This window comes from Phyllobates terribilis, unplaced genomic scaffold (assembly GCF_046119375.1).
Source record: "Phyllobates terribilis strain yellow unplaced genomic scaffold, ASM4611937v1 Scaffold_2__4_contigs__length_985480577, whole genome shotgun sequence".
NCBI lineage: Eukaryota > Metazoa > Chordata > Amphibia > Anura > Dendrobatidae > Phyllobates > Phyllobates terribilis.
In genome coordinates, this window is record NW_027362762.1 from 188431554 (window position 1) to 188553456 (window position 121903).

Here is a 121903-nt window from a genome sequence, read left to right on the forward strand (position 1 = left end):
CAGCTACTCAGTGGTGGTGCTCAGGTCAGAGCTGCCATCTAACTAATGGCCTGTCCTGAAAAACTAGAGTACCCCTCGTAGTATCCCTGCCCTATACAGTGACATTGGGTTGGAAGGAGTAGAGCCATGTGAGTAGCCTGAGGTGCTATGGAGTAAAGGTCACCCGGTGTCACCAGCTTGATATACAGGTACACAGGCTTGCAATATGGTACTGTAGTAAATAATTAACAGTATTTCCACTTACTGAGACAAAAGCGCGGAAAGCAGCAGGATGCCAAGTAACGATCGCTAGAAAAACAAATGTCGCTGGAATTATTTTAAACACTGAGTACACAAGTTTGATCAGGAGTGGCCACGGGCAACTGTGCAAGTACAACATATGGGCCCCATGCTCCCCAATAGCTTCATAGGTCACCTACTCCCTGTATCTTTGGTAAATTGCTCTCATGCTCCGGTGGATGGTAAATGGCAATTGAGCAGAAATTGTGAGCCATGTAATTCATTATTATTGACTTTTAGGAATTGCTACTTCCAATAGGTGGCACTAGAGTTCCTGTCCTCTTTCTCTCTGAGGACGCTATTTGCATTTATGTTCCATAGAAGCATTGCATGTCTACGACTTGGCGCTCTCCACAAGGAGAAACTTTACCCTTTAGAACCCCTGTCAGAGGCTTCTCATCGAGCAAAATCAGACCTCTTGTTTTGCGCTGATTAAGAGCAAAGATCCCGAAACACAAGTTTGCAAATAATTTCTACTTTTCTTGTTCATTTCCACCAAGTACAACATCTGCAAAGAGTTTATAAGTTCTCCCAAGTGTTTGCTTGGGTTTCCTCCAGGAACTCCGGTTTCCTCCCACACTCCAAATACATACTGATAGGGAATTTAGATTGTGAGTCCCAATGGGGAGAGTAATGATAATGTCTGTAAAGTGCTATAAAATGTGATTGCTCTACATAAGTAAAATTATTGAAAAACAAAAATTGGCCTATCCTTATGTGGCAATGCCCTTTAGAGGGTCCATATTGGCATTTAGGATTGCTATCCCTCATAGGTGGCACACAATTCCTGTCTTCTTTCTCTCTGAAGTGTCATTTTCCATATGAAATTAATTAATCCAGTCTCCTAAATGCAACCTAATACAGGGTAAGAAGTGCTTTATTTATGGCAGCTGTTGGCCCCCTGGTGCACACAGACAGAAGAGGGCCCCTGTGCAAGAACAATATATTGGCCCTTTACAGCTCAAGAGGTCCTAAAAATGCAAAATTGCACCTGCTTTGGAGGTAGAAATGGGTCCTCTTACCTCTTGGGCTCCTGTGTGGTTGCACAGGTTGCACCAATGATATGTCCGTCCCTGTGGTGTGGTGGCCTGTTCACCTTTAGGTGTCTACCCCGGTTGCAAATTTCCACCCGGACCCTGTTAGCTGCCTATTATTTTACTATATCCTCAGTTTATTAATGCTATATCATACAAGTATAGGAAAACACATGATACCTTCTGCGTAGACCTTTATAAAGAGCTGTGCTGCAGAGGTTATGGCAGACATAGGCACGTGATGATATCATGTATCTGCCAAACAAACCCAGCAATGTCCTTCCTATACGCTGCGGCCTACATCCATTCGATTGGTAAATACATTTATCGTTATCAGCTCATTGCAGAGCATTAGGGTTTTTTATTTAACGGCTGAAAACCCCTGTGATGTTTCTTTAAGCTCAAACTTAACGTAACTTTTGGTTTTGATATTAGCCACAATGACTAAGAATGTGTGAACTGATACATAAGAGTCACATTCTGTATAGTGAGCGTGGTAGGGAAAACAGACACCGACACTGAGGAAATGAGAAAGTCAAACTGTAGATGAAGAAAACTTTTTGTATTTCAAATATTATCTTTTTAAATAATGATAAAATGCAGGAAAAGCTCCGGAGACAGAACAGTAGCACAATCGCTTCATCCGCTTATTCATTTTCATCCCTACTTTGTTCACTATAGTAGGGGTTAAAAATTCTGTAATGTACCAGGTGATAGTGCGGATAAACATGAAAAAGAGACATGAATAGAGCATGCGCGCCATTTTTAGGTTTTACAGCTGTACCTAGAAACTGAAGAAATAGTGGAAAACGTGCGTGTCTGAATGATCTCTAATAATGACGCAGTAGTAATGATTTACCGATGCAATTTAATTTGTTATACATCTGTATTGCAAACCCTTATTACAGGCATTTTCCAATATGTCTAACCCAAGGCGGCTGTCACACAAGTCTATTCTTCATTATTGTCCCATCCATTTTTTCTTCAGTCTGTGATGCAGAGTAAATGTTAATGTATCAGTCCATTCACAAGGATGCACGTTATGGCGGATCAGTCACCGGTTTTCACAATAGAAACTGTATACATTGTTAAATACATTTCTTACACTTGATGAGGCTGGTGTACTTACTTTGCCAGTTTATGTAAGAATGGCTGTAGAATAGTCTAGCTCGACTTATGAAATAATCATTTTAATTTGAGGATTGTCCAGTTATTCTTACATGGCATTTTCAAAGTAAGTACAGCAACCCCATCAGGTCTAAGAGATCTATCTAATAACATATGCAGTTTGTATTGCAAAATCTGATGACAGGTATGCTTTACCCCCTATGTCGTGTCCCCGATTTTATGCAGCTCCATCGCTGTGACCGCATCTTTCCCCACACACGGCAGCTGATTAAATCACCTGTCATGTGCCTTTAATAGCCGCGGGTGGATCGAAGCTCCGATAGGTTGTCATGACAGCTGGGGGTCTGCAGAAGACCCCCGTGCCTGGAGTTCATAGGAGATCATCATTTCTGCTATACATACATGCTGAAGCCCTGCTATGTGTAGCACAGGTGATCGGACAATTTCATGTTCAAGTCTCCTAAACGGACTATTACATACAGTAAAAAGTGAGAAAAAAGTTTAAAAATATGAAAAAAAACCCCCACAAAAGTTCAAATCACCCCCTTTTGCCCCATTGAAAATGAAATAATAAAAAATACACATATTTGGTATCACTGCGTTCAGAAATGACCAATCTATCAAAATATAAAGTAAATTAATCAGACTGGTAAATGGCGCAATGAGAAAAAAAAACTAGAAAACGCCAGAATTACGTTTTTTTTGTCCACCACAACATTGCAATAAGAGGTGATCAAAACATCGAATCTACCCCAAAATGGTATCAATAAAAAACGTCAGCTCAGGGCACAAAAAATAAGCTCTCACCCAGCCCCGGATCCCCAAGAATAAAAACGCTATCGGTCTCGGAAAATAGCGACAAACGCTAAAACTTTTTTTCATTCAAATTTCAGAATTTTTTTTCACCAGTTAAAATAAAAAATAAACTATATATGTTTGGTATCTGCATAATCGTACTGACCTGGAGAATCATATTGTCAGGTTAGATTTAGCATTTAGAGAACATGGTAAATAAAAAAACCCAAAAAACAATTGTGGAATTTCACTTTTTTTGCAATTTCACAGCACTTGGAATTTTTTTTCCCGTTTTCCAGTTCACTTTATGGTAAAATCAATGGTGTCGTTCAAAAGCACAACTCGTCCCTCAAAAAACAAGCCCTCACACGACTATATTGATCGAAATATAAAAAAGTTATGGCTCTCGGAAGAAGAGGAGGAAAAATTGAAAACGAAAAAAAAAAAATTGGAAAATTGCCATGGCGTGAAGGGGTTAAAAATGTGGCATGCACTCTGTATACCTGTTTTGAGGATGGAAATGGCCCTGTATTTAGTACGCATTGTATGGGCAGGTGTAGACAAGCGTATTTGCTGTTTGAGTGCGATCTGACAAAACATCGGATTGCACTTGGACCAATGTTAGTCTATGGGGTCGTGCATGAAAAATCTCTACATCCGATATTTGGATCGCACTCAGCCATACAAGTCAATGAGAGCGTGGAAAACCTTGGACTGCACTCGGATGACATCTGACTGCAGTCCGCTTTCCGCACACTGACAGAATGGAGAAGCGGGAACATTTTTTTTTCATGTTCTCCTCATTTGAGAGAATCAGATCATAATCTGCTCAGAGTGTGATTCACATAATCGGCCCTTCTCTTGGATGAGAGAATACACGTCCGTCTGCCCCGGACCTATTCGTGAGTCATCAGTGTTTCATCTGTTTTTCAGTGTGGCTGTTTTAAGTAATTCAGTTTTCTTCCTAAGGCCATGTTCACACGTTCAGTATTCAGTCAGTATTTTACCTCAGTATTTGTAAGCCAAAACCAGTAGTGGAGCAACCAGAGGAAAAGTATAATAGAAACAAGTCACCACTTCTGTATTTATCACCCGCTCCTGGATTTGGCTTACAGATACTGAGGAAAAATACTGACCAAATACTGAATGTGTGAACGTGGCCTAAAAGGGAGGGTGCACACAACTGAATTGTGGTGCATTTTCTCATCCATTTCCATTAGACATCCAGCATTCACAGACTTCCTATAAGTCAGTACAGTAATATTAGGTGTAATGATTCATGGGGGTGATGGCAGCTTGTTGTTATAGGGGTGGTATTTGGCACTTTTTGTGAATTTTATAGCATATATGATCCTATAGTCACCATCATCAAGACTGGTCTTCTATGTGGGGATTTGATGGAGCAGAAAGCGCAGTGGTAAGTGGTAGTGAAGTTCCGGGCTCCTGTGACTGAGTGGCAGTGCAGAGCACAGGAGGCAGGTGTCTGTGGTGGAAGCACATGATAAAACACATCCAGTGGGTGTGGGGGCTTCAGAAGTAAGATAACAGTTTCCCTTTCCGCCCTTTTGCCTGAGTCCCACCTCTGGACCGGTATGATTGGTGCAGGGCCGCCTTTGTAGGAGGATTGACACTTATCTTGAAATAGCTACTATGTAGCAACCAGAGGTTCCTTAAAGGGTCTGTGTCTCGTGCTGTCACAGCTTCTCTGCAGGAGATGACACATGTCAGAAGGGCAGAGGCTACTGGAAAGGACCTCTTGCTTGTGAGCCATGGCGTTCTTGTGAATGAAACAAGCTTGTCAGACTTCTCCGCCGTCGCCCAGTAGCCACAATCATCAGCTTAGCTAAGCATATACTCAGACTGTGTTTCTCTTGAATATTTTACACTGGGATGAATCTGTGAGTGACTGTGGAGCATTGCCCACAGATACTTCTCTAACCACCAGGATCAGTTTCGCTGGACATTTCACACTGGGAACATCAGTCCATTTGATTATTTTAGAGGATTTCTACCTGATTTTTTTGTCTTATTATTTTCCAATTTTTTCTCATCCATCTTCTGTGAGCCTGAAGCCTATTCTGTAAGCGACAGATAGCGATGTTCATCCTGAGATGGAGACCATGGAGCAACCCACGAGTCCTGTCATGGATGTTCACCTCCCCGGCCGTGGAAAAGCATGTCCCACGCCGTCACTTTGGAGAATACAAGCCTGGCACATTTGATGGGGCTCTGCAGCCCAACAAAGAGTTGTAAGTGGCAGTACAAGCATGTCTTATATTTTCATTTTTGTTAATACTTATCGATCGATACCAGGAGCTGACAGACCTGGCAAATGTTGACTGACATTCAGTTTTTAGGGTCCCGACTATTACTACCAAGATATTCAGTTTACTTTTACTTTTTTTATTCTTAGATTTTATCGTTAGATCTTTAGAAGTTAAACCCAGTGATTGATTTTATTTGCGACCACAATGTTTCTTAAGAATGTTGCATCTTTCGTTTATGTCTCGAGGAGTTCTCAATGAAAATTTAGGACTTTCACTAGCAACATCCATCCGTCACATGATTTGTTCCTCGATCTCACTGTCACGGATTAAAGGGTTACTGCTTTTATAGAATATTATAGCATATCACTAGGGGCTTGTGGTCCAACACCCACAAACTGAGCGCAGTATGTGTTCTGCACAGCAGATAACCCATCGGGTAATCCAACAGATCACTATTTAGCTGAATAGGGCTATACAGCTGTTCCCTTTGCAGAATGACCATGTGCAGGGAATCACTGTAAGCTATTATAAGGATTGTGGGGTCCTAGTAATCTGAACCCAATTAATCAGTAAGTCATGGCATATCCAAATGGTGTCCAATCACTTATTATACTATGAATGCCCTTTTTAACCATGAAAACAAAATACAGTTTAAAGCCCCATTCATATGTCCAAGTTTTGCATACGTGTTCTATACATTTCACTTTTTATGATGATAGAACACATGTCCATTATAGCCAATAACCTATTCACATGTCCTTTTTTTTTTTTTTTATAAATGATCCGCAACAAAAAGGAGACATGTTTGAGATTGGTCCAATTTACTGACCAAACTCTCCCAGGTCAATGAATTGGTTAGTGATGTAACAGAGAGCACACGGACAACATATAAGTTACTTCCATGTGCTGTCAATTAAAAACACAGACATCGCAGTCAGACGACCCCTTTAAATGTATGTGCAGGACTGGGGGTCCAAGGGCCCACCAGTGACATTGATACTGGGGCTCGCGGTTCAGTTACCTGACCTACATTCACAAATTCTTCTGTGCAAATATTATTTATTTTATTGTAAAGTGGGTAGTTTGTTAAATGAATGGTGAGATGTCGCCCTTGTCTGTACACGTTGCATTAAGTGTACCGGCGCTACTCATATAGGAGGGAGGGAGGGGTCCGACTCCTGCACAGCGGCCCATCCGGGGATTCACCTGTCTCCTGTGAGCCAGTCTGGGCCTGCTCTAAGAAGTTGATGGAAGCATCCGAGATACTACAAATATCTATAGAGTAAACTTACGCAGACTTTTTGTTGGTTGTACACCCGAATTCTTCTCTGATTTTGCGCGCACTGGCATGTACTAGCAAGTCCTGCTACAAAAGATCGTTTGTGCGATGGCACGTGAGCAGTTCTCATTGTCATCTTTCATCCATGTCTGGGATAAAAAGACAGTGTGGCTAAAGTAAAATGCAGCACACAGCTCTGTAGTTCCTATAAACTCTTAGAATTTGACCCTGAAACTTGGAAGTGTAATTCCCCTTTTAACAAAATATCATACTTTAAATCAGGTAACATTATATATATTTTGCTTTAGCATTTTTACAAGTTTTTTCTTTAATAATTGAGATTTAGCACTTTTTAAGGTTTCCGTCGACAGAGCTGTGTGAAGGATTGCTTTTGTGGGATGACTTGAAAAACAGCAATTTTTTAAATTTTTTTTTTATCATGGGATTGATTGTGGGATAAATACAGTAATAATTTTATAGTTTGGGTAGCTATGAATGCAGCAACATCATTCCTCCAACTGCCATGGAAAACCATCAGTATTCTGCCAGCACATTAGAGTGTGCTGATTGCGTGACACATTAAGGTCCATTTCTCTGTATGACCACCTTATTAATGGTTGTCTGAGGAATGTTCTGCCATGCTGAATGCACTTGGGCGGACAAATCATCAAGATCCGCTGCTGGCAGCTTCTTTTCCAATTCTTGACCAATTACAAGTCTGGAGACCCTGCAGGCCATGATAGCACGTTTAGGCCATGCAGGCTGCTCACAGTAGCACAAGCAACATGTGGCCTGGCACTGTTATTCCATGACCAAATCAATGTAACGCAGAGTAGTTTGTGTACCTAGACTGAAAACTAGAAGAGTTTGGCTACCATAGATTATGCCACCCTACACTATAATCCTGGGAGTAGGACCGGTATGATGATGTAATGTGTGAATGGCATGTCTACAGTATGTTGCAGTGTGTGTCACTTATGTGTAGAATATGTCCAAAGTCTGTGGTGTGTGAGTGGCCAATGTCTCAGTTTAAATTCACTATCATTGTTATCATTGATATTCAAGATATCTTGCTGCCAGTAAAGCTAAATAATCTTGGTCTTAAAATCCAGCCTGACATAATACAATTGGCATGTGTTTAATGTGTAAGCAACTTGTGTTTGGCATATGACCAATGTGCGAGTGCTATTTATGTGGCATGTGTCCTTCGAAAGAGAAGGGTGATATATAGATATTCAATTTAAAATTTATTTTAATAATTATTTTATATAGTCATTATTAATGTATAAACTGAAATTTACAGCCGCAATGGGAACCTACATATTTAAGACAATTATTAAATGACCTAGGTAAGGATTTCTGCGCACTGTGAATCGTCTGAGGGTCACGCAGCCATTTCTATAATGGGAGCTGAAACTCCAGCCAGGCTGTGTGAAAATTCCTCCAGCCATGTGTCTTTCGTTTGATTTACAAGTCAGTTAATGCAGCTTACATGTGCTGTAATCCTACTGACTATACTGATCATGTGGAAAAGGATGATAAGGGTCAAATTCTCACTCCCTCTCCCTAAAAAAAAAAATATTTTGCTGAGTGCGCATATGCATATAAGTAGTCACAGAAGGGTAGATCTCCCATCTTTTTAAAGACAGGAACATGTACACAGAAATAGTGCCCCTACTGAAATCCTATAGATTTATCACCCCCCATACAGTGTGATGACCCCAAAAATGCCCCCAATAAACAGTATGATACACCCACAGTGAATTCCCCAACATAATTTGCCTCCACAGTATCCCCACCAACACACACAACATGATGTCCCCATTGTTTATGCCAAAGGTTTATGCCCCTTCTGTGTCCCCAACACAGTATGATACCTCCATAGTGCCCACAATACAGTATGATGTCCCAACAGTTCACACTCATTTTGCGGCTCCACAGTGACTTCCCTTCCCACAAATACAGACAAAAAAAACGCCAAACAAAATAAACACTACTCACCTAGCCCTGTGCCCCCAATGAGCTGCTCCAGTCTTTTCTGTGTATGGAGTGAGGCTCTGGACAGCAGGTGCGATATAGTGATGTCATTGTGCCTGCTGTGCTGAGACTCAGACAGGCTGATTGGAGGAGCAGGCAGGTGACAGCTCCTTGTTCCCCCATTGTGTTCAACTTAATCAGCATCCCAAGAATGCAAAAATCATTGGAATAGAGATGCCAGACTGGAGAGGGAGCGTCAGAGCCATTTGGCCACTATTAGCAGTACACCACTGACTGACCGGTAATAGTGCGGACTAATGTAGCTAAATTGTTGCAGAAATTTCTAAAACGGCCTAATTCATCTGGATGAGGCGCTAAAACATCACTGTGTTTGCTGTCAAAGCAACTGCTTACAGATGAATAGAGATGGTTTTCAGTTTCTTCACCCTAATTCTGATTTTTATAAGAACATAGGTTATATTCACTAAATAGAATGACAGCCTCTGCTGCTGGTCTTGTTTTAAGGGGCTATTCAGAATTAGAAATACTCTGCTGCTTTTTCCCGAAAACAGTGCAACACATTATCTATCGATTGCATGTGGTATTGCTACTCAGCTTTATTAGGTTTTATTATTAATGGGACTCAGCCAACACAGCACAAAACTTATAGACAGTTATGGAGCTTTCTTTCAAAGAAATGTGCCATGCTTTTCTAATTTTTGACAACGCCTTTAACATAGCTCCCAACTGTCCCAGATTCAAAGAGTATGTCCCGCTATCCTGGAAGGTCAATGTCCTCCTTTCACTCATGGTGTCTGTGCTGACTCCTGCAGGGAGGGCTTCTCTTGTCTTCTCTGCAGGTGTTCAGTGGTCCTCCATTCTTCTTCCTCCTCCCCGTACTCTGGGGATGGGACTGACTTCTCCCTGCTCTGTTTATACTTCCAGTCATTTAAATAGTTATTTTTTCTTGAATTCTGGTTTTCCCGAGAATCAAACCCACAACCTGTATCACTGAAGGCAGCAGAAAAACCTGAGTCACAGTCTGCTCTGTAAAAATTAGGAGCATTTTCCATACTTGAAAGTGCAATGTTTTCTGCTGCACTATGGGTTCAGTGTACTGGTACATAGAGATGGATTTCTATGTCTCTGTATTCTAGAGGTTAGAATTTTTTTTCTTGCTATAAAATTACTACAAAATAATGAAAACTAATTACAATAATTACATTTTTAATGCACTTTTTTTTAAAATAAATATCACAAGTCAGCAAATAACATATATATTTGGTATACCTAAAATCATAACAACCCAACCCATACAACACAGTGAACAGATTATTTACAGTGATTGGTAAATAGTAAAAAAAAATGGTGGATTTGTTTTTCTCCATTTAACCCATAAAAATGTAAGAAAAATGTAACGCTGAGGCTGTTTTCTCAAGTAGTATAAGGCTATGTGCCCACGGTGCAAAAATGCTCCGGATTTTTTCCTGAGCGTTTCTGCATCTCCCTGGCAGAAAAAACGCATGCGGATTGTACATGCGGATTGTACATGTGGATTGTACATGCGGATTGTACAGTACATGCGTTTTTCCTGCCAGTGACATGCGGATGTGAAGCCTTCTTCACTTGCATTTCCGCATGCGGATTGACAAGCGCTTTCCAAGCGATTTTAGCATCACTTGGAAAGTGCTTGACAACTTGGTCACACTATTATAGTGTGACCAAAAGAATGTTAAAAAATAAAAAAATAAATCTATACTTACCTTCTGATGGCCCCCAGAGTCTTGCTTCGCTCCGTCCTGGCTTGCCGGCAGCTCGCGGTACACTGAAGGACCTGCCGTCACATGAGTATGACGTCAGCGCAGGTCCTTCAGTCCACCGCGAGCTGCCGGCAAGCGAAGACAAGGAGACCGGGGGCCATCAGAAGGTAAAGTATAATATTTATTTTTTATTTTATTCTTTTTTTACAGGTTCAATGGTACCCGGGTCCAGAGGAGAGTCTCCTGTCCTCCAGACCTGGGTACCATCCGCAAATTGAAACGTTTGGATTCCGCATGTACTGATCCAGTGATGTGTAAACCATGCGTTCCAATGCAAGTCAATGGCGGCGAAAACGCAGCACTTCCGCAAAATAATTGGTAGTGCTGCGTTTTTTTCCGCAATGATAATCCGCAGCGGAAATTTCCGCAGCATGTGCACAGCACATGCGGATTATCATTGGGGAACATGGCAGGCCTTCTACCATGCGTTTTTTAAGCGTTTCTGCAGCGGAAACGCTTAAAAAACGTATCGTGGGCACACAGCCTAAATGCTGGATTTTTTTCTGCTGCTTTTTATCTACATGTTTTCTGCAGGTGTCCGCACCAAACAATATAATAACAATCTTCTCTCATTATTGCATTGGTGTTGCTTTTTTATGCCTTTTCCCCATTGTTTGGTGCAGTGTTGGTGCAGATTTGAAGCAGCATTTATATCCTCTTGGGCCCCTGTGTGGTTCCACCAATGGTATGTCCGCCCCTGCTCTAAAGGATCAATTTGCAATACAGAAATAAAATGAATATCCTTAAAAAACAGACCAAAAATATCCCCATCCATCAGCTGAATGAGGGGGCTGTGTCCCCTTCATTATTTACCAAGCAAAGCGCCACACATTTGGTTGTGGCTGTTCCTGGTACTGCAGCTTAGTCCCATTATCTGGAATTAGATTTAGCTTGTTTGTGCTACAATACCTGGGAATTGGACCACCATCAATGAGGTCCTAATTTCCTACTCTAAGGGCTCGTTCACGCGACCGTATTTTTGGTCCGAGTGCTATCAGTGAAAAAAAACGGACCGCATTTGGACCAATGTTATCAATGGGGCAGAGCAGATGAGCGATTTTAATCACTGACCAAGTCTGTATGTGAAAAAAACTTGTCAATTCAAGTCTATGGGTGTGTAAAAAAGATTGGATGCCATATGGAGCCACAGTATAGCTTCCGATTTTTACGGATACATTGCAATTTTGTAACATAGGAAACGGTAAATGGTCCTGTAAATGATTAATATGTGCTGCTGTAACAACAACAAAAAAGGAATGAATATGGATTGCACACAGATAACAAGTGAGAAAAAAATCGTCCCACTTTCCTGGATGAAACTCTGACCGATTTTTTTATTTTTTTTTATACGCTCATGTAAACCTACCTTGGGTAGAAATATCAATATTATAGCCCAAAAAGTCCCTTTTTAAGGAATGATTTATAAAAAAGGATAAATAAAGATGTAATAATATATATTAAGCAGTGTTTCCATACTTTCATGTGTCAGGGGACTGTGTGTTCATGCACGGTCCTCTGTGCATTTAGGCTTTAAAGTATTGTATAGCATAACTTATCAATTATTTGGGTCATTTATAATTGAATATGAAATAACATTAACACGTAATGTTAACATATTAGGTTTTATATTGTAATTATAAAAACATCAATAACCTTGTTGGATGTCAGCAGGGACCTTGTTTTAGGACAGTCCTGACCACATCAGGGTTAACGTTGAAAGGCAGACAGACATTGCCACTTAAAAGACGAGAAAAACCAGAACCTAAGAAGCTGTTTACTTTGCACATTCTTTGAAGCACATGAAGGTATTCATCAGACTAGATCCGAAGAATATCATTTTTAATACAGTTGTAGAACGAAAAATGTGCCTGTTGCTCTGTTGATTTATACCAAATGTCCTGTAAGAGCGTCACCATTATTTATCACAATACAAAAACTCAGCCATGTAGTGCAAATGACTACGTCCCGCAGCGCTACTACACCTAGATGTACGGAAAATCAAGAAGATGGCAGTAAGTGCAGTTATGGTGATTAGTCGGTGCTTCCAGAATAAGACATCCATGCTTGGGAGTAGAAAGAAGTTACATTGTAATTTCTGGTATAAATAACTTGTATATCGTCTAATGGAGTTGTACATATTAAATCTGGCAAAAAAGTGTGAACACAAATGCACTCACATATTGTAACATACAGTAGTGTTAGTGAGAGGAATGAGGGGTAGAGGGTCATACTGCAGCCCAATGTGACACTTCACTGTTTCAGTAGGAAATTTAAAGGGATTATCCAACTTTTACAGAAAAAAACATAGTGGCAAATGCTTAAAACCAACCACTACTCAGCTCTCCATTTTCCCTATGATCTAGACCTAACACTTCACTGGTTCTCCTGATATCTGTTAACCTGAGTCCAGCATGTGACCCGAGCAGCAAATCAGCGCCTAGAGAGGTCTTGTGTCATCTTACGAACCTCATGGCTCCCATCTCTGAGCTGTTGTGGGAATTAATGAAGCCAATAAACACAAGGAACGCTCATTTATCTAGATTAATTTGAAATACATATTTACACATAGTGATGGATATCCTAAATGGATGTAGTCCTACACCCAGGGGTGGACATATCATTGGTGCAACCTGTGCGGGCGCACAGGGGCCCAAGAGGTTAGGGGGCCTGTTTATACCTATAAAGAAGGTGCAATGTTGCCTTTTTAGGAGCTCTAGGGCTGCAAAGGGCCCATATATTGTTCTTGCACAGGAGCCCTTTTCTGTCTGTGTCCGCTAGTGCCTATACCAGTATGTAACTTTTATAGCAGTATCCACCATGTTCAGCAACTCAGCACAATGTATTTGATGAATACAGCTACTGAGCAACACCACATTGTACCATGCAGAAAAAAAATGTCAAAGGTTGGTAAACAAGTGGCATGGAACTTGCAAGCCATGTTCCTTCCCTTTTTCCTGACATTTCACAAATTCTAGCAAAATAAGTAGAGGTCTTAATCAAGAAAGTGGCACAGTTGCACTGATAAAAATTCCTTAAAGAGGTTGTCCACTTCTTTAACATTGATGACCTATTGATTTGAATAGGGGGCGGATGTGCAGTACCTGGCTGCGGCCACTATCAGTAGATGGAGCAGCGACATAACTGAGCATTTCTGGCAGCCGCCGACACCGCGAACAGCTGTCACACCCCCACCGATCAGACACTGATGACCAATCCTAAGGATAGGTCATCAATGTTAAAGTAGTGCACAACCTCTTTTAATGTTCTAAGAGCCGCCTGCAGGTACGCATTTACACGTTAGGCCTCCCTTTCTGCTGCGCTCCACATCATCATGTACCAAGTCATTGTTTTCCAATTCTTTAGACTTCTTTTAGAGAATGCCCAGCTAAAAAGTTCCCGTGGATACTTGATAACTTGCTAAGATACTAATATCCCTTTAAGACTGGAGCTGAGCATCTATTTTAACTTGATAGACTTAAACAAGTAGTAATAGAATATATCATACTTAATATTCTCCTTTCTGCAGATGCATAAATCTAGGAGATAGTGATCCACTCATCCACTGTTATATTCAGCTAATAGCATTAGACAGCAGCCAGTCTTTTAGCCACATCAGCTCCATGGCTCTTGGAATTTGATCATCCATAGTCTAATTGTAATGAATGTCTAGATTCCTAAAACCCGCCATCTGGCTAGTTTTTTAACACATAAACCAGGACTAAGGAACATTTTGCTGTAAATAAAGGAATAAATCAACTAATCTTAATTGATTTAATTATTAACTTTTAGAACCATATGGGGAGCTGAATGGATGATTGTGTAACATTCGCCAGGTACAGACATAAGAGCCAAGAGCACTAAAAACAGGATGTTTGATATCTGCTCTAGGGGACCAGTGGATATGTGTGCCGGACCCAATGCCAAGACCTAGACTATAGAGGACGACTCCATGGGCCTGATTTATCAAAGCTTTTAAGCCAAAATTTCCTGTTTTCAACTGCTTATATTTTAGATTTTCTGTTCAGACTGCGACAAGGTTAAAATTGTCACCATTATCATCATATGATAGGATTCAATGACTGGAAGACAAATCCATTAATCTACGTTCACATTTGTGCATCTCCAGACGTAGTTGTACATGTTAAAAATGTCTGCAAATGTGCTGCATACGCAAATACCTATATCTGTCTAAATTTAAAGGGAATCTGTCACCAGGTTTTTTCTATGTAATCTGAGAACACCATGATGTAGGGGAAGAGCCTGTTTACAGTGATGTGTCACTTTCTGGTCTGTGATTTGCTATTTCAATACAATCAGTGTTTTATCAGCAGGAGATTATCCCTGCAATACAACTAGCCTCATGCCTCCTAGTCCAACTACTCCCCCAGCAATGATTTTAGCAACTCTCTGTCACTATACACAGACTCTATCATAACTGTTACACCCAGTAAACTAAGTGATACATCGCTGGAATCAGGGTAAAAATCAATCTCAAAATCATGCTTTTGTTAGAATACACAGCATAATCCCTTTAATTACATACATTTAACATATGTAAATTGTTCATCTATGTCTGTAGAGAAAAAAGGTTAAGGCACTCAGCATAATCCAATCTTATTTGAAAATATTTAAATTCATCTCTACATAATTAAAAAAAAAATCAAACAAGTTTTAAGGGAGCGTTATATGCTTTGAAACCCAACTCCCGTGTTTCTAGTCAAAACTAAAGTTGTTCCATCCAACAATAAAGACTGTGGTTTAAGGCCTCATTCACTACATTAGTTTTTCTTGTATGAGTGCTAATAAAGTTTTTTTCACCGATAGCACTCGTACATATGATAGTCTATGGAGTAGTTCACATGTGCAATTTTCTTTTTCCTTCGGACCAAGTGGTCCATGAAGAATCGCACAGACTTTGCTGTCCGTTTGGACTGGTAGATAGAAGATAGAAGCTGGAGAAACTTTTTTTTATCCTATGAGAAAAAAACTGATGAAACTCTTAACAAACTGTAATGAAACTCTGATGAAAATCACTGATGAAACTTGGTCTGCTTTCCATTCGTGAAAAAAACTGACATCTGAATGTGGCCTTACGGTAGGTCTTAAAAATTAAGACATACCCTTGATAAATAATGTTTTCAGTTGTGGTTGACTTCTAAGACAAGCTCTTAACCCATTATTGCAAAATCACATACATGTATCTGATTGCGGGGGTTACAGTGTGTAGCAAGCTCAGGAGCTGAGCTCCCTCCACATGCAGTAAATGCATCTGGCTCTAACCACCCGAGCTGAGCTCCTATTTATAAAGGTGTGTTGGTGCCTACTCATGCTCTTCACCCCTTCCTGGTAGATGTAGATGTGTTATGTGAGTAATAACCAGACTTTAATAATGGTTTTAGGTATAGTATGTGACTAATCTAATGCGTACTGTTTTGGTTGAAGATGACTAATATTGAATTAATGAAAATATGTTTTAATATGCTGTAATTTAATAACATAGGGAAAGTATAGGGAATTAGGATTAAAGTAAGGTTAGTTAGGAACAGGGAGTGCAATAGGGGACACTGTAGTGTAAGAAATAGGTAAAGTTATAGTTATGAGGTTCAGGGAATTTCCCAGATGGGAGGGTAAAGTTATAAATAGAAGGAGTATTTCCTGGTTCTAGTCAGACAGAGCTGAGTGAGTTATAGCTGCATCATTAAGAGAGTGCTGGAGAGGAAGAGAGCTGAGGAGAGGCAGATTAGGCCAGAGGGCCTGGAAAAGAACAGAAAGCATGGGGTTAGAAAACAGGAACAGCATGTGGACGGCCGCCAGTACTTACAGTGGTAACTTCCAGGAATCCGGGGCCTATGCCCGAATCAAGCATGAAAAAGGGTGCCTCTTTCATCTCCCAACAAGGGGAGCCGGATGTGATACTGAACCGGGAGACTGGGCCAGGAAGCATGGAATCTGTGAAGACAGAGAGAGGAAATCAGGGGCCTAGGGCACCAGAAACAGAAGAGAGAGCTCAGGCTGAAAAAATTGATATGTGCTGTACTGGAACTGCCGTGGAACATCTGATGTTAAGTAAAGTTGAACTGTTTAAAAAGGAAACTGAGTCTGTCGTTGCATGTGTGGTAGCTGCCGGATCCGGACCGCAGGACTAGAGGGATCCCCAGGCTCAAAGATGAGTGTTATACAGTACACACAAACTACCAGACTAACAGAACATTATCTTTTCTTTGTGGCAAGCCAGGGTGTGGGAAAACAGCAGCTCTTCGCCACAACTACCACCCTGTGCCCTTCACAAAATTGGCGTAGTCGGCAGGATTTTGAGTCCACGCGTTCAGAAAGGGGAGGAACCCCCAGAACGGCAAAGATGGTGGCTGTTAGAGACACTAAAATGGCGGATGATGGCACAGAGACTGGCGATATCTCCGCCCATCGTGGGCGTCCTGCAAGTAAAACGGCGCAAATATCTGTTTGGCGTGGGAGCTGGCTTGAGCCCAGGTTGCAGCCCCCTGTGCACAGTGCCTGCCTGTGGTGGGCATGGCGGAAGAAAAATAAGCCTCACCCCCTGCAGCAGATTCCCGAAGAATGGGAGGAGCCCGACACTGAATGGTCAGAAGAACAGGAAGCGGCTCCACCCACGTAAGGGAGGAGTCCAGAAGACAAGACTCACGTGCAAGACAGTGCGGCGTCGTTACCTGATCGGACATGTGCAGTGATGGAGCATTCAAGTTTCCGATACCATGGCTGTGCTGGCCATGAGATGTGGAAGTGGGAGGTGGAAGAAAAGAGGGGGCGTCCAGGAGGCCTTAGGAGATGGAGGAAGAGCTGGAGCATGACAGTTTCCCCTTACCACTCGGTGCCTTGTGTGACCGTCGACAGGAGTCGGAAGCGGCCGGAAAACCTGAACACAGCGGCCGTAAAGAGAATGCGGCCGGAAAGCCTGACCAGAGCGGCCGGGAGCATGAAGTGGTTGCGAAACCAATGACGCGCAGTCTGAAAGGGGAAGCAGTGGAGAGACTGTCAGTGCGGGACCAGGAGGACAAGGAGATCGGGGCGCAGTGGCAGCGGTAGCCCCGAAACAGCGTGGAGGAGGTGCCGAAGCGGTGAGTGAGACTTGGCCCCAAACCCCATCATACCGGTCCAGATTTAGAAGCATCAGAGCATCTCCACATCGTCACACTACTGTCAACACGTAGAAGAGGCAGAGCACCTCCACATCATCACGCTACGGCCACCACGTAGAAGCAGCAGAGCACCTCCACATCATCACTCTACTGCCACCACGTAGAAGCAGCAGAACACCTCCACATCATCACGCTACTGCCATCACGTAGAAGCAGCAGTGCACCTCCACATCATCATACAATCGTTTACACAGACCTGCAGAACACCTCCACATCATCATACTACTGCTACCACGTAGAAGCAGCAGAGCAACTCCACATCATCACACTACTGCCATTACGTAGAAGCAGCAGTGCACCTCCACATCATCACACATTCGCCAACATGTAGAAGTAGCAGTGACGCGCCCAGGGGATGGGGACGACTCGGTACCCGGGCCTTTGCCTGGTTTGGGGATGTCGCGGTGGTCGGCTCCCGGGCCCGTACCCTGGGGTCACTCTTGAAAAAGGGGATTGGAACTTGGATAGAAATGAAAATAAAGTAAATAGTTCGTGACGCCACCTGTGGTACCTGGTAAGGATTACCAGCGCTGCTGCAGACCTCCGTGGGGTGATGGGATGGCAGCTGGGATGTTTCTGCTCCCCACAGGTGGAGCAGGCCCCTGGGGGAGTGTGGAGTTTGATGGTGAGTGGTGATGCTGGGGCTTGTAGTGCAGTCGGGATGGCGCAGCAGGAGTAACTGACAGAGACAGGGGATTCGCTTCAATACCTTTACTGGTGCAGATGTCAGGTACGGTCCAGGGTACTCAGTAGGATGGGTGCACTTCAGGACTTCTCCCCAGTGAGCGAGTATAAGGCCTCCTGGTCCGTGTCTGCCTCTCTGTATGCTCCTGGCCAGCCTGCAACTGGGCCTAGCTTATGTGTCGTGCTGTTCCTTCACCTGTCGCTTGGTAGTGGGACCTTCTGCTAGCAACCACTATCCCTGGTCACCGGGGCCTTTGTGGTTCCTGATCCTGTAATGGGTCTAGCTTCAGGTCTGCCAGGGACTTGTAGTCCTCCTGGAATGCCGGTGGTCCCTACTGGGTATAAAGGACCCTGTAGACGCGGACCCGGTGTCCGGTTTGTTTCTTGGGGTGAGCCTATGATGCTCCTCTGCCCCCTCAACTCCTCTCTCCTCTCCTCCTTGCCTCCGGACACACTCGGGGCCCTCAATACAGCAGCAGACGTGCTGCATCTTCACTGCTCTCAGTGGCAGCACACTCTCTGACTCTCTGACTAACTGCCTGGCTCCACCCTACATATATATATCCCTATCCGGGCTCCCTCTGGTGGTATGAGGTGGAGGTGTCTGTTTGTAGTGAGAGCCTCTTGTGGAGAAGTCCATCCATGCACCCTTTTGGGTCCTGTGGTACCTGTGAACAGCAGGGTGCCACAGCAGAGCACCTCCACATTATTACTCTGCCTCCACAACATGAAGATTTGATTTTGTTACTGTAAAATCAGCTTTACACCAGACATAAGAGAAAGATTATGAAGACTTATGAACATTGACCTTCCCTGAGGCATAAGAGGTCTACATGTTTTTCTTAGGTATTTTTTGACTGAGTTATTGATTCGACCTTGAAGTCATAGGATGACTGAATATTTTCCCTGATTGCCACACATTAATGATTAATGTTCCTTTGTGTAAGTCGACAATAACTGATCAATAACTGATAGGTCATCAATTGAAATGTTTATCTACTGTGATCATGGTATGAACTGCCAGCAATCGGATGTCATAATGCACATGCTTTTATTACGCCATTAATGAGTTTATTTGGATGCTCATATGTTGCCCAAATTTCTGGGAATAATAATAAAGTTCCATTTATCTGAGTGAAGTTGTTTCTGAATGCTTCATTTGCATGAATGGGACAGTAGAAAAAGTTTCTGCAATAAATGTGAAATATTTTAATAATTTTCACAACTTCTTTTGATCCACACACTGCAGTTGATAAGCCTTTTGAAGGAATACTAGGAAGGAGTGCTAAAAAAAGAGAAAGATACCATATATACTCGAGTATAAGCCGACCCAAATATAAGCCAAGGCACCTAATTTTACCACAAAAAACTGTGAAAACTTATTAATTCGAGTATAAGCCTAGGGTGGGAAATGCAGCAGCTATTGGTAAATTTCCCCATCCTGGTAAGTATTGCCCACTCATCACCAATCCTGGTATGCATGGCCCCATCATCCCCAATCCTGGAATGCATGGCCCCTTCATCCCCAATCCTGGTATGCATGGCCCCCTCATCCTCAATCCTGGTATGCATGGCCCCCTCATCCCCAATCCTAGTATGTATGGCACCCCTCATTCCCAATCCTGGTATGTATGGCACCCCTCATCCCCAATCCTGGTATGCATGGCTCCCTTCATCCCCAATCCTGATATGCATGGCCCCCTCAGACCCAATCCTGGTATGCATGGCCCCCTCATCCCAATCCTGGTATGTATGGTCCCCTTATCCTGGTTTGCATGGCCCCCCATCACTGCACACATTAAAAAAAATAAACACTCATACTAACCTTCCTCCCCTCTGCTCCAGTGCTGCTCCTGTTCTGCCAGCAGCAGCTCGCCTCCGCATCTGACGTCACTGCCATGTGCCCTCAGACGCCTAGGTGAGCTGCGGGGATATTCACTTCTCTCCATGCCGGGACTATGTGTGTGGAGAAGAGTGGATATCCCTGTTCTTTTAATGGCGTGCGCACAGTGTCAGCAGCGCCGCAGCTCCCACTGCGGTTCAGTTTTCTTTTGTGCCCGCTACTAAAGACAATGCATATTCACCCTTCTCCATGCCCATGATGCTGCGGCGCTGCTTACACTGTGCGCTCGCTATTAAAGAAATGAATATTCACCCCTCTCCACTCTCATGGGCGTGGAGAAGGGTGAATATTCATTTCCCTTTAGCGGTGGGCACACGTGGTAGCTGCAGCAGCCGGCTACTGCGTGTGCCCAGCTTCTCCACCGCCGCAACCACCCCTCCCCCACTATCCACCACCGGACTATGTATATACTCGCGTATATGCCAGAGTATAAGCCGAGGGGGGGCTTTTTCAGCCTAAAAAATGGGTTTATACTCGAATATATACGGTAAATCTAAATGGGATTTTATTTAAAGCAGTTGTCTGGTCACAAAATATTGCTGACGTATGCTTAGAATAGGAGCTGTTCTGCGGTACCTGACAGCAGCCACTACACAATGGATGGCGCTGCACATAATATCTCTGTTGCATGCGTTTTTATCCACCAGTTGCTGAAGCTTAAAACAGTTGATCGATGGAGGTGCTGGGTGTCTGACCCCCATTAATCTGATATATATATGAATGATCACAAGAAAAAGTCATCAATATCTTGTGAACGGACAACTCCTTTAAATCTAAAATTGGGAATAGAGGCAAAGTAGAAGTAGTGTTTATTGTTACTTTCTTCTTTTAGGATCCTCTTACCTGACACACATTCCATAAGCTGCATGAAATGAACCGTGTTAGATTTCATTAGGCATCTGTTCTTGATTTTCCTAAACCAAAAGAAGGTGCAAACCATGATAGAACAACAGGTCTATTTTCCCACTCTTTATTGTTACAATTCAAATATTAAATTCTCTATAATAAGAATTTTTTTAGCATTAGGCCTCATATTAAGGCTGTATCGTGTGCACGGAGCCTGCATAAAGTTTTGACGGGCCTGCTCAGTTTTGGTCAAACTTAGGCATCAAGACACTGGCGCAGGTACTGTATATATCCAGAGTGTTCTTGTTTCCTTTGATCAATGTCACCAGCTCTATCAAGTCCCCAGACACACTTTCTTTAGGTATCTGCAACTAAGGCATGCCCTAAATACCCAGTTCCCAGACACTGGAAATTCTCTCACATCTTTATACCCCCAGATTGGTATTCTAATGAACCAGGGACCCAAGGGGTTGATCTCCTTTTTTACACCCAGTTACTAAGCAGGAGATGCTCCTCATCACCATTGTTGGTTGAGGACATATGGAGGACAGTAATACCCTCCGTATCAGAGGAGGATTGGAGCGAGGCCTTGAGCTCCCCATAAAATGTTTCACTGGCAAATAATAACAAGCTAGTCTAAATGTAAATAGTCCATCATTGCTACCTGACACCTAGCAGGTTATATAAAGTGGGTAGATCCACCACTGCAGATTGCCATAGGTGTGGTGAAGAGGCGGCAGATTCTATACACCTGATGTGGTATTGCCTTCCCATTGCAGACTTTTGGAAAGAAGTTATAGCTACCCTTATCGAGATCATGCAATCACCTCTACCACTCTGCTCCAAGGTGTGTTTATTAAGAATCCTTGATGAGGATACCTGGCCTTGCTACCCTCGCACTCTTCTCAGGGAAACATTATTTTTGGCTAGCAAGGCTATCGCCATGAGATGGATGGATAGAAGACCCCCACGAATTTCACATTGGGTCAATATGGTAAATACTGCATCTTTCTACGAGAGGGTGGTATATAAAAGTAGACATTGTCCTCAAAAATTTGATAAGGTATGGAAGCCTGGGTTTGATTTTCTTTTGACACACATTAGTCTCCCAGTGATGAGGAGCATTCTCTCATGATTAAAGTATGTGATATTTGGTGGCTGACGTGGGGGTCTTATGCTTTTAGTTAAGATATAAGACCCATGGTATGTTAAGGGCAAGGTTAACTTTGCCAGACAATATTAATGAGCAATGGCAAATGCGGCTTGTTCTTTTGTTTTATGATGTAAGCTTGTTATGTTGTATAATCTTCAATAAAAAGAGTTTTAAAAAAAAAAAGTTTTGAAGGGCCCATAAAATGAGGATGCGGGCACTCAGGAACTCCATGTGACTCAGTATGTTGTTTCCACCATATGCCAGCAGATAGAAAATGCCATAGTTATTTCCTCTAGAATCCAATATGCATCAGGCAAAGAAAAAACTACTATATAGCCGTATAGGCTTCTGTGGCTACCGACTCACAGCGTGCACACAGCAGTAATACATCTGTGTACGTATGACCTTAGGTATGACTAATGTGTGGTCTCTGCGCTTGTAATAATAACTGGTTGTCCTATCTCACATCAGTTAAATTGCCCCCTCGCCCGGCTGTAGTTTCTCTACCCTGTAGTTTACAATGAGTCCATCATTCCTCCAAGGTGAGGTTTCTGTTGTGTTGCAAGTTATTGCAAAATGATATCATAAAATAAATCTGAGGCGGTAATATAAATACTAGGGGCAAAAATCAAACTCAGAAGCGGTTAGTGAGGCAATAGATCACAGTGATCCTTCAGTTTAGTCGCTCATTCACCTACTGCAAGAGGTGAATGAAAGCCGTTCTGAAGGACTATTGTGCAAGGACGCAATGTTTCATGTAAGCATGCTATGAAAAGATTTTGCTGTATATCAGAGTAATGACGGAAACAACAACATTTCTGCCAATTTCCAATAAGATAACAGTTTGCAAAAGATGTCATTTTCTGTTTTTATAAGGAAAAGATGCTGCAGCCATGAAGTGGTTAAAAAAGCTTGTTTTACTCCTCTACTGCTCTTGTTTGCAGCCTTTGGATTGTGTATTAGAGACGTCACACTCTTTGCTCGTGTTTATATTCTTGTAGGTGTGTTTGTGTGTAAGACAACTGTATAGCGTGCCAAGAATCTTAGCGTAAAATGGACATTGACCTCCAATTTCATCCAACGCTTATTGTCTTCAGAGTCCATAGAACAGAGACACTATTTTATTATGTGCCATGTCCTTGATGCAGTAGAAACGTATATATTAGAATCATTAAATTATTTAACTTTTTTTTTTTGTCTTTTATTTCAGAATTCCAAGCAACACTGTGATCCATCGCCTGACTAACCTTCTCTTCTACACAATATCTGAAGGCCACGAGCAGCTTCCGGTCAACAAGTTTATTAATGTAAGACAAAAAATAATTCTCATGCAGCTCCAAGACTAGCAAGCAGGCTTAAAAAAAAAAGAAAAGAAAAAAGGAACCTATTAAAAGCCTAAAAACTCTGAACAAGTCCATGGGGTGGAGCTCATGAATTTTTTTCAGGGAACATTTGACCAATTTTGCTCTATAATGTCTCATAATAGACTGATCATCTATAAAAATGTAGAGAAAGTAACTACATTTAAAGTTTATTTTTTCTATAGTATAAATATTTGATATTTTGGACATTTATCATTGGGCTACCAACAATCACCATAAGAGCTCGTGCAGATGACCATATTTTTGAACCAAGTGTGATTTGACAACACATCGGATCACACTCGGCCAATGTTATTCTGAGGGGCCGTGCACGTGTCCGATTTTTTTTCCTCGGACAGAGTCTGTTCAAGGAAAAAAATCACAGCATGCACGATTTGCATAATATTTTCGCAATATTTGGATCTCACTCGCCATGCAAGCCGATAAGTCTATTGAAAAAAATCGGACTGCACTCAGATGACATTCGAGTGTGATCCAATTTTCATGGACAGACAGAATGGAGGAGATGGAGAAATTTTCTTTCCATCTTCTCCATATCTAAGAAAATTGGATCACACTGTGATCATACTCTGTTCAAAGTCTCATCAGTGTGATTAGCATAAACGGGCCAATTCTCTTGGATGAGAGAAAATATTGTCATGTACCCTAGCCTAAGAGAGGTCCTTTATCTTTTGTTATATGCATCCTTCCTAAGAGGAGAGTTAAAGGAGTTGTCTCAAACAATATACACTGCTCAAAAAAAATAAAGGGAACACTCAAATAACACATCCTAGATCTGAATGAATGAAATATTCTCATTGAATACTTTGTTCTGTACAAAGTTGATTGTTCCGACAACAAAATCACACAAAAATCATCAATGGAAATCCAATTTATTAACCAATGGAGGCCTGGATTTGGAGTCACCCCCAAAATTAAAGTGGAAAAACACACTACAGGCTGATCCAACTTTGATGTAATGTCCTTAAAACAAGTCAAAATGAGGCTCAGTATTGTGTGTGGCCTCCATGTGCCTGTATGACCTCCCTACAACGCCTGGGCATGCTCCTGATGAGGTTGCGGATGGTCTCCTGTGGGATCTCCTCCCAGACCTGGGCTAAAGCATCTGCCAACGCCTGGACAGTCTGTGGTGCAACGTGACGTTGGTGGATGGAGCGAGACATGATGTCCCAGATGTGCTCAATCGGATTCAGGTCTGGGGAACGAGCGGGCCAGTCCATGACTTCAATGCCTTCATCTTGCCGGAACTGCTGACACACTCCAGCCACATGAGGTCTGGCATTGTCCTTCATTAGGAGGAACCCAGGGCCAACCGCACCAGCATATGGTCTCACAAGGGGTCTGAGGATCTCACCTCGGTACCTAATGGCAGTCAGGCTACCTCTGGTGAGCACATGGAGGGCTGTGCGGCCCTCCAAAGAAATGCCACCCCACACCATTACTGACCCACTGCTAAACCGGTCATGCTGAAGGATGTTGCAGGCAGCACATCGCTCTCCACGGCGTCTCCAGACTCTGTCACGTCTGTCACATGTGCTCAATGTGAACCTGCTTTCATCTGTGAAGAGCACAGGGCGCCTGTGGCGACTTTGCCAATCCTGGTTTGCTGTGGCAAATGCCAAGCGTCCTGCACGGTGTTGGGCTGTGAGCACAACCCCCATCTGTGGACATCGGGCCCTCATACCACCCTCATGGAGACGGTTTCTAACCGTTTGTGCAGACACATGCACATTTGTGGCCTGCTGGAGGTCATTTTGCAGGGCTCTGGCAGTGCTCCTCCTGTTCCTCCTTGCACAAAGGCGGAGGTAGCAGTACTGCTGCTGGGTTGTTGCCCTCCTACGGCCCCCTCCACGTCTCCTGGTGTACTGGCCTGTCTCCTGGTAGTGCCTCCAGCCTCTGGACACTACGCTGACAGATACAGCAAACCTTCTTGCCACAGCTCGCCTTGATGTGCCATCTTGGAGGAGATTTCACAGGAGTCCATCCGCAACCTCATCAGGAGCATGCCCAGGCGTTGTAGGGAGGTCATACAGGCACGTGGAGGCCACACACAATACTGAGCCTCATTTTGACTTGTTTTAAGGACATTACATCAAAGTTAGTTCAGCCTGTAGTGTGTTTTTCCACTTTAATTTTGGGGGTGACTCCAAATCCAGGCCTCCATTGGTTAATAAATTTGATTTCCATTGATGATTTTTGTGTGATTTTGTTGTTAGCACATTCAAGTTTGTAGAGAACAAAGTATTCAATGAGACTATTTAATTCATTCAGATCTAGGATGTGTTATTTGAGTGTTCCCTTTATTTTTTCGAGCAGTGTACAATATATCACCTCCACAGAATGGTATTGGTGGTCCAACCAATGGGACACCCATGATCACAAGAACATGGTTGAGTCCCAATATGTAAACCGCTACTGATCAATCATTTATTGCATATGCTATAGATCAGTGTTCCCCAACTCCAGTCCTCAAGGCCCACAAACAGGTCATGTTTTCAGGATTTCATTAGTATTACACAGGTGATGGAATTATTGCCTGTGCAGGTGATGCAATTATCACCTGAGCAATACTAAGGAAATCCTGAAAACATGACCTGTTGGTGGGCATTGAGGACTGGAGTTGGGGAACCCTGCTATAAATAAGCCATCTTGTTTATGGTTGAGTACCCTGATAAGAAATAGAAATGCTGGTAATTTGTGAAAAGGTGTAAATGGGATTATTTATTGCTTATTTCAGGTAGTTCTTTACACTGATTTTTTAGGACTAGTGTTGTATTTTAATAAGAAGAAAGAAATGAATGTATAAGCGATGCAACATGATTAATTGGATATACCTTTTTAGCATCTTACTCTTTGTAAGTATAATTTTAGAATCAGTATTACAAAGTAGTGCCAGGTCTACTGCATTAGTGTTGTATGGTCTCTTGCTCATTGCATGGCATAAAGAGTTGTGAAGGTGATTTACATGTTATTTCTTCTTCTGTGCCCTCTTTGGTAGATGGCATCAGGAGAAGCAGAAGTCCACACAGATCACTGCTGGAGCAGTACTCATGGGAATGGATCAGATGGGGGTGACTGAACAGCTTGTCTTTGTTGCAACATTCACCTTGTAAAAATGTATTTTGATATTTTTCCAGAAAGATCAGTGAACTCTATGCGGATTCCTGGACTGTGCATTTAGTTTATATAGCTTTCCACGGGCAGGAGTCAGGCTGGGTCCTGCTCTGCCCCAGTCTATTGAGGCCTGCTGGCACATAGAGAAGTGAAATATTACAGATAGGACCATCCTGATTGGGTACACCTTGTCACGGTGGGATGGCTTTTTTTATCTAAATGGTGTCAACTAAATACCCTATGTTATTTACATGTACTATTACTATTCACTTACTGTATTTACTTACTGCAGCGTATTTGCTCATTTTGTTTTTATCCTAAGTTCTGCTTGTTAATGGGCACAGTGTGAACGAGCACCTACACATTGCACTTCGGCTATGTGCACACTGTGCGTTTTTGCAGCGCTTTTTCCTCGCGGAAATTGGCCAAAAACACAAGGGAATCCTTGTGCCAGCTAATACAATAACAATCCTGAAGTGCTGTGCACATGATCAGGAATTTTCCTGTCAAGATTGTCATTGCGTTTAAATCTGCAGCATGTCAATCCTTTGTTCGTTTTTGCAGTGTTTTTCACCCATTGACTTCAATTAAGTCAGTCAAATCCGCAGCAAAAACGCAGATATAAAAATATTTGCGGATTTGCTGCTGATTTTTGCTGCGTATTTGACTGACTCAATTCAAGTCAATGAGTCAAAGATGCGGTAAAAACGCCCAAAGAATTGCCTGCGGGAGAATACACCTCCCATCATCCTACAGCCGCTCCCACTGATAACAGAGGGATCATGCGCAGCTAAGGGGAGAAATGGTTTCCTCAGCCGACGTTAAAAAAAAAAAAAGTTAAAATAAATCAATATTAAAATAAAAAACACTTTCATCACGAGTGTCCCACGGCGATCCGATCACCCATCAGCAATCTATACACTGACAGGAGCACGATCGCTCCCGGTGGTGTATAGCGCTGATCTACCAGGACTGAGGTCACTGGAGTGCAATCAGCTGATGATCAGCTGAGAGCTCCGGTGACCTCACTTATGGCACCGATGCTGTGTGAGAATTCTCTCACGCAACACTGATGCAGCTGATCATCACCTGATTGAAATCTGGTGACATCACTTCCGGCAGCTAAGCGCTATACACTGACAGGAGTGATTACACTGCTGTCAGTGTATAGAGTGCTGTCCTCCAGAGCAGTCACATCAGTCATCACGGCGGACAGGTGAGGGATATGGTTGTTTTTTATTTTTGTTTTTTTTTACAGCTGACAATGGCTTCAGTGGATTGGTCTTCAGGTGAGTTTACGGTGTTTTTTATTTTTAGATAAATGATTAAACCCGTGTGGAATTTGATTTAAAATAAAAGACTTTATTCTGGCTGTGTCTTTATTTCAAAAACCTTACTAGACACCCTCCATTAGTAACCTGGCTTCATGTCAGCTGCCAATACAAGGCTAACATAAACCCCAACCCTATTACCCTACTTGCCACCACACCAAGTGGGAAGAGCGGAGGCTAAGCGCCAGATGTGGCACATCTTATGGATACGCCACTTCTGGGGCCGCTGAGAGCTGATATCATTAGCCTCGGAGGGGGCCAGAATCCATGGCCCCTTCCCTAGTTATTAATATCAGCCCGCAGCTGTCTTTCCTGGTTAGATTTTATAGGGGGACCCTATGTCAATTTTTTATGGGGTCCCCCTGTAATCTAGCAAGTAAAGGCTAAGCAAACAGCTGTGGGCTGTTATTAATAGCCAGGGAACATTTTTGGCTAATGGCCCCTTCCCCGGCTAGTAATATCAGCCCCCAGTGGTTGACTTTTCCTCTGCTGGTTATGAAAATGACGCGAGAGCCCACGCCATTTTTTAAATTTTAGGCTATGTACCCACGATCCGGATGTAGCAGCGCTTTGGATGCAGCATATTTTTGCTGCGTTCTATTGAACGCAGGTAAATCCGCATGTGTTCACTGAACCATGTGGATTTCCCGCATTCAATACATTCCAGTGGTCAGATTAGCAACTCCGATAGTGAATTTGAACATGCCGCGGTCCTGAAAGACGCGCCGCATGTCAATGTCCAAAGGTGATCCGCAGCCACAGATGCACGCATACTGGACATGGGATTTCTAGAAATCCCATCCACTATGCTGTAACATCTGGCCACTGTGTGTTTGAATGCTGCATAAATACGCAGAGTCAAACCTGCATCATTTCCTGAGCACGTACATGGGCACGTACCCAAACTCACCCTCAGCCGATTGAAATGTCATTACATGCTGTGGAGTCGCATATACTGACAAAACAAGTGTGGCATTAGGAGTAATGTGTTTAGACTTAATGGGATTAGGTGTCGCTGACACCTAACCCTAGCTTTAGTAATGAAGAGGTGTCAGACAGACACCCTCATTACTAAGTAAAGAGTTAAATAAACACACACACTGAGAATAAAACACTTTATTTGAAATAAAACAGACACATTCTTTAATCATTTAAATTAACCAATATACTCACCCCAGGTCTGACGGTAATCCAAGGGTTAAAGCAATGTCCCATGTTTATTTTTTCAAATATCTTTATTTAGTTCCAAAAAGCATTCATTGCTGTACAAAAAAAACAAAATGCATCAAAAACATGCCAAAATCACGCGTTTTTTGCTGCCAAGAGATGCAGAAACCTTACAGAAATCTCTGGAATCAAATAATGAATGTGCACACATAGCCTTATACCAACATATATCCCAGCTAAGTTCTCTTGTCAATTTCGATTTATGCCTGTAATGGTATAAAGTGAACAGTTTCAGCATCTTTCAGTTCTGCTGTTAGTTCTGTGTGGCATTCAGTAACAACTAGAATGATATTCATTGTTGTAAAATATAAGACAACAATATAGAGCTGTCACACAAGGTGTGGGAAAGACTAAGTGCAACATGAAGGGAAGAGGGGAAGGGAGCCCAGACACTAGGGAAAGGGGGAGTGGAGACCTCCTAGACTGATCTGATAACACCCTGTCTCCCCTATCATCCCTATATTTTTTTCCTCACCAACCGCCGCACAGAAACCTAAGCCCTGTATTTCCATAGAGATTGGCCCTGGATAGGGAAGGGGGGGTTGAGCACTAGTCAATCCCCACTAACAAATAAAGACAACAAGTGAGACAAACACAGGGGAAACTAACTTAGCTTGAGCCGACTTCAGAGAGATTACACCAAATGTTCTCCTAGCACCAGAGAGGAAGTAAGCAGACTGCAATAGCTCCAAGCCTTCACAAGGGAACATGTGAATACCACCGGCACCTCCCTGCAGCAAACTGAAAGTATTTAAACACCCAGGCCTGGATGTCAATTAGCAGGTGGGAGGTAGCCACTAGGTCCTAGAGTTAGACAGATTTAAGAAGGTGTCTGTAACGCCAAACAAAGAGATCTTCTGCAACCAACTGCAGGGCGACTGTCACATCTGACACACCCGTGACAAGAGCAGTTCAGAAGTCTATATAACTGTGACTTTTACAGAGGTACGCCAGTACTTTGAATACCCTGGCACGGGAATGCTCAGCAAAGTGCAAAGAAATGTATGTAATCTACATGCCTGGAGGCATAGGACGTGCTATTTAGTTCACATAGTAATTTATGCCATATTGAAATGTTGTGAAAAATCAGGCTAATAGCAATTTAGGCTAAATAATTAAATAACCAGGTTTACTTGTAGTATCTGAGCCTTAAAGTGTTACCATTTAAGACTAAGGATTTGAACCAAAATGAAATGATTAAAGGTGCTTTCACATTGCGTTTAGGCACCCATTTGTTGGTCCAGTGTCTGGGTGTCTGCCTCCAGTACGTGTACCCGCCAGAAAATAATGCAAAACAGAGCGCACCCTTCCTCTGTCGGCACCATTATAGTCTATGGCCCCATTGGTGCATACGCCCGAATGCCATTTTGTGGAAGGTTCGGATGTAAGCCCCAATGGGTGCCTGAACAAAGTGTGAAAGCACCCTTAGGCCATGTGCACACGGTGGTCGTTTTCCTGAAAGCTTCATTTTACATTACAGTGTGAAGTATAGAGAATGGGTGCCTTCTGTGTCACTTCTTTTAACCGCTTCAAGGTTAAAAGAAGTGACATAAGACAAAATATGTGCACAGCAACTTCATTTTGACATTGCTATGCACTATGTTCATTTTATGCTTTTGCAGTACTTTTTCAGGCAGATTCTGACAGAAATTGGCCTGAAAGAAAAAAAACATGTGCAAATAACCTAAGGATGTTTTTCTAAGCAGGAAATATGCAAATTGCCTCTTCAGAGAGGAAGAGGACTAGAACTCTGGCGCCACCTATTGGAAGTAGCAATCCTAAAAGTCACAATTGACCCTTTAACGAGCCTTGTCATTTGACTTAGGATAAAAGCCAAACTAGAATCTCAATAGGAAGACACAGTGTTTCAGGGTGTTGTCCTTCCCCAGTGCAAAGCATGAGACCTGATTTGGCTGTATGACCAGGCACTCATGGACCTGTATGGGTTTAGGTGGCTTTGACAATTCTTTAAAAGTATTTCATACCAGGCAGTTGCCAACTAATTTGATGCAGGAATAAGAAAAAGAACTGAGGGTCAGCTGATCAGCACGAGATCAAACAAAGTTTTACATTTTTGCCAAATTTCTGACATTTTCATAAATGAATCCAAAACATATTAGCATAAAGTATAATGTGACATGAAAAGAAAAACAATCTCAAAATCACTGGGATATGTTGAAACATTGTAGAGTTATTGCCACATAAAGTGACACTGGTCAGATATGAAAAACAATGACCTTGTCACTAAGGGGTTAACACTGAGTATTTCCAGTATAAATGGCAGGGGGTGAATAAGACAGTATAAGAGATAAGAGGGCAGTACTAGGGCAACAGCCCTGTATGATAATTTTGGTTCTTGCTCATTGGTCATCTTTATTAAAAACAATGGGGCCGATTGATCAAAACTGTCGAACAATAAGACTGTCCTTGTTGCTCAAAGCAACCAATCAAAGTGCAGATTTCATTTCTAAAGCTTTGCTGTCAATGATTGCTATGGGCAACAAAGACAAGACAGTCTTACTGTTACAAAGTTTAGATAATTCTGCCCTTTGTTGTAGAAATTATTCCTCCACATCGGTCAACTTTTGTTTTAAAGTCTAAATTTAATTAAATCATTCTTACAATTTGCCACAAAATATAAAATGTATAAGGACATTGAAAGTCATGACTAATGCAGTCTTCATTAAATTTTTTATTTTATTTTAAACATTATAGACACTGAAAGCCAATGGACTGCTCGCAACTGACCCCAGACTAAAGGACTGCATGGACAAGCTGCAAAATACGATGCAAGAGTCAATGATAGGAGCATCGATGGACTTAGAAATCTTTCGAAAGTAATTTTTTTTTTTAAACCATCACATATCAACAAATCAGATCACAGGTTCCATACATTAACCTTGAGATAAAGAGCAAAAAGGGACTTTGAGTTGTTGCGGTGAGCCTGAAGCTGACCCTGCACATATATGATGAATATTAATGATAATTGTTACGTGCATATTATTGGACTTCTAATGTCTTTAGAAACTGAAATCTGGCTAATAAGTCAGAATATTTGTTCATGGTTCAAGTGCCCACACACTTGAGATAGCTGACTCCCCCATATACATGAGCACTTGGAGAGAAAGCTGCTGCCAGACACCTGAAAACAAAAGGAAGGGGAGTTTAAATACATTTTTCTTGGCAACATTCCAGTATTTGCAGTAGATTTTTCTGCTGCAACCACTGAGCGTGTTCACACGTTAAAGGTATGTGCACACATGCAGGATTTGCAGGCAGGAAAAATACTGGGTAAATTATGCACTCTTTTCTTGCTTTTTTATGTGTGTTTTGGATTTTTCCCCACTCATTTAGTATGGGTGAAATCTGCAGCAAAAAAGGCTGAAGGAATTGACATGAGGCAGAGTTAAATCTGCAAGGAAAAAATAAGCAACATGTGCATGAGACTTCAGGAATCTCATTCACTTTGCTGGTACTAGGAAATTCTTCAGGTTTTGCGACAAAACTGTGCAGAAATTAACATACCTTAAGGGTATGTTCACATGTTGTGTTTTTGCTGATTTTTTTTTAATGTAAATTAAACGCTGCTTTTTACAGTACCAGCAAAAACTGAGATTTCAGAAATCTCATGGGCACGCTTGTTTTTTTCCTAACTGAATTGGAAAACTGCTGCTTTTTTGAAAACTGAACCATGTCAATTCTTTCAGCATTTTTGCAGCATTTTTTTCACCCATGGAGGGCAATGAGTAAGTGCAAAAATGCAGCAAAAAAAACATTGCCATCAGTTTTTGCAGCGGTTTTGGTGAAAAAAAAGCATGTACAGCAGGATGAGAAACCCATTTATTTTTCTGATTTTCTCAAGCTTAAACCAGTGTCTTGGTGTCCTAACCTGAGAATGTCTGTTAGTATTAGTACAGTGTAATTCAATTAGTGATGTGTTAAAGTAAACAAAGCCTGAACATCTCAATGCCCAACCAATATGTGACAGTAAACAATGCCCAACCAATGTGTGACAGTAAACAATGCCCATCCAATCTGTGACAGTAAAAATGCCTGGCCATTTCAATGCCCAACCAATGTGTGAAATTGAACAATACATTACCAACTCAATGGCCCTACCAATGTGTAAAAGTAGACAATGTCTGACAAACTCAATGCACTTCATTGTAATTGTGTATTTTTTTATGAAGGTATATGAACTTTTTTAGTTCAGAAAAGTCACTATTTTTTCAGACATAAAAATCTTTTTACACTAACTAATGTGATCAAATTACTGTTTTTTCCAAAATGTTTTATGGCTTCACACATGTCTTGCATTGGTGGCTTAATACCTTGCATTGTTCATGCATGTATGGTGGAAGCAAAGCTGAACTTTGGGAACCTGAAAAACACAGCAAGAAAGTAACAAGAAAACCAGCAAAAAAAGCCAGCAAAACCTACTTTTTGTCTGCAGCTTTTTTATTTCCAAGAGATCAGGTTTTGGCTGCAGAAAAAAAGCAGCATAAAAACATAGCCGTTGATTTAGGAGATGTTGCCACAGATTGTCTGCATCTGCCTCTAGCTCTCCCCCTGCCTTCTCCATAGAATTTTAAAAGTCATCTCCTTTCTCAGTAATGGGAAAATCTGTCTTCACTGAAAACAGATTTTAGCCATGAAATGATACTGAAATATCAATCCAGAATAAAAAGAAGCTAATTTCTCTGATAAAATACATGACATAATTGTTTATTTTCATGTGTACTATTGAATTATGAAATAAAAATTTCAATTACAGTTATTCTTTAAAGGTGACCAGTCACTTGCTCAAAAAAACTGAATTAAATATCTTGTAAAAATCGCTCTCCCAATTCTGCAGCCCTTTTCCAGTTTGCGCTGCATCACTACATTGCAGAGATATTCACAATTGTTTCTTCTGGAGTGCAATATGTGAAATCTCTGCCTGCAGTTCAACGGGGTGTTGCTTCAGAATCTTCTCTGGGGGCATGCCTTTTTACCCCTCCCTTCCTAATGCTGCGAATCACAGTGAGGAAGAGTCTAGATCAGCTGCCGATTGACAGCAATTGGGAAGGAGGGTGTGAAAGATCACGCCCTCAAAGAAGCCTCTGAAGAAAGTCCAGCAGAGATTTCAAACCTTTCACTCCAGAATAAACAACTGTATTAATGTGAACCTAGCCTTAACTGTATATATTCATAATTCTAGAATATTTTTCCTACAGGTGTGTTCAGAGTAACATTGTTCTGCTGACTCAGGTTGTGTGCAAGAAGTGTGTGATTCCAGATTTTGAACAGTTCTCATTAAATATAAACCGGTTGTATGAGAATGCCTGCAGTATAAAGGAAGGGGAGGTGAGCACATCTTATATTTTTAAAAGGTATGAAGTATAATGATTTAAAGTGGCAAATCTAAAATATGTAATGGAAAAAAATTAGTGTGTTAGCACTTTTAACAGAATTACAGTATAGTCTTACAGTTGTTTACTTAGTCGTTTAATTACCTTTACCTTTAAACAAATGATTTAGACAAAAATAGATTTAAAATAAAGAATACTTGTAATTGAATGCTACAGTGCAATTACAACTAATCTACATGATGTGATATTAAATATATGGTGCAACATTAAGGGGAACCTGTTAAAACTCTATTAACCTGCAGATATGGGGTTAATCTGCAGGTTAATAGCATTCTAAAGCTGCCCGGATGCTGCACTGAAAGCCCGGCTAGCAGGATGCACTTTATTCCTCCTGGCAGCCTCCAGCTTTCAGTCAAAAAGGTGCGGCTTCAGTCACTGCTCAGTGCATAGTGAGCCATGGCTGGCACTGACTGACAGCTGGTTCTGCAGTGCATCAGTGCTGAGCCGCCTGTCAGACAGTGGTGTGATTAAAGCCGCCGTTCACAATATGTACTGAGTGACAACTGAAGCCATGCCGGCTGTGCCTCTATGACTGAAAGTCAGAGGCTTCCTGGAGGAATAAGGTTAATTTCATCCTGCTAGCCAGGCTTTCAGTGCAGTGTCCGCACAGCTTTAGAATGCTATTAACTTTCAGTTTAATTCCATATCTGCAAGTTTATTAGTGTTTTTGACATGACAGGTTCCCTTTAAATTACTAGTTTACATTAAACAATCTCAGTCTGTAAAATTCCTTTAATCCAGCATCCACAAACCAGAATCAGGGGATTGACAAGTGATAACTAAGTAAGCGTGCTTTACACTGGCTGACAGCCGATTGGCATAAGTGAATTCCAATCAGAGGTTATTTAACAGCTTGTGTAGACAGACCGACCACACTTCTTATTTTAATATGATCGGTCTTTGCACATATAATATTATCATTGTTCTCGGTAGCACAACTCCTGTTTACATAGGACAAACAGCTGTTGAGAACAATGATTTTTTTGCAGGCTTAAAAATTATTTCACCCAACAAACAACCGTTTTGTTTGTTGGGTGAAATAATCGGAATCCAGTTTAGATAAACAGATAGTCTGGAAACGAGCATTCCGAGAAACATTCATTCCCGTTTATTGGCCATAAAGTATGACTATAACAATCTATTGATTAAAAAAAAAGTGATCTTAGTTTAATAACATTTGATTGTGTGTTGGCATCCCAGTGGTTGTCTTTACATGTAAATAAGTAACTTTCTATGATGTTCCATTAATCCAGAATATTTTGTAATTTGGCATGCATTATTGCTGGATTTTCACTGTGTAGAATCAAGGAAATGTTTGTGGTTACATGTATTTAGGACTTTATTGCTATCTCCTACAATTAAAAAGAGAAAACAGTTACTTATGGATTATATGGTGCCAAACAAGTTTATCAGCTGATAAAATTGCATGCTTTCCTTGATTAGAACATGAGCGAAAATAATATGCAATTCTCATATCTTAAGAGGTTGTTTGTTTTTATGGATTTGGTCCTGATCTAACATATCTGTAATCTAGACTTGGGCAATAAATTTTAGGGACTAGTACAGACATTCAGTGAATAATAATCTGTGCATTGTGAAGAACTACTTCCCTACTATGGGAAGAACCCACTGCCATATAATATCCAACTAATGAACATAAAAGTTCAATTTTGTTGTGAGGCTCCAACCTCCCCATTCATAAAAGAAGTTGTAAGATAATATCCCCTGTTAAGTATAATAGGATGTAATGACCTTTGGCTGTAGAGTGGTCTACTACCTACTCAGGAATGGCAGAAAGATGTATGCATACAGAAGTGTCATTGGAAAAAAAAACATTACTCACAAAGAGGCAGCAGTCTTACCGGTATCCGGTCTTACATGACGCAACTAGTTTTTATGACTACAACAGTCTCACATGAGGCAACAGGTAACTTGAACAAAGGTAACTAGTTGGTATTTGCTACAATGCTTTATACTTGTGACTGCTGAACAGAGGCGTAGCTAGGGTTTTGGTTCGGAGGGGGGGCGAAACTTCTGAGTGGTCCCCTAACCAGTTAACCCTGATTACAACTATGGTGGCGGACCCTAATAGTGAATGTAGGAGAACTTCAGCAGATGACCGCGCTGTTACTAAAAAAAAATCTCTATTCAAAGACAAACACTGATATTACTGTTACAGTGGGTATGGAAAGTATTCAGACCCCTTTAAATTTTTCACTCTTTGTTTCATTGCAGCCATTTGGTAAATTCTAAAAAGTTCATTTTTTTTCTCATTAAAGTACACTCTGCACCCCATCTTGACTGAAAAAAAAACAGAAATGTAGAAATTTTTGCAAATTTATTTAAAAAAAAAACAACTGAAATATCACATGGTCATAAGTATTCAGACCCTTTGCTCAGACACTCCTATTTAAGTCACATGCGGTCCATTTCCTTGTGATCCTCCTTGAGATGGTTCTACTCCTTCATTGGAGTCCAGCTGTGTTTAATTAAACTGATAGGACTTGATTTGGAAAGGCATACACCTGTCTATATAAGACCTCACAAGTAATAATGCCCTCTGTTTGCCCCTTCGACAGTCACAATAACCTGAGTTCCCCTATAACGATAAGTACCCACTTAACATTTAATAATGTCCTGAGCCTCCACTCATGTACAGCTCCTCCCCTCTACACAGTATGATGCTCTCCTATACACAGTATAATGCCCCCTCACTGTATAGTACCCCCCACACAGTATAGTGACCCCTTAGTAACCTCCAAACTGATATCTCCAACACTGTATGATGGCCCCATCAGATAGTCCTCAATATAGTATAATGCACTCCCCATAGGCCTCTGTAGTATAATACACTCCCCATAGGCAGACTCGATATAGTAAAATGCACCCCATAGGCTTCTATAGTATAATGCACCCCCATAGGCAGAGTATATAGTATAATGCAGCCCCATAGGCAGAGTATATAGTATAATGCAGCCCCATAGGCAGTCTATATAGTATAATGAAGCCCCAAAGGCAGTCTATACAGTATAATGAACCCCCATAGGCAGAGTATATAGTATAATGCAGCCCCATAGGCAGAGTATATAGTATAATACTCGCCCATAGGCAGTCTATATAGTATAATGAAGCCCCATAGGAAGTCTATACAGTATAATGCTCCCCCATAGGCAGAGTATATAGTGTAATGCAGCTCCATAGGCAGAGTATATAGTATAATGAAGCCCCATAGGCAGAGTATACAGTATAATGCAACCCCATAGGCAGAGTATATAGTAGAATGCAGCCCCATAGGCAGTCTGTTCAGTATAATGCACCCCCATAGGCAGAGTATATAGTATAATTCATCCCCACAGGCAATCTATATAGTATAATGCACCCCCATAGGCAGAGTATATAGTATAATGCAGCCCCATAGGCAGAGTATATAGTATAATACACCCCCATAGGCACTCTATATAGTATAATGAAGCCCCATAGGCAGGCTATACAGTATAATGCTCCCCCATAGGCAGAGTATATAGTATAATTCATCCCCACAGGCAATCTATATAGTATAATGCACCCCCATAGGCAGAGTATATAGTATAATGCAGCCCCATAGGCAGAGTATATAGTATAATACACCCCCATAGGCACTCTATATAGTATAATGAAGCCCCATAGGCAGGCTATACAGTATAATGCTCCCCCATAGGCAGAGTATATAGTGTAATGCAGCCCCATAGGCAGAGTATATAGTATAATGCAGCCCCATAGGCAGAGTATACAGTATAATGCAACCCCATAGGCAGAGTATACAGTATAATGCAACCCCATAGGCAGTCTATACAGTATAATGCACCCCTATAGGCAGAGTATATACTGTAGTATAATGCACCCCCATAGGTAGTCTATATAGTATAATGCACCCCCCCATTAAAATAAATAAATAAAATACTCACCTCTCCTCCTCATTCTCCGCGCTGCTCCGAGCTCCTGCACATCTTCAGAACAGCGGGCGCCAAGTGATGACGTCATTGCGCCCGGTCAGTGGCGTCAGGCACAGAAGGGACTGATGGGAGAGGGAGCATCGCACTCCCTCTCTCATCATTGAAGTTGGGATGACTGGCGGGGGCAGGGCCGGCTCCAGATTTTCATGGACCCCGGACGAAAGAGTCTCAGTAGGCCCCTTTAATGCTTACCACGATTCATGATGCACAGATACATAAGAGAAATATAGGTATACAACACAGGGCCCAGCCTGCCCCCTCATCCTTCACATATGCCGACATGCACACGGTACGCAGACATGCACGCACACATAATACGCAGACACGCACACTTAGTACGCAGACATGCATGCATACACACACACATATATACACACATACATTACGCAGACCCGCACATACACAAACATATACACAGATACATGCACATACAGACATACGTTCATATTTGAACATAAATTCTTAAAAACACATATAAAACTGACATAAATATATATACACAGTCATGCATGCACACACACACACACACAGGCGCATTAGAACATTAGAAACAAACACTGCTCAAAAAAATAAAGGGAACACTCAAATAACACATCCTAGATCTGAATGAATGAAATATTCTCATTGAATACTTTGTTCTGTACAAAGTTGAATGTGCTGACAACAAAATCACACACAAATCATCAATGGAAATCAAATTTATTAACCAATGGAGGCCTGGATTTGGAGTCACCCCCAAAATTAAAGTGGAAAAACACACTACAGGCTGATCCAACTTTGATGTAATGTCCTCTAAACAAGTCAAAATGAGGCTCAGTATTGTGTGTGGCCTCCACGTGCCTGTATGACCTCCCTACAACGCCTGGGCATGCTCCTGATGAGGTTGCGGATGGTCTCCTGTGGGATCTCCTCCCAGACCAGGACTAAAGCATCTGCCAATTCCTGGACAGTCTGTGGTGCAACGTCACTTTGGTGGATGGAGTGAGACATGATGTCCCAGATGTGCTCAATCGGATTCAGGTCTGGCATTGTCCTGCATTAGGAGGAACCCAGGGCCAACCACACCAGCATATGGTCTCACAAGGGGTCTGAGGATCTCATCTCGGTACCTAATGGCAGTCAGGCAACCTCTGGCGAGCACATGGAGGGCTGTGCGGCCCTCCAAAGAAATGCCACTCCACACCATTACTGACCTACTGCCAAACCGGTCATGCGGAAGGATGTTGCAGGCAGCAGATCGCTCTCCACGGAGTCTCCAGAGTCTCACGTCTGTCACATGTGCTCAGTATGAACCTGCTTTTATCTGTGAAGAGCACAGGGCGCCAGTGGCGACTTTGCCAATCCTGGTGTTCTGTGGCAAATGTCAAGCGTCCTGCACGGTGTTGGGCTGTGAGCACAACCCCCATCTGTGGACGTCGGGCCCTCATTCCACCCTCATAGGGTCGGTTTCTAACCGTTTGTGCAGACACATGCACATTTGTGGCCTGCTGGAGGTCATTTTACAGGGCTCTGGCAGTGCTCCTCCTGTTCCTCCTTTCATAAAGGAGGAGGTAACGGTCCTGCTGCTGGGTTGTTGCCCTCCTATGACTCCCTCTACATCTCCTGGTATCTGCTCCATGCTCTGGACACTGTGCTGACAGACACAACTACCCTTCTTGCCACACCTCGCACTGATGTGCTATCCTGGATGAACTGCACTACCTGAGCAACTTCTGTGGGTTGTACTGTAGAAACCGCCTCATGCTTCTGTACCTCTAGGGGTGAGAGCAATGGAAAAATGAAAAAGTGACCAAAACAACAGCCAAAAAGGATGAGAACAGAGAAATGGTCTGTGGTCACCACCTGCAGAACCACTCCTTTATACGGGGTATCTTGCTAATTGCGCATCATTTCTAGCTGTTTGTGGAACATTAGTATATGGGAGGGGAAAACTTTTCCAGATGGGTGGTGATCATGGCGGCCATTTTGAAGTCGGCCATTTTGGATCCAACTTTATTTTTTTCAATGGGAGGAGGGTCATGTGACACATCAAACTTATTGAGAATTTCATAAGAAAAACAATGGTGTGCTTGGTTTTAACGTAACTTTATTCTTTCATGAGTTTTTACAAGTTTATGACCACTTATAAAACCGTGGGCAAAGCTGAACTAAGGTATATAACTGCCTAGCATCACTACATTGGATATTACTGTATAGCATAAAATGACATGACACAGCATTAGCATAGTATACAATATATACAGTAACAACAGATATTACGTAATCATGTGGTATTTCCGCCCACCTAATAAAGGATAAATCAGTCCAGGACATAACAATGAGGTCCATGTATATAATGTTAGTACATTATTTGTATGAGGGTGGCGGACCTTTCTACTACCCTTTTTCTTACACATTGCCCCATCATCACTTTTCTTTAGTGAAACGCAAATTGGGTACAATACAGTGCACATTATTAGATTCACATGAATATTTCTCTTTTACCATATAAAAGTTTTCATTTTACATTTGTTTGCATCATTTCAGTAAGGATATTTTTGTTTCAAACAAAACAGCAAAAGGACATAAAAGACTAAACAAATAGTAGAAAAAAAAACAACACAGGTCACCTAACTAATGCACTTACAGGATTCAGCGCATCCCCTTAATAAAGACAGAGGCAACACGGGTGCAAAATACTGGATGTTTTTTTTCCACTGGGGTTTCACATACAAAGTTTTTTGCAAAACTTCAGATTACAACGATGCTTGATGTTGATGTTGAAGGTGTCTCAGAATAGTAAGGGGTGGGGTATATCCCTGGGCATACTGCTATGTCATTTCCATAACGGAGGCTCCTGACTCCTGAGCAATGCAGTTAGCACCATTATTGAGAAATTGCTGAACTTTCTTTTATTTCTAACTATTTTTAGGTGGCAAATTATATTCCACAACTCGCCAAAGTGAGCCCTGACCTCTGGGGGGTATCTCTCTGCACAGTGGATGGACAGAGGTAAGAACAAATACAGAAGGTGAACTGTTCTCATTATTAGCATCCTATAGAGTTTTAAACAGAAGTGTTGGATGGTATTCCTTTTGGCTGTGTGATTTGTGCGAGTGGAACACAATAAAATAATGTATTTTACCTGTTGAAACCACATGTCCAAAATCCGAATTTGGAGTAATTTCTCCTAAAACGCGTTTTACTACATGTTTTTTTTTGTTTTTGCATACTAAGTGACCCGGTGAATAGACTCAGGAGGCTGCATCATGCAAATTTAGCATCTTTAAGGGGAACCTGTCACCATGAAAATGCAGTCTGATCTGCAGGCACCATGTTATAGAGCAGGGGGAGCGGAGTAGATTGATATATGATTTTGTGAGAATAAAAATCAGTAAAATCTTTATTTTAATCATTCAAACCTCTGCTCTTTTTGGGCTTTTCGGTCCAGTGGGCGGGCCTATCAGTGATTGACAGCTGTCTCTCTATCCACACTTATATAAAATACTAGCTATTGAGCCCGTTCTACGCCTGGGTGGCGAGCATTTTTATTGGTATATGGTCTCCCATGCTGGTATGTGCTGCCCCCATCCTGGTATTTGTGCTGCCGCCATCCTGGTATTTGTGCTCCCCAATCCTCTTCCCCCATCCTGTTATGTGCTGCCCTCATCCCTATCCTGGTATGCATGGCACGCCTCATCCCTATTCTGGTATGCATGGCACCCCTCACCCTCAATCCTGGTATGCATGGTACCCCTCATCCCTATCCTGGTATGCATGGCACCCCTCATCCCTATCCTTGTATGCATGGCCCCCCTCATCCCTATCCTGGTATACATGGCCCCTCATCCGAATCCTGGTATGCATGGTACCCCTCATCCGAATCCTGGTATGCATGGTACCCCTCATCCTCCAATCCTGGTATGCATGGTACCCCTCATCACCCAATCCTGCTATGCATGGTACCCTCACCCGTGCTATGCATGGTACCCCTCAATCCTGGTAAGCATGGCACCCCTCTTCCCCCAATCCTGGTATGCATGGCACCCCTCATCCCCAAGCCTGGTATGCATGGCGCCCCACCATCCCCAATCCTGGTATGCATGGCACCCCACAATCCCCAATCCTGGTATGCATGGCACCCCACCATCTCCAATCTTGGTATGCATGGCACCTCACCATCCCCAATCCTGGTATGCATGGCACCCCTCATTTCAAATCTGGTATACATGGCACCCCTCATCCCATCCCTGGTATGCATGGCACCCCATCTCTCATCCTGGTATGCATGGCACCCCTCATCCCAAATTTGATATACATGGCACCCCTCATCCCAATCCTGGTATGTATGGTACCCAATCCCTCATCCTGGTATACATGGCTTTCTCATCCCGAATCCTGGTATGTATGACCCCCTCTTTCCTATCCTGGTATGCATGGTACTCCTCATCCCCCAATCCTGGTATGCATGGTACCCCTCATCCCACAATCCTGGTATGCATGGTACCAATCATCCCACAATCCTGGTATGCATGGTACCCCTCATCCCACAATCCTGGTATACATGGTACCCCTCATCCCAATCCTGGTATGCGTGGTACCCCTCATCCCCCAATCCTGGTATGCGTGGTACCCTCACTCCCAATCGTGGTATGCATGGTCCCCTCATCCCCAATCCTGGTATGCATGGCCCCCCTCATCCCACAATCCTGGTATGTATGGTACCCCTCATCCCCCAATCTTGCTATGCATGGTACCCTTCATCTCCCTATCCTGGTATGCGTGGTACCCCTCATCCCCCAATCCTGGTATGCGTGGTCCTCTCACCCCCAATCCTGGTATGCGTGGTCCCCTCATCCCCCCAATCCTGGTATGTGTGGTCCTCTCATCCCCCCAATCCTGGTATGCGTGGTCCCCTCACCCCCAATCCTGGTATGCATGGCCCCCCTCATCCCCCAATCCTGATATGTATGGTACCCTCATCCCCAAATCCTGGTATGTATGGTACCCCTCATCCCCAAATCCTGGTATGTGTGGTACCCCTCATCTCCCAATCCTGGTATGTGTGGCCCCCTCATCCCCCAATCCTAGTATGTGTGGGCCCCTCATCCCCCAATCCTGGTATGCATGGTCCCCTCACCCCCAATCCTGGTATGCATGGTCTCTTCTTCCCCAATCCTGGTATGCATGGCACCCCTCATCCCCCAATCCTGGTATGGGTGGCCCCACTCATCCCCCAATCCTGGTATGCATGGCCCCACTCATCCCCCAATCCTGGTATGTATGGTACCCCTCATCCCCCAATCCTGGTATGCATGGTACCCCTCATCCCCAAATCCTGGTATGTATGGTACCCCTCATCCCCCAATCCTGGTATGTTTGGTACCCCTCATCCCCCAATCCTGGTATACTTGGCCCCCTCATCCCTCAATCCTGGTATGCATGGTCTCCTCACCCCCAATCCTGGTATGCATGGTCCCCTCATCCCCCAATCCAGGTATGCATGGCACCCCTCATCCCCCAATCCTGGTATGTATGGTACCCCTCATCCCCCAATCCTGGTATGCATGGTCCCCTCATCCCCCAATCCTGGTATGCATTGTCCCCTCACCCCCAATCCTGGTATGCATTGTCCCCTCACCCCAATCCTGGTATGCATGGTATGGTACCCCTCATCCCCCAATCCTGGTATGTATGGCCCCCTCATCCCCCAATCCTAGTATGTGTGGGCCCCTCATCCCCCAATCCTAGTATGTGTGGGCCCCGCATCCCCCAATCCTGGTATGCTTGGTCCCCTCACCCCCATCCTGGTATGCATGGTCCCCTCACCCCCAATCCTGGTATGGTACCCCTCATCCCCCAATCCTGGTATGGTACCCCTCATCCCCCAATCCTGGTATGTGTGGCCCCCTCATCCCCCTATCCTGGTATGTGTGGCCCCCTCATCCTCCAATCTTGGTATGTGTGGCCCCCTCATCCCCCAATACTGGTATGTATGGTACCCCTCATCCCTTTCACGCTGCACACATACAAAAAAAATAAACACTTATACTCACCTTTCTTCCCTGTGCTCCAGCACTGCTGTGTCCTGTTCTGCGGGGGCCGGGGGAGGAGTGTGGCGCCGGAGCACCGCGCTGTCTGGCGCCATTTTGCTGAAGACACATTGTAAATGTGTCTTCAGTAAAATGGCGCTGGATAGCGCCATGCGCATGCGCCGATTCCGACGCCTTCAGTCCTCCCCCGGTCTCCGGTCAAAAGAGAGGTGCCGCGGAAACGCTCCTCCCGGTCAGGTAAGTATGTAAGTATGGCGCCGGAGATGGCGGTATGTGTTCAGTGTCTACGTATACCGCGATCTCCGGCGTCATACACTCCTCTTACCTGTAACGGCTCCAGGCGTTCTTCTGTCTGGAGCCAGACTGCGCGTCGCGTATGCGCAGTCTATAAAGGTTTCAGACAGAGGGACGCTTGGCCGGTTATATTATAGATAATAGGATGCTATACTGTGTCTCTGTATGGCATCCAATTTTTTTTTACGCACTCATAGAATTGAATGGACGAGTCTCATCCGAATTATGGAAGAAACTATTGCATTCTGCGATTATTCTCACACGCAGATTCGATTAGATAAAAAAACATTCATCTGCACTGCCCCATTGAATAACATTGGTCCAAGTACGGTCCGTTTTTTTCAAGAACATAACTTGGACTAAAAATTCGGTCGTGTGAACAAGCCCTAACTATTAATTTAAAAAGACCATTTGATGCACTGTTGTTTCGTCTGACCTCCAACAAATACTGCATCCTCTGGTTATTGCATAACAGGTTGCAATAAAGAATTTGGAATTCATTTTTGAGCCATGATATGCTGATATTCCCTGTGGGGCCAGTAAAGAAAAAATGAAAGGGGTTCTCTTTTTTTTTTTCATTTAAGGTTTTGAACAGTTGAATGTGATTTGAATGCTGCCTGTGGATTTCATGGACCCATGGACTTGTATGGGTAATTTTGATGTATGACTTGGATTGAAAATGTCCATGTCTCGTGATTGTTTGCGGGCAGCGGACCACTTGGTCCACAAAAGAACACGGACATATGGACAGCCCATAGGCTATAATGGGAACGCTCTCTATTCTTGAAAAATACAAATAGAAAAATATTGCTGCAAGAAGTCATATGAAAGCCTATAGGTCAATATGAAATACACAAAACAACACCTTGGCGTTTTGGCCTCTTATTTTGCATTATTTTGGCCTGTGCCAATTTTTCAAAATCTTGCATGCTGTAGGTATGGCTAAGGAATTATAAATAGATATACAGGATATTCCAGGCAGATATAACAATTTTATTTAATCAAACTATGTTCTCTTCTTTAAGGTATTCAGTAGGAGACACTGAGGTCCCATTATGCCTGCAATCATGTGTGAAGCCATTAAAGTATGCCATTGCTGTGAATGACCTGGGAACAGGCTACGTCCATCAGCATGTTGGCAAAGAGCCCAGTGGCCTTCGTTTTAACAAGCTTTCACTTAACCAACAAGGTAAGAGGTCCGCTTTGCATGGAAGCCATGATGTGTCTAGACAGTATGTACCGTTATTTGCAAATATAAAACACATCTTAATAAATAGGTGTATGAGACAGGTCTGCATTTACTTAGTTGTCCACTCTAGTAGGGTCACTAGTGTTGATATATACTTTTTCACATAAAGTTCACATTCGTCTTCACGTGATATCCTGGAAAAAATAAATAAAAAATACTTTTTGATTGTTTAATAGAAGCTCCCCCACTCCAAGAAGACAATCTGTTTATTTAGATTTTATTTTCATTTTACTATAAATGATTTTCAATTTTAGGACATTTGCCACAAGCTATTCCTACTGCTTTAATGTGGGAAATGTAGGTTAATAAACTTTCATTTAAAAAAGAAAAACGGTCTGTACAAGTACACCCGGAAGTGTAGTGAGATTGACTTCAGTGAGTATGAGAGAGCATTGTGATGTGCACACGCTGTCTGCTGACTTCAATTCCACTCCTCACTGAAGCCACTCAAGCGGTGGCCAAAGATAGGCAGGAAGCAGGTATCAGAACGCGCCCACAGCCAATTGTGTGCGCACCCCCACTGACACGTGGAGCATATTGCTGCTCTCCTACAGTGTCGGTGCACAAGTGCAGACACGAAAACTGATATTAGACAGCGCTCGCTCTTACCATCGGAGCGCGGTCAATCAAGACAAGGGACTGGCTTTAATATGGAAATAGGAAGTCGTAACCGTGCACCAAGGCATAGGCCACGTTAAGGGAGCACAGAGGCACCTTCATTTGCATATTTGTGGCGCCCCTGAGGGTTCAGTCGCCACAGAGGTACTGCACCTCACCCAGAGGTGTGGTGTTTCGTCCTCTCAGGTAAGGAGGGAGTGCTGCCCGGAACCCCAACACCCACATTCAACACTACACTACTCCAGGCCGGCTGGAAGGGCAAGATGCATGTGCACAGTGCTGAGCCCTGTCCCTGGCTGGAGTGGGGGGAACCAAAGGTAGGGGGAACCAGTAGTGGGTGTGGGTGGAGGAAGCAGTTTAGGGGAGCACCATAGTAGTAGGTATTTAAAGGGAGGCCATCTTAGGGTGGCAGGTCAGTCAGTGAGAGGAGAGAGTGAAGACAGTCTGGGAGCAGAGTCTCCTTAGGAGCTCTGCTCCAAGAGTAGGGCCTAGTGCTAAAGGCCCAGGAGGGGAGCCAGAGGAGGAAGGCTCCGTTCTATTGAAGGGATCCTAGGGGGTACAGCGAGTGCAGGACGGCACCCGTACGCCCCGAATCTGTCAGAAGACAGAGGTATCAGGCCGCAAGAAGGGGACCGGCCCTTGGACCAGCCGTGTTACTCCAGGTCTCGGATGGAAAAAACGGAGGCTTCTGGCTTTTATAGTTCAGTTGCCAAAGCCTCATTCTAGTCACCGTGAGGGTCAAGCAGGTCCGGGAACTCCAGTTTGACAGGAGGGACTTCAGAGCACCCGAGCGGGACTGTGAGTGGGGAAGCGCAGGGCAGGAGGGAGAAGACCCAGCGTGAAGACGGTCTAGAGAGGAACATAAGAAAGCGGGGTTCCGTTAAGTGCTCCTAATCTACCTGAGGAAGAGCTGAACACCCGGTGTGGTGAACGCAGCGCGACGTGGGACGCTGGCACCCGCGCAGTGTATCAGTGGAACGTACATGAGAACTGTGAGTAAAGACTCGGATGACTGCACCGCACTGCCTCTGTCCATTATTTCAGCTGTGCCATCTTTCCCCCTGCACTACAACGCCCAGCACAACCAACAATATCTACACTGCCCTGGAGCTAGCTCTTCCTGTGGAGAGCCACACCATCCCTGCTGCCGTAACATCAGCTTCAGAGGACTGCTCCGCAGCGGCGGCTCCCTTTGGCCGCATTCCACAGGTAGCGTCACGAACTTTACAAATCCCCTATAAATAATTCCCCTTTTTTTTATTGACCGCCCTGGGTCACGGACCGGGCCAGCCGCCGTGATATCCCCCACCAGCATCCATAGGCCCGGCTGCCGAGTAACCCCCACGGCCCAGGGGGCGCGTCATATTAAGTACAAGATTTTTCAGCAAATATTAAATTAATCTGTATATGTCTGGTATGGTATGATTTTTATAAGGGCTATGTCCCCTATGTAAATGTTCATACAGTTTAAAGAGAGCCATGAAAATGCCATCCAATCTGCAGACAGAATGTTATAGAGCAGAATGAGGAGATCAGATCGATATAGATTTGTGAGAAAAGATTCAGTATAACTTGCATTTAATCATTTAAACCTCTGTACTTTCTGGGATTTTTGGTCTGGTGGGCGGGCCTATCAGTGACTGACAGCTTTCTCTGCATGCACTGTTATACAAAAAAAGCTGTCAGTCACTGATGGGCCCGCCCACTGGACTGAAAATCCCAGAAAGAGCGGAGGATTAAATGATTAAAACACAGATTATACTGAATGTTTTCTCACATAAATCTATATCAATCTTCTCAGCTTTTCCTGGTGTATAAAATGGCGAGTGCGGAATGGATGGCATTTTCATGGTGACAGGTTCCCTTTAACTTGCAATTTAGGGGTAACGGACTCCTTTTAAAGCCCCTTATATGCTCTTTAGTAAAGGTATTTAAAGTGTTAAAATGTACTAAAACATTGTTAGAGTTAAAATTAAAAGTTAACATGTCAGAACACTTTTTACAGCAGTGATTAATTGACAGGTCTGCTTGCACAAATAGTAGTTTAGGACAAATATTAGCCATCTGTAATTATAGGGTAATTATAAGGAGTATTCCGCAATGTCTGCATTTGGCATGTTATGATGTTAACGCAATGACATCATCATCTGTATAGATGGCTGATCCCAAATATCTTAAGGCTCCATTCACACATCCGAATTTCATGTTCACATACACATACAACTTCTTTTAATGACTAGCACACAGACACACAGGGGATAACTGAAGGTCCATAAAAACAGCAGAGACATGTCCAATTTTGGTATATTTTGCAAATAAAATTCGCCCCCATTGAAGTGCATGCGTCTGTGAAAAAGATGACAGCACACAGATGTAATCCATGTTGCATCCTAGTGCTGTCCTTCTATCAATGACTGGCTGCTAGAAAAAAAACAGCTTGGGAATCCTCCATCTTTTTTTTCTCTCATGCGAGAAAAATGGATAGCAAGATGATGATAAAAATGAACACGCTGACAAAAACGGGTCCAAATTGGTCCATTTTATGCAGACAAAAAAATTGTGCTATGTAAATAATGAGTTGTCACTCAGCTTTACATTTGAATTTCTAGGCCTTTTTTATTATTAAAAACATGTAAAGTTATAAGTATTTTTGTATTTTTTTTTATTTTTAAGCAACTGTAAAGCTGGAGCTGGAGCATTCACATACAGAGTCAATGACGCAAACTGAATCTTTGCCTCCTATGTAGGAAAGTCTACATACTATCCTGATATTTGTAACATTTTCAGGATTGCTGAAGTGACGGATTATTGAATATTCTCTGGGCTGCAGCACATTGTGATGTCCTATTGCAGAGCCCGAGGAAGCGGTGAATGGCACAGATATTCTAAGACAGGAAGGAGATTCCTTATCATCACACCAAAAAACGCAGCGTCTTATGGTTCTAGCAAAGTGGATGGGATTTATAGGAATCTCCTGCCCACTGCACTTTAAAACCACAGTGTCAAGAATGCAATAAAAACGCATGTAAAAGCATCTAATTTACCTAAAGCTGCATTCACTTGATGAACTTTTCAAGTTGTCTTGATGTTTCTGCACTTATTATGTAAATTAAGTTACTCGCGTTTTATTCATTGCGTTTTTTAGTGAGTTTTTTAACATGTGTTTTTACCACTGCGCTTTTTGCCTTTTTTGGAATGTCATGTTGTAATTAAAGCTGCTTTGTTTTTGATACTACCTGGTATTTGGCTTTGACAAAACTTAATTGACATAGTCACGGGCAGACTACATGTGTTTTTAATGCGTTTCTGCTGCAGAAACACACTAAAAACAGATGTGCGTTTTTTACCTGCAGATTTTCCCCATGTAATGTAAGTCTATGGGAAAAATCGGCACAGAAAACTCTGTGTACCCGTAAGAGCAGTTGACATGTTGCGGATTTGAAACTCGCACCGCAGGTCAATTCACACTGAGTAAAAAAAGAGATTTCTATAAATCCCATCCATTTTGCGGGAACTGTAAGATTTTGAGTTTTTGACGCAGCGAAAATAAGCAGCTTCAAAAAGTCACCAAAACTCATCAAGGGAACACAACTTAATAGGTGCAGAAAAGCTGGAGAAAATCTACAACAAAACTCACCAAATATTCATCGTGGGAAAGTAGCCTAAAGAGACACAACACTGTAAATCTTTGCACTAATTGTAGACACAGCCCCATCATTACTCTGTAATGCAATACTACACATCAGTTAGAACGTTTTCTTAGCTCAAACCAGCTGCAGGGAGCTGAAACCAAATGTGGCTGCTGATCAAAACCGGCTCAGAGTGATAAGTTCATATATCTATGGTATATGGCTCTTTTACATGACTTGTGTTAAAGGACAAGGTGAAACCTGGTAATCCAGTTACTAACATTGCACGTGACCGTAATGAAAAATAATATGTCTGCTGAAGTTATTGTCACTAACTACAGGCTGAAACAAGCATACACTATGTAGGGTTATATACACTATATAGACAACATATGTACCCACAGTAAATGTATATAACAAACAAAAGCTGTATACTGCACTCACCAGGCCAGCTCAATTAGCTCTCTCTCTCTCTCACTATATATATATATATATATATATATATATATATATATATATATATATATATATATAAAAGTGATGAGCGAAAATGCTCGCTACTGCTCGGTGCTCGCTCGAGCATCTCACTGCTCGAGATGCTCGGCCCTCGCCAAGTATTTCCGGGTTGCTCGGGCGGGTTTGGCGCTCTTTACAGAGCCAATGAACATACAGGGATTGCCTGCCGTGCACTGTAATGCGGTAGCCATGTTGGTTGTGGGCATTACAGTGATTGGCTGGCCGCACAGCGTCATCAGGTCTATATCAGATCTGGCGCCGCTCTGCTCGTCACAGTCACTCCGGATCAGACAGTGTAGGGAGAGCTGCTGCTGCTGCATCAGGGACAGATTTGCTTGTGTATTAGGTAGTGTAGGGAGAAAAACCGTACATTACACATATCCATCTTAACAAACAGTCCTTCTGAGGACTAATCCATCTGCAGAGATATCAGGCAGGCAGGGTATATAGGCAGGCAGGCAGAGTATATAGCAGACTGCAGTGCACATAGCACAAGAGGCTCCATTCCAATTCTTCCTTCTGCTGCTGTTAGATATTTCTATACAAAGGCCCAGGTCTCAGGGGCCAGGAATACTTTTCTTTGGATCTTAATCCTCATTATTTGCTTAAAAAGCAATCCTTAGAACACCGTTTTTTCTGCACCATTAGCTTGTTGGCACTGCAGAATACCACCAGGTCATTTCCATATTAGAGTGCAAGAAATCCAGCTATTTAAAACTGTGTTTTCTCAGTCAAATGGATCACATATACGTTGTCAGAAAATACTGCCATTTCTGGCCTCCATTAAAAATTTCTTTTAGTGTCAGTGAAGCAATTCACAGCAGTTTGCTGTTCAAACTACTTACCTACAGGCCAGGTATTTAAAACCGTGTTTTCTCCATCACACGGATCACATATAAGTTCGCTACAAACACAGTCATTTGTAGTGAGCGTGGAAGATACTGTCCTCCATTTAAAATGGACAAGGCTCGTGGCAAGGGACGGGGAACTGGATGTGATGGTAATGGTGTATGCAGAGGCCAAGGACAAAGCCGTGGGCAAGCCGAAATTGTGCCACAAAAAACACCCACATCTTCTCGCCTGACCTTCCTGTCCCAATGTCTAGGGGACCGCAGCACACCACTATTGAACCCAGAGCAGTGTCAAAAGGTTGTTAGTTGGATAGTGGATAATGCTTCCAGTCACTTAGCAAAACCACCACCACCCTGTCTTCCACACAGTCAAGTCTCACTAGCCGTGAGTCTGGACTGCATATTCCTCACCCTGATCCTCCTTCCTCCCACCATGCCGAGTACCCAGAGACAACTGATCCCACACTTGGACACTCTGAAGAGCTGTTCACTTTTCCATTTATAGATTTGGGCCTCTCGCCCGGTCCACTTGAAGCGAGGCTAGAGGAGATTGCGTGTAGCAATGCCCAAATATTTGAGCAGCCACGGTCACACGAAGGCGACGGTGGGAAAGTGCCACAAGAGGTGGACGATGATGAGACACAATTGCCAGAAAGTCAGGTGGAGGACCAGGGTACAGAAGTGGAAGACGAGGTGGTGGATGATATAGTAACTGACCCAACCTGGCAGGAGGACATGCAGAGCGAGGACAGCAGCACACAGGGGGAGGGAGGGAGAGCACCCCAACAGGCAGGAAGAAGCAGGGTGGTGGCCGCAGACAGAAGACAGGCAACCGTTCCCCGTAACACCAACACGAAGGAAGTTGCCAGTACAACTGTTATGTCTTCCCGAGTCTGGTTGTTTTTTAAAGACTCTGCCGATAACCCCAAAAAGGCCATTTGCACCACCTGTCAGGCCAGCATCAGCAGGGGCGGCAAAACGACCAGCCTGACCACCACCAGCATGATCAGGCACATGGCAGCAGAGCACCTGACTTTGTGGTCCGAACATCAGGGTCCAGGAACAGTGTCTTCAGGTAGCACCATTGCTTCTTCCGCTGTTGTGCATGCAAGCCAATCCCCTGTCCATGGTGCATGCGAAGATGCCTCTTGCCGTGCACCTGTCGTTGCACACTCTCAAGTAGCAGCATCAGGAAGCACGTCCATGTCCTTGTCCCAGCGCAGCGTTCAGTTGTTCATACCCCAGTTCTTGGAACGCAAGCGCAAATATGCAGCCAACGCCCCACAGGCCACACTACTAAATTCTCACATTTCACGACTGCTTGCGCTGGAAATGTTGCCTTTTAGGCTTGTGAAGACAGAAGCATTCCGCAACCTGATGGCGGCGGCCGTCCCTCGGTACTCGGTCCCCAGCCGCCACTATTTCTCCCAGTGTGCCGTCCCCGCATTACACAAGCACGTGTCCCAAAACATTAGCCGTGCTCTCAACAACGCAGTTACCGGGAAAGTCCACCTAACCACGGACATGTGGACAAGTGCTTGTGGGCAGGGATGGTACATCTTGCTGACGGCACACTGGGTTAACATAGTGGAAGCTGGGACCCAGTCGGACCTTGGGACGGAACACCTCCTCCCGACGCCAAGGATTGCGGGCCCTAGGTCAATCAGGGTTGCCCCCACGGTCTACAGCTCCTGCACCTCATCCTCCTCCTGCTCTTCAGCCTCTATCTCCAAAATGACCACATCAGTCACAAGCTGGAAGCACTGCAGCACTGCCTCGGCCAAGCGGCAACAGGCTGTGCTGAAGCTAATATGCTTAGGTGACAAACCGCACAATGCTGAAGAGTTCTGGACAGCTCTGAAAGAGCAGGCAGATCTGTGGCTCACCCCGCTGAACCTACAGCCAGGCATGGTCGTGTGTGACAATGGCCGGAACCTGGTGGCGGCTCTGAGGCGAGGAGAGCTCACACACGTACCATGCCTGGCCCATATGCTTAACCTCGTGGTTCAGCGTGGTTCAGCGGTTTCTCAAATCCTATCCGGAGCGGCCGGATCTGCTTCTTAAAGTACGCCGCCTGTGTGCCCATTTTAGAAAGTCAGCTACAGCTTCCACCGCCCTAGCCGTGTTTCAGCAGCGTTAGCATCTCCCGGCTCACAGACTGGTGTGTGATGTCCCCACGCGTTGGAACTCTACACTGCAGATGTTGGGAAAGATTTGTGAGCAGAAGAGGGCAGTTGTTGAGTACCAGCATCAACAAGGCTGTCGGTATTCAGTTCAGACTCCACAGATAAGACCTCAGGAGTGGACATGGATGTCAGACATATGTACCATCCTCCAAAACTTTGAGGACTCCACCAAGATGGTGAGCGACGATGACGCCATAATTAGCGTCACCATCCCGCTTCTCTCTCTTCTGAAATGCTCTCTGCTCACAAAGAGGATGCATTGCAGGCGGAGCACAATGAGATGGAGCAAGGAACCATACAGGGTGATTACACACAGCCAAGCCTCATCTCATCCCAACATGGATTGGGTGACAATGAGGAAGAGGAGGAGGAAGGACAGGAGCTAGTTTCATGCACTTTAGACGGTACTACCTGCACAGCTGTCATACCGTCTGTTCAGCGTGGATGGCCAGAGGACAGAGAGGAGGAGGAGAGCATGGTCAGTCATCCTCTTGGTGAGGACACGGAAGTCTTGCATGTTAGTAGTCTGGCACGCGTGGCTGAGTTTATGTTACGCAGCCTTTCCCATGACCCTAGCGTTCTCAAAATTTTGGGTGACAGTCATTACTGGTTGGTGACACTTCTAGACCCACGCTACAAGGAGAACTTTATATCTCTTATTCCTGAGGCGGACAGGTGTACAAAAATGGGGCAGTACCAGAAGGCCCTTGTTGCGGAACTATTAAAAAAATTCCCATCTGAAAACGCTGGCGGCAGAGGGCACACTTCGTTGGACAACCAAGGAGTACAGGCGAGAGAGACACAACTTCAATCCAGCAGAGGCAGGGGAACACTGTCAAAGTTTTGGGAGAGTTTTCTCAGACCCTCCCATCGCACAGGCCCTGAGGCGCGGGGTACTCTCACAAGGAGTGCAAAGTTTGGGAAGGTGCTGAGGGAGTACCTTGCCGACCGTACCAACGTCCTCCGTGATTCCTCTGTGCCTTATAATTATTGGGTATCCAAGCTGGATACGTGGAATGAACTGGCTCTCTATGCCTTCGAGGTCCTGGCCTGCCCTGCCGCCAGCGTTTTATCAGAGTGGGTTTTTAGTGCCGCTGGTGGAATTAGAACTGATAAGCGCATCCGCCTGTCAACTGAAAATGCTGACAGGCTGACTCTTATAAAAATGAACAAGTGCTGGATTGGGCCTGACTTCTCAACACCACCGAATGATAGCAGCGTAACATAAACTCAAATCCAGTGTCTTTTCTTGGAAGGTGTATTCCCATGCACCTTTTCACACCCACACATGGGTATACGCTTCCTGATTTTGGCTATTTGCTCTTGTTCTCCTCCTTCTCCTCATCCTCCACCACCATATCACCAGGGTGACCGTGGTCCGTGATGCATCACCCACAAAATTTTTTTAAAGGGTGTTTATGATGCCCGTAAAAAAATTTTTTTATACAGTATGTTCATGTATACCCCCCAGGGGTAAATGTTTGTCAGCCCATACATTTAGTGCATGGGCATTACAAGTATAGGAGGCCCACTCCTTTCTAATGGGAACATTTTTTTATGAGGCCCTCCTCCATGTCTCTTCCAAGGGTCATTGAAGTGCCTCCAAATTTTTGGCAGCCCTTGCATTCACTGCATAGGCCAACACTATGGGAGACTCTCTCCTTTCTAATGGGAATTTGTCGTTACTGTGGCCCTGCTCCGTGTGTCTTTAAATTCTTAGTGGGGTTTTTCCTAAAATTGATCAGCCGTTGGACTCACTGCATACCCTATAACTGTATAGCAGACCCTCTCCTTTCTAATGGGAGCATGTCATACGTACCTTGTTACTGTGGCCCAGCTCCGTGTGTCTTTAAATTCTTAGTGGGGTTTTTCCTAAAATTGGTCAGCCGTTGGACTCACTGCATACTCTATGACTGTATAGCATGCTCTCTCCTTTCTAATGGGAACATGTCGTACGTACCTTGTTACTATGGCCCTGCTCCGTGTGTCTTTAAATTCTTAGTGGGGTTTTTCCTAAAATTGGTCAGCCGTTGGACTCACTGCATACCCTATAACTGTATAGCAGACCCTCTCCTTTCTAATGGGAACATGTCGTACCATGTTACTGTGGCCCTGCTCAGTGTGTCTTTAAATTCTTAGTGGAGTTTTTCCTAAAATTGGTCAGCCATTGGACTCACTTCGTACCCTATAACTGTATAGCTGACTCTCTCCTTTCTAATGGGAATTTGTCGTTACTGTGGCCCTGCTCTATGTATGTTTAAATTCTTAGTGGGGTTTTTCCTAAAATTGGTCAGCCGTTGGACTCTCTGCATACCCTATAACTGTATAGCAGACCCTCTCCTTTCAAATGGGAACATGTCGTACCTTGTTACTGTGGCCCTGCTCCGTGTGTCTTTAAATTCTTAGTGTTTTTCGTTCCAAATTTTGGCAGCCCTTGCAGTCACAGCATGGGCATTACCACTATAGGAGACCCGCTCCTTTTATAATGGGAACATTTTTTTTACTGAGACCCTCCTCTATGTCTCTTCAAAGGGGTATTGGGTTGCGTACAAATTTTTGGCAGCCCTTGCAGTCACTGGATACGCAATAACAGTATAGGAGACCCACTTGTTAATAATGGGAACAACAAAGCATAGCCGGCTGATGGTTCTCTAACAATAGCTAGGGCCGACTGCTGGTCTTTTAAGAATAGTAAGGGCCGTCTGATGTCCCTATAAAAATAGGCTTTATAACTTTCAGAGTCCCTCCATCATAAATAAAACAGGATGTGTCTGATGATATGTCACACACCACATTGCCAGATAAGGTTGTAAAATGTTAAAATGACATTTCCCGGTGAATGCATTTGTCTTAAAAAATAATGTTAAACAAAACAAAACAATAGGATCTTTCTTTAGTATAAAAAACAGTGTCACCAATTTAACCTCAATGTAATCACATTGTTCAGCTCATGCACCTCCTCCTCCATCTCTGAAATGACCACATCATTCACAAGCTGACAGCACTGCAGCACTGCCTTGGCCAAGCGGCAACAGGCTGTGCTGAAGAGTTGTTGAAAGCTGTAACACAGCAGCCTGATCTGTGGCTCTCTCCGCTGAACATACAGCCAGGCATGGTCGTGTGTGACAATGGGCGGAACCTGGTGACGGAGAAATGACAGCTGGGGTAGATGCGGTTTCCCTCTACGTCAGTCCTTTCACCAAGCTAAACAATATGGCTGTGGTGAAATACAACTCCCACTGAGAAGCTGTTTCAGATTGAAAAACGTTGTGCCCACCAGAGGATTTGATTCTGAGGGCTAACCTTTCTCACCCGCTCAAGAGCCCCATAGCAGCTGCAAAGTTAGCGCTATCATGAACTCTCCTGAGGTAGAAGCCAAGGCACACCAGAGGATTCTCTAGGGGGACCGTCCAACCCTGCCGAGAAGCAGTCCTGGCTAAGAAAAGTGTGTGGGAAGGTTCCCGGACACTCTATGGCTGCTTTTTTACTGAGGAGGAAACACATGCAAACATGGGGAGAACATACAAAGTCCTTGCAGATGTTGTCCTTGCTGGGATTTGAACCCAGGATCCCAGCGCTGCAAGGTTTAAGTGCTAACCACTGATCCAATGTGCTGCAGTTCACCCTCTAATATCTAACAGGCTGGAGAAACTTGCACCTACTGCCACTCTATCTTCAGCTCCTTTGTGAGAAACTAATGTATTTGGGCAGCCACTCAGTCTACCAAATAAAATTCCTGAGAAGGAATTGGGGATGGCTTCGCTACTGGTACTGGGGGCAGTGCTAATACCATGGCGTCGTACCATAGTTTGCTGGAAATATTCCAGGCTGGTAGGAGGCAAGCAAATTCCCACAGAAAAGTACCAGCAGTAATGTTCAGGCCACATTTCAAGTGCAAGCAGCTTTGGAGGACTTCATGGGAGAAATGACACGCAGGGTAGATACGGTTTCCCTCTATGCCAGTCCTTTCACCGAGCTAAATACAACTCTTAGCAAAAAAAGTTGTGGACTGGCTCCGTACTGTCCCTGGCCACATTCACCTGTCCACGTGTTTGTGGTTAGGCGGTCCTTCCCAGTAAGTGCCCTGGGGAGGGCACGGGTAATGTTGTGGGACCCGTGCTTGTGGAAGGTGGAGGCGATATCGGGAAATATAGGGGCGGCTGGGGAACGAGTATGGACACCCGGCCGCCGCCGACATGAGGTTGTGAAAAGCTTCCGCCTCCACGAGCTTAAAAGGCCATATTTCAAGTGCAAAGAGCTGCCCAGAAATCTGGCAGTTTAGTGTTGCGGCCTGTGGGTGGGTGGCTGGCTGGCTGCATACTTGCACTTGCATTCCAAGTAACAGAAAACTAAGCAGATGGTGGTCTCTATCATCATCATGGTCTCACCTCGGCACTATGAACTCTCCTGAAGGAGAAGCCAGGGCCCGCCGGAGGAGTCTCCGGTTCTCTGGTGGGCTCGTCCAACTCTGCCGAAAAGCAGCCCTGGCTAAGAAAAGTGTGGGGGAAGGTTCCCGGACACTCTATGGCTGCTTTTTTAATGTGGATCGGCCATGCTTATGCATGTTATTTCTCAAAACGCATTACAGATCAGGCCAATGTCCAACTCTGCATTCAGGAAATTAAATGCGCAAAGAAAGATGTGTGTGTGTCAAAGCACCACCGACAAGTGCGAGTTGATGTTGGACGGGCTGCCATTGCTTCTGCAACAAGCTCAATTACAGGACTTCCTGGGAGAAATGAGACGCAGGGTAGATATGGTTTCTCTCTATGCCAGTCCTTTCACCTAGCTAAATACAACTCTCAGCAAAAAAAGTTGTGGACTGGCTCCGTACCGTCCCTGGCCACATTCACCTGTCCACATGTTTGTGGTTAGGCGGTCCTTCCCAGTAAGTGCACTGGGGAGGGCACGGGTAATGTTGTGGGACCCGTGCTTGTGGAAGGCAGAGGCGATACCGGGAAATATAGTGGCGGCTGGGGACCGAGTATGGACACCCAGCCGCCGCCGCCATGAGGTTATGAAAAGCTTCTGCCTCCACGAGCCTAAAAGGCCACATTTCAAGTGCAAGCAGCTGTCAAAAATTTGGCAGTATAGTATTGCAGCCTGTGGGTGGATGGGTGGCTGGCTGCATACGTGCGCTTGCATTCCAAGGAATGGGGTAGGGACAACTGAACGCTGCAGTGGGACAAGGACGTGGACAGTGATTGTTGCAAGTCTGCAACGACAGGTGCATGGCGGGAGGCATCTTTGCATGCGCCAAGGATCACTTTTGATGGGCACACTTTTAGGCAGTGACCTGGGAGTCAGAGATGCTTCCAGAGGTCTTCCTCAGCTGTTCCCATGTCTTTTCAGCACTGTATGCATGTGTCTGATGATGTGTCACACACCACATGGCCAGATAAGGTTGTAAAATGTTAAAATGACATTTCCTGGTGAATGCATTTGTCTTGGTTGAAAGCAATGCAAAAGTGCAAAAACGCATCAAAAACGCTACGTGTGAACATAGCCCAAGGTGTGGAGGAGTATTTTTGGTTTTGGTTATTTATTTTGCCTTATATACAAGTTATTACCCTGGAAAGGATGTTCCTTAACATATTTCCCAGGAAAATCCATTTTGGTTTTGTTTTTGTATGTTTTATTGTGAGTCCGTAAAAGTGGCGTAATACTCTGACCACTTTGTTGCAGCAGTGATCTGGGAGTCAGAGATGCTTCCAGGGGTCTTTCCCATGCTGTTCCCATGTCATTTGAGCACTGTTCCCATCGATTTGGGCAATTTTTAGGCCCTCTGCAGACCGCTGGGGGGAGCCGCCTGAAAAATGCTCGAGTTTCCCATAGACTTACATTGGGCTTATTCCAATTTGCTTGACTCGAGCAATGAGTACCCAAGCATTTTAGTGCTCGCTCATCACTAATAAATATGCTTAATACTAAATACTGCTAACCCTGACCAACAAGCCTTCCATACTCTGTTTCCAACATGTATCTCTATCCAAGAGGTAACGTTTCTCTTTGCAAAGAGTGACATGTAAAGCATGTCAAGGTGAGGAGACTTTTAAGCCATAATGCTCCTCTGGGAAATATGCAAATTGTCTCTTCAAAGAGGAAGAGGACTAGAACTCTAGTGCCACCTATAGGAAGTAGTAATCCTAAAACTCAATATCTACTCTCTAATGAGCCATGACTTAGGATTAAAGCCAGAACCAGAATCTCAATTCTCTTCCTCTCTGAAGAGACAATTTGCAACATATATCTCCAAACTACTGTCCCAATATGTTCCCACACATAATCCAAGCTCCTCCCAAGACCTCCTTCTATTTTCCACACTCGTACCTTCCTCACTCAATTGCCTCCAAGACTTTTCTCCAGTGTCCCCATCTGGGATTTTGTGCCCCAACACGTACGATTATCCACCACATTTGGAAATTTCATAGACAAAACTTGAAAACCCAGGTTGCAATGACCCCGCTGTCACCTCACCACCACCGGAGCTGCTGCAACCTCGTACCCTACTGTCTCTTTTCCCATTATCCTGTAGAATGTACGTCCACAAGAGTAGGGCTTTCTCCCATCTGTACCAGTCTGTCATTGTTAATTTGTTCATTGTAATTTGTGTTTTGTATGTAACCCCTTCTCATCTACAGCACCATGAAATCAATGGTGCTCTAAAAATAAATAATTATAATAAATAGGACATGCAATGCTTCTCTGCAAATATTAAATATATGAATTCCACAATTTCTACACAGATAAAAATGTGAAGTTGCCAAAGCATGTTTTGAACAATGCGTGTGGGCCCATCTGCCAAGGACAAAGTGACCGCTTTTAAATTGAACCCTATACTAAACACTTGGCTGTCTTTGTGCCTATGCCTCAGATGAACTGGGGAAGAAAATGGTCCCTGCTTTCTTTGGGTTATAACATTGCATAAAAACAGGCAGTAACATGTTTTGCCTCACAAAAAGAACCAGCTGTGATCCCGTGCTGTACTGTCTGTATACTCGTTTGCTTCCCCCCTGCCCAGGAGCTGTGGTATCATCAGACCATGTCCCTGTACGGTCAGACACAGCCATTACACAGTACACAGCAGGGGCACGTCTATAAGATTATCTCAGCACAGGAACATTATTTTTCTAAACATATCTAATTGTGGAACTTGTTTTTATTCCAAGATCTATTAATTAAAATGTACTCCATCACGTTCAGCCTATAGCCTAACATGTTGATCCAGAGGAAGGCAAAAAACACATGAGGCAGTCTCTAATATTAGGGGAAAAATGGAAACTGAGCATTATCCTTCCATTTATTGTAACCAGAAATGTATATGCATTATTTTTTTTATTAGGAAAGCCACACAACCCCATGGTGAATGCGGGAGCAATTGTCAATTGTTCATTGATTAAAGTGAGTATGGAGGTTCTTCTTATATAGCTTACAGAACATGAGAATTTGTCAGCAGGTTTTGCTATGTAATCCGAGAGCAGCATGGTGTAGGGGCATGTGTCACTTACCGGGCTGTGTTTTGCTGTTTCAATTAAATCCTTTTTTTATTAGCTGGAGATTTTCACTAGAGGACTAGGTGTCTGGTGCCTCCTATCACTGATTGTCAGCTTATTGTCAATATATAAAAAATTCATGACAGCTGTAGTGTGAGAAACAAAAAAAAAACTGCAGTCACATAAGAATCTGATTCTATAGTTATTGCTCCAAAAACATAGTAAAAAGACACTTTTAATGAAGGTAGTGCTGGCGTGACATTTTCTGGTTTGATAATGTATTTTTTCTTTTATTTAGCAAGGGGCTAACAAAGCTGAAAAGTTTGATTATGTAAGTATGCTGCATTATTCATTATAATGTCTGGTCACTTTTTCAGTTGCTATAGACACAGGTTTCAATAAATGTTTGCTACGCATGAACATGACCAAGGTAGTGGTTTCCACATGCGCAGTATCCATTATTGATTAATATATTTGAATAAACTCATGTTCTCAGAGCAACGAGCTGCCGAGTTTAATGACAAATGCCATGATTATTCTACGTTTTAGAGAAGACTGGGTTGTCTGGGATGAAAAATAATTAGCTTACTGTAGGAAAGTTAATAAAATATAAAGCAAATTAATATAGACCCATTTAAGTCACATAGGTCTAGTGCCCACTCTGGTGGTCTCTGGTGAGTCAGTAAGCAGCTTGTTTACAAGTAGTTATATTCTTCGTGTTTCTTGCACTTTCTGGTTAGGAGACCGCAGACTTGTATCTGAGACGTCTCCATAGAAGGAGAAGATGAATGTTCCCATCCATTAGATTATAAGAAATGTAATCGTGTCCTTACAGCACCAAGCCGTCAGGACAGCAGACAGCTTCCAGCTCCCCACAATTACAACTCAAGGCTTGACAGTAGCCGGTTACCTGCAGTATATCTCGATTCTAGACACAAAGCAGAACATCACTATTTTTTAAGCAATTTTTTTAATTTCAGGCATCTGTTACCTTGAGTTATAACTTGAAATGCAAAATCTGTAAGAGTCTGACTGCCACGTGCCAGTTATAATTTAGGCTGTAAGTTTATTGGGGAGGTGTCAATACATTGCTTCTTCCCTCTTCGTTATTTCCCGCTTAGTGCCACCCTCGTCTCAGTAATCGGCAGCTCGGGTGTTCTTTATCTCACCCCTGCAGTGTAGGAGAATTTACTCACATATGAGAATGTACTGCAGCCGAGCTGGCCCATGTAGTTATGCCACATGCAGGCTATTTTAGCTGGTCATAGAGATGACGGAGGCCAGGGCTGTCAATCAGAGAGATGAGTGTGCTGCCGGGAAGGAAGTAATGAAGAGGAAAGAAGCAGCCCAAGTGTATAGACACGCCCCAATGCACTTTCCAACTGATTTGCATATGGCTTCTACACTAGATTTCTCATGACTGACATATCAGATTTCAACAAAGAAAAATGTATTGTGTGAGAAGTGGCTACACATCCATACCACTACTTCCTAAACTCATAAGACCGGATTCACATATCGGTATTTCATGGTCCTAGTATGGACCACCATGCACAGACTGAGCACAGGTCACCTGACTGACTCATCAGCCTCTTACTGCAAAACACAGATGTGTGAATCCTGTCTAAGGTCACGTTCACATCTTCAGTTTTCGGTCAGTATTTTACATCAGTATATGTACAGTTGAAACCAGACGTTTACATACACCATATAAAAAGACACAAATGCATGTTTTTCTCAATATCTGACATGAAATCAGAATAAACCTTTCCCGTTTAGGTCAATTAGGATTACTATCATTTTTAATATTTGCCAAATGCCAGAATAATGAGAGAGAATGTTTTAAGGCATTTTTATTACTGCAAAGTCAAATGTTTACATACATTTCATTAGTATTTGGTACCATTGCCCTTAAAAGGAATGACTTGGGTCAAACGTTTGGGATATCCTTCACCAAGCTTCTCACAATAGTTGGTCGGAATTTGGGCCCATTCCTCCTGACAAAACTGGTGTAACTGATGCAGGTTTGTAGGTCGCCTTGCTCGCACCTGGCTTTTCAGCTTTGCCCATAAATTTTCAATAGGATTGAGATCAGGGCTTTGTGATGGCCACTCCAAAACATTGACTTTGTTATCCTTAAGCCACTCTGTTACCATTTTGGCAGTATGCTTGGGGTCATTGTCCATTTGGAAGACCCATTTCCGCCCAAGCTTTAACTTCCTGGCTGATGTCTTGAGATGTTGCTTCAGTATTGCCACATAATCTACTTTTCTCATGATGCCATCTATTTTGTGAAGTGCACCAGTCCCTCCTACAGCCAAACAACCCCACAACATGATGCTGCCATCCCCACGTTTCACAGTTGAAATGGTGTTCTTAGCCTTCCAAGCTTCTCCCTTTTTCCTCCAAACGTTGGTCATAATGCCCAAAAAGTTCAATTTTAGGTTCATCAGACCACAGGACATATCTCCAAAAATTAAGGTCCTTATTCCTGTGTGCATTTGCAAACATTAATCTGGCTTTTTTATGTTTCTTTTGGAGTAATGGCTTCTTCCTGGCAGAGTGGCCTTTCAGCCCATGTTGATACAGTACTTGTTTCATTGTGGATATTGACACAATCTTACCAGCTTCCACCATCATCTTCACAAGGTCTTTTGCTTTTGTACTTGGGTTGATATCCACATGTCGGACCAAAGCACGTTCATCTCTGGCACACAGAACCCGTCTCCTTCCTGAGCGGTATGATGGCTGGACATTCTCATCTTGTTTGTACTTGCATATAATTGTTTGTACAGATGAACGAGGCACCTTCAGGTATCTTGAAATTGTACCCAAGGATGAGCCAGACTTGTGTAAGTCCACACTTTTCTTCCTGATATCTTGGCTGATTTCTTTAGACTTTCCCATGATGCTACACAAAGAAGCAGTGTATTTCAGGTGTGCATTAAAATAGATCCACAGGTGTGTCTCTAATTAACTCAGATGTTGCCAAAAAACCTATCAGAAGCTTCCAAACACATGACATCATCATATGGGCAGTCCAGAATTGTTTAAAGGCATAGTAATCTTAGTGTATGTAAACTTGTGACTTTGCAGTAAGTAATAAAAATGCCTTAAAACATTCTCTCTCATTATTCTGACATTTGGCAAATATTTAAAATGATGGTAATCCTAATTGACTTAAAATGGGAAAGGTTTTTTCTGATTTCATGTCAGATATTGAGAAAAACATGCATATGTGTATTTTTTATAGTGTATGTAAACTTCTGGTTTCAACTGTAAGCCAGAACCAGGAGTAGAACAATCAGAGGAAAAGTATAATAGAAACACGTCACCACTGCTGCATTTTTCACCCACTCCTGGTTTTGTCTTACAAATACTGAAGTAAAATACTGACCAAATACTGAACGTGTGAACATGGCCTAAGTGTAAAAACCTAGACTAAGTGCTAAATATACAGTTGTGCTCAAAAGTTTACATACCCCGGCAGAATTTTTCCTTTCTTGGCCTTGTTTTAGAGAATATGAATGAAAACAAAAAAAATTTTTCTCCTCTCATGGTTATTGGTTGGGTGAAGTCATTTATTGTCAAACTACTGTGTTTTCTCTTTTTAAATCTTAATGACAACCAAAATCATCCAAATGACCCAAATCAAAAGTTCACATACCCCAGTTCTTAATACCGTGTATTGCCCCCTCTAACATCAATGACAGCTTGAAGTCTTTTGTGGTAGTTGTGGACGAGGTTCTTTATTTTCTCAGATAGTAAAGTTGCCCATTCTCCTTGGCAAAAAGCCTCCAGTTCCTGTAAATTCCTGGGCTGTCTAGCATGAACTGTGCGTTTGAGATCTCCCCAGAGTGGCTCAATGATATTGAGGTCAGGAGACTGAGATGGCCACTCCAGAACCTTCACTTTGTTCTGGTGTAGGTATGTAAATTTTTGAGCACAACTGTACCATACAGTGAGGATTTAATGCAATCTGACACTCCATGTCAGGGGATAGTGGCTGTTGGTTTAACTAGTACTTTCATTTATTATTTATTTTTTTAGATAGCCAGTATAACCATTTAATGGCATTCATTGTGCTACATGATAAACATGATCTCTGCATGGAATTATTCAATCCACATAAATAATCGGTAAGGTTTTGGTCAATGCCAGACCTCCAGTGCTTCTGTTCAACAACACTGCCTGATATATCATAGAGCAGATTAAAACTGTGCTGGGGCTGGGGGAATTTTGACAGCAAGTAACATACTGCTGCATACTAATTGAGACACAAACCCATACACATGCCCCGTCCCCTCAGTTTTGTGCAACTTTCCATTATAAGAGAGTAATCTGTGGATGAAAATGCATGAATTCAGTTTTGCAACCATGCTCATATATAATACCTGTAGCCCGGAAAATAAATAATGTTCTTATTTGTGTCAGGATACTTTTACAGAGTCCGTTTAAGCTCTCTCTTTCTGTTCTCAAGGTCATGCAGTTTTTGAAAAGGATGGCAGGAAACGAGTTCATTGGCTTCAGCAATGCAATGTAAGGACAACTGATGTATCAGTCTGGGCGCCAAAGTCAAGTGTGGAGGGCTCGCATGTCCTACTGTAATTATCCTGTCATGAATCTTACAAAAACACATTGCCACGTTGCTGTTTTTCTTACCTACATATTGCTGTGTGCCTTTGTGTGTATGGATCTATTACTTCTCTTACAGTGAATGTCCAATTTTTATAGGCTATCCTTACCATTTATAGTTATCACCTATCCGAAGCTGCGTATGATTGGATCTCGAGAATAGGGCTTTGAAATGTCGCAGCTCCGTTCATTCACTGTGGGAATCCTGGAAGTAGTGGATTATAGCGCTCATGTATCTCTGGTGGGTATGTGATGCCAAGCCACAATCATGACCCAGCATTTCAGAGTCCTGTTCTTGGGATCAGATGGAACCCCCCCAACCTGCAAGTTATCACCTATCCTTTCTCACTTTTAGTCTTATACCTATTTATTATATGTTTCAAGGGAATCTGTCAGCAGGATCATCTCTCCTAAGCCGTCTATATGGGCATGCAGGTCATAGGAAGCTGAATAAAATCATACCTTGATATCTGGGATCCGATGTATTATTTCACTATGAGAGGACAAGTGCTGCTGTAGATGTTAGTAATACTGTAAGACGAAGTTCACTATTGCTGCACTGTGTTCGTTCTGATGTTACTGCAGAGCTGTGTGTGATTATCAGAGCAAAGTGTCAGTCACTACATATCATACTGGTAATGCCCGCTTTCATTTAAAACCAGCTCTGGAGGCAGAATTTCATGCAGATCAGTGTCCGGCCCAGAGATCTTCTTTAACATATTAAGAAAAACTTGGATTTCTCTGGAATAAGACTTTGGATCACAGATATCAAGGTATCATTTTATTCAGCTTCCTATGACCTACAGTACATGCCCATATAGATGGTTTAGGAAGGTGGATCCTACTGACAGAATCCCTTTAAAAGAATATTTTATGTTAACTAGTGATGAGCGAGCACTAAAATGCTCGGGTACTCGTTTCTCGGGTCGAGCAAATTGGAATACTCGGGTGCTCGACCCGAGCAATGAGCCCAATGTAAGTCTATTTTTCAGGCGGCTCCCCCCGACGGTCTGCAGATAGCCTAAAAATTTACGGGAACAGTGCTCAAATGACATGGGAACAGCATGGGGAAGACTCCTGGAAGCATTTCTGACTCCCAGGTCACTGCTGTCAAAAACGTTGTCAGAGTATTACGCCACTTTTACGGACTCACAATAAAACATACAAAAACAAAACCAAAATGGATTTTCCTGGGAAATATGTTAAGGAACATCCTTTCCAGGGTAATGACTTGTATATAAGGCAAAATAAATAACCAAAACCAAAAATACTCCTCCACACCTTGGGCTATGTTCACACGTAGCGTTTTTGATGCGTTTTTGCACTTTTGCATTGCTTTCAACCAATACAAGTGCATTCACTGGGAAATGTCATTTTAACATTTTACAACCTTATCTGGCCATGTGGTGTGTGACACATCATCAGACACATGCATACAGTGCTGAAAAGACATGGGAACAGCATGGGGAAGACCTCTGGAAGCATCTCTGACTCCCAGGTCACTGCTTAAAAGTGTGCCCATGATAAGTGATCCTTGGCGCATGCGAAGATGCCTCCCGCCATGCATCTGTCATTGCAGACTTGCAACAATCAACGTCCACGTCCTTGTCCCAGTGCTGCGTTCAGTTGTCCCTATCCCATTCCTTGGAATGCAAGCGCAAGTATGCAGCCAGCCACCCACCCACCCACAGGCTGCAATACTATACTGCCAAATTTTTGACAGCTGCTTGCACTTGAAATGTGGCCTTTTAGGCTCGTGGAGGCGGAAGCTGTCCACAATCTTATTGTGGCGCCGACCGGGTATCCATACTCGGTCCCCAGCCACCACTATTTTTCCCTGTATCGTCTCCGCCTTCCACAAGCAAGGGTCCCACTACATTACCCGTGCCCTCCACAGTGCACTTACTGGGAAGGACCGCCTAATCACAAACAAGTGGACAGGTGAATGTGGCCAGGGACGGTACGGAGCCAGTCCACAGATTTTTTTGCTGAGAGTTGTATTTAGCTCGGGGAAAGGATTGGCATAGAGGTAAACCGTATCTACTCTGGGTGTCATTTCTCCCAGGAAGTCCTCTAATGCAGCTTGTTGCAGAAGCAGTGGCAGCCCATCCAACATCAACTCGCACTTGTCGGTGGTGCTTTGACACACAAACTTCTTTGCGCATTTAATTTCATGAGTTGGGCCATGGCCTGATCTGCAATGCGGTTTGAGAAATAACATGCATAAGCACGTCTGATCCACATTAAAAAAGCAGCCATAGAGTGTCCGGGAACCTTCCCCCCTCACTTTTCTTAGCCAGGACTGCTTCTCGGCAGGGATGGATTGACCCACCAGAAAACCGGAGACTCTTCCGGTGGGCCCTGGCTTCTCCTTCAGGAGAGTTCATAGTGCTGAGGTCATGATGATGATAGAGACCACCATCTGCTTAGTTTTCTGTTACTTGGAATGCAAGTGCAAGTAAGCAGCCAGCCATAAGCCGCAATACTAAACTGCCAGATTTCTGCTTGCACTTGAAATGTGGCCTTTTAGGCGCATGGAGGCAGAAGCTTTTCACAACCTCATGCCTCATGTCCATACTCGGTCCCCAGCCATCACTATTTCTCCCGGTGTTGTCTCCGTCTTCTACAAGCGCGGGTCCCTGAACATTACTGCTGGTACTTTTCTGTGGGAATTTGCTTGCCTCCTACCAGCCTGGAATATTTCCAGTAAACTATGGTACGACGCCATGGTATTAGCACTGTCCCCAGTACCAGTAGCGAAGCCATCCCCAATTTCCTTCTCAGGAATTTTATTTGGTAGACTGAGTGGCTGCCCAAATACATTAGTTTCTCACAAAGGAGCTGAAGATAGAGTGGCAGTAGGTGCAAGTTTCTCCAGCCTGTTAGATATTGGAGGGTGAACGGCAGCACATTGGATCAGTGGTTAGCACTGAAGCCTTGCAGCGCTGGGATCCTGGGTTCAAATCCCAGCAAGGACAACATCTGCAAGGACTTTGTATGTTCTCCCCATGTTTGCATGTGTTTCCTCCTCAGTAAAAAAGCAGCCATAGAGTGTCCGGGAACCTTCCCACACACTTTTCTTAGCCAGGACTGCTTCTCGGCAGGGTTGGACGGTCCCACCACAGAATCCTCTGGTGTGCCCTGGCTTCTACCTCAGGAGAGTTCATGATAGCGCTAACTTTGCAACTGCTATGGGGCTCTTGAGCAGGGGAGAAAGGTGAGCCCTCAGAATCAAATCCTCTGGTGGGCACAATGTTTTTCAATCTGAAACAGCTTCTCAGTGGGAGTTGTATTTCACCACAGCCATATTCTTTAGCTCGGTGAAAGGACTGGCATAGAGGGAAACCGTATCTACCCCGGCTGTCATTTCTCCTTCACCAGGTTCCGCCCATTGTCACACACGACCATGCCTGGCTGTATGTTCAGCTGTGAGAGCCACAGATCAGGCTGCTGTGTTACAGCTTTCAACAACTCTGCAGCGCTGGGCGGTTTGTCACCTAAGCATTAAGCATGTTATCTTCAGCAGAGCCTGTTGCCGCTTGGCCAAGGCAGTGCTGTCAGCTTGTGACTGATGTGGTCATTTCGGAGATGGAGGAGGAGGTGCAGGAGCTGAACATTGTGATTACATTGAGGTTAAATTGGCGACTCTGTTCTTTCTACTAAAGAAAGATCCTATTGTTCTGGTTTTTTTTACGTTACTTTTTAAGACAAATGCATTCACCGGGAAATGTCATTTTAACATTTTACAACCTTATCTGGCAATGTGGTGTTTGACACATCATCAGACACATCCTGTTTCATTTATGATGGAGTGACTCTGAAAGTCATAAAGCCTATTTTGATAGGGCCATCAGACGGCCCTTACTATTCTTAAAAGGCCAGCAGTCGGCCCTCACTATTGTTAGAGAGCCATCAGCCGGCTATGCTTTGTTGTTGTCATTATTAACAAGTGGGTCTCCTATACTGTTATTGCGTATGCAGTGACTGCAAAGGCTGCCAAAAATTTGGACGCAACCCAATACCCCTTTGAAGAGACATAGAGGAGGGTCTCAGTAAAAAAAATGTTCCCATTATAAAGAAGCGGGTCCCCTATAGTGGTAATGCCCATGCTGTGACTGCAAGGGCTGCCAAAATTTGGGAAAAACCCCACTAAGAATTTAAAGACACATAGACCAGGGCCACAGTAACGACAAATTCCCATTAGAAAGGGGAGAGTCTGCTATACAGTTATAGGGTATGCAGTGAGTCCAACGGCTGACCAAATTTAGGAAAAACCCCACTAAGAATTTAAAGACACATAGAGCAGGGCCACAGTAACAAGTACGACATGTTCCCATTAGAAAGGAGAGGGCCTGCTATACAGTTATAGGGTATGCAGTGTGTCCAATGGCTGACCAAATTTAGGAAAACCCCACTAAGTATTTAAAGACACATAGAGCAAGCCCACAGTATCAACAAATTCCCATTAGAAAGGAGAGAGTCTGCTATACAGTTATAGGGTATGCAGTGAGTCCAACGGCTGACCAATTTTAGGAAAAACCCCACTAAGAATTTAAAGACACATAGAGCAGGGCCACAGTAACGACAAATTCCTATTAGAAAGGAGAGAGTCTGCTATACAGTTATAGGGTATGCAGTGAGTCCAACGGCTGACCAAATTTAGGAAAAACCCCGCTAAGAATTTAAAGACACATAGAGCAGGGCCACAGTAACAAGTACGACATGTTCCCATTAGAAAGGAGAGGGTCTGCTATACAGTTAAAGGGTATGCATTGAGTCCAACAGCTGACCAAATTTAGGAAAAACCCCACTAAGAATTTAAAGACACATAGAGCAGGGCCACAGTAACAAGTACAACATGTTCCCATTAGAAAGGAGAGGGCCCGCTATACAGTTATAGGGTATGCAGTGAGTCCAACGGCTGACCAAATTTAGGAAAAACCCCACTAAGATTTTAAGACACATAGAGCAAGGCCACAGTAACAAGTACGACATGTTCCCATTAGAAAGGAGATGGTCTGCTATACAATTATAGGGTATGCAGTGAGTCCAACAGCTCACCAATTTTAGGAAAAACCCCACTAAGAATTTAAAGGCACATAGAGCAGGGCCACAGTAACAAGTACGACATGTTCCCATTAGAAAGGAGAGGGTCTGCTATACAGTTATAGGGTATGCAGTGAGTCCAACGGCTGACCAAATTTAGGAAAAACCACACTAAGAATTTAAAGGCAATTAGAGCAGGGCCACAGTAACGACAAATTCCCATTGGAAAGGAGTGGGTCTCCCATAGTGTTGGCCTATGTAGTGAATGCAAGGGCTGCCAAAAATTGGGAGGCACTCCAATGCCCCTTGGAAGAGACTTAGAGGGCCTCATAAAAAAATGTTCTCATTAGAAAGGAGCAGGTCTCCTATACTTGGAACGCCCATGCACTAAGTGTATGGGCTGACAAACATTTACCCCTGGGGGGTATACATGAACATACTATATAATTTTTTTTTTTTTACGGCATCATAAACACCCTTTAAAAAAATTATGTGGGTGTTGCATCACGGACCACGGTCACCCTGGTGATATGGTGATTGAGGATGAGCATGAGGAGAAGGAGGAGGACAAGAGCAAATAGCCAAAATCAGGAAGCGCATACCCATGCGTGGGTGGGAAGAGGTGCATGGGAATACACCTCACAAAAATAGACACTGGATATGAGTTTATGTTACGCTGCTATCATTCAGTGGTGTTGAGAAATCTGGCCCAATCCAGCCCTTGTTCATTTTTATAAGAGTCAGCCTGTCAGCATTTTCAGTTGACAGGCAGATGCGCTTACAAGTTATAATTCCACCAGCGGCACTAAAAACCCGCTGTGATAAAACACTAGCGACAGGGCTGCCCAGGATCTTCAAGGCGTAGAGAGCCAGTTAATTCCATGTATCCAGCTTGGATACCCAATAATTAAAAGGCACAGAGGAATCACGGAGGATGTTGGTACGGTCGGCAAGGTACTCTTTCAGCATCTTCCTAAACTTTGCACTCCTTGTGAGAGTACCCCGCACCTCAGGGCCTGTGCAATGGGAGGGTCTGAGAAAATTGTCCCAGAACATTGACAGTGTTCCCCTGCCTCTGCTGGATTGCATTTGTGTCTCTCTCGCCTGTACTCCTTGGTTGTCCAATGAACTGTGACCTCTGCCGCCAGCGTTTTCAGATGGGAAATTTTTTAATAGTTCCACAACAAGGACCTTCTGGTACTGCCCCATTTTTGTAGACCTGTCCGCCTCAGGAATAAGAGATATAAAGTTCTCCTTGTAGCGTGGGTCTAGAAGTGTCACCAACCAGTAATGACTGTCACCCAAAATTTTGAGAACGCGGGGGTCATGGGAAAGGCAGCGTAGTATAAACTCAGCCATGCGTGTCAGACTGCTAACAAGCAAGACTTCCGTGTCCTCATCAAGAGGATGACTGACCATGCTCTCCTTCTCCTCCTCCTCCTCTCTGTCCTCTGGTCATCCACGCTGAACAGACGGTATGACAGTTGTGCAGGTAGTACCGTCTATAGCGCATGAAACCAGCTCCTGTTCTTCCTCCTCCTCCTCATTGTCACCCAATCCACGTTGGGATGAGATGACGCTGGGCTGTGTGTAATCACCCTGTATGGTTCCTTGCTCCATCTCATCGTGCTCCGCCTGCAATGCATCCTCTTTGATTGTGAGCAGAGAGCGTTTCAGAAGACAGAGAAGCGGGATGATGACGCTAATTATGGCGTCATCACCGCTCACCATCTTGGTGGAGTCCTCAAAGTTTTGGAGGATGGTACATAGGTCAGACATCCATGTCCACTCCTGAGGTCTTATGTGTGGAGTCTGAACTGAATAAACGACAGCTTTGCTGATGCTGGTACTCAACAACTGCCCTCTTCTGCTCACAAATCCTTCCCAACATCTGCAGTGTAGAGTTCCAAAGCGTGGGGGCGTCACATACCAGTCTGTGAGCCGGAAGCTGCAAACGCTGCTGAAACACGGCAAGGGCGGCAGAAGCTGTAGGTGACTTCCTAAAATGGGCACACAGGCGGCGTACTTTAGCAAGCAGATCCAGCAGCTCCGGATAGGATTTGAGAAACCGCTGAACCACGAGGTTAAGCACATGAGCCAGGCATGGTACGTGTGTGAGCTCGCCTCGCCTCAGAGCCGCCACCAGGTTCCGGCCATTGTCACACACGATCATGCCTGGCTGTAGGTTCAGCGGTGTGAGCCACAGATCTGCCTGCTCTTTCAGAGCTGTCCAGAACTCTTCAGCATTGTGCGGTTTGTCACCTAAGCATATTAGCTTCAGCACAGCCTGTTGCCGCTTGGCCGAGGCAGTGCTGCAGTGCTTCCAGCTCGCGACTGATGTGGTCACTTCGGAGATGTAGGCTGAAGAGGAGGAGGTGCAGGAGCTGTAGAATGTGGGGGCAACCCTGATTGATCCAGGGCCCGCAATCCTTTGCGTCAGGAGGACGTGTTCCGTCCTGGTAACTGCGTTGTTGAGGGCACGGCTAATGTTTTGGGACACGTGCTTGTGTAATGTGGGGACGGCACACCGGGAAAAATAGGGACTGCTGGGGACCGAGTACCGAAGGACGGCCGCCGCCATCAGGTTGCGGAATGCTTCCGTCTCCACGAGCCTAAAAGGCAACATTTCGAGCGCAAGCAGTCGTCAAAAGTGGGAATTTAGTACTGTGGCCTGTGGGGCGTTGGCTGCGTATTTGCGCTTGCGTTCCAAGGACTGGGGTATGGACAACTGAACGCTGCGCTGGGAAAAGGACGTGTACGTGCTTCCTGATGCTGCTACTTGAGAGTGTGCAACGACAGGTGCAGGGCAGGAGGCATCTTCACATGCACCATGGACAGGGGATGGCTTACATGCACAACAGCGGAAGAAGCAATGGTGCCATCCGCAGACACTGTTCCTGGACCCTGGGGTTCAGCCCACAAAGACGGGTGCTTTGTTGACATGTGCCTGATCATGCTGGTGGTAGTCAGGCTGGTCGTTTTGCCACCCCTGCTGATGCTGGCCTGGCAGGTGGTGCAAATGGCCCTTTTGGGGTTATCGGCAGAGTCTTTTAAAAACAACCAAACTCAGGAAGACCAACAGTTGTACTGGCAACTTCCTTCCTGTTGGTGTTACGGGGAACGGTTGCCTGCCTTCTTTCTGCAGCCACCACACTGCTTCTTGCTGCCTGTTGGGGTGCTCTGCCTCCCTCACCCTGTGTGCTGCTCTCCTCGCTCTCCATGTCCTCCTGCCAGGTTGGGTCAGTTACTATATCATCCACCACCTCGTCTTCCACTACCGCACTCTGGTCCTCCTCCTGACTTTCTGGCAATTGTGTCTCATCATCGTCCACCTCTTGTGACACTTTCCCACTGTCGCCTTTGTGTGACCGTGGCTGCTCAAATATTTGGGCATTGCTACATGCGATCTCCTCTTGCCCCACTTCTAGTGGACCGGTCGAGAGGCCCGAATCTATAAATGGGAAAGTGAACAGCTCTTCGGAGTGTCCAAGTGTGGGATCAGTTGTCTCTGGGCACTCGGCATGGTGGGAGGAAGGAGGTTCAGAGTGAGGAATATGTGGTCCAGACTCACAGCTACTGAGACTTGACCGTGAGGAAGACAAGGTGATGGTGGTGGTTGCTAAGTTACTGGAAGCAGTATCTGCTATCCAACCAATCACCTTTTCACACTGCTCTGTGTTCAATAGTTGTGTTCTGTGGTCCCCTAATAATTGGGACAGGAAGGTCGAGCGAGAAGATGTGGGTGTTTGTTGTGGCACAATTTCAGCTTGCCAATGGCCTCAGCCTCTGCATGCACCATCATCACCATCACGTCCAGTTCCCCGTCCTTTGCCACGTGCCTTGCCCATTTTAAATGGAGGACAATATCTTCCACGCCCACAACAAATGACTGAATTTGGAGCGAACTTATATGTGATCCGCGTGATGGACAAACCACAGTTTTAAATACCTGGCCTGCAGGTAACTATTTTGAATAGCAATCTGGTGTCAATTGCTTCACTGACACACTGAAACAAATTTTTATTGGAGGCCAGAAATGGCAGTATTTTCTGAAAACATATATGTGATCAGTGTGATGGAGAAAACACAGTTTTAAATACCTGGCCTGTAGGATACCATTTTGAACAGAAATCTGGTGTCAATTGCTTCACTGACACACTGAAACAAATTTTTAATGGAGGCCAGAAATGGCAGTATTTTCTGAAAACGTATATGTGATCCATGTGACGGAGAAAACACAGTTTTGCATATCTGGCCTGTAGGTAACTATTTTGAACAACAATCGGGTGTCAATTGCTTCACTGACACACTTCAACAAATTTTTAATGGAGGTCAGAAATGGCAGCATTTTCTAAAAACGTATATGTAATCCGTGTGACGGAGAAAACACAGTTTTAAATACCTGGCCTGCAGGTAACTATTTTGAATAGCAATCTGGTGTCAATTGCTTCACTGACACACTGAAACTAATTTTTAATGGAGGTCAGAAATGGCAGTATTTTCTGAAAACGTATATGTGATCCATGTGACGGACAAAACATGTTTTTAAATACCTGGCCTGTAGGTAACTATTTTGTACAGCAAACCAGTGTCAATTGCTTCACTGACACACTGAAAAAAAAATTTAATGGAGGCCAGAAATGGCAGTATTTTCTGAAAACGTATATGTGATCCATGTGATGGAGAAAACACAGTTTTGCATATCTGGCCTGTAGGTAACTATTTTGAACAACAATCGGGTGTCAATTGCTTCACTGACACACTTCAACAAATTTTTAATGGAGGTCAGAAATGGCAGTATTTTCTAAAAACGTATATGTAATCCGTGTGACGGAGAAAACACAGTTTTAAATACCTGGCCTGCAGGTAACTATTTTGAATAGCAATCTGGTGTCAATTGCTTCACTGACACACTGAAACTAATTTTTAATGGAGGTCAGAAATGGCAGTATTTTCTGAAAACGTATATGTGATCCATGTGACGGACAAAACATGGTTTTAAATACCTGGCCTGTAGGTAACTATTTTGTACAGCAAATTGGTGTCAATTGCTTCACTGACACACTGAAAAAAAAATTTAATGGAGGCCAGAAATGGCAGTATTTTCTGAAAACGTATATGTGATCCATGTGACGGAGAAAACACAGTTTTAAATTGCAGGATTTTTAGTGCTGTAATATGGAAAGGACCTGGCTGTATTCTCCAGTGCCAACAAGCAAATGGCGCAGAAAAACTGTGTTCTCTGGATTGCTTTTTAAGCAAATAATGAGGATTAAGATCCAAAAAAAAATTATTCCTGGCCCCTGAGACCTGGGCCTATTTCTAGAAATATCTAACAGCAGCAGCAGCAGCAGATAAAACTGGAATGGAGCCTCTTGTCCTATGTGCACTGCAGTCTGCTATATACACTGCCTGCCTGATATCTCTGCAGATGGATTAGTCCTCAGAAGGACTGTTAGTTGAGATGGATATGTGTCTCTGATATAGTTTTGGTATACCTTAACTAACTCGAAACAAGCAAATCTATCCCTAGCTCAGCAGCAGCTCTCCCTACACTGTCTGATTCCAGAGTGACTGTGACGAGCATGGCGGCGCCAGGTCTGACACAGACCTGATGACGCTGTGCGGCCAGCCAATCACTGTAATGCCACAACCAACATGGCTACGGCATTACAGTGAGTGGCAGGCAATCCCTGCATGTTCATTGGCGCCAAACATGTAGGGAGGAGACCCGAGCTCCCTCCGAGCAACCCTTGGCAATACTCGGCGAGCGCTGAGCATGTCGAGCAGTGAGATGCTCGGGCGAGCACCGAGAAGTAGCGAACATGCTCGTTCATCACTAATGTTCACTAAAAAAGAGGTGCAGCTCCACACTGAGGAGTGCTTAGATAAAAGGCACATGGCTTATGATGAGCCAACCTTTAGGTGCAAAAAGTGGCCCAAAGTAAACCAACCAAAAGTCTCTAAAGATGCATTAAATTTATCATCTGTCTCAACTTATTAATATTTGTAGAGTGCTGTGAAATATGATAGCGCTATGTAATCAGTTATAGTAAATAAACATAATCCACTGTGCTCCAATAACACAACACATGTGTCTCCATACTTAATGAACGTACATGTGAGCAGTCAATCAGCAGCTGCTTTTATGTGACTATACCTTCCAGGCCAATCTATAAGGGTGCTTTCACATTGCGTTCTGTGTCCCCGTCAGGGCATACGTCCTAAATTCCCCGCAAAATGGGGTCTAGACGTATGCTGTGACTGGGACCATAGACTGCAATGGTGATGGCAGAGCAAACGTGAGCTCTGCCATGCATTTTTTTCGGGAGTGTGCTCCCACAGGAGGTGGACACTCAGACGCAGCAGCTTTCGTCTGAGTGTCCGTCTCCTGTGGGCGTACACTCCCGAAAAAAGTGCACGGCAGAGCTCACGTTCGCTCTGCTGTCACCATTGCAGTCTATGGCCCCCCGTCACAGCATAGGTCCAGAACCCGTTTTGCGCGGAATTTAGGATGTATTCCCCGATGGGGACACAGAACGCAATGTGAAAGCACCCTAATAAGAGATCAGTATGATTGATTTATTCTTAGCTAAGTGGCATTTTATAGCAGTTCTGGAAACCAAATCCTGGGCATTTGTGTACCATATCATACTATGTGATTATAAATGGATATATATAATAAAACCTTATCAAAACAACACCAATTTGAGAAGACTACCTCTAAGATAGACCAAATTTTTTTGTGCATTCTGGACTTCTTCTTTGAGAGAATCATCTGTCTAGAAGACCATTTCTCACTTTTTTATCGGAATGTCTCAATAATAAGAATCTCTCCCTTGCAATTTATAAGAACAACACAACTAATTGAAAAAGCAAATTAATTCCTTTATATGTTCCCTCTTCTTGTCTTCATATGGAGTAACAAAACTTTGGATATTTCTTTGTGTGATAATTTAAGATGAGCGGATCAATTTGCGAAGGATGGAGTACAGTCAAATTTCCTGAACACCGTGGTTCCACATGAATTCGAAAACTTTGAGATTCGATTCACGATTTGCGAAAAAAAAATACCCAAACAGCTGAAGCAATTGTGTCTTCACTCTGGCTTCCCCATAATTCCCTGCAACAATGATATACTGTTATTAATGTGTATACACTCACACACGGGAAACACTGCACCTACACCCAACTTGTCCCTGTACAGACTAGAAAGGCCCTAGCCGCACAACTAAAAACACCACCTCGGACCTAACTCCCTAAAAGACCGTTAAAGCGGTTTCTCATACCTCTTGAGGAACCAGAGGGGAGGCCGCAACACACCACCAAAAAGGGAAGTGAAAGTGTGAAGAAAGATACGAAAACCAAGGGTGAGAAACTAAAGAAGAGCCAAAAATAAAAGGAACAAGTATAACCTCTATGACACATACCTTGCACATTGATAGAAAAAGATACAATTGTTTTTTAACTTGAAAAAGATACTAGTCCATGAAACGCATTATGGAAATAAAGACCATTCAACTTATCCTAGGTCCTAAGGATTCTTCATTACAGCAGCACAGCCTAATATCGTGTGATCAGCCAAATTGATCATATCTTGCACATTTTCATATCTTGTACATTGATGTTGGTCAGTGCTTGGGTCATCAGAGATCAGCAGTTCCCAGTGGAGCGCAGTTGAGCACAGAACTGGCAGTTTGTATGGCAGTCGGTTTCCATCTTCAGATTCCACTGGGTAAGTGGAATATGCATTCTCTCCTTTCCCAGTACTTAAATCCGTGCAAATTTGTACACCACAAATCAAATTGCTGATTAAATTTAGGTGAAGCCGGCGAACTCGAATTTCAAAAGATCCGTTCATCTCTAGCAATAATACATTTACATGGCGCAGGGCTACTCAAACTTTTTGTATTTGGATTTAACCAGATAGACCATGAAGATGCATGAGCCACCATCTGTGGTCAAAGGCAGTGCCAAAATTAAAAATATTGCTGAATTTTTAATCACTTCTTTATATGATTCCTCCTCAATTTGTGACTCAGAAACCAGTGGGCGCTCCAATAGTAAGACCTAGTTCAAGGTTTGAGAAGCACTAGTTTAATAGCATGATGTTGTAAACTGCATCACCAAGTCAATTTTAGGCAGATTATGTTAAATCCATACAGATGTACCACAGCTAGCAGCATTCAGTGTACATAATTTTACTCACCCAACTTATGGGGTGCTATTTCGTCTCACAAGCTGAAACCTTTTTCACTGCATTATATGAGAAATGTAAATGGCTTCCAAAAGTTTTTGTTAACGCAATTTGTATTCCATATTCTACAGTTTTCAATCGGAAAAGGAGACCGGCGATCGGAACTATGCTATTGGATATTACCTCAAAGAGAAAAAGGTAAAAATTCTCAGTGTACTCTTAATAGGAATCAACAACTAAAACTTATTCACTGCATAAGGAAATTGGCTATATTCTAACATTGACTTTACTTTATGATTTGTAAAAACTGTGTTCGCGTTGATCTAGAATTAGGGCATCAGTCTAGATCCCAGTGATTGACCCTGAGTTCGCAAATAAAATTACAATCAATGTTCAAGGGAAAACTTCAAAGGTTCAAAAACTAATGTCATAAAAACTTTAATTCTATATCTACATACTTGTACTTTCATATAACTTTTAAAATAATTTCTTGGATGTCTGCTCTTCTAGTGTTTTCCAGAAGGAGCTGACATGGTATCTGCTTTAGACCTTTACTTCCAGGTAAGAAAATGTCATCTTCATCATTAGTCTAGTGCTAGGCACCGTTCACAAATTGGCTTTGGTGTAAATTATTGCAACTCTTGTTCATCACTCTAAAGATGATCTCTTAATCCCTTAACATTATTTGATGGATATATACAGTATATCATAAGCACATCAGTTAGTGCTCCATGATGGATATTAGTGTTGAGCCACCCCCGTAGTGTTCGAGTTCGGTTCGTCGAACACCCGTGTGTTCGCCGAACTGTTCGTCGAACTGTTCGTCGAACACCTTCGAACACCGTTAAAACCAATGGCAGGCAAACAAAAACACATAGAAACACATAGAAAACACCTTCAAAGGTGTCCAAAAGCTGACAAACTGCTCAGAAGACACAACTAACACATGGAAAAGTGACAAGTACATATAGTCATGCGAAAAGAAAAGAGATGGAGGAGTAAAAGGAGGGGGAGACACAGATATAGGCATGTCATGCCCTTCTAAAATCCAAAAAGTGAGAAGCCGAGACGGCCAGTCCGCTCCTGCCCGTGCCACCTCCGTGTCGCCGGGTTTGTGCCAGAGCCGCGGTGAACCCTGACGGCCAGCCCCCCTCTCCCAATACTGGTGCCTGTCCGCTGGTGGGTCGAGAGAGCCCCCCTGTGGTGGAGGCAGCTGTAAGCTTTTTAATTTAAATTGTCCCTCTAATTTGAATGAATACACTTTAAATCCATTTACAAGGATCTATTGGAGGGCAAGTCTCATGCCAGCAGCCGCGTAATTCCAGCTCCAGTAGCGTCCACTAAAGCTGCTGCAGTTAAAAAGCTTTTATAAGGATCGAGCTCGGCTGTCCACCGCAAGGCATCCTAGTGCCAGTCCCAGCCCCTATGCCTTGGGGTGCCTCCTGATGCTCTTCACTAAGTATCCCGTGGTCCCGAAGCATTTCCTTTGAAAAAATTAAGTGTCCAAACTACAGGTGGTGTAGCTTGCTTAACAGCCGGGATAATCCGCTGACTAGCAGACACTGCTACTAGGCACAAAGTATTTCCTGGGCTAGATGCAGTTAAAAATTTGTAAGTAGATACTCTCGTTGGATGCTGAGAAAGCATTCCATAGAGTCTCCTGGCACGCCATATATGATTCTCTTAAAAAGCTTGGGGTAGGGGTCTAGGGGACCCTTTTATAGCCAAAATCACGGCCCTGTATCACAATACGTCACCTAGGCTGAAGATAAATGGAACTGTAGCACCGAGGGCTCGGTTGCTACAGACGTATTGCACCTCACCCAGAGGTGTGATATCTCACTCTCAGATAAGGATGGAGTGTGGATCAGGACCCGACACCTGCATGCATTACACCACATTGCCGTGGGGCAGGGCGACCAATATGCCCCTGAGATGGGCACGACAGTCCCTGTCCCTGGCTGGAGTGGGGGGAGGGAACACTGAGGAAGGGGAACCCTGCAGTGCAGGAGCAGGGAGGAAGCAGTTCCTGGGTGCATTGAGAAGGGAGTATAAAAGGTGGGCACCATCTTAGTTCAGTGCAGAGAAGTCTGAGCAGAAGTGGCAGGGAGCAGGGGCTCTGCATGAGCTCTGCTCCGGAGGCGGGCCTAGCAACAGAGGCCCAGGCCTGCAAGAGGGAGAAGGAAGGAAGAGGAGCGGAGAAGGCTCCAGGAACGAGGAATGAAGGGATCCCAAGGGTGCGGACGGGCGAGTCGCCACCGCACGCCCGAATCCACCTGCGTGGAGGGGTCAGGCCAAAGGGGGAGACCAGTCCCCGAACTAGTGGAGGCAGGAAACGACCCTCAGCTAGAAACCGGAGGCTCTGACATTTTATGTGGCGCAGCCCCTTGCTCCACCCGCTAGGAAGGCACCACATAGGGTCAGGGAAACTGGCGCCAAGTTTACCAAGAGGAGGCCCGAGGCAGCCGGACAGAAGTGTTGGTAAGAAAGGCCAGACAAAGGACACACAAAGGGGGTCCTGTGAAGCGCTCCAAAGTTATCTGGGAGTTGTCTGAGCCCCTCACCTGATGAGCACAGTACGACGTGGGCAGCCGTTACCTGCAGACGTGGTCTGGATAATAAGAACTGTGAGTAAAGGCCCTGAACTGCATCACTGACTCCGTGTCGTTACTGCTGCTGCCCTGCACCATCACCCCCATCCTCCGCATACACTGCCCTGAGGCTATACTCCTCCCGTGGGGAGTTATGCTACGCTCTGCTGCACCCACAACACCAGCCTTAGCGGTCTGCCCTGTAGCGGCGGTTCACTCTGACCGCAATCCACGGGTGGCGTAGTCGGACATTTAAACATCAAAACCACATAAATAGTTCCGCCACTGGTTTGACCGCCCTGAGCCACGGAACCGGATCGCCGCCACGAAGACTACAACCACCAGCATCCACCAAAAAGGGTCCGGCTCCGGGTGTCCCAAGGCCCAGGGGGTGCGTCAGAACATTTTCATCACCTTTCACAATCACCAATGGGACAAGGCAGGGATGTCCTCTGTCCCCTCTCTTATACATCCTAGTGACGGAGCACCTGCTCTCATCAATTCGCCATAACCCCAATATTAGGTGGATTGAGGTGGGAGGCACCGAGTACAAGTGCTCTCTATTTGCTGATGATGTCCTAGTATATATCACTCAATCACATATATCCATCCCTGCTGTTATGGCTGAAATAGATCACTTTGTTACATGGTAAAATTTTAAAATCAATGCAGCGAAGTCTGAGGCCCTCGATGTCTCCCTCCCTAAATCCATATAGGATTCCATCCAGTCCAACTTTCCCTTTGCCTGGCCCTCACAGGGTATCAAATACTTAGGAATTCCTATTCATAGAGACCTCTCCCATCTATGTTATCTTAATTTTGGGCCCTTTATTGAACAATTCCATACAGACCACGGTTGGCAAGTTAGAACTGTAAGATTCACTACGTGAACCACTGGTGTTTTGTGGAAAAGCACATGTACACCGCGTTCCAAATTATTATGCAAAAAGTGTTTAGGAGTGATAAGGGAAGAATTTGTTTGTTTGTCAGTTAAACTCATTGATGGTGATGTGTGTCAGGGCTCTCTATATCACTGTAAGCAATTGCAGACACCTGTGCTAATTAGTTTGGCAGGTGTGTCCAATGAAAGGCAAGACTACTTAAGAAGGCTCTCTCACATTATTAAGCAGCCTACATTTTCTGCCAAAATGGGAAAGAAAAAGGATGTGTCGGCTGCTGAGAAGCAACAAATTGTGGAGTGTTTAGGTCAAGGCATGACTACAATCAACATTGTGCGATGATCAGGATGAAGTGTCTTGGCAATCAAGAAGTATGTAGCTGATTCACAGTACACACGTGTGCGTGCTGATAAGGGCAAATTGAGGACTCTTTCCTACAGGCAATTACGTCAGGTTGAAAGAGCAGCGGCAAAAAAGCCTTGTCATAGCAGCAGACAAGTTTTTGAAGCTGCTTGTGCCTCCAACGTCCCCCGAACAACAAGATGCAGGGTCCTTCAGAGGTTTGCAGCTGTGCATACGCCATCCTGTCGACCTCCTCTATCCACTTCACACAAGCAGAAACGGCTCCAGTGGGCCAAACATTACATGAAGACTGATTTCAAAACTGTTTTGTTCACGGATGTGTGCCGTGCAGCGCTCGATGGTCCAGATGAATGGAGTGGAGGATGGCTGGTTGATGGACACCCCACGCAAACACGGCTACAGCGCCAACAAGGAGGAGGTGGAGTAATGTTTTGGGCTGGAATCATGGGGAGAGAGATTGTCGGCCCCTTTAGGATCCCTGAAGGCGCTAAAGATGAACTCCATAATGTATGTGGATTTTCTCAAACAGCACTTCCTGCCATGGTTCAAGAAGAAGAACCGTGTATTTCACAGCAAGATCATTTTTCTGCATGATAATGCACCATCTCATGCTGCACATAAAACATCTGCATCTCTGGCTGATATGGGCATAAAAGGGGACAAACTTATGGTGTGACCCCCATGCTCCCCTGACCTCTACCCCATTCAGAACCTTTGGAGCATCATTAAAAGGAGTGTCTATGATGGCGGGAGGCAGTTCACATCTAAGCAACAGCTCTGGGAGGGTATTCTGTCCTCATGCAAAACAATTGAAGCAGAAACCATCCAAAACCTGACAAATTCAATGGACGAGAGAGTTCAGAAGCTCCTTTCGAACAAGGGGTCCTATGTGAAAATGTAACATCACCTAGAATAAAGTTTTGAGTTGAAAACTGTTTGATTTCAGTTTCTAACAACCTGCTAATGCTTATAATTTCAAAAATAACCATTTTTTTGGTCTTTATTAAAATGAAAAGGTTGATCGAAAAGTTTGGGGGATCTAAGAGTGTGGCAACCCAGTAGTCATGATTACTTCGAATTCTGACAATATGAGGGTCATGCTGCAGGTAGTGCAGCAAGAAGGCACTTATGTGTCTTGCGCATCTCGGAGCCCCAAAATTATTTTCCGGGCTAGATGCAGCTAAAAATTATTTTTAATTTTAAATCTGGTGAAGCTTATTATAGATGGCCTAATAGGATCAGTGCTGCACACTGCTACAAAGCCCAAATTATTTTCCAGTCAAGATACAGATAAACATGATTAGTAATTTGAAAGCTTAAAACGGTTGGTAGGGTGATTTTAACCAATCATCAAGCTTTTACTCTCCCCAGGATGACACAGGGGTAGAAAAGTCGTTTCGGATCCATGATTTGTTCATCTTTATGAACGTGAGTCTGTCTACATTATCAGTGGAGAGCCGCGTGCGCTTATCTGTCAGCACACCACCAGCAGCGCTGAACACACGTTCAGACAGAACGCTGGCTGCGGGGCATGACAAGATCTCCAAGGCGTAAGTGGCTAGCTCCGGCCATTTATCCAGATTGGAAGCCCAAAAAGAGCAAGGGTCCAGTGACACAGTCGTGGCTTCAATGTTTACTTGGAGATACTCCTGTACCATCGTCTCTAGGCGTTGACTATGTGTCAGACTTCTTGTCTCCTGTGGCCTTGCAAAGGATGGGCTAAAAAAGTGGTGAAATGATTCCGCAAAATTGATGTTACCAGCAGATACTGTGGTTCTGTTACGGTTTGAGTGCTGAACACTTGACGGTCCCACGGTTGGCAAGTTGGAACTGTGAGATTCACTACGTGCACCACTGGTATTTTGTGGAAAAGCACATGTAAGATTCTGCAACAGTCTCTGCTGATACTCCTGCATGCGTGCATCCCTTTCTATGGCAGGAATAATTTCTGCAAATTTACTTTTGTACCGGGGATCTAACAGTGTGGCAATCCAGTAGTCAGGATTATTTCTAATTCTCACAATTCGAGGGTCATGTTGCAGGTAGTGCAGCAAGAAGGCACTCATGTGTGTTGCGCATCCAGGAGCACCAAGTCCCTGTTGTGTTGGTGGCGAGGTAACAATCATGCTTCCTTCCTCTGTCCTCTCCCCCCAACCTCGCACAACAGAAATGTGATCAAGGTCTCCCTCATCTGATGAGTCTTCCATCAGTTCGTCCTCCACTTCTTCCTGGGCTCCTGCACCTTCCTCACTAGTTTGGCTGCTACCATGTGCCCTGGTAAAATCATCTCCCCCACCCTCACATGCCTGCCGCCTTGGTGCTGCCGACCGTCTGGACCTTGCAGATGTTAGCCCTTCCGCATACAACTCCTCCTCCTCTACTTCCTCCACCTCCTCTTGTGCCACCACCTGACTCCGAATTCTGTTTAACATGTGCTCCAGCATGTAAATCACCGGAATAGTCATGCTGATAATGGCATCGTCAGCACTAAACATCTTCGTCGCCATTTCAAAACTGTGCAGAAGGGTGCATAGGTCCCTGATCTGAGACCACTCCTCCAGCGTGATTTGCCCCACCTCTGAATCTCGTTGGCCCAGGCTATACGTCAGAACGTATTGCACCAGGGCTTGTCGGTGCTGCCACAGTCGCTGCAACATGTGCAGAGTTGAATTCCACCGGGTAGGCACATCGCATTTTAGCCGGTGAAGTGGCAGGCCCAACGACTTCTGTAGAGATGTAAGTCGCTGAGCTGCGGGATGCGAACGGCGGAAGTGAGCACACAGCGACCGTGCCCTCTGCAGAAGGCCATCTAGTCTGGGATAGTGGGCTAAAAATTGCTGGACAACCAGGTTCAACACGTGAGCCATACAAGGCACGTGTGTGACATTGCCCCGGCGAAGGGCCGCACCCAGGTTTGCAGCATTGTCGCACACGGCCTTCCCTGGTTTCAGGTCCAGTGGAGACAACCATTCATGAAATTGGTTCTCCAGAGCTGACCACAACTCAGCTGTGTGACTCACATTTCCCAGACATTTCAATGTAAAAACCGCCTGATGACGTTGAGCCCTACTGCCAGCATAGTAAGGAGGTGTGCAGGATCCCTTCTGCGCAGTTAGAAAGCTTGTGGCATGACCAGACAGGCTTTGGGTGCAGGTGGAAGACCGAGAGGAGGTTGAGGAGGCAGAAGCAGTGGAGGAACTTTGACATAAAGAGGATTGACGCACAACTCGTGGGGACGGCAAGACTTGGACAGCAGCCCCTTGTCCTGCTGTCACCATAGTTACCCAGTGCCCAGTCAGCGACATGTAACGCCCCTGTCCATGCCTACTCGTCCAAGTGTCTGTGGTGAAATGCACCCTGTCACACACAGAGTTTCTCAAAGAAGCGGTGATGTTGTGTGCGACATGCTGGTGGAGCGCAGGCACACCTTTCTTTGAGAAGTAGTGCCGACTGGGCATCTGGTACTGGGGCACTGCGACGGACATAAGGTCTCGAAAATCCTCTGTGTCCACCAGGCGGAAAGGCAGCATTTCTGTAGCCAAGAGCTTGCAGATGGTGAAATTCAACCTCTTAGCTTTCTCATGGCTAGGAGGAAATGGTCTTTTACTTGTCCACATCTGAGGGACCGAGGGCTGGCTATTGTGCTTAGACGGGGTTGTTAAGGGTGTCCCCGGCAAACTGCCGGTCTGTGAGGAAGATGCAGGCGGACATGTTAGGTTGCCTTGATCCAAAGGTGGTGCTATCGATGTCGGACAGCGCTCAAGACCAGCTGGTGTTACCACCTCCAAAGAAAATGATGACCTGCCAATCACGATGGCTGTTGCGGGTAAAGAGGTGGCAGGTCTGCGCCCCAAAACAGGTGTGACTGCTGTCCCCCCAGTCACAGAGGATGAAGAGGCCGCGGATGCACAAGATATGGCAGACGGTGGTTGGCCCGGCCGGCTAGACCGCATTGTAGCACACTGAGCTTCCCACTGCAACTTATGCTTCATGTCCATGTGCCGGTTCATGCATGAAGTACTCAAACTATGTATTTTTTGGCCTCTACTTAGCTTTTGCTGACAAATGTTACAGATAACACGAGTTGGGTCATCTTTATCGATCTGAAAAAATGCCCAGGCTATGCAAGGCTTAGCACCCATGCGACCTGAAGAGCCACCACGACTTGTGGTGAGAGGCAGAGTTGTGTTTGAGGATGCAGTTGTTGACGTGCTTCCAGTACTACGTCTCTGTCCAGGAAGGCGCAACCTGACCTCGTCGTCACTAGCATCTTCCTCCACCTCCTCTGCTGACCTCATTTCTTGGCTGACTGTGGGTTGACAGTAAGTGGGATCTCCGACCTCATCATCATCACCCTGTGCGTTATCACACCCGTCGTCCTCAGAGCCAACCTGTTCCTGCCCTGACAAAAAACTAAAGTTGTCGCTCCAATCAGGTATTTGAGTCTTATCATCGTCTTCCTCATTGTCTCCACCAACAGGAGTTACAGTTTGGGAATGAGGGTCTACATTATGGTCAGAACCTTCTGCGTCTGGTCCTGGATCCGACTCATAAAGATTCTGGGCATCAGTGTAGATCATTTCCTCGTCTGGATTCACAGAAGCGCTGGAGTCGACCTCTGATTCCCAGGCTATAGTATGAGTAAACAGCTCTGCAGACTCAACCATCTGTTCTACCTCATACTCAGACGGGCAGCTGGAGATTTGGGAGCTGTGAGGAAGCAAGTGCGATTGGGGTGACACCTCTGAGGACTGGAGTATTTGTGATGTTGAAGTTGATGTGGAGGAGAGCCCACTTAAAGGAGCACTTGATATCCGTTGAAGCACCTCCTGTTTTTGTGCCTCATCTGGAATTTGTAGCGATTGGCGTGGCCGTAAGAAAGGGATCTTATCACATTGTCCGCTAAAAGAAGTAGACATTTTAGTTTGGCTGGAAGATGGTCTTTCTTCTGCACCTACCCCACGGACACAACCTTTTTTCCCCTTCCCAACACGCCTATTCCCCTTTCCACCAGCAGCAGGCCTTTTTCCACTCATTTTGGTGGTTAACTAATTCACAACTCTGGAGTTGTTTGCACAAAAAAACAATGGATGGTAACCGAGCAGAGCTGAGTGGCCAAACTGTGGTATTAGGCCAAAACTATTGGCTGGGTTAGATACAGAAAAAAATTATTTTTAATTTGCAACCTGATGGAGGTCAGTATAGATGGACTAATAGACCAAGTCCCACACACTGCTAGAAGCCCAAATATTTTTTCAGAGCTAGATGCAGAAAAAAATTATTTTTAATTTGCAACCTGATGGAGGTCAGTATAGATGGACTAATAGACCAAGTCCCACACACCGCTAGAAGCCCAAATATTTTTTCAGAGCTAGATGCAGAAAAAAATTATATTCAATTTGCAACCTGCTGGACGTCAGTATAGAAGGACTAATAGAACAAGTCCCACACACTGCTAGAAGCCCAAATATTTTTTCAGAGCTAGATGCAGAAAAAAATTATTTTTAATTTGCAACCTGATGGAGGTCAGTATAGATGGACTAATAGAACAAGTCCCACACGCTGCTAGAAGCCCAAATATTTTTTCAGAGATAAATGAAGAAAAAAATTATTTTTAATTTGCAACCTGATGGAGGTCAGTATAGATGGACTAATAGACCAAGTCCCACACACTGCTAGAAGCCCAAATATTTTTTCAGAGCTAGATGCAGAAAAAAATTATTTTTAATTTGCAACCTGATGGAGGTCAGTATAGATGGACTAATAGAACAAGTCCCACATGCTGCTAGAAGCCCAAATATTTTTTCAGAGATAAATGAAGAAAAAAATTATTTTTAATTTGCAACCTGATGGAGGTCAGTATAGATGGACTAATAGACCAAGTCCCACACACTGCTAGAAGCCCAAATATTTTTTCAGAGCTAGATGCAGAAAAAATTATTTTTAATTTGCAACCTGATGGAGGTCAGTATAGATGGACTAATAGACCAAGTCCCACACACCGCTAGAAGCCCAAATATTTTTTCAGAGCTAGATGCAGAAAAAAATTATATTCAATTTGCAACCTGCTGGAGGTCAGTATAGAAGGACTAATAGAACAAGTCCCACACACTGCTAGAAGCCCAAATATTTTTTCAGAGCTAAATGAAGAAAAAAATTATTTTTAATTTGCAACCTGATGGAGGTCAGTATAGATGGACTAATAGACCAAGTCCCACACACTGCTAGAAGCCCAAATATTTTTTCAGAGCTAGATGCAGAAAAAAATTATATTCAGTTTGCAACCTGATGGAGGTCAGTATAGATGGACTAATAGAATGATGCTATGCCCAAAAGATTTTACTTCACTAAGTGCAGTAAAAAAATTGGTATTCTATACACAGGTGGTATATCTTGCAACACAGATAGGCTACTCCACTGACTAACACACTCTGCAATAGGCCAAAAAGGTTTAGCTTTGCTAGATTCAGCCAAATGCTGTGAAAAAAACTTGCACAGCACTGGCACAGACCTGCCTGGCAAAAACTGATAGGAACTGATGTAACCTAGTCCTGAAAAGGACTCCAATTACAATTAGTCTTTACTCCCACAATCTATCTATTTAAGAGCACAGACCTGCCTGATAAAAGTCGTAGGAAATGCTGTAACCTAGTCCTTAAAAGGACTGCAATCACAACTATTCCCTACTCCCAAGCTATCTGTATATTTGTGCGAAAATTGGCTTGAAATTAACAAGGTATAGCGCACACAGCAACAGCGGTGCCGTCTAACACGCAGCTGCAGCAGTGAGAAAATGGTGGCGACGGGGAAAATGGCTTGGTCTTATAGGGCAAGGACATGTGACATACACTGCCAATCACACATGCCCTTGCTTGTGTGAAAAAAAGCACTTCGCTCCGTGTGTGCGCTGCTGATAGGCTGACAGATTGCACCTCCCCACTGCAAATGTGGGAAAGAGAAAAAAAAATGGAGATCTTCATTGTTCCTGCAGAGATCCCTCCCCCCGCCCCGCTGTACACTCAAACTGCGTATTAACATTAATTTTCATCATTACTGAGAAAAAATCCAGTTATGATTTTGGTGCACGAACAGTTATCGAACATAACCTCGAACAGCCGAATTTTTCTCAAATTGTTCGTGTTCGCCGACCGGCTCGAACACCGCCCAAAACAGCTCGAATTTGAGATTGGCGAACAGTTCGAGTAGAACAACGCTCATCTCTAATGGATATATCCGTCATGCTGACCACCTGGTACTGCTTCTGTACCAATGTGATCAAATACAGGAGCTTGGCTGATATAAACTGCAGCTGGGCTCTTGCTCTCACTGCTAGGATTGGTGTTCTGTCACATCAACATCCCTGCAGTGCGATCACAGGGAGCCAATAGGTTTCTATGGCAAATGGATTCCTAACAATGGCCTCCTGGTTTGCCAAAAATGCAACCACAGAGGTGAAGTTTAATAGTCTTATTATTAGAGGTGTAATTGGCTGCCAGTCAGTCAAACATTGACAGGCTATAAAATGCATTGCCCTACAAATGTAGTGCAGTGTATTACCAATGTGATCATAGAATCGCATGTTCAAGTCTCTTTGGGGGACGAATACATATTGTGAAAAAAAATGTTTAATAAAAAAATACAAATAAAAATAATGAAAAAACTGTTTAATCTAGAAAAAAATAAATGACCTTTAAACATCATACATATTTGTTATAGCCGCATCCGTAACAATGCGTCCTATAACACTATATCATTATTTAACCTGCACACATGCTGAACACCACAAGAAAAAAAATTAGAAAAATGCCACGATTGCTGTTTTTGTTCTTCCTGGCTCACAAAAAAATAATTAAGTAAAACACGATCAAAAACGTATACATATACCGAAAAAAAACCTCATACACATCTGTAAATCAAAAAATTAAAAATTTTTGGCTCTCAGAATATAATGCAAAACAATTATATTTTTAACTGATTTTCTTGTGCAAAAGTAACAAAACATAAAAAAGTGATATAACTTGGATATCAATGTAATTGTATCAACCCATAATATAATTTGATACCATTACTTATCCCGTAAGGGACAGTATTTAATCCAGGATTACTTTTTCTTTTGTACATTCCACCTCCTAAAGTATAATAAAAAGTGATCACAGCCTTCATTGGCGCACTGCAGATGCCGAGGGTGACAGCAGTGGCGTAGGACACACCAAGCCGCGAGAGCCCGCGCAGTGTCAGGGAGGAATTGCACATTGTCCGGGAGACAGAGATCTGCAAAGAGCAAGCGGTGACGCTGTTCTTTCAAATCACGTTACACACGCCTAGAGGAGCATGATTGGTGGGATGACTAGTCTGGGGAAAATAATACCCCCGTGACTAGCCACCCACTAATTAGCATATCATCATTGCAGTTCTAAAATGGTTTTTTTTGGATATGCGGTATTCAAAAAGACAATAAAAAAGGCTTGTTAGGAAAGGTATAAATATATCAATAAATACATGTGGTTGCTTGGAGGCCTGGGAAATCTGTCAGGTTCCCTTTAAAAGCTGAAAAAAACACAGATTTGATTTTTTTTATTTCTCACCGCAAACAATTAATAAAGTTAGGTAATAATTTACATGTACCCCCAAAATGGTGTCATTGTTATACAGCTACGTTGCTCCTCGAACACCACAATGAAAAAAAAAAAGCTGTGTCCTAAAGGCTCAAAATGGGTGAGTCATTAAGGGGTTAAATGAGTTTTCCACAACTTTTTATATTGATAATGTATCCTTAGAATGTGTCATCAATATAAGATCAATTATATTGCAGAGAATTGGATCTGATCTGCAGCATCCACTAAATGGATCTGCGGTATTCCAATTTGTACACTGTTCACATCCGGCTGCCACACAGTTGATCGGTAGGGGTGCCAGGTGTTGGACCCCCACTAATCTTATATTGATGAACTATACTTAGGAGAGGTAATCAATATAAAAGTCGTGGACAGTCTTGTTATGTATTTTTTGTCTTTTTAGTTCTAGTTCTTCGTATGTATTCCCTGACTTTGTCTGTATTCCCTGACTTTGTCTGTATTCCTTGACTTTGTCTGTATTCCCTGATTTTGTCTGTATTCCCTGACTTTTGTCTGTATTCCCTGACTTTGTCTGTATTCCCTGACTTTGTCTGTATTCCCTGACTTTGTATGTATTCCCTGACTTTATCTGTATTCCCTTTCTTTGTATGTATTCCCTGACTTTGTCTGTATTCCCTGACTTTGTCTGTATTCCCTGACTTTGTCTGTATTCCCTGACTTTGTCTGTATTCCCTGACTTTGTCTGTATTCCCTTTCTTTGTATGTATTCCCTGACTTTGTCTGTATTCCCTGACTTTGTCTGTATTCCCTGACTTTGTATGTATTCCCTGACTTTGTCGGTATTCCTTGACTTTGTCTGTATTCCCTTTCTTTGTCTGTATTCCCTGACTTTGTCTGTATTCCCTGACTTTGTCTGTATTCCCTGACTTTGTTTGTATTCCCTGACTTTGTCTGTATTCCCTGACTTTGTCTGTATTCCCTGACTTTGTATGTATTCACTGACTTTGTCTGTATTCCCTGACTTTGTATGTATTCCCTGACTTTGTCGGTATTCCTTGACTTTGTCTGTATTCCCTTTCTTTGTATGTATTCCCTGACTTTGTCGGTATTCCTTGACTTTGTCTGTATTCCCTTTCTTTGTCTGTATTCCCTGACTTTGTCTGTATTCCCTGACTTTGTCTGTATTCCCTGACTTTGTCTGTATTCCCTGACTTTGTCTGTATTCCCTGACTTTGTCTGTATTCCCTGACTTTGTATGTATTCCCTGACTTTGTCTGTATTCCCTGACTTTGTCTGTATTCCCTGACTTTGTTTGTATTCCCTGACTTTGTAGGTATTCCCTGACTTTGTATGTATTCCCTGACTTTTACAGTATATTCTCTAAACAAGATATCTCATGAATAATATATTTCTTCTCTTTCTAGTTGTGCTCCATTGAGGTGAACTGTCATTCGGGAAGTGTGATTGCTGCCACTCTAGCTAATGGTGGCATCTGTCCCATCACAGGAGAGCGGGTTCTGAGTGCAGAAGCTGTGAGAAATACTCTGAGTCTAATGCATTCGTGTGGGATGTATGACTTCTCTGGACAATTTGCCTTTCACGTGAGTCCAATGATATAATATTTAAACACGTTTTAAGAGATTGTTTGTTTTTTTGTACATATTTAAACACTTTCTAGTAACAACGCAAGATAAGTTATCAGAAATCTGAGTACAAGAGCTTGACAATAGCAAGTGAGATGTTTGACAGAGGAAGGCCACTCCCTCTGTCAGCCCATCAACACTATTGCAATGCAATTTCAGGATGCCTATCAATCAGTTGCTATGGAAATTAGAGACTTAACCAGGCTTCCAAGTGTGCCATATAATACAGCATATCAGATACAACTGGAGGTGAGGTCTAATAGGCGACGTATCAGTCTAAGGGGTCATGCAGACGTCCGTGGATCTCGGTCCAATCACTGACCAAAATGCACGGACTGGTCGTGGGTCTCCCGATCCAAGCTCAGTCAGACCGAAATAAAAGCTTTACTTGTAAAAACAAAACAAACCAACTTCTGCAGAAAGGATACATTTGGTATCAAGGTATTAGTAATGACTTGTACTATAAAATTATATTATTATTTATCCAGACAGTGAAAGACAATAAAAATAATATGAAAACCTATGCTAGAATACAAAGAGCATCCCTCACTTCAGATGACCTTCTCTGTCCTGAGTCACTCAAAATACCCATTGATTGGAACAGATGCTTTATTTCCCCTGTGGTGGGTTGTAAGGGAAATAATGACTTATTGCCAGGTTTCTCTACAGATTACAGCTGAGAGTAACACTTTAAGCTTATTGTCCAGGGACCTTTCTAACAAGTAGGGATTGTCCAAAGCGCAAAACCCCTTAATGGTGAAACATAGGAGACTGTTCTGTAGCTATAGAAAGGGAAAAATCTGTGTTTTTTACTTATTAATTGTATTTTCGTCATTGTTAATAGTACTTTTCAAGAATGTCACTAGACACTTAAAATATGAAATTGTCTACATAGTGCTTAGAGCTAGCAGTAAAATAAAAAATACACCAACCAAAAACCGAAGAATGAGCAAAGAATACTAGGTAACCTTCAGTATAAACTGCACTGCAATAAAAAGGAAAGCCACTTTCTCAACAAGTTATAATAAGGAAATAAAACAATATAAAAGAATTAGGTTTCCATTTTAATAAGCAAATAGTCTCTTAAATCACTTCAAGTCTTATGTAGTGCTGCCTCCATCTTGTGGACAGATGTTGTAATTACAATAAAATATTCAAGTATTGTACAAGAAAAAATAAATTGTGCTATTGCATTTGCAAAAATGGCTTTACATGTCGTTTTTTATATTTTAATGATAAAAAAAAAGTCTGAACAATAAATATTAAAAAGCAATAGCTATTTAATACATTTACAGTAAGCCTCAGAACAGAGCAATTCAATAGAACCAATCTCTTGTGTCCTCATGTCAGTGCATTATATGTCAATGTACATATTAAGGAGCTGACTCATCATTAAACAATGTTCTTTTTTTTATGTTTTTCTCTTTTTCTTCAGTCACCCCCCCACACACACACACACACCTTATTATCTGTAGTATGTTTTTCTACTTTTCTTTTGTATGTCATCAATGTGGGTGTGGAAATGGTTAGCCAATCCAAGATGTTTTTTTTCATAACTTGTGACCTTTTTACAACGTCAAATTTATTTTTTGCATGAATCTACTCTACCCCTGAGGTGTGTTTTGCACACTTGTGTTATGAATATCACACATGGGTAACAGGAATAATGAAGACCTATTACATAGAGAAGCCGCACCCACACCCTACTGGTCCCTGTACAAACTAGATAATCCCAAGCCCCACAACTAAAAATACCACCTTGGACCTGATTCCTTAAAAGGCCTGTGTGGGGTTTCTCATGCCTCATGAGGAACCAGAGGGGAGGCCACTACACTCTACTAACAAGGGTAGAGGAAAGTGTGCAGGTGGACACTAGGACCCAAGGTGAGAAAACGTAAAGTACCTTCATAAAGGGGAGACAGGGAAAAGTAAGGAGATGTCACGCAAGGTGTGTGAAAGACTAAGTGCAACACAAAGGGAAGGGGGGAAGGGAGCCCAGACTCTAGGGAAATCACCCTGTCTCCATTAACGTCCCTATATTGGTTCCTCACCAATTGCCACACGCGAACCTAAACCCTGTATTTCCTTAGCGCTTGGCACTGGATAGAGAAGGGGGGATGAGCACTAGTCGATCCCCACTAACAACTAAAGACCACAAGGGAGACACACACGAGGCAAAGTAGCTTAGCTTTAACCAACTTCAGAGAGATAACTCCAAGCGTCCTCCTAGCACCACAGAGCAAGATAGCAGTCTGAGAGCTCCAAGCATTCACAAGGAAACATGTGAGTATCACCGGCACCTTCCTGCTGCAAAGTGAAACTATTTAAACATCCAGGCCTTGGTGTCAATTAGCAGGAAGATGGTAGCCGCTGGGTCCTAGAGTGAAACAGCTAAGAAGGTGTCTGTAATGCCAAATGAAGAGATCTTCTGCAGCCAACTGCAGGGCGACTGTCTGTCATATCTGACACACCTCTGACAGGAGAACCAAAAATAAATGAAAATAAGAATAACCTGTCAGAACCCTAACTGTAGTCAAAGGAAAAGATGCTGGAAAGGTAGACAAACAGACACTCAGCAGAAATGTTTGCCTATCAGGGGAAATCCTATAACTGAAGTGCTGGAACGCCTTAGCACAAATTCACTTAGAAGTATAGCCAGCAAGGAAGTGCAGTGAAGGGATAATTTGTAAAGACGAACGCAGAATGTGATAGGGCAAACCAAAATGGGAAAATGGAAAACACCTGAAGAGGAGTATACCAAGAAAGAAGAATAAAAACAATAAGAACAATCGGCACTTGGATAGGGAAGAAAAGGGTAATAGCCCAGCAGACAGTAGAACCGACCATGAAGCAACAGGTCACCAAATCGAATCCCCAAACCAAGCCATGACACTTGATGACTAAAGAAATATGTGACTTTTGACCCTAAGGTCTGACTCATCCATCAGGTTTTCATGTATGAGTGCTATTTGGTTTTTTCCTTGTAACTATGGGGCTATTCACATGACTGTGATTTTTTGTGGTCCGTGCAAAATCACGGAGAAATGTCCAATATTGATCCTAGTGTCAGATCAAACCAGGCAATGAAAGTCCACATGTCCATGAAAAAATCGGATATCAGTTGGATGCCATGTGTGTATTGTCCATTTTTCACTGACTAATAGTAGAAAGTGAAACTTTTTTTCTCATCAGTGACAAAAACTGTTGAAACACCGACTGTGACGATACAGCTTAAAATCTTAATTAGCCAGACGATTAGATTTGTTAAGTCAAGAGAAATACACTATTATATTTGTGTTTCTGTTGACTTATAATTGTATGTATATTTCTGTGGCTGGTCAAGAATGTCATACTATTTGTATAACACTGAATGTTGACTTATCTTCGTTTGGAAACAATGATGTTGATTTAAAGAGCCCCCTACTATACCAACTATGTAAATAGATTAGCTCAAACAATGAGACATGAGGCTGCTCTCCCTAACCCCTTACCTGTGACTGATGACCTTTATATGTAAATATAAAAAGGGTTTTTCTACCCTGCTGCTAAGAGACTAAAAACAGAGAATCAAGGAGAAGCATGAGGACACTCAGACTCTCTGAGAATATCAGCTTGGAAGTATGGCTTTACCCAAAGAGACAAACCGATTTGGAATCTACATGATTCTAGCCTAAGGGTATATTGCCCTGACTGGAAAGATACAGATCTGCTCCATTAACCATCAGAGAGCCCATGGATACATTTGGGGAGACCAGGTTGGGACGATGAAGTCATCTGGCCCCATGGATATGTTGTTTGGGGTTGCCAGGAGGGACCCACCAGTCGCCTGGAACTTATGGAGACATTCGGAGAGGCCAGGGTAGGATCCACGGGTCTCCTGGCCTTGTACCTCGATGGACTGCTAGCTTCTAAGCTTGCCGCTACCTTCTCTCTGTGGGGGCCCACCAGAAGCGGGGGGCCACTGGTTGAGGTAGTTGGCCCTGGAAGTCCCAAAGTCGCAGCTGTTCTATCCCAGGCGGGTGGAGTGGAAGGGTGAGACTGTGTAATGTTGTACCATCTTGAGTATTTGCTGGGACTGTTCTATGTGTTTATTGTCCGCTTTGTGGTTCAATAAAGTATTGCCACACTGTTTTACCATCACCTTGTGTTGTCTGAGTAGCATTACGCCCACGGAAGACATTCTGATTAAAATCTCATGAATCTCTGATAAAAATCACTGATGACACTTGGTCCGTTTTTCTTGTACGTCAAAAAAGCTGACTGAAGTCTAAAAAAGGCACAAAACAATAAAAAAGCACATGTTTTAATTATCTCTAAACTCAACAAACATTGTGTGCTATTTTGATGAATTTGGTGCAAAATCCACTAAGGCAAAAAGAAAGACAAGGTTTAAAAAAAAAAGGAATTAAAAAATGTAAATGATGAATTAGTTCCTATGTGTCTGCTTCTATCAGATGTTCAAAGGCTGTAATTGTATCTTTACAGGTTGGGCTCCCAGCAAAGTCCGGTGTGTCTGGAGCCATATTACTAGTTGTTCCTAATATTATGGGAGTTTGCTGTTGGTCCCCTCCTCTTGACAGAATCGGTAACAGTGTCCGAGGGATTCATTTTTGCTATGTAAGAAAAACTTTGTATTTTTTCTTTTGGTACCCATTTGTCGAGTTTTTCTTAAATTCAGGAAAGATATCAAAACCATATTCTTATGTTGTAAATTCTTGTTATATTCCGTATTTATGATCTATCCACTGAGCAAGCAAAAGAATTTTTCTTGGATTAGTCACCTCGTAGGCACCAATCCAAAAAGGCCTTAAATCTGGAGTAGAACCTAAACTCTGGTTGTTATAGTTGTATCCTTGTGTCATCTGTGAAAAAGGAACTTGGCATTCATATTAGATGAAATATAGTGATGATTTCTGTGAGTAGTGTCTCACAGAATATGCATAATGTTTCGGTCATATAGACCTTCTTCAGATGCACATAATTTTGTGGAGAAATGAAAGTCAAGAACAGCGCTAATAGTTTAGTGGAACCCTGCTATGTAATGGCGCCAGTAGTAAGCTGAAACTGTTAGCACTGTTCTTCTCTTGACTGTCGTCTCTCCACAGAATTATGTTCTTCTGAAGAAGGTCTATATGACTGAAACGTTATGTATATTCTGTGAGACATTACTGTTTAATAATAAATCACTATATTTCATCTACTACGAGTGCCAAGTTCCTTGATTGCTAAATGAGGGGGGGGGGGGACACTACTTGAGCGCCAAAAAGATAGAAGTGCCTTATTCTGATTTATACTTGTGTCATCTGCGATCTTATTAAATGAGACTGCTGCTCCAAAATCTAAACTTACCAAGTTCCTTATCCACAGCAGCCTACACTGAAATGTTTGGATATAGATATCCTGTTTATCAATTAAATGTAGAAATTGCTTATTTTGTAGGAGCTGGTCTCACTTTTCAATTTCCATCATTTTGACAACTTGCGTCACTGTGCAAAGAAGCTGGATCCCCGCAAAGAAACAAGAGAAATACAGGTATTATTCTGTATTCTGCTAATATGATCAGGATACATATTTCAGTCATATACAGTAAATGCATACTGTATCATTGTTGCAACCTTTGCAGCTGCACAGGAGTCCAAGAGGTAAGGGAGCCATTGGCCACCTCCAAAGTAAGTGGAATTGTGCATTAGGATGAGTAATTGGACTGCAAAGGACCCATATACTGTGATCTTGCACAGGGGCCTTCTTTTGTCTTGTCCCAGCAGGGAAAAATTATAAAGCATAACTTTTAATAAATATGTTAAAAATACATAAAGTGCTAGTACATAAAGTGCTTAGATTAGTACAGCGTAGGGAATCAATAGGTTGCCCAAGACTTTCTATCATGAGGCCTGCCTGTCCACACTAGTGGTTTTGCTTTATAATTACCTCCCATATATATATATATATATATATATATATATATATATATATATATATATATATACACAGTACCAACCAAAAGTTTGGACACATCTTCTCATTTAAAGATTTTTTTGTATTTTCATGACTATGAAAATTGTACATTCACACTGAAAGCATCAAAACTATGAATTAACACATGTACAATTTTCATAGTCATGAAAATACAGAAAAATCTTTAAATGAGAAGGTGTGTCCAAACTTTTGGTCTGTACTGTATATATATATATATATATATATATATATATATATATATTTATTTATATTTATATTTACCTGCTCTCTTTATTTATTACTATAATCTCATAGTAATGGTTTTAGGATGGTTAATTGGTATCCATCCGGGTTAATCTATATTACCATGAATTATGATAATAATTAATCATCATGTGAATTGTCTTTATTTCGAAATAGCTTCCCTTATCCCTGGTCTGTTTATGGATACCTAGATGAGATGTGATCCTGCATGTACAACTTGAGGCAATAAGTGAGGCACTGAGAGTTATGGCTTGACATCTTATAGTGGGTACTAATACGGGATTCACGCTGAGTTTGTGGACACTAAAGTGTATACTCACGCTAAAGATATATGCCCCTATTGGAGAGTATGACCCATGTGATACGGTGGATAGAGCACATCACAGGAAATGAAGTGTGCAGTCCAGCACCGTAGCGATGCGTTCCAGCGCCTTGGAAACATCGCATGTCAATTCCAGTCGCGGAGCATTGCGGGACCGGAAGTGCGTCATAATGTGCAGCCGCTAACGTGATTTGGGCGGAAAGTGTTTAAAAAGGGAATGAATACAACCAGCTGGCAGCAGCAGAGTGCGGGGAAACCCTGAGACAGTGGGGATACCCTGACGTCTGATGGATCATAAGCCTCGGAACCACTAACCCCTAATGAATCTGTGAAACGCGTCGGGCGGTTCCTTTGATCTACTGAATCACCTATGAATTGGGAAAAGTATTAAACTCTTCGGTGAGATTGTTTTATTGGCCATATGAGGTATAAGTCCTAATGGTAATATAGGCACATCAAATATATGGTCAATATATATAAAAATAAAAAAGGGGATAATATGATACAGTATTATTACAAAACAAATTTAGCTGTAAATGACGCTAAGGGTAAGTGCACACACGTTGTGTTTTTTCTGCACGTTTTCTGCACCAAAATTTGCACGAAATCTGCTGATATCTTTTCTCTGGCAGGAGATTAGCTGCGTCAAAAACACAGGTTTAGCTGCGTTTTTAGTTGCGTTTTTTGCTGCGTTTTTTTCCTGCGTGTTTTTTTTTTTGTTGAATTCTGTCTCATGTTCATGCTATAAAAGTTTAGTGACTACAAGGAAAAAAAATGTTGTCCCTGTCTCATTTCTTGCCCAAAAACGCTGCAAATACGCAGCAAAATACGCAGGTGAGTTTTTTGGTGCACTTTTGCTGCATATTTGTAGCGTTTTTCATCCCCTCCATTACTTCCTATGAGTGAAAAAACGCTGAAAGAAGTGACATGTAACGTCTTTCAGCGTTTTTCTAATTACTGAAAATACACAGCAAACAAAAAGCAACATGTAGGAACAGTGAATTCTGGTTTCTCATACACTTTGCTGGTACTGACAGACGCAGCTGAAAATTTACAATCTGCAGCAAATACGCAGCAAAACACAACGTGTGTGCACATACCCTAACAGTATATGATATCCCCCTCTATGCTGCATTTGTTAAGGAGGATTGCTTTAAGAATCCCCTTGGCATGGGTGATGCTAATATTTAAACTGATAGAGAATTGTATAGAGTATCTCCATGGTTAATGGTAATGCTTTCATCTATCTATAAGCATCTCCCAGTATTTGTTTTATACGTGTGATGAGTTTTTTTGCACTGAGCACGGTGCACTTTATGTACTAGCATTTTATGTATTTTTAACATATTAAAGGTTATGTTTTATAATTTTTCCCTGCTGGGACAATATTAATATCTAAGGGATTTATCATTTGCCTATAGCTGTTTCTGCCTTATTTTGTCTGTCCGGTCCCGAGTAAATGCACATACATGCAAATACACAGCTGATATGTGGGATTTTCAGTTTCTGAAAATCTGAAGTAACTATTCTCTGGAACAAAAATTCTGTATCACTCTAAGACATGATTCTACTTCTATTATGTTACCTTATCATAGTGGCTTCCAAAACAAACTTAGTGCTCGACCACTAAAATTATATCCCCAGACTAAGCAGTTGGTGAAACTTGCTTAGGGTTGGGTGTAGAGGGTAATTTAGGATTTTATCTTGTTCCCTTCCTACATTAGTTATATGATCTTTCCTGTTTTCTATTTCTTTTGTATGAGCTGTCAACTCTTTATTTACCATGCTCTCCTATATACTGTGTGTATCTAGGGACAATGTACCTTATATTTATGGGACCATTAGTGGTATTGCTCTGTATACCAACCTATCGTTAGCTTTTGTACTTTTTTTTTATTTTATGTATTCAATGAATGCATAACGATAAATTAATTTTATATACAGGATATTTTTTGCCATCTAACATGAAGTACATTTTTATAAGCACTGTGTGTTGTGAGTGCTTTTATGGCTTTTTACTATGTCTGTAGGAATAACCATTATTCTTGTACATTGCATTATATGGTGCTATAAACACTTTTGTTGTCAGGCTGATGCACTGATGCTGCTGTTCATATTCTGTTTTCCGCAGCAAAAGACTGTGGTGAACCTTCTATTTGCAGCTTACAGTGGCGATGTCTCTGCGCTGAGAAGGTAAGGTGTACTTCTTCTAATAATATAACATTTCAAAGTGGCAAAAAAAAATATTGTCACCGAGTACAGTATACACAATCCACATACTATGTGAAAAAAGAAAAGCATTAAAAGTACCTAAAAACTACTCATATAGGAGAATTGAGAGAAAGCTATGAGGACAAAAAAGCTCAATAAGGGCGTAATCAGGACAACAATGTTAAATGGTGAAGCAGCAGTGCTCACCTGGTATTGTTGTGAGAAAGTGCAACACTTTATAGGCACAAGATATAGAACCAGCTGCTGCTGCTCCGCAGGTTGGGGGTCCAGTGTAGAAATGAGTTGTAGGAGACGCGGATGTGCCACGATGCTGGTTAAAGATATCCAAAGAATCCAGGGTATAATAAATTGATAATGGTTTTATTCTCAACGCGTTTTGAAGTATTGATAACTTCTTCATCAGGAGAAACCACAAAAAGTCGAGGTTGGGCAGAACGGTGGCTCAGTGGTTAGCATTGCAGCCTTGCAGCGCTGGGGTCCTGGGTTCAAATCCCACCAAGGACAACATCTGCAAGGAGCTTGTATGTTCTCCCCGTGTTTGTATGGGTTTCCTCCAGGTTCTCCGGTTTCCCCCCACAATCCAAAGACATACTGATAGGGAATCTAGATTGTGAGCCCCAATGGGGACAGCATAGACAATACCTGGAAAGCACCATGGAATATGATGACACTATATAATTATAATTATAAATAAATAAATAAGGCAATTATTACACACCCGAATCCAGTAATAATGTCTTCTGAGTGTCCCCTTTAGAACATATTGATGCCCTCTTAAAAAATAAAGGTATCCCCTGATAGCTTCTCTGCCCCCCCAACAAAAAAAAACATAATGCCACTTTTGTGACACCCCTGCAAAAAAAACAATTTCATTAAGGTGTTCACACCAGAATTCTGGACGTAAAACACCTTAAAAAGTCAAAATATTTTTGCATAAATCAAAAGTTGTAACTTTTACCGTTTACACGCCAGTCTCGGCTAGGTATACCTAAATAGGCAGAACGGGGCGTCGTTAAGCCCTCCAGTGGAATTAATGGAAAATGACATCACTCTAGTGTACTCCAGTTGTAGACACTTTAGTAACTTTGACTGGAGTACATTTTTGCCGACGGCGCACACCAGTTAACAGCTGTGACTAATTAATCAAGCGGCGTGCGCTTACATGACATTAATAGGGTCCATCAGGTTTCTGTCATTGACATTCACCATTTTACAAGGCAAAATAGAGTATTTTGTTATTCAGCATTTTTTTATGCTACCTGTGATGGATGTGAACAAATCCTTATACTGAATGCAACCTACATAATATTTACAGCCACTAAAATCAGCCCGGGTAAAACTGCGCTTCCCCACCTGCTTATTACATTACACATTCACTTTTCTGCATTATATCTTAAAACGAGTTTATCTTTACATATAACAGCCAATAAGTTTTCTCTGTTTTCCAGATTTGCACTTTCTGCTATGGACATGGAGCAAAAAGATTATGACTCCAGGACCGCTCTGCATGTTGCCGCAGCAGAAGGTTTGTAATCAGATTATTTTAAATTAAGCTCACATTACAAAAACAAATTTTCTTCATTTTTTAATACTTTATTTTAACTCTGACAGGACATGTGGATGTGGTCAAATTCCTCATAGAAGGTTGTAAAGTTAACCCATTTGCAGAGGACAGGTACGGTGTCTGGAAATCTGAGTAAATGTGATATATATACAGTATGTATGTACAGTAGTTTTATTTTCTATGCATCACTCCAGTAATACTTTAAAAATATTTTAGATGTATGTGTGTGTGTGTATATATATATATATATATATATATATATATATATATATATATATATATATATATATATATATATATATATATATACACAGTACGGACCAAAAGTTTGGACACACCTTCTCATTTAAAGATTTTTCTGTATTTTCATGACTATGAAAATTGTACATTCACACTGAAGGCATCAAAACGATGAATTAACACATGTGGAATTATATACTTAACAAAAAAGTGTGAAACAACTGAAAATATGTCTTATGTTCTAGGTTCTTCAAAGTAGCCACCTTTTGCCTTGATGACTGCTTTGCACACTCTTGGCATTCTCTTGATGTGCTTCAAGAAGTAGTTACTGGAAATGGTCTTCCAACAATCTTCAAGGAGTTCCCAGAGATGCTTAGCACTTTTTGGCCCTTTTGCCTTCACTCTGCGGTCCAGCTCACCCCAAACCATCTCGATTGGGTTCATGTGTGGTGACTGTGAAGGCCAGGTCATCTGGCGTAGCACCCCATCACTCTCCCTCTTGGTCAAATAGCCCTTACACAGCCTGGAGGTGTGTTTGGGGTCATTGTCCTGTTGAAAAACAAATGATGGTCCAACTAAACGCAAACCGGATGGAATAGCATGCCGTTGCAAGATGCTGTGGTAGCCATGCTGGTTCAGTATGCCTTCAATTTTGAATAAATCCCCAACAGTGTCACCAGCAAATTACCCCCACACCATCATACCTCCTCCTCCATGCTTCACAGTGGGAACCAGGCATGTAGAGTCCATCCGGTCACCTTTTCTGCGTCGCACAAAGACACGGTGGTTGGAACCAAAGATCTCAAATTTGTACTCATCAGACCAAAGGACAGATTTCCACTGGTCTAATGTCCATTCTTTGTGTTCTTTAGCCCAAACAAGTCTCTTCTGCTTGTTGCCTGTCCTTAGCAGTGGTTTCCTAGCAGCTATTTTACCATGAAGGCCTGCTGCACAAAGTCTCCTCTTAACAGTTGTTGAAGAGATGTGTCTGCTGCTAGAACTCTGTGTGGCATTGACCTGGTCTCTAATCTGAGCTGCTGTTAACCTGCGATTTCTGAGGCTGATGACTCGGATAAACTTATCCTCAGAAGCAGAGGTGACTCCTGGTCTTCCTTTCCTGGGGCGGTCCTCATGTGAGCCAGTTTCTTTGCAGCGCTTGATGGTTTTTGCAACTGCTCTTGGGGACACTTTCAAAGTTTGCCCAATTTTTCGGACTGACTGACCTTCATTTCTTAAAGTAATGATGGCCACTCATTTTCCTTTACTTAGCTGCTTTTTTCTTGCCATAATACAAATTCTAACAGTCTATTCAGTAGGACTATCAGCTGTGTATCCACCTGACTTCTGCACAACACAACTGATGGTCCCAACCCCATTTATAAGGCATGAAATCCCACTTATTAAACCTGACAGGGCACACCTGTGAAGTGAAAACCATTTCCGGTGACTACCTCTTGAAGCTCATCAAGAGAATGCCAAGAGTGTGCAAAGCAGTCATCACAGCAAAAGGTGGCTACTTTGAAGAACCTAGAATATAAGACATATTTTCAGTTGTTTCACACTTTTTTGTTAAGTATATAATTCCACATGTGTTAATTCATAGTTTTGATGCCTTCAGTGTGAATGTACAATTTTCATAGTCATGAAAATACAGAGAAATCTTTAAATGAGAAGGTGTGTCCAAACTTTTGGTCTGTACTGTGTATGTATGTGTGTGTGTGTATATATATATATATATATATATATATATATATATATATATATATATATATATATATATGTATATATGTGTATGTATATATGTGTATGTATATATGTGTATATATATATGTGTATATATATATATATATGTGTATATATATATATATATATATATATATATATATATATATATTATTATTTATTATTATTATAGCGCCATTTATTCCATGGCGCTTTACATGTGATAGGGATATACATAACAAAAGCATTTACATAATCTTAACAAATCGAGTCAGCGACTGGTACAGGAGGAGCGAGGACCCTGCCCGCGAGGGCTCACAGTCTAGAAGGGATGGGTGACAATACATTAGGTGAGGGTAGAGCTGGTCGTGCAGTGGTGTTTACTGCAGGTTGTAGGCTTGTCGGAAGAGGTGGGTCTTCAGGTTCCTTTTGAAGGTTTCCACGGTCGGCGAGAGTCTGATATGTTGGGGTAGAGAGTTCCAGAGTAGGGGGGAAGCACGGGAGAAATCTTGTATACGATTGTGGGAGGAGGAGATAAGAGGGGAGTAGAGAAGGAGATCTTGTGAGGATCGGAGGTTGCGTGCAGGTAAGTACCGGGAGACTAGGTCACAGATGTATGGGGGAGACAGGTTGTGGATGGCTTTGTATGCCATGGTTAGGGTTTTGAACTGAATTCTCTGGGCAATGGGGAGCCAGTGAAGGGATTGACAGAGAGGAGAGGCCGGGGAATAGCGGGGGGACAGGTGGATTAGTCGAGCAGCAGAGTTTAGGATAGATTGGAGAGGTGCAAGAGTGTTGGAAGGGAGGCCACGGAGCAGGAGGTTGCAGTAGTCGAGGCGGGATATGATGAGGGCATGCACTAGTGTTTTTGCAGATTCATGGTTTAGGAATGCACGGATCCGGGAGATGTTTTTGAGTTGGAGTCGGCAGGAGGTGGAAAGGGCTTGGATATGTGGCTTGAAGGAGAGATCAGAGTCCAGGGTTACCCCAAGGCAGCGAGCTTGTGGGACTGGGGAGAGTGAACAGCCATTGACGTTGATGGATAGGTCGGATGGGGGATGTGAATGAGAGGGTGGAAAGATGATGAACTCTGTTTTATCCATGTTGAGTTTTAGAAATCTGTCGGAGAAGAAGGATGAGATGGCGGACAGACATTGTGGGATTCTGGTTAGTAGGGAGGAGATATCGGGTCCAGAGAGGTAGATCTGTGTGTCGTCAGCATAGAGGTGATACTGAAAGCCGTGAGACTCTATGAGCTGTCCCAGGCCGAAGGTGTAGATGGAGAAGAGCAGAGGTCCTAGAACTGAACCTTGGGGGACACCGACAGAAAGGGGGCGAGATGAGGAGGTGGTGCGTGAGTGGGAGACGCTGAATGTCCTGTCTGTTAAGTATGAGGAGATCCAAGATAGAGCCAAGTCCGTGATGCCAAGAGATGAGAGAATCTGGAGTAAGAGGGAATGGTCCACTGTGTCAAAGGCAGATGACAGGTCCAGAAGGAGGAGGATGGAGTAGTGTTGCTTGGATTTGGCATTTAGTAGGTCGTTGGTGACTTTGGTCAGGGCAGTTTCAGTCGAGTGATGCGGTCGGAAGCCAGATTGTAGACGGTCGAAGAGGGAGCAGGAGGAGAGGTGGGAGGACAGTTCAAGGTGGACATGTTGTTCTAGAAGTTTTGAGGCAAAGGGGAGGAGTGATATGGGGCGGTAGTTAGTCAGAGAGGAAGGGTCGAGGGAGGGCTTTTTGAGGATGGGTGTGATTGCGGCATGTTTGAAACATGAGGGGAAGACTCCGGTTGTTAGTGATAGATTGAAGAGGTGGGTTAGGGTTGAGATGAAGACTGTGGTGAGGTTAGTGATGAGGTGGGATGGGATTGGGTCAAGTTCGCAGGTGGTGAGGTGTGATTTGGAGAGTAAAGAGGAGACTTGACCTTCTGTAATGGTGGAGAAGTGGGGTTTGGAGGAGGAGGGTTGAGTAGATATGAGGAGGGGTTGTGTGGACTTTAGGCCAAAGTTTTGTCTGATGGTGTCAATCTTCTGTTTGAAGAATGAGGCAAAGTCGTCGGCTGAGATGAGAGAAGAGGGAGGAGGTGCTGGGGGACGAAGGAGAGAGTTGAAAGTGTTAAATAGCTGTTTAGGGTTGTGAGATAGGGAGGATATGAGAGATGAGAAGTAGGTTTCTTTTGCTGTAGTGAGTGCGGACTTGAAATTAGTGAGGGATTGCTTGAATGCGATGAAGTGCTCGATGGAGTGAGACCTTTTCCATCTCCGCTCCGCAACCCTGGAGGCCCGGCGCAGTTCTTTGGTAAGTTTAGTGTGCCAGGGTTGCCTGTTGAATGTGCGAGGTGTGGTGTGTGTGAGAGGGGCGATCGAGTCTAGAGCTGAAGCTATTATGGTGTTATATGAAGCAGCAGCAACGTCTGCATCGTGTAAGGAATTTATGTCTGTGAGAGGAAGGAGGGATTCAGAGAGAGAGTGTAGGTCAAGGTGTTTGAGATTTCTGCGAGGGTGTGTGAGTTTGTGGAGTGGGGATTGTGCACCCGGAGAGGAGAGGGTAGAGAATGTGAGGAGGTTATGGTCAGAGAGAGGGAGTGGTGAGTTAGAGAGGTTAGATAGGGAACAGAGGCGGGTGAAGATGAGGTCCAGTGTGTGGCCATCTTTGTGGGTGGGTGTGGAAGACCATTGAGTGAGTCCAAAGGAGGAAGTGAGGGATAGGAGCTTAGAGACAGACGAGTGGGAAGTGTCAATGGGGATGTTGAAGTCACCCATTATGATAGTGGGGATGTCAGTGGAAAGGAAGTGAAGCAGCCAGGTGGTGAAATGGTCTAAGAAGGTGGTGGCTTGCCCTGGGGGTCGGTAAACGACGGCCAGTTGGAGGTTGGAGGGGGAATAGATGCGCACACAGTGCACCTCAAAAGAGGGGAGTGTAACGGAGGGTGGCAGTGGGATTTTGGTGAAAGCGCAGAGTTCTGATAGGAGGAAACCTACGCCTCCACCATGTTTGCCATTGGGGCGGGAGGTGTGGGAAAGGTGGAATCCGCCATATGAAAGGGCAGCTGGGGAGGCCGTGTCAGAGGGGGTGAGCCAGGTTTCGGTGATGGCGAGGAAGGAGAGTTTGTTTGTAATGAAAAGATCGTGGGTGAAGGAAAGTTTGTTGCAGACAGAGCGAGCGTTCCATAGAGCTCCTGTTAGTATAGCTGAGGAGGCGGGTATTAGTTGGATGGGTATGAGGTTAGAAGGGTTGCGACAGTTTGAGGAAGGTCGTGGATAGGAGGTTGAAGTGACTGTGGGGATATGGCGAGGAGGACCAGGATTTGGAGAGATATCTCCAGCAGTGAGGAGGAGCAGAGAAAGTGTTAGCAGGTGGGAACAGGAGAGAGCATGAGGTGAGTGTCTGTGTTTGGAGATCCAGGATTGAATGTTGAGGAATAATTCGGAGGAGGAGGTGAGGTGAATTGGGAGGATAGAGGGAGAGATGAAGAGTTTCTTACTAGGTGTAGGGATTTGAGGGGTTATTAGAAAGTGAAGGACTATAGAGGAAAAAGTGAGAGCTAACAGAATCATAGTTAAAAGAGAGTGAGTGGTAAATATATATATATATATATATATATATATATATATATATACTAGATGGTTGCCCGATTCTAATGCATCGGGTATTCTAGAATATGCCCCATGCAGGATGTGACTCTCCCCCCCCCCCCACATAATGCGCCATGCAGAATGTCACATCCCCCGTCCGTTATAATGCCCCATGCTGGATGTGACATCCCCCCCCCCTCCCTTATAATACCCCATGCAGGATGTCACACCCCCCCCCATAGTGCCCCATGCAGGATGTGACATCCCCCCTCCCTTATAATGCCCCATGCAGGATGTCACATTCCCCCTATATAATACCCCATGCAGGATGTCACATCTCCCCCATAGTGCCCCATGGAGGATGTCACATCCCCCTTCAATTATAATGGCCCCTCCACGATGTCACACTTCCCCACCCCACCATTTAATGCCCTATGGCCCCATACAATAAAAAAAAAAAAAAATCCAATACTCACCTCACTTGTCAGCTGCTCCTCTGGACTCCAGCGTAGCCCGCATGTTCCTGCTGTGACCGGTCAGGAGAGAGCTCGGTGTAAAGACGTCACCGCGCTCTCTGACCTGACACGTCACACAGCAGCAGCGGAAGACACAGGAACTGCTGCGCAGGCACGGGGAGGGGTAAGTATGGCGCTGGGTGCCGGGGTCCTGAGCGAGTGGGGGGGGGGGGGAGGAGAGGGGAGGGGAGGGGAGAGGAGGGGAGGGGAGAGGAGGAGAGGGGAGGGGAGGGGTAAGTATGGCGCCGGGTGCCGGGGTCCTGAGCAAGCGAGGGTAGGGACAGGAGGGGAGGAGAGGAGGGGAGGAGAGAGTAGAGGAGGGGAGGGGCGTCACTTTTACCATCCGGAGATAAGCGGCCGTAGCCGCTGATCTCCCGACAGTAGCCGCATGGGGGTCAGCGGCGCCTCCGGTCGGGGGACGTATGCTGCGAGCAGCCGGCTTCATCTCCCGGCTGCATCGCCGCTCACCTCCGTGTGGCAGATCAGCCGCTAACGGCCGCCATCTTTTTGTGAAATGCCGCGTCGGTGATTGGCCGCGGCCGGACCAATCAGCGACGTGGGATTTCCTGGACAGACAGACAGACAGACAGACGGGATAAGACAATTATATAGATAGATATACATACATCTAAAATATTTTTAAAGTATTACTGGAGTGATGTATAGAAAATAAAACTAGGACCATAATTGTATGGTCAAAGCCTACATCATACAGATATGCTCTAATAAAGAAATAAAAAATTATAAATGCAATTCCAAAAAAGTTGGGACGCTGTGTAAAATGTAAAGAATACAATGATTTGGAAATCTCTTATAGCCATATTTTATTCTCAATAGAACATAGAACACAGATCAGATGGTGAAAGTTACACATTTTTCCATTTTATTTGAAAAAAATAAGCCATTTAGAAATTGATGGCAACAACACATCGCCAAAAATTTGGGACAGGGTTAACTAAAGTCTGGAAGTAGTGTAAGGTGCCCCAGCGAGGTAGTTGTGGGCGAGTTGTGGCCCCTGTTCGCTTTGGCACCTTAGAGACAATTCGTGTCCTCCCTCTGATGTGTGGCTGTGCATGTGACATTCTTCACTTACTTCACACCATCCAGTCGCGGCTGTCTGCAGACATTACTCTTCTGGGACCAGGGCAGTAATAATTTCAGAGGACACAAAGTTATTAACCATAACTGGAATTTTACTTGGAGGAAAGGAGTAATTACAATATTTACAGTCTGGTAGATTGGATAAGGCCCAACAGGTTCTTGTCTCCCATACTGGTGCTAAAAACATCTTCAGCGCTGGTGCCCTCTTTAGGTGAAGCATCTCTCTGTTTCTATTCCTTAGCCTAAGAGACGTTTCCTCACCAGCAACAGTGTGCCCAGATCCTTTATCTCCCTCACGGCTTATCCTGGAGTCCTATTTTCCTCTGCTACCTGCAAACTAGAAGTGCCCCGGGTCCTCAATACCTCCGTTGAGTTTCTCCTGCCAGCTTATGGGACTCCTGCGTGAGGAGATATTCACACTACGCATTCACTGTCTGAGGATAGAGAGCCCCCGTCTACCCTAGCAGCCAATTTCCATGGATGTACTAAGCGTTCCTGTGACATCCCTGACAGGGCTTCAGCTGACAAAAAATAAGGGCTGCAGCTATTTTTAGCACACCCAGAGGCTCCACCCACTAAGCCGTCTGCTTAGCAACTGCCTTGCCTCTGACTGACAGCTGTGCCCAGCAGTGGCATCTTGTGGCTGATAAAAAGTACTGCAGCCCCACAAGGAATTATATCTAACCTCTAGACATGCCCAATGTCTATCCCTGTCACTACGTTTCCCCCTTACTCCACTGACTGTGCCACTGAAATTAACCTCATAACTTGACCTAATAGCAGTTCAGAGAGTGCCTAACTATGGGGATATGTAATTCTAACTACTTCAGTCCCAGGGGAAGGTTACACCCTTCCTCACTAATACATTAGTACTAATGAAAATCAGCTGGAGGGTCAATTTTCAGTTAAGTCACATTACTGTATAAAAAAAGCATGCTAGAGAGGCAGAGTCTCTCAGAAGAAAAGATGGTCAGAGATTTAGTAATCTGTGAACAACTGCATCTAAAGATTTTAAAACAATTTCAGAAAAATGTTCCTCAATTGTATCACCATCAACAGTACATAATATCATCAAAAGATTCAGAGATTAAAAATTACATTAAAGACAGAAATTATTTTGTCACGCAAATCACAGCATGGGCTCAGGAATACATGCAGAAATCATTGTTATGATCTGCAACATGTACTAAGGAAAGATAAGGGAAAACTGTCCCTACAGTAAAACTAAACTGAATCCCTACGATGTAGCGGGCTGCCTGTTCCTAGCAAACAGACCCGCCTTAGTCCTAGGCTAGTCTGAACGAAGACCTATAGCATAAGGGGAGGGGTCCCTAAAAGAACTAAGGAATGGGACAAAAATGGGACACCTCCTAAACAGAGAAGTTGTTGCAGAACACAAAAAGACGAACAGACAAAAAAGTACTAGAGGTCCTAGAAGGACCAAACGAACTGACAGAGAAAGGCACAGAAGCACCTGGCTAGAGAAACAGTCAAACACTGAAGTCCAGCACAGCCAAAAGGGCGGAGCTGGAATATAAAGGCAGATGGTCTTGTGACCGCAAAACACAAGATGGAAAAAACAAACAGGAGGGTTCTAACAATTGTCTATGAACACAGTTCGCTATACAATCCAGAAATGCAAGTTAAAGTTCTATCATGCAAAGAAGACGCCCTATATCAACATAATCCAGAAAAGCGGTCGTTTTCTCTGGGCCAACATTCAGTTGATGGACTGAGGCAAAAAGAAAAACTGTTCTGTCGTCAGTTAAATTAAAATTTTAAATTCTTTATGGAAACCACGGACGCCGTGTTCTGCGGACTCAAGAGGAGAGGGACCATTCAACTTATCAGCGCACAGTTTCTGCATCTCTGATGGTTTGGGGTTGCATTAGTGCCTATGACATTAGCGGCTTACACATCTTGAAAGGCCCTATCAGTGCTGAGTATTATGTAGAGGCTTTGAAACAACATCTGCTCCCATCCAGACAATGTCTATTTCAGAAAAGGCCTTGCATGTTCTAGCAAGACAAATACTAAACCAATTACTGCATCCATCACTCCAGCATGGCTGTACAGAAGAAGAGTTTGAGTGATGAACTTGCCGCCTGCAGTCCAGACCTTTCACTAACAGAAAACATCTAGCGCATTATCAATTGTAAAATCCATCAAAGAAGAGCCAGGACTGTTGAGTAGAGAGAATCCTGCACCAGACAAGAATGGGACAACATTCCTCTCGCAAAACTCCAGCAATCAGTGTCCTCACTTCCCAGACATCTACAGACGAGGGGATGATACACAATGGTAGACAATCCTCTGTCCCAAGTTTTTTTGAGATGTATTGCTGCTAACAATTTTTAAATGAGTCATTTTTCCAAATAAAATGGAAAAATGTCCAACTTTCACCTTCTGATCTGTGTCCTATGTTTTGTTACGAATAAGATATGGTTATAAGAGATTTCCAAATCATTGCATTCTTGGTTTTTTGACAATTTATACATTGTCCCAACTTTTTTAGAATTGGAGTTGTAGAAAAAAAAATAGCGGTTGATCCTCAAATTAGCACAAGTATGGCCTCTATGTAAAGCTGCTACAAACCTAAATCTATAATTCTCCCACACAGAGGCATATCTATAGGGGAATCAGAAATTGAAGTCATGCCCAGGCCCTAGAGCCTAAGGCTATGTGCACATGGTGTGTTTTTTATGCAGTAAATCCGCATGGAATTGGCCCCAAAAACCTTATCCCAGCATTTTCTATGACATTTTACAAGATGATGCACATGATCAGGATTTTTCCTTAAAGAATTTCATGTGCATTAAAAGAAGCAGCAAGTCCATTCTTTTTGCATCCTATACAATGCATTGTAAAAAACGCATGGCAAAAACGCATCAAAAATGCATAAAAACGCTGAGGAATTTCCGCAACGTTTTTGCTGCCAAGAGGTGCAGAACCTTGCAGAAAAGCTGCAGAAATTTCTGAAAGCAAATACTGATCGTGCGCACATAACCTTAGGGGGGCAAAAAGAAAGCCTTGTGACCCTTAAAAAGGCAGCAGTACCAAAATATGATGTGTGATAGGGGACTCTTAAGCTACGTTCCCACAATGAGTTTTTGGTGAATTTTTTACTTAATAGGTGCAGAAAATCTGCAACATCAAAAACTCACCAAAAGCTCATCGTGGGAACATAGCCTTATAGTTTTTGCATCGGCACTCAACATCTTGAAGTTTTGACTTTAGGGAGTTTCCTAACTTCTGAGTGGTAAATCAGTATACTGATATCCTGTATGGCTATGGCTAGATAACTTTCTAGATCTATGACAACCCTATGTGAGGCCTGCAATAACATCTATGGAGGTTATCAACTATCTACTCCAGAAACAAATATAAGAAAAGATATGTGAAGAGTATTAATCTCACAATTACCATTTAGGGTACAATTCTCTTGAATGATATGTATGGTAATTAATAGGTGGTATAAAATGATTCTCTATTCTCTTTAGGTGGGGAAATATCCCTCTACAAGATGCCATAAGGTTTGAGAGACATGATGTGGTAAAATTATTGACTGAATATCAAGAAACCTATGTGAAGAGACAGATGGGGGCAGACAGCTCAGAGGAACATATTTCTTTGGAGAATTTGGAGAGTATGGTGTAGCTGATCTTCATTACAAACCTTGAGAACTTTACATTTGGTTACACAACCCAGTGAATTCAACCTTTCATACAAGGATCAGCGAAGTCCTATAGCACAATGTCCGAATCCCTCAACAAGCAAACTCTGTGGGCTGTATGATAGACCCCTATAATAGGTAAAAAAGGGGCTTACCTGCACCTATACATTGCAAAAAAAAAAACCTCAGGATGTACTAGAAGAGAGATTTGTATTTATGATATGTTTAGCTCAAAGTGCAAGAAATGATCATAACTATATCATCACATTCATTTTAGGTATATATTGATTAGGGAAAATCCATTATGGTTACAGGCCACGTTAACATAGGAAAACTATGAAGACAAGTAGGATAGGGTAATAGTGGGCTCTACATGCATAAGTCAAGGCCCTTGTGACTAATAGGCTTAGAGGGAACAGGCTTTCTATAACCCCGTTCCCACTAAAGGCCCCCCATACACATTAGATAAAAGGTAACTGAACCTATTGATTTTAGTGGGATAAGGCAAACATTTGGGGACATAAGGATTGGGTGGTTGGAGTTCAGTTGTCTGATATTTTTGTTTGGTGGGGAGATAGGCAGCTGCCAGATGATTTTGGCAGCACCTTTGTAATAGAAAACACAGGAACGCCCAGGCAAGCCGAGTATTCCTGTGTATGGGGGGTTTGGGCGAGACAGCGGTCAGGAAGATGATAGTTCAGCTCACAGCTATCTAATGTGTATGGTCAGCTTGATTATTGTGTTATTATATCGGTGGTTCAAATGAAAAGTAAGAACCATTTACATATAGTTATTTTTTGGCACCCCATGCGCTTGGGCAATGCTCTGCAGATAGTAGCATTGACTAGCTTGTTTCAATTAAGGTATCCATTTCTAAATTAATTAAGTCTGTTATTATGACAGATTCCCCTAAAGTTGTTGTCCAGGATTATGTACATTTTTGTACTTAAAAAATAAAACGATTAACCCATTTGGGATATTTATAGCAAATCAGCAGGATATATAACAATTGTCTAATAGGTGCAAGTCTGCAGACTGCTGAATCGTGACCGTGTCCGATGTGCACAATGTCACTATTCCCATGTATTCCTTGTGCAAGTGGACACTCACATGACGGCATGTATGCGATTTGCATAGTTGCGGTCACATGTCAACTAGTCTTATCCAGCTTCTCCCAATAGAAACCTGTCACTCGATTCATGCTTTATGATTGCAGCCAGTATTTTTTTTCTCTGAAACACTTGAGCTTTCAGAGAAACACACAGTTTGAAGAGCCTGCCAGGGATTATAGGAAGAGACGTGACTAGTCCGGCGAAGCCCTCAGGCGGCATCTTCCTGCGCCGCTCTACTTGATTGACAGGTCTCTCTCATTTGTGTATATAGGCAAAGAACTGTCAATCACCTGCAGCAGAGAAGGGAACAAGCCGGCTGGGGTCAGCACTTGACAAGTCTCGCCTCTATCTATGGTTTCCTGAAGACTTTTCAAACTACCCTTCATCTAAAAGAACAGAGCATTTCAGAGAAAAACATACCTGGCTACAATCGTGCAGCCAGACTCTGATCCATGCTGTCTGCAGTTTGGGCAGCATGAATTGAGTGACAGGTTCCCTTTTAAGCTATGTTCACACTACCGCTGTGGCTTAGAAGACACTATGTTCCATTTAATAAAACATATGCCACTGCAGTCTGCTGAACCTTAGAGGGGTTGATAACAATTGCATTTTACTTTTCTTTAGCTTTGTTTTGTGATTTAACAAACAAGTGTTATTTGGAATCTGGCAGTAAAATCAATCCTCCCCAAGCCACATATGCGGGCATGCAGATCTTTGAAAGCTAAATCCATCCCCACCTCTATATTTCTTACCTGTTCCTGCATTCCCGAGAAATCAGCATTTTAATTAACATGCAAATAAGGAGTTAAGTGCTCTGGGCGTGGCAGAGCCTCAGCCTCCTGAAGTTGTTTCTTAACCTAGCTCTAACCTCTTTAGCTTGGTTGATAGCTCACTATCTGCATGACATAAGGCACCAGGCAAGGAAATAAGACAGTGAGTTACCAAACAAGGTAAAGAGGCTGGTGCTGGGGGTGAAACAACCTCAGGGGCAGAGGCTTGGGAAGTGCCCTGTCCCACCTACAGAGCTTAATGCCAAATTTGCATGTTTTCCCACTAAGCACCAGCCTTTTTAGCTTGGTTGATTGCTAAATGTCTGTGTCACGTCAGGAGCTAGGCAAAGAAATCAGACAGTTAGCTATCAAACAATAAAGAGGCCGGTGCTAGGCGGGGAAACAACCTCAGGGGCAGAGGCTTGGGAAGTGCTTTGTCATACTTAAAGCTCTTAACACCTAATTTGCATATGACTTAAAACATTGATTTCTCAGGAATGCAGTAGCAGATAGAAGATATAAAAGTGTCATGGTTTTAGCTTTCAAAGCCATACATGCAGCTTGGGAAATTGATCTTACCAAGAGAGTTCCTTTAAAATGGTTCTGTCTAGAATAGATATTGCTTTCATAGTGTCCTTTAATACTAGTTGGATTCCGTCTCCAACAAATGTGTCCAATCCCAGTAGACATGATTCCAGTAACTTAGACTTACCACACCGGTCGAGTGATTCTTGCTGTTGTGGAGACCAGTCATTAGGAATTATCTGATTTTTTCAGATAGATTGAATTCATTAGGTAAATGGGTTAAAAACAACACCATGGGGCACAATTACAAGTACATAACAGCAATATCTGCACTCAGGAGCCGAGAATAGAGAAATGTAATATTTTGTTGTGGAGCAAGTCCCTTAATTGTATATAAAGTTTTATTTGCACTAGAGGTAAAAATCAGACATATCATTTCAGAGAAACAGAAGTGATTGCATATGTAAATTATACATTATACTGTTATATGAGCAGGGATTCCCAATCACACTGCTGCCTAGTGCTAGATTAAGGATCTATTACTTTCATATACCATGAGCCTGTATAAATTCATTATTTTTAGGCCACAGCCCAAAAACCATTATGGTTTTGGCTTGAAAAAATGAGAAACCCCTTTCCTATTCTGGAATGTAAATGAGGCCGTAAGATTTGTTGACATCACATTGATAGCCTCTGCTTACACATTATGCCCACTAATCATCAAGCAGTTTTTGCCTTTCTTTTGGCATAAAACAGCTTGAAACGCAACACTTGTTGAAATTTTAGTGCATCTCTTAGTTTTATAAAACCCCCAGAAATTGTACAGTTTTTATGCAAGTCTTGGCCTGGCCGACAAATTCATGAAAAAAAATGGCGAGATTAAGACAGAAATGTACATTAGCCCCAGAATTAAGCAAATTTTTGTGATGCAGAACAGCTGAAAGATGCATCAAATTCATCAAGAGGCCCATCTTACTCCAGGGTACAGTATTGCAAGCCAGTGTGTCTATAGGGTTCCATTAACCTGATGGAGGACAAGGACATCTTTTTGGTTTCTATTAGAGCATAGAATGTATTTAATAGTTCTGTAGGCTGCACTGTTCTATACGTCGGTATAAAGTGAAAAAAAACAAAACTTCACAAGTGAATGTTGTTTTACAATGGGATCCTGTGGGCTATGGGATAGGTATACCGTGGGATAGGGCAGAGCAGGGGTGGACTCAGACAATTGAGGTCCCCTGTGCAAGCACTGTATAGGGGCCCCCGCTTCTCCCATAGCTCATCATAAAGCACCTAATCATTTCTCTCTATCAATTCTCCAGTAGTTGTGCGTTATGAAATGTATTAGTTCTTGCGTGCAAACTAAGTCATAACAGGAAACTGCTTTTGAAATGACAATGGGCCCTTGACCTATTTGACCCCTGTATAGCTTCACAGGATGCACTAATGGTATGTCTGCCCCTGCATCAGTGGACTCGGTCAGTATTATTCCCAGCGTATATGGTCATGGCCAAAAGTTTTGAGACAGACACAAATCTTGCTTTTCACAAAGTTTGCTGCTTCAGTGTTTTTAGATCTTTTTTTTATCCTAAGTCATATTGTAAGGCTCGTTAAATGGTCGATAGTGATTTATAGGATCGCTGCTTTCAACAGGTGGCGCTATAGAGTTCCATTCCTCTCTGAAGAGGCAATTTTTAAATCTTTTAGTCAGATGTTTCTATGGTTATTGAGGTACAATTATAAGCATTTCATCTAAACAGTCTCCAAGAGCAACTTCTCCCAACAATCCAGGAGAAATCTGATGATGGGCAATGCTATTTCCAGCATGATGGAACATCATGACACAAGGCAAAAGTGAGAACTCTCGGTGAAGAAAACATTGAAATTTTGGGTCAATGGCCAGGAAACTCCCCAGTTCTCAAGTCCATTGCAAACCTGTGGTCAATCCTCAAAAACCAGATGGACAAACAAAAATACTGAATTTCTGATAAACTCCAAGCACTGATTTGGTAAGAATGGGCAGTCATCAATCAGGATTTCGCCCAGATGCTGATATCCAGCTGCCAGAGTGAAGGGAAGAAGTCTTGAAAAATAAGGGTCAAATCTGTAAATATTAAGTCTTAAAAAGTGTGAAAACTTATGAAATTCTTATAATCGTACTTCAGTAATTATAGAAACATCTGATTTGTGCCAATCTCAAAACTTTTGGCCACTACTATACATCAAACAGAAGCAATTAATGTGATGTGAATAAGGTCCTACAAACAAAGAGCACAAGTGCATTTTTACATGAAATCTACTGAGATGAGACAAATAGGTCATGTTCTTTTTTATCATGTTGTTTTCGGCCTTACTTCCAATGCTTCACCAGCATAGTGACCATTGGAGACAGAATGATTGTACTTGATAATTGAGATGTGCATCTTCTCTGCATTGCTGCTATGTAATATTGGCCAAAAATTTCAAGATAATTTGTGTTGTGTGGTTTTTGTAAGATGTTGTATCAGATATAGCTGTGCTTATTTTGTATGCTTATTAAACTGTTAATATATGGAAAAGTGTTCAGAAATGTTCTCATTTATTCACATTTTTATTAATATTGAAGTGTTAGAATGTTCATCTCCATTAAAGGTAAAGTATTATAAAAAAGTAAAAAAAAAAAATGCATTAATGTATACATTAAAAAAATACACATTTTCTTGGGTATTAAATATGAAAATGTACTTAAAGTTTTGATAGTTTGTTTTTAAACACCAGGGGGTGCTCATATTTGGAATGAAAACTTTGTGTACTGCTACCTCACTTTACCGCTGCAGTAAATGTGGGCATAATCTTGTTGCATGTGACGTTGCTCCCCCCACCCCCTTCTAGGTGTTTGCAAAAGGAGGATGGAGGCTAAAGTTTAGGAGAACACTGCAGAGCCATTTTGTTAGTGACTGCAATGTGATACCGAGATGCGGACAGTGTCACAGAGAATGGCTGGCAGCGCTGATTTCTAGCGAAAATTGAAATGACATCCCACCCCGGAGTTCAATATAAACATGAATAAATGCAATTCCGCCATAGTTTTTGGGATTCATTGTATGGTAAAAATGACCTGGCAGCGTGGTTCTCCAGGTCAGTATAATTGCTGCAATGCAAAACTTTTTTTTTTTTTACTGTAATGTGAAAAAAAAATTAGGATCTAAGTTTCTAAAAAAAAAAACAAAAAAAAAAAACAAAACAACAACTGTGTTGCCTTTTTCAGAGACTAATACCATTTTTATTTTTCCATCATTACAGATGAGTGTTATTTTTTGAGTGGTGAGCCCAAAGGCTTTATTAATACCAGGTTGAGTACATACAGTGTTTTCATTGCATTTCTTTTTGAGCTTAGTGACCAAAACCTGCAATTCTGACGTTTTGATTATTCTTTTGTTCATAGTATTTCTCGCATGGGTTAATTTATATTTTTGACCGACTAGACTGTTACGGATGCGTTAATACCGATACCAAATATGTTTATTTTTGTATCTTTTAAAAAAAAATGTGAGGGTGGGACCGTGGGGGTGATTTGAATTATTATTTTTTTTTTCTGACTTTGAGCGTGATCGGGGTGAAGGGCGACTAAAACCCCTTTTTTAGCACCTCCTCTTATGTTATTAGGTTCTTCAGTTGCTGTTAGTTGAATCCGTTCCTGGTAAAGCTTAACACCCAGCTTTCCTAAGAACATATAAATACCAGCAGAGAAAATAGCAGGAGGCGTTAGATATGGGTTTGTAGTTGCCCCTACCCTCCCTACAACGATAACCCTGGTCACCATTTATCAGTATTTACAGCAATCAGAGCATAGCAGTCACATCATAGCCTACTGCTGCGCTCTGATCACTGTACCTACTGGTGAGCGGTGACTGCAGGTCTGGCTACCAGGGTTGCAGTGGTGACTTCAGCTAATGACTTGTTCTCACTGCTGGAAGAAATCACCGTCGCAGCCCTGGTGCCCAGAGCAGCTGTCACAGCTAATAGGAATTATAGTGATTAGAGCGCTGCAGACGGCAATGATATGGCCGCTCCCTTCTGATCACAGTAAGTACCGTGACAGAGAGAAATTGTAGCCAAGTCATGTCGCCAGGCTCTAATTACATGCCAGGCAGTAAGCCCAGTTGACAGCTGAGCCAACCAAAAGCATAGGAGACTGCGGGCAGCATCCAACCCCAGCCGCCTATGCCCCGTGGCTGCTGTATTTGCTGTGTGCAAGTGTAGTGCTCTGACACCTGAACAGCTGCAAATATAAGTGGCAGTCCCTAGCAGCTGAAGTAATAAATAAATAAAAAAAATATTACCAAAGCTAAAAATTTTAAACAGCGATAAACTTTTTCACAATAATACAAAACATTAAAAAAATGTGTATATTAGGAACGCTCATAGCAGTGAACTTCAAAATATCCAACTTCTGTAAACGCATTGGGGCAACCACTAAGAATGGGGAATCGGGTGACCTAGGAGTGGGTCCTTTACTTTCAGTAGTGCCTATACATGGTATTACAGCTTCTTCTCTTTAAATTGAAGAAGACCGTGCTGCAATACCAAGCATTGGTGCTACTTAAAAAAAAATGGAGTTGTGTCGTACATTTAAGTGTGAATAATGACATGGAAGTGCTTGCGGTGGACCATTTAAACTAACATGAAGAAAAAGCCGCCAATTTTTTAAGAATGAGAAAACCCCTTTAAATGTACTG

General features: G+C 43.2%; 1 protein-coding gene across 1 annotated transcript; it reads left to right on the top strand.

Annotated features, from left to right (window-relative positions):
* The first annotated feature begins 4859 nt into the window (after positions 1–4859).
* On the top strand, positions 4860–119743 carry GLS2 (glutaminase 2). The gene is made up of 18 exons (XM_073663637.1): positions 4860–5485; positions 23551–23647; positions 32110–32231; positions 34611–34740; positions 41709–41788; positions 46149–46312; positions 61515–61573; positions 61964–61996; positions 66146–66204; positions 79675–79741; positions 80054–80104; positions 93397–93573; positions 98101–98232; positions 99055–99147; positions 102288–102349; positions 103837–103913; positions 104000–104063; positions 114606–119743. Exons 1-18 carry the CDS (start codon positions 5334–5336, stop codon positions 114760–114762), a joined length of 1776 nt encoding a protein of 591 aa, XP_073519738.1. The 5' UTR covers positions 4860–5333; the 3' UTR covers positions 114763–119743.
* Positions 119744–121903: the final 2160 nt, after the last annotated feature.

Coding starts and splice junctions, on each gene's coding strand:
- GLS2 (XM_073663637.1), top strand. CDS start 5,334: ATGTTCATCCTGAGATGGAGACCATGGAGCAACCCACGAGTCCTGTCA. Junction 46,313..61,514: donor GCTTTCACTTAACCAACAAG/GTAAGAGGTCCG, acceptor TTTTTTTATTAG/GAAAGCCACACAACCCCATG. Junction 93,574..98,100: donor CTGGACAATTTGCCTTTCAC/GTGAGTCCAATG, acceptor GTATCTTTACAG/GTTGGGCTCCCAGCAAAGTC.